The sequence below is a fragment of the Tenrec ecaudatus genome, chromosome 2, assembly GCF_050624435.1.
Source record: "Tenrec ecaudatus isolate mTenEca1 chromosome 2, mTenEca1.hap1, whole genome shotgun sequence".
NCBI classification, from domain to species: domain Eukaryota; kingdom Metazoa; phylum Chordata; class Mammalia; order Afrosoricida; family Tenrecidae; genus Tenrec; species Tenrec ecaudatus.
The window spans coordinates 223,255,192-223,377,087 of NC_134531.1; the positions used below are offsets into that span (position 1 = coordinate 223,255,192).

Genomic DNA, 121,896 nt, shown 5'->3' on the forward strand with positions numbered 1-121,896 from the left:
TTATAATTTATAAATTTTATTATTTGTCATGTCTTACACTGTCTGATGCCTCCCTTCACCCACTTTTTTGTTGTATGTCCCCCAAGGAGGAGGTTATATGTAGATCCTTGTAATTGTTTCCTCCTTTCTATCTCACATTCCCTCCACCTTCCCATTATTCCACTCTACCATTGGTCCTGAAAGGTTCTTCTCTCCTGGATTCCCTGTATTTCCAGTTCCTATCTGTACTGTGTACATCCTCTGATCTAGTCAGATTTGTAAGGTAGAATTGGATCATGATAGTGGAGGGCAGGAAGTATTTAAGAACTAGAGGAAATTTGTATGTTTCATCATTGGTACACTGCACCCTGACTGGCTCATCTCTTCTCCCGGGACCCTTCCATAAGGGATGTCCAGATGGGCTTTGGGTCCCCACTCCACACTCCCTCTCATTCATAATGATATGATATTTTGTTCTTTGATGCCTGCTACCTGATCCCTTTGACACCTCGTGATCACACAGGCTGGTGTGCTTCTTCCACGTGGGCTTTGTTGCTTCTGAGCTAGATGGCCACTTGTTTACCTTCAAGACTTTAAGACCCCAGATGCTATAGCTATTGATAGCCAGGCACCATCGGCTTTCTTCACCACACTGGCTTATGCACAAACTTTGTCTTCAGCAATTGTGTCAGGAAGGTGAGCATCATGGCATGCCAGTTTAATAAAACAGTGTTATTGCATGGAGGGAGTACTTGAGTGGAGGCCCAATGTCCATCTGCTGCCTTAATATTAAACCTATAAATAAATACATGCACATAGATCCATTTCCCTGTCATCATATATAGATTTACATATGCACATGCCTGTATGTAGATCTATTTAAATGCCCTTTGCCTCCTAGTTCTTTCCTCTATTTTCTTTTACTTTCCTCTTGTCCCACTATCATGTTCAACCTTCATTTGGGTTTCAGTAATTCCTCTAGGTTACATTGCCCTTCATCAAGCACTACTAGGCCTCTTACACTCTCCTTTCCACCAATTTTAGATCCCTTGCTGTCCCCTTGTCCCTGGGTTTGTTAACACCACTTCCTTTCCCCCACCTCCCCCTCTCCCAAGTCCCCTGGAACCATTGGTCCTGTTGTTTTCTCCTCCAGATTTTTTATCCAGCCTATCTTATCTAGATAGACCTGTAGAGATAGTTATATGTACAAAAACAAGACAGAGCAAAACAAAGCAGCAAAACAAAATAACAACAACAACAAAAATGACAAAAAACAAAAAACCTATAAATAGTTCAAGGTCTGTTTGTTGACCTTTAGGAATATTTTCCAGTCAAGTCTGATGGGGTGCCACACTCTGGCCCCACATTCTATTTTTGGTACTCCCTCGGGACTTCCTTGCTCTGCCATCTATTTCTTTCTTGATCTATTTGAAAGGTTCTAATTCTTTTGACTCACTGATCGGGTAGTTCCAGTGCTACTTCTTCCTCTGAAAGTTTTGTAGCTTTATGTTTTGGTCACTTGTTCAAGCCATTCTGTGTCATTTCCTCGTGTAAACTTAAACCATCTATTGTCTCTGAGATACTGGGGTTGTGTTATATTTGGATGAACTAATGACTGCATGCTGATGTCTTTAGGCACTATCATCTAGCTCCTAGTGAACGGAATAGAGAATGTGAAATGTGTACCATTGTTTGTTCACTGTTCACATTGCACATTTGAGGGTGTATTTGGCTGGTGTTGGCCACTGTTCATCATTAACCTGGTGATGCAGGTAGTGGTCCTCATCTAGGGGTATGGCTGGGTCACCTGGCATTGTGGCTGAGTCCTGCTGGGTATTCAAAGGAAACGAGAGAAAAATAAACAATAACAGTAAGAAAAAGAAAATAATATAGAAGAAAATTAGGTGAGGAAAACAAACTCCAGCAAGAAGAAAATAATCATTAAAAAGGAAGAGCAAACAAAATCAAAGGAAGAGAAATAGAAAAGGGGGAGGAGAGGGAGAAAGAAGACTACAATACACAAAGGGAAAGAAGAGTAAAGAAAAATGGAGCGAAAAATAAAGAAACAAGATCAGAAGGGAACGAAAGGAAAACGGAGAAACGAAATTGGAAGGAAAGTATAGACAAAGCAAACAAAACCGAGAACTGGGTTGTGGGGCTGCGGCACAGAAACGAGAACCCTGTGGGCATCCTGGGCAGCGGTTGATGGGATGGCCAGCCTTAGTCGGAGTGCTGCCTGACTTAGAAGATGTCTAGGTCAGGGTACCTGATCCAGAAGGAGTTCTTATGGGCTCAGAGGGCAGGTGAAGGTATGAGGCATGGCTGCTGGTTCCTGAAAGGGTTCTAGTTAGTCGGGGTGTGATCAGGGCCAGGGAACCAATTTCTGGAAGAGGTTCCTGCCTGCTCAGTGGTGTCTGGGGGCAGGCTGCCCATCTGGCACTGTGCTCTCTGCTGGTCCCAGGAGGTACAACTCACATGGGCTTGGATCATGCTGCCAAACTCAGGCAGAGTAGGCAGAGATGTCTAGGGGAATGAGGAAGCCCTGGGAGCGGGAGGGTGAGGCTGATCACAAATCTGATCATCAGGATGATGGAGAATGAGGAGACGACACGACCTCTCTGGTCACCAGCCTCTAGTGTGGGCCCTTGTGCTGTCTGTGGGGAGTGTAGAGGATTACTAGGTCACTGTCCAGAACACTGTTTGCAGAAGTTCAGTTGTCATGCTGCGTCGGGCCAGCTGATAATTCACCTCCTCCGTCTCCTTTCCACTTTAGTTCAGCTCCTCGTCCTATCTGATAGTCAGCCTACGTCTCTATCCTTTCTTCTGAAGCTCCAGGTTTGGGCATTATCATCGTATCTGTCTCACTTGGTCTCTGGCATCTTTGTTACAGAGGGTCTGGGTAATGCATTAGCTCAGTCCGTCATCTTGCTGAAAGTCCCTCCCTAAGGTTTTCCATGGCTGATGTGTTAGAAGTAGATGACTAGGCCAGTCTTCTGAGATGATCTCTGGGTGAACTTGAATTTCCAACCACCTGGGCAGCCGCTGAGCGTGTTAACCATTTCCACCACCCAGGGACTCCAACAGACTTATGAACATACATGGAAAGGTGTGGTTTTGTTTTGAACCTTTTGCATGTAAATGGTATCATGGACTATGTACTATTTTATCATTTGTACTTCCATTTCATAACATTACTTGGACTTTTCATGTCGCTACATAGAGATTTAAAATGCATTTTTTGCATAAATCATTTTTGCATATGCATTCTGAAGATATGTTATACATGTAAAATGCTCATTTAAAAATGCAATGCATCTTTTATTTTTCTAGAACAGCTATAGTTCTTCCCAAGAGAATAAGAAAAGGTTTCCAAGTGCATAAAATGAGGGACTTAGGTGAGTCTCAGGTAACAGATACCTGGCTAACAGTGGTGTCCCTAGCTCAGGTGTCACTCAGTTGGATAACTCGGGGTAACCCCCCCACCCCCATAGACCTCCTCCCCTCCTGTGCCAGACCATACAGAATCCTTCATTACAGAGTATTATGTGATGAGTACAGTTGTAAATTGTTTAAATATAATGTTTCTTGAAAGTGGTTTTATAAAGTTTTCCAACACTGAATTACATTTAGTATTGGTTACATTACAAGGAACCGAGTTGACGCTTTTTAAAAAATGTATTCCCCTTCTTTTAATCTAATTACTGCTTCATTTTCAAACAACTTGTTTACATAGATCCACAAATGCTAATGACTATGATATTGCAGCTAAAACATCAGAAAATTTGACAATGTCAGCGACTATGAAAACAGCCGCGGTGACAAAAACAATGAAACAGGGCGTTCTTGTGCACGCAAAGCCGCGCGGACTCTCGGTGGGCACCGCTGCAGCTGAGTAGCAATGACAGCTCAGACAGAGCTCGTTAGAAAACGCAGAAAGGAAATTAGCGTAGTGTTAGCCTTCTGGGTATATTGATCCATGTAAGCTGATGAAGCCAAAATGTTTTTGTTGTTTTAACTAACTACAGAGATATTTTTATGGAAATTAAGTTTTGCAGATCCACTACAGAAAAGTTGTACGGACCGTCACTTTGGTGGCCCTCCCTCTGACACTCACCCCATACAAGCTGCACCTCTGCATGCCCTGGGTGACACTGCCGGCTGGCGGGGCCAGTCCTGGCTCATCTGTGTGGTCTGTCCCCTGCTGACTGGTCTCATTTTCCCAGAGTCCCGTGGCTTTACAATCAGAGGTCAAGTTCTAAGGAAGGAAGGTGGGCAGCTTAGAACTGGGAGGCAACTCTCCGGGTTTGTGAATTCTTAGCAGATTAGTAACACAGTCCCTTGCTAGTTTATTGTCAGCGGGTTGGGAAAGGTTTCCTCTTTCCCCACTGGTGAGGTCATGCCATTCTTGTGCACAGCCCCCCAATGGGTGCTCCTCCCTCCCGCGGAAACCAGTCGGCTTGGACCTTTTCCAGGTCAGATCGGTGCTTACTCATCTGAACACGAGCCCCCTTCCTCGTCTGTTAATCTTTCCCAGGCTGGATTTCGCCTCTGAAACAATAGGAAATGACAGGTCCTATTTTTCATTTCGTGAAAGGACTTGGTGCGTGGAGTCATGAGTTTGGAACAGAGAAAGTGTGTGGGGTACTATGTACCCCAATCGGAAGTGGCGGACTTTTCCTTTCTTTGTTCTTCAGGGTCCCTGCAGCTGAACTCACCCTACGGTGGGTGGGTGGGTGCTTAAAGGGGAGGGAGTCATTCTCACCTCAAGATGAGATCAGGCGTTGCCCTTGGGGCCGGGATGCAGTCAGGCAATGGCCAGCCCTAAGGAAACATGGGGACCCTTCCAGAAAAGGCCCTCGACATACATTTGCATTGGTGGTATGAACGGCAGCCTCAAGCGCCCATGCCCTTCTTGTGGCAGTTTCCAAAGCATATCCATTTTAATTCCCGCAGTAGAGTCAAAGGGCAATGTGGTAATTGCGGAGCTAGTAAAGATGGGCGGTCCTGTCCATCTTAAGATACGTCGATGAACCAGGCACTTGAAAGTCCGGGGCATCTACTCTCCCAAGCGTCAGATGGTCAAGGTTGGAAGCCCGGCTCAGCAGCGTGCTATGTGGGCTGCAGTCCAGCCCCTGACTCACTCTCCATAGTAGGGCTTGCCTCTGGAAGATGCAGGGGTGCCGCACCAGGCGGGAGATGCCATCCTTACACCCAGGACACCAGACAGGTCCTGGAGGCTCGTGTATTCACCCACTCCTGGATTTATTTCCCACAGCACCTCCTCACTCCCTGGTTCCCATCCCCGAACCCCAAACCTGCCAGTCCCGGTCCTACCTCAGCCTTTGTTGCTACGCATCATTCCACCTCCGACCTTGTCCCGTTTGTTCGAGGTATAGTTGGGCTCTTTCCTCGAGGACTGTGTCCACGGCTATCCCGTCCACTCTGCCCGGGTCAGCTGAAACTCTCAGAGGATGAAGAAAGCCCCTTTGCGGAATCTGTTCCTGAAGCGCGTGGATCTCAGAGAGGAGACAGAAGGAAGGAGGGAGCAGCAGGCAGGAGGCCCGGTCTCGGTGCAGCCAGCAGCGAGTTGTGCTTGAGAAAGTGAGGAGAAAGCTCTTCCTGAGAGAAAGGTCTGCCCGAGGCCTCCCGGGACTGTCCCCCAGGGGTGCGGAGAGCCTGCCAGGCAGCCACTCTCTCCTCGGGAGACCCAAGGACCCCCAAACCAAACCAGTTGTTTTGGAATTGCCCCCATGTCCATTAGACAAACGCTGTGTTCTACAGGGTTTTCGATGGCTGGCTTGGCGGGAGCCGATCACCAGGCCTCTCTTGCATGGTGCCCCAGGGTAGACTCAAGCCAATTTAGGGCTTTCTCTCAGGAGACAAAGGAAGGGAACCAGCCAGCAGCACAGGCGCCCAAAGAAGCAATGGCAGTGTCCCCACCAGAGCCTGCGGCCGGTTGGTGCTGCAGACCACAAAGCAGCCCTGGGCTGTGTCCATCTCAGGAGGGAGAGGCAGGCGCAGTCCGAGGCCACGAGGCCATGGCTCTACAGGAACAGCCGTGGCCCTGTGCCCCCCTGGGAGGCTTCCGGGAGGACAGAGGCTGCAGACATGGGCGACCAGGGGCAGGCTGGGTGGAGAAGGAAGCAGCAGTGCCGAGGTGCAGCCCACGGAAGGGGCTCACAGGTGTGACTTGCGTGGCCCTGAGGGCCCACAAGCCTGTGCCTGGAGTCCTCCTTGGCCACCTGGATGGATCTAACTGCATGAGCCGAGTGCACGCTCTGCTCTGGTGCTGACTGTCGCCTTGGGCCAGGGGGCTCACAGGTGCGAGGAAGGAGCCAATGTTCTGTGTTCATTGTGGCCGACACATGCAGCAAATCAGTGACCTTGAGCATCCTTCAGGTGTACCGTTCTGAGACATTAGGCATTCTCACCATGATGCTCAACCCTTGTCATTATCCTTTTGCCAAATTGCATTTGACAGAAGCTCGGTGTGCCTTGAGTGGGGACTTGTCCTCTGCCCCTCTCTCCTGCCTGCCCGCTGGCAGCCACCATCAGGAGACAAGGGATCACACAGTCTCCATCCTTTTGTGTCTGGCTTACTTTTCTCAGAATAATGTTGGCAAACATTTCACCTTTCCAGCAGGTACTGGTGTATGGCACGTGTCAAGATGTCGTTTCTCTGTACGGAGGACTGATACGCCATCGCATGGACCCAAGCTCATCCCATGCCATCCAGTCGATCCCGACTCGGAGACCCTACAGGGCAGGGGAGAAGTGACCTGTGGGTTTCCATGACGTTAGAGGACCAGAAAGCCTCCTCTTTCTCCTACTGAGTGGCTGGGGGTTTCAAACCGCTGACCTTGTGGTTACCAGCCCAACTGTGCCACTGAGTCACTGTGTTATCCATTCATCTGTTGATGGACATTTACACCGTTTCTACTTTTTGGCTATTGTGAGTGGATATTGTGATATGAGTATTGGTGTACAGGTATCTGTTCTCCGGGACTGGCTGTCTAGTGTCACTACTACCTTTGGATTATCTCAAGTGTAAATCGCCACATGGAATCAGTGGCTACTGCACTGGGCAACCTGCCTGGATTGTCACCAGCAATAAGATAACATCTCACTCATTCTCTGAGGAGCCTAGGGCGTTGCCTGTGGATTCCAAGTTCCTTTATCAAAGAGAGTTCGTCCTTAGCTGGCTTCCTGCGTTCTCCTCGAAGTGGCTGGGCGTCACCGTGGCTCGTCCTTGCCCTCTTGAGCTGTGAACCATGGGAGATTCCGGACCATGGGACATTTGTTTACTTGGAGTATTTAGGAACTAATCTCTAAGGCTGCAGCTGAATCTTGGCATGGGGTTTGGGCAACTTGGCGTTGCTGGCCAGGCTTACAATGAACTTCTCACCCCCAAATGACCACAGTTTTAAGTGGATAGGCAGCCCAGCCTGGCCGTGGAAGCCCTTGTGTGGAAGGCTGCCCGCTGGACCTGGCTGCAGAACCAGAGGAAGTACCGGTCCTTGACATTTCCCTCTGAGCTCTGCTAACAGCTACTGCTTCTCCACAAACTGCTTGTAGCAGGGCCAGAGGGAGCGGCCTGGTTCTCATTACACGCTGGAGTTCTGTAAAATCCAAACCAAACCTGCTTCTGTCGAGTCCATTCCAAGTCAGAGTGACCGTCTAAGGCGGAGTAGGACTGTCCCCATAGAGTTACCATTTTGGGGGTTAGCAGATAGGGCTCCTTAAAGCGTCCTCAGTATAGTCGAAAGAGCGCATCCTTGGCCACAGGGTATGCTGGTTGCAGCTGCTCAGAGGGCAGCAGTGTTAGTGACATCACTGAAGCTTGCGTTGATTGATGATGCGTTGACTGTCGGTTGTTATCCAGGCAACCCCATGCGTGCAGAGGAGGCCTGCTCCAGATGGTTTTCAAGGCAGTGACCTTTGGGAAGTAGGTGCCCAGATCTGTTTCCAAGGCACGCAAGGCCCTGCTGGCACAGTGGGTTATGCATGGAGCTGCTCACCGGGTCAGGGGTTCCAACCCACCAGCCGCTCTGGAGAAAGATGAGGCTAACTGTTGTAAAGAGTTGCAGTTCCAGAAACTCTCGGGGCAGTTTCACCTTGTCCTATGGGGTTGGGTCACTGTGGGTCAGAATAGACTGAATGGCAGGGAATTGGGTCTTCCAAGGCACCGTTGGGTAGGATTGAACCACCCACCTTTTGGCTAATAGTTTCATACTTAACCACCTGTGCCACCCAGGGACTCATTAGCAAAACATTAGGAAGAGACTATTATTATGTTGATTTCAAAGATGAGGAGGCTGAGGCGTAAAATAACGCTGAGACTAAGTCCGAGAGAAGCTGGGAGACAGCGCAGAGGGAGAGGACCTGAGTCCAGGGTCTGGTGGAGGGCAGCATTCAGGGCAGTGCTGTGCTTTCGGAGGGCCCGCCCGACAACGTGAAGCAGGATCCAGCGTCAGGGAAGTAGATGCAATTGTCCGCTGGCTCTATGACCTTCCTGGAAGGACTCATTATACATTGGAGGCGCCAGAAATCCAAACTAAGCCTGCTTCTGTTCTTATCATGCATTGACTTGTGTCCCCCTGAAAATAGGTGCTAAAACCCTAATCTGTGGAAGTAATGTAGTGTAATGTAATGTAGTGAGTGTAGAGTAATATAGTGTAGTGTAGCATAATGTAGTATAGAGTAATGTAGTGTAGCCTAGCATAGCGTAGTGTGGTGTGGTGTAATGTAATCATCTTTCGTAATAAAATCTAGGTGCTCGTTCTTTATCTCTGTTACCTAGTCCTGCTACACGAGAAACACCACACGTGGATGACTTTACAAGTAAACTATTCCCCAGACATTAGGAGGCTGGGAGCCGCAATTCGAGGTGCCAGCTGTCGGGAAAGGCTCTGTGTGTGTGTGTGTGTGTGTGTGTTGGCTCTGGAGGAGATTCTGATCCTTTTGAGCATCTATTCCTCAGTGACCACAGTGATCTATCTTCCTTCTCTCGACTGGTGCTTTCAGTCTTGCTCCATTTGCTCTCTTATATCGCAGAGGAGATGAACTGGACACATCCTTCATGAATACTGTCTCATTAACACAGCAACAAAGAACCCATTCCAAAACGGGAATATGACCCCAAATATGCTACTTCAATTGAGTTGATTCAGACTCCTTTGTCGGCAAACACTCATGATAAGCCATCAGTAACCTCAAATGGGATACGGCGGCTCACCCCAGCTCTCCTTTGGAGACCCATCGGGGCTTTGAACGACTCGCCACTTACCAAGAAGAATGAGATTGTCCCGGGGTATCGACGGTGTTTCTCACTGCCCTGTGGGTTTCTGAGACTATAAATCTTTACAGGAGCAGACAACGTCATCTTTCTCCCATGGAATTTGAACAGCTAACCTATAGTTATCAGGCCAACTCCACAATCACAAGTATACGCATTGGAATTTACAACATGTGTATGTTGTAAATGGTGGTGTGGTGGGTTAGGCTCTGAGCTGCTAACGGCAAAGTCAACAGTTTGAAACTACTAACTTCTCCAGCCAGAGGAAGATGAAGCTTTCTACTCCCATACAGTTATAGTCTCAGAAGCCCACAGGGGCAGCTCTACTCTGACTTATGGGGTCACTGTACATTGGCATTGTTTCCATGACATTCAGGATCTGTGCATATTTTCTTCAGTGGCAACTGGACAGTTCCTTCAGAAACCAGTTTTTGGTTGGTTGGTTGGTTGGTTATAAGGAACTGGCTTTTTGCTACATAAAGGTTTGAAGACAATCCCTCAACCCTTAATGTAATTAAGCATAATAAAACAGAGAGAGAGAGAGAGAGAGAGTAAGAGAGAGAGAGAGAGAGAGAGAGAGTGTGTGTGTGTGTGTGTGTGTGTGTGTGTGTGTGTGTTGGGGAAGGAGTGATGAACTGCTAGCTTAGCAAATCCATTGCTGGTCTCTGGCTGTAGCCCTTGGGACAGGGAGAAAGAAAATATTATGGATTGAATTATGTCCCTCTGTGTAAGTCTGGGTATATTAGAGAAACAAATTCACAAAAACTTATATGTGTACGAGAGAGTGTTACATAAAGGGTAAGTGTACATCCAGAAAACATCCCAACCCAGTGCTGCCCAAGCCCACAAGTCCAACATTAACCCATATGTCCGACACCAATCCACAAAGTCCTCCTCCATCTCACAAAACACGCACCATGACACCGACTGCAAGAGGAAAGCTGAGTCAGTGAATATGTAAGCATCTCAGTGCTGGCAGGGGTCTCCACATGGCTGCTCCAGTATCCAGGGCTGCATCAGGGTAGGTCCATGTGAGCCTTGTCAGCTGAAGCACAGAACTGACTAAGGCAGCTGCACCCTGGTCCGACCATCACAAAGCAAAAGATCTGAGAACTAGAAAGGTGAGGTTCACCGAGCCATTTATCTCTCTCCCCTTCAATTAACCCCACATGTGTGTATTGGCCAGGTTGGTACAATAAACTAATTAACTGTGCTAGAATCTTAACGCTTGTACCTGAGGGTGTAATTTCATTTGAGAAGAGGGCTCCTTTGTTATATTAATGATGGACCATCAGTGCAGGGTGGGTCCTAAACCTCATCACCTTTGAGTTACAATAGGCATGTGGGATAGGTACATTTATTGTGCCAACCTGGCCAATAGGAACATGTGGGATTAATCAGGTCACAGTTTGATTGAAGGACAAAGAGGTAAATGGCTCTGCAAGGCCCGCCCCTCTCTCCCTTTCTCTCTAGTGGTCGAAGCATGCTGGAGCAAGTATGCTGTTGCTGGGGCTAGTTCTCTGCCTCAACCTGGGAGCTATACGACCTGTGGGCCAGGCCAATCTGTGGATCCTGCCGCTAGAGCTCAAGGCTCCTTCGACACCTGCTTTGCCACACTGCTGCTGTGTACATCGCTTGAGCTTGAGGCTAGTGGATTCCATCACATTGCATTGCTTGTGTTCGATCTCCCATCGGGTCCTGCTTCACCAAGCTCCTGAGCAAATGACTGTTGGTGATCCACCTTGCTGCTTGCCGCCTGTGGGCAGACTCTGCCCCAGAGAGGACTCTGCTGTCTGCTTCCTGGCAGCCCATGTGAGTTGAAAGACTTCCAGGTTATTAACTGTTCCCCGCAAGTGAGTTGAACTGAACCCTCTGTATTGCTGTGTGGACTAATTAGCTTTTAAATGCCTTCTTGCTGTCTAAACCTATATATATATGACCTGGGGTTGAGTACAAGTCAAGGCACCCGGGAAGGCCTGGGACTATCCACAAGGAAGGAATCTACCACTGGTTTTTATTTTGATTACTATGGTTAATTAAGCAAAAATCAGAGAAGCTGTATTATATGAAAAGAACGTAGCATCAGGACTAAAGGAAGGCTCATTAACGACTCCACGGAGACTGCTTGGTCCCTAGGGGTACATGGCTTCTCTCTGAGGGGGTACAGATGCCACAGCACCACGAAACTCGGGCCTTCCTCCTAATGGGCTGGGCAATGGAAAGCTGGTGCTTGCAGCAGGCAGCTCACATCTTGTAGCAAGTGACTGGTATAGGGACATGTGCACACCTCCCACCGAGGGAACAGACTTCCAGAACCCCGTGGCGAGGAAACCATGGAATCTCAGTTTGGGGGTGCCCCAAGTCCACGTGGAGCTTCCTCCAGCCTCTGCGCACCGTCTGTGCTCCCTGGTCCGCATCTGGTTTGGTCACATCTCCTCCTGGCTCTGTGCCCATCCAAACACATTCATTCCTCTTTGGGGCTCAGAAAATGCAAACATACAACCCACTGTATTCGCACAGGCCCCGAACTGACCCTCACAGGGGGCCCTCAAGCCTCTGCAGGCCTGTCTTCCAGGTGCCCCTGCAGGGCGCTGGGTGGGCCTGTATGCACGTGGTCGGTGGGAGGGGGCTCTGTGAAACTCAACAGGCGCTTTGGTGACTGAGGTCAGCTGGGGGTGGGGGGCGGGGGGCGGCAGCTCCTTTGTGAACTGGTGAAGTGCAACCTGAAGTCGCCATGAATCCGCCCTGAGAAGGCAGCCATCAGGTCCCTCTATTCCAGGGGCCGGAGGATTGGACGTGGGGACAGGTGAAGGCCCCCCTGCAATGTAGAAATGCTCCCTGCTGCGCTCAGGGACAATGAGACCAGCGGCTCTGTTGGATAGAGCACAATCCTCGTGCAGGTGGAAGCCACTGGAGCTGAATGGCCCCTCCATTCTCTGCTGTGACCTGGAATCCCGCCATCTGCAGTGACCGCCTTGAACTGTGCCATCCGGGCTCCGTGGCCTGTTCCTCATCGTCTGTGCCAGCCACCCAGCCTGTCCACCCTGCACGCCCTGCTGACCCGTCCAGCCACCCTCCCTGAAGCCCCACCTTACACTGACCTCTGTATGGAAATGGTCACTTTGAAAGTGGCAGAGCCACGAGGTGGGGAGAAGGGGATGTCACCGTTGATGCACCTTTGTCCTCCCTTCCTCCGGGGCTGCCATTCTGCATGCTCTTCCCTTCGGTTTGGAGCCCTGGCTGTTAGTGGTTTGAAACCAACAGCAGCTCCAAGAGGGAAAGACTGGGCTTCGGCTCCCATACACAGTGAGTCTCGAACCCACAGGGGTCAGTATGAGTCCGCAGTGACTCTGTGGCAGTGTTAATTTCACAGCTGTTCAAATACATACCAGACAACTGGCCGGTGGGGGTGGCTGGCCTAATTGATGGGGAGGCTTCCTCAGCCCACACCTCCACCCCTACGCTGCTTTCTGCAGATGGGCTTCACCCTCCAGACCTGTGCGCTGGAACGCGAACATCTTTGCTCCAGCTCTTTCTTGGCTTCAGGGCCTGATGCATAACCTGTCTGAGGTCTGCTTCCTCTCCCCAGCGTGAGTTCACACTCACCTGCTTCCAGGATGCTGGGGTGGGGGGTGGGAGATGGGGTGAAGAAGGCATGGAGGGCTTGCTCGCATGGGCATATGGGATCAATGTAACATGATCGTTTCTATTCTCGGCCCCAAGCCATTGCCATCAAGTTGAATTCGCCTCATAGGGGGCCCATGAATGTGTCAGAGTAGAGAATTTGTGTCCCGTAGAATATTCAAAGGATGATTTTGTGTGTGTGTGGAAGTATCTTTCTTTGAGGCACCTCTGGGTGGAGTCAAACCTCCAACCTTTCAGTTAGCAGCCCAGTGCATTAACCGTTAATATCACCCAGAGCAGTGGTTCTCAACCTGTGGCTCGTGACCCCTTTGGGGGTCGAATCACCCTTTCACAGGGGTCGCCCGATTCGTAATAGTAGCAAAATTACAGTTATCAAGTAGCAACAAAAATAATTTTATGGTTGGGGTCACCGCAACATGAGGACCTGTATTAAAGGGTCACGGCATTAAGAAGGTTGAGAACCACTGACCTAGAGCCTCCTTTTTCAGCCTTACAGGGGCAAGAAAGGAAACAAGTCATTCTACTCCAGGGCTAGAAGCCTATTGTCCACCGGGGTGTCTTCCGAAGGAACCGCTACTGAGGTGTCCCATTGGGAGGCTCCTCCTCCTGAACTCCTCTTTCTTCCATTCCGTCCCCAACTCCCTCCCCGCACTCTGGAACCACCTAGCAGGGCGTCCAATGACTTACACACTAACTCCACTGCATTCTGGCCCTGGGAGTGCAGGGTACGCGCTGTTATCACCAGAAGGGCTGTATTTTGAATTCCAACTCAGGTGTTGGCGACTTATTTCTATAAGGGGCTAGAAACAAAATAGGTTTGCTTTTGGGGACTTCAAATATAGTTAACCCTTGGCAGGCCAGATCCAGCCTGCCACCTGCTTTTGTACCACTCTGGAGTCAAAAATGAACTTAATTTTAAATTCAACGAATTTTAAATATTTAAATGTATATTTACATTTTAAATATACAGCGAAGCTGTAAAAAAAATAGAAAGAAGAAGTGCATGAATTAAATGAAATCCAAATATCAGTGCCCAGAGATAAAGTCTTATCGGCACCCCGGCCACTCCTATTGGTTTACGTATGGCTGCTTTTGCCGGACAGAGTGGACTGGTTGTGAACGAACCGTATGGCCACAAAGTCTAGAATGTGCACCACCTGGCCCTCCCCAGGGAACGTGTGTGAGCCCTGGCCCTCAGCAGTTACATGCCCGTGATTGAAATCCCCCCACAGAGAAGGTGGGGGCTCGAGCCCACGCCCACCCTCGGGCTACTCGTGCGATCCTTGTCTGCTCAGGGTTAGAATGGGCTTCAGGGCACCGTCTCGCGGCTGGTGTGCGGAATACAGAGCTTCACAGATGGAAGCAGCTGCCAGCGTGCTGAAGGCCAGAGCTAGGAACTCCAGTTACACTGACACAGAGGCATTGCTTCAAGTCAGCACAGAAAACAACGGCTTCCTCTCTCCCGCTTTATTTTGGAATGTGCTGTAAACAATTTGAAATGTCTATTTTAATATCTCCCTGGCTTCGCCAACCTTGGATATGACAAAGTCTCCTTCACAGAAGGTACAAGTGAAACAGAACTGCAGGGCATTCTGCCTCCGTCCCTCTTGGGCTTTCTTTCAGTAGAACTGGCTCATGTTTCGTGGGAGCGAGCTGTCCAAGCCACTGTTCAGCCATATTTCCTGAATGATTTGCTCTCTGCGCTCGATCCTCTCTGCTAGCTCGGCGGCCTCTAAGGAGCTGTAGACGGGATAGGCAGTCCTACGAAACGCTGACCGCTCCCCAGGAAGATCCGAGACTGAGGAGCCCTCGTCCTCCTCCTCCTCCTCACTACTGTCCTCCTCCGCCTTGTCACTCCCCGCCACCAGATGCTCCCTCCGCAGCTGCAGCTCCCGGACGTCCTTGGTGCAGGACACTTTGACGACCAGGGCGCACAAGGTGAGGACCAGGCCAATGCAGACACTGGACACAAACAGCAGGGCGGCTCTCTCGGGGTGGGCTGTGGGAGGGAGGGGACATGTCAGGAGGGGGAGGAGCCGTGTGTTGCCAACACCCCACCGTCCCACAGACACAGAGGGGCGGGCTGCGCAAGCAGGAGGCTACTGATGAAGCCCGCCCTGGACAGCAAACCCGACTGGCCACACCTGACTAATCTTATGCGCCCACTGATTTAAAAAAATTTTTTTTGGTCATGTTAGTAAATTCTAACCAATAAGTTACCAGCAGAATACTAGGCAGCTTTGTACACATTGACTCCCCTCCCCGAATATATATAATTATATATATTATATATTATTTCTAATACCCTCTAGTTAGTGATTTACTCTCCCTTTGAGGCTATACCAGAGCCCTAGTGGCATAGTGGTTATGCACCGGGCTTCTAACTACAAGGCCAGCTGTTCCCAAACACCAGCCACTTTGCAGGAAAAAGACAGGGCTTCTCCTCCATAGAGTCCTGGTCTCAGAAACTCACAGGGCAATTCTGCCCTGTCCTATAAGGTGGCTGTGAGTTGGCATCAACTCCATGGCGGTGACTTAAGTATGCCCAGCCAATAGACCATGTATACTCGAGTATCAGCTGACCCGAATCTCAGCTGAGGCACCTAATTTTACCACAAAAACTGCATTTAAAATGTGCTGAAAAACTCAGCTTATACACAAGTATATACGGTATATGTGCATATAAGAGGCCTCAGGAGCCAGACTCCCTGAATTCAAACTCAGGTCTATCACTCACTAGCTATATGATTTGGGGCAAGTGACTGAACTTTTCTGTGCCTCACTTGCCTCATCAGTGGAGACAATGGGACGGGCTTCCTGGTTTCTACGATGACATGCAGTTCTTTATGTAAAGCTGTCACAACACTCTCTGACACACTAAGTGTTCACAGAGTGCGTGTTGTTATTTTTAATACTGGATTGTACATGATCAAATTACACATAAAGGATATACACAAACTTGCATATTAATATCAGCGATGTTAACAAAGGTGAATTTCTTTCAGATCAGAAAATAACTGTAAATAGGAGTCCCTGTATCCAAAATGGCCCGTACGCCTCTTGCTCACGTACTGACTCTCTTGTTATCTGACATTTCACATTTACAACAAAAATAAAAAACAAAACAAAGCTATCAAACTCTTTTGCCTATTCACGACATATGCCTGGTAGTCACAGACTGAGTGTGAGGTGGCTGTGATGGGTAAGGCTATGTGTCAACTGGGCTGGGCGTGATTCTTAGTGATTCGGTAGCTAAGTAATAATAATGTCGTCATCCTCCACTTTGTGATCTGATGTCATCACCTCCTTTTTTTTCTATAAAATGAGTTTTGCATAACAACTTGGTCTTTGAGACCTAAACATGCCCACAAGTGCGGATTGGGTGTAAAGAATGTTAACATGTATTATGGCCCTGTGCTCAACTTCTCCCTGCATGTAACCCGCTGTGGCACAGACTACTGCTAGCCCTGCGTTAGGGTGTGCATCCTCTTTGTGTTTGCACCCACACTTTGGGAAGCAGCATCTGGTTAGTTTTCTTGTCCTTCAAGTCAGGAATCGGCAAACCTTTGTCAGAGGGTAGATTGGAAATATTCTAGGCTTTGTGGGTTTTACGGTTCCTATTGCAACTACGCAACAAGCAGCCATAGACAAAGTGGGCATGGCAATGTCCCCCCAAACCGTGTCTACACAGGAGGGGCAAGCTGGATTTGGCCCATGGGCCATAGTTTGCATCTGAAAGAGATGCTCCAGTGGAGATCCAGAGGGAGCACTGCTACCTGAGACCAGGTGAGCTCTTTAGAGAGAGCCGGAACTAGAACCTCTCTCCTTGAGGTACATGAACTCGGTACCACTAGCCTTTGCTCAGTACATCTCAACTTCACAGACCCTGTAGGTGTGCATGATGCTGCCCTTCTATTTTAAGGCAGGTGAAAAAATGAAGACTGCTGTCTTTACGACAGATGTCCTTCCCCAGAGTCCAGACCAGTGTTTAAAACCTCCGAAGTCGTTCAGTTTCTTGTACCATAAAGTGACCCTCTAGGGCAGTGGTTCTCAACCTTCCTCATGTTGCCACCCTTCCATACCGTTCCTCATGTGGTGGTGACCCCCCCCCAAAAAAAACCATAACATGATTTTCATTGTTACTTCACAACTGTAATTTTGCTACTGTTATCAAGCAGTCAACCCCTGTGAAGGGGCCATTTGACCCCCAAAGGGTCACGACCCACAGGTTGAGAACCACCGGTCGATGGCCTGATGGGAGCGATCTCACTGCAACACCTTAACTTCTTATCACCCAAATACTCCCTAGTCTGCTTCCTTCACTCATAGTGAAGACTGTTGTATTTCTCCTGTGCTCAAATACGGTTTCCCGTGTGGCAGTCACACCGACTAGCACAAGCTCACTGGTGCCTGGAAGCAAAAGACATCCTAACACATTTCTCTCAGCTGGCAGAAGTGGAGGTGGGGCAGCGACAGATTAGGATGAATGCTGTTTGTGGGGCTATTAATAGCAGTGTGTTTGCCCTACGAGTCCAAGGATTCTGGAGCCTTGGTCAGGTCGACAGAGGCGCCCTTTCTGAGGAGTCCTGGGGTGGCGCGGTGCCTCTGTGCTCTGCTGCTAACTGCAGGGCTAGAGGATCTCATCCATCCGGGCATCTCAGAGCAAGGCCTGGAGAGCCCCGTCTCAACCATCTGACACCCGGGGGACCCATGAGCCGCAGTCGCTTCATCCTTTGTCAGAGGCGGAAGGGCGGCTTGTGCGGATATTGGGAGATACCAGTCCTTGGGACAGGAGCCCTGGTGGTGCAGTGGCTAGAGCGCTTGGCTGCTAACGGAAAGGACCGTGGTTTTAGTCTGCCTGCTGCTCCCTGAGAAACAAGACCTGGAGAGTTGCCCCTGTACACAGTACAGCCGAGAAAACGCTACAGAGTCACCCTACTCCCCCTTATGGGGCCCCGGGAATGTGCCCCCCGCTTACACGAACCGTCCTGGGGCGGAAATAAAGAACACGGCAAAGTGTTCACTCTCCTGGTCATTGGTGTTTGCATGTCATCAGATGTCTGCTATTGCAGACAGCGTGTGGCCAGGAACGTTGCTGCCGATGGCCCAGAAGACGGGAGCAGACATCTTCCTTGGGTACCAACCCATGAGGGCAATGGATAAGTTTTAGGGCATGTGACTTTCAATTCATAAAGTGATGCTGATGTCCAAATAATCCCACCTTTTCTAGCACTTGGTACTGACAGACATTTACATTTTCTCCCAACAAATAGGCATAAATCTGTATCTCACGAAGGTCTTGACAAGCATTTCCTTGATCATAAATTACTTGTACAGTTCTTCAAACCTTTAGGCACTTCTTCTCCTAACATGCTGGCTCAGGTCACCCAGCTTCATTAGTGGGCTGACCTTGCAGTTGGCAGCCATTCCACCAGCAAGGCTCCTCAGTGCAAACTTACCCACGTCAAAAGAGGACACCGTGGGCACAGGCAGGGCCCACCAGCAGCGGAGGCAGCAGCAGGGGTCTGAGGACCCTCCTGGTGAGAGTACCAGCGCTGATGGCACTTAAGGACGAGCTGTGAGTTTAGCTCTGTCGCAGAACCAAGGGTCAGAGACCGTGGGAACTCAGAGAATTCAGACCGCCGTGACAAGGTGGCGCTGGTTTCCAATTGTCCTCACTGGCAGGGGATCATGTAACTCTGACTTGGCATGTGTTCTTATACTTCTATTTCAGTATAGGTTTGTCTGACAGCCTGAAGTTCTTGTCATCTACAAGTTTCCCTTGTGCATGTTGCGTCCCCAACTCAGGAGAAGCCGCAAACCTCTTCCCTTCTGCTCTGCCTCCTCTTCCACGGCACTCAGCTACTCTTGCACCCCAGAAGTCCACAGCAGCGTCTGCCAGAAGCTGGGAAGACACACTTGTCACGGTCCCAAGGGGCAGGGGCAGGGACCACCATGAGAAACCCGGCTTCCAAAGACCAGTTCAACACACAGAAGCGGACTGTCAGTAAAACACGCCGTAGACTCTGCTGCGAGTTACCCTTGAGACAGCTCTGATCTGTAGCCATCGTACAGACAACAGAACAACGTCACCTGGTCTCGTGCCATCTCCCAGGTCCATGGTATGCTGAACCCACTGCTGTGACATTGTGTCTGCTGTCCCCTCTCACTGAGGGCCTCTCTCCTTCTCACGGGCCCCGACTTTGTCAGACCCGACGTTCTTTTCGACTGACGGGTCTCTCCTGATGATGCATCCAAAGGGAGTGCAAAGTCTTGCCGTTGGCCCTTGTATGAAACATCCTGGTTGTATTTCTTCTAAAGCCGAGTGTTTGTTCTTCAGGCTGTCTTCAGTATATCCGATATTCTTTGCTAACACCACAGGCAAGAACATCACGTCTTCTGGTGGCCTTTATCACTGTCTGTTTACGCACGCATACACACACACACACACACACACACACACACACACACACATGGTGATTGAAAAGTCCATGGCTTGTGTCAGGCATACCTTAGTCATCCGTGTGACATCTTTGCTTTTTAGAACTTTGAAGACGTATTTGAAACGTCAAGCTCTGGTCCAGACTGCATGACCAGTGCATTGCAGGGCTTCACTCAGCCAGGACACAGTGGCCCCTCCTGAACCAGCTCTTGACTGCCGGAAGAACCTCCAGAAACCCTACATGCACACGCACACAAATGTACACACCCTTCACGCACACACACACACACACACACACACACACACACCTACCTATGAGGAGGCTTCACAAAGTTCATGAGAAAACTTCATTATCTTTCAATTCCATTGTCCCAGGAACTTTTAGAAGCCCCTTGCACATACATCACACACACACACACACACTCACACACACACTCACACACACACTCACACACACACTCACACACACACTCTCACACACACACTCTCACACACTCACACTCACACACACACACACACACACACACACACACACACACACACTCACTCACACTCCCTTAGGCTTTTTCAGATCTAGGATCCAGACTTGGCAATGCATTTACAGAGTAAGAGGCTGCTTTGATTGTCGGCGGCTTGGCGTCTGTCTGGGCAGCTGACTTCTGCGCGCCAGCCTCTCCAGGCAATTCTGGGTCCTGCCTATCTGTCCCCAGGTCCACTGGCTGCTCGGATGTGTCACAGCTACTCTCAGCTGGACATGGGGAAACGTCAGCTTTGCCAGCGATCAGGGTGGGAGTGGCGAGCAGGAGCTGGCATGGGAGGGCTATCCATATCCACAGAGGGAACCCAGGGGCAGGGCCGGGAAGCCAGGGGCAGGGCCGGGGGATGATGGGCTGACCTCCCCGTCTCCTGTCTGGAGACAGCTCCATAGGACAGTCGATTAGCATCTGTGCCATAAATCATACTAACAGACGTCCAGCCGAACGTCTCAGCCTTTCAGCTCCCTGAGCCCATCCGGGCATTGCTGGAACTTGCTGATGAAACCTGCCACACTGTGGCCTGTCCCAAGGAGCAGTCGGAGGGTGGTGAGGAAGACCGTGTGCACCCACCTGTCCCTGAGGAGGATCTGCAGCAGGGATGGCCAGCCTGGTGGCTCTGCTAATTATGGGGGCTGAGTCTGATTGATCCTGGGGGGAGAGATTAACGAGGGAAACTGTGACAACCAGAAGGCGCACGGTGACTCAGAGAATCACTGCCTGCCTGGGGCATGACCTGTTCTGCTGGCTACGCCATCTCCTCTCTTGCTGTCCAGTCAGCGGTGCACTGTGGTTATGCACAGGACTGCTGACCGCAAGGACAGCTGTGGGAAACCCCCGGCACCCCAAGGGAGAAATGGGAGCCTTTGCACTCCCGTTAGAGTTGCGGTCTGGGAAATGCACAGGGGCTATGCTACCCTGTCCTCTGGGGTCGCTCTGAGTCGGCACTGACTCGATGGCAGTGAGTTTGCTTTGGTTTGGGTGGTTCTTAGAAGAGTCCAGTTGCCATGACAACCTTAAACTCTGTTTTTAAAACGACCCCGAGCTTCCACGTTGCCATCAACCAGTGCTAATCAATCCAGTTCTGATTGACCCGTCACCCAGACTGATCTGGGACACTTCAGTTCATGGACTCACCTCGAATGTAAGCGAAGGCGGCCAGAGAGTTGCTCACCATGACGCCATCTTTCCTCAGCACCCGCGATCCACTGGGGTCGACGTTTACATCTGTCGTGAAAACGGCAAGACCAGTTAATCATGGTGGATCGCAGCACACCTGCCTGGCGAGACCCCTGCTGTGCCAGGGCTGCCACATCAATAAAAAACCAGGGAGTCCAACCAGGGCGCCTCGGACGACCTCACGGACAACTAAGTCAGCAAGAACACTTAGTAATTCCTGAGAATATGAGGCAGAAAAAAGAGATTCAGAGAGTCTTTTTAAAAGAAAACGAAAGGATTACAATTTCAGGTGCGGATTGTTGACTGCCATTAAGCCATGCTCATTTCCATCCACAAGCTAGAGGCGTCGCCTCCCTTCACGCCTCTGGGGCTCCATGCCAGCGCCCTGACCCCAGAGCTCCCCGCAATGGGCACGGGGCCACACTAGGTTCTCTCAGCCACCTCATCTTCAGGTTTGGGCTTGCCTTTCTTTAAAAGGGCTTTGAAATGAACACTTCGATTTTTCTTAGCAAATAAAAAGGACCATCTCAATTGTCTTATCAAATCTAGACTGCGGTTCCCACCTGGGAGGTGGGAAGAGTGGTGGGAGCAGGTTCCTGATAGAAGCTGCAAAGACCCAGCGGAGCGTCCAAGATGCTGAGCCCCCGCGGTGGGCGTTTGGCTTGGGGTAAGTTCCTGACAGACCTTCCATTCTAACGAAGGTGCCCCCGACTATGGCCCCCCGGGGGCCTCTTGCCTTCACTCCAAGAGAAACGCTGGGAGTGGCCCCACACATTACCATGTTCACGGTCTTCCTTCTGCGGAGGAGGGTCGGGATGGCCAACAGCTGGATCAATGGCGGTGAGGATGTTCCTGGGAACTAAAAACCAACAAAGAAAATACTTGAGCTACGTTGCATCTTTAGAGAACTTAGACAACTGGTGTGTGTGTGTGTGTGTGTGTGTGTGTGTGTGTGTGTGTGTGTGTGTGAAAATGCAAGGTAGGTAAGATCTTAAAAATCACTTTTCAATTCCGTAATTCCGTGTGTGAACCACTCTGCCTGTCAGACCACACACACACACACACACACACACACACACACAACCTGTCATCAAATCTTCCAGAAAGGACCTTTTTAGGCTCCTTGGGCAACACGAGAACAGCATGGCGGTGGGTAAGCAAGCTGTGGCATGTCCGTCCAACGGATCGCTCCTACGCCATAGAAAGTGATGCAGCCCCTCACAAGGTTGCGGGGGTGGGAGTGGTCTCCCTGCATAAGCAGGAAAGGTCAGTGTATCGGGACAGAAAGCTGGTGTGTCATCAGCAGCTGGCATTGAGGCCAGCGAGTGACTGCAAATGGACACTTGGCACTGGAAGGGGTCGTGGAAATGGTTTAGGATCGTGGAGGCTGGTGATGGTGGTAAAACGCTGCAAATGTACTTAAACTCCATTGTCTTCCCTCTAAAAGGGTGGATTTAAAGGCACAGAAATTGTACTTCATGAAAACCATGAACTCCAAGCAAGAACACCTCTGGAGAGACAGTAAGTCCTCCATGAACTCAGACGTTACCGTAGCGATGCCCCAGCTCTTCCTCCGCTCTGCACCCGGAGCTCCTGCTTCCTCGCTTCTCTAATAAGTGCGGGGAGAATTCCAGAGATGCCGTGTTGGCTGACTTCTGAGTACTGCTAACAAGTTACCAGCATAGATGGGCGAGGATCGGAAGGCCATAGGATAGGTCAGAACTGGTAGAAAGTGGTTTAAAGGTTCTGCCGAGCTGACTCCACTAGAAACCACCCTGGTCTCAGGATCCAGCAGGCAGAGCAGGGGGCAGGTGGGAGGGCCAGCTGACTGGGAGAACCTGGCAGGAGTCCTCAGACAAACCACTTGGCCGCAAGCTGAGAGGCAGCAGGGGGAACCCTATCTTTGTTCTTGCAGAAAGATTACTTTTGTTGGTACTCAAAACCAAAAATCAACCAAACTCACTGCCATCGGTTCGATTCCAACTCATTATGATGCTCTAAGACAGGGTAGAACTGCCCCTGGGGGTTCTGAGATCGTATATTCTTTACAGGAGTGGAAAGCCTCCTCTTTCCCCTAAGAATCGGCTGACGGTTTCAAACTGTTGACCTTGTGAACAGCAGCCCAGCGCGTACAAACTACACCGCCAGTTTGTACTCCAGCCTGGCTGATGTTTGGGAGACATGGCAACAGGACAGAGAATCAAAGATGGCACTTCCAGGACCAACGCATAAGAATGAGCTGGAAAGACATGTTCAAAAGCACGGAGAGCTCGCCTCCTTTCTCAGCCTGCCTCTTCATTGCCCCCTGGGGCTGTCCAGGACCGACAACCAGAAAACATTCTGGAATGGTGATTTTTCCACACACGGGAGTCCTGGCAACCTCCGTGTACGTCAGGGAGGAATGGTGAAGCTGCAGGAGCCAGCTGCACTTGTCCAGGGCTCTGAGGGATGCCCCTCGGCTGGCCGCAGACAGCCAGCTGACCTTGGGACTGTGGCACCACTCCAGGGAGCTGGGCTGTGTGGCCACAAAATGCTTTCTAATTAACCAGCCTCTCCGTCATCTGGGAGCCTCAAGAAAGACACGCTGGATTTCCTGGCAGTACCAAGTCCAGGAGCATCCTCTTTCCCCACGCCAGGCTGGACGCTGCCAGGGCTGCAGAGCCAACAGTGCCGGCTTCCAGGGCACCTCAGCTGTGTGGCCCGTGCTGTCCTGAGCTGCTTAGACAGAGTGGCAGGAATGGGGAGTGCAAGTGCTTCCCGCCCCCCCCCCCCAATTCACCCTTCCTGTTCATGTAAGTGTGGTGACAGTTCTGTGGGTCTGCCTTTATGTGCTTATGTTACTGTTCCCACATAGCACTGATATCCCAGAGGAAAGGACTTCGGATCCAGGCAGGAGCCTGGAGGCACAGTGGGTTATGTGTTGGGCTGCTAGCCACAAGGTCAGCAGTTCAAACCACCAGCTGCTCAGAAAAATCAGGCTTTCTGCTCCCACAAAGAGTTTCGAACCCAGCGGGAGCAGGTGTTCTCTGCCCTCTAGAGTCGCCATGAGTCAGAATCACCTTAAGGGCAGTGTGTTAGGTTTAGATAACAATCCAAAGCTACAAGGGGCTGTTATTCAGCAGTGAAAAGAAAAACAACAAGAGGGCCCTGTGCTACCGATGGGTGCACTGAGGACTTTCAAGCGCAGGCTCTGAGTATATGCATATGAAAGGCCCGGGAAGCAGCTCAGAGACATCTGAAGAGTTGGAGAGCAGAGATGGATGGTCGACTGGGAGTGGGTGGTTGGGGGGATGATAAAAGATAGGGTCTTTTTTTGGTGTGATGAGAATGTTTTAAAGTGGACTATAGAGATGGTTGCATAACCAAAAAGTGACAAACCATGGACTTGAACCCGCTGCTGGGTGTGTCTCTTCTTTGTGAACCCTGAGGGAGGTTCAGTGCCATTGAGTCAGCTCCCAAGCAACGGAACAAAGCACCATGGAGTCCTGCACTTTCTTCATCATCATTCTGATTGTGTGAGCTCATTGCTGCAGCCACTGTGCCAATCCTCATGCCAAGTGCCTTCCTCTTTTCCCCTGACCCTCCACCTCACCTCTCATTGCCACTGAGTTGATGCTGACTTGTGGCGGCGCTCTAGGACAGGGTAGAATAGAAAGCCTCCTCTTTCTCCCATGGAGCTGCTGGTAGTTTTTGAACTGCTGACCCTGACATTAGCAGCTTGACACATAGCCCACGACGCCACCACAGCTTACTCCATCACCACCTCACCAAACATAATAATAATACCCTTCTCCAGAGACTGCATGTGAACGAGATCTCAATAAATCATGTTCTCCCTCTCCCTCCCTCCCTCCCTCCCGCCTAACAAGGGAAGAGGGCTCCCAAGAAGCCAGATATCACTCAGGTCCATTGCTGTCTCTTTGTTTTTTATGCTCATTTCTGAAAAGGCTCAATGCATCGTGATTACTCACAGACACCCCACTTATCTTCAGAAAAGAACTAGGGGTTCAGTTTTAAGTGGCCTCATACAGGCATCTATTTTACTAAAGACTGGAGACAACAAAGCCACACTTTCACGTGACGTCTTACACTGTGGAAGGGAAAGCATCTGATCTGTTGACTCAACGTGGTGGGCATGTAGATAAACTAGCTGTTGGCAGCAGGAGAGTCAGTCACTTAGGGCCTCAAAGCCGTCCCAGGAGGTTAAACGGGAGGCAAACAATACCGTGGTGAATTCGAATGACACAGCAATAAATCTTCGAGCCTCCTCAGAACCCAGATCCATGTCACTGTACTCAGTGAAGCCGCTTTACTGCCACTGGCTTGTTCTTTTCATGCCTCCAACCTGATGGCTAAGCACACTGACATAACACATTTTGACGGAGAATGTGGTAGAAGGACAAAGGTGCGGGGTGGGAAGGAGGTGTTCGTGAATATCTGGGATGAGAGACAGTTTCAGGGGTGGACTTCCCTGGCCTTCTGTTTGCAAACCACATGGCCACCCACACCCCACCGCCCTGATCCCTACCTCACAGCGGAGGACTTCAGACAGCTGGCTCTTACCACATGCGTAGGTGACCGTGAGGTATTTCTTCACTCCGGGCAGACAGGGGCTTCCGAAATGGTGATTGTCGACAATGATTCTGCACCTCTGTTTCCCATAGCACCTCCTGGACAGCACTTGCAAAGGGGAATAGGACAGGCAGTCTGAAAGGCAAGAACCACACAGGAGAGTTCAGTGCTTAAGTCCACCCGTGCCCAGCACATCTGTGTGCACGCTGGATCTAGCCACATGAGACCACCAAGGGAGCCTTCCCATGGCCAGCCCAGCCACTACCCAACCAGCCTCCCGCAGAGCAAAGGGACGTAAAAACCACGCCCACTGCTTCCAGTCAATCCTGATTCGGAGACCCTGTAGGACACGGTGGAATTGGCCCCAGAGGGTGTCCAGGGCTGCCATCTTTACGCAAGGAGCCCTGGTGGCACAGTGGCTATGAGTTGGGAAGCTAACCACAAGGTCAACAGGTCACGCCCACCAGGTGCTCTGTGGGGGCAAGATGAGGTCTCCTCTCCTGTAGAGAGCTGCCGTCTCAGAAAGCCCCAGGGGAAGTTCTGGTCTGTCCCACCAGGTCACTCTGAGTCGGAATCGACTCGATGGCAGCAAGCCTGCTTTTTGGTTTTGTTTGGAATCTTTCCAGAAGCAGACTGCCACATCTTCCACTGGTGAGTTTGAATAGCTGCTCTTTCCGTTAGCAGTGAAGCACGCTAACCACTGGGCTACCAGCGCTCCTAAAGAGAGCTAGTCCTCCTGGTGTTGTCCGTTTCATTCCATTTCTGAGATGCGTGAGAACCCACTTCACCCGGCACGCACTCAGAAGAGCCCGGGGCCCCGCGAACTTGAGCTCCTTAAGGAATTCCAACAAGGGGGCCTACCCTTCTGTCTGAACGGCATGTGGCAAGTTCTGCCGCCCCGCCTGCGCGCGAGCAGGTACTGTGTGCAGGACCGTGAAGGGAGCTTCCTGGTTTCTCTCATGACCCTGACCGCTTTGTCACGTTGCATTCGATCCAGAGACCATCTCCCCTACCTGCACACAGCTCTGTGAGGGCAGCGCTGCTTTCTGCCTGCTCACCACGGGTTCCCACTGCCTGGCACACGAGACGGCGCCGTTAGCGATGAAGGACTAAACCTACAGGAGACACCCCCCAGCACCCTGGATCAAGGTCAGCACCATCAGTACATAGGAGCTGAGTATCTGCCGAGGACGAGGCCCTATGTAACCTGACCCTGAGTCTGCGAAGAAGCTGGAGACACCGGTACCTAATATCGAGTGACATGGAGGGAGTGAGTGAGTGGTTGGAGCGAGAGGTCGCTGCGGGCGGGCGTGGTGTTAGCTAGGCTTTCGTGCGCACGAGCTTGGCCATGGGAAGAGGGAGCTGGGACTTTATTTTGCAAGCAACAGAGAACCTCAAACAACAAACTGGCAGGATTGTCTTCTAGGGAGAGTGTACAAGGTGTTTCCCCCGTTAAAATCCAGAACCTCTGTTCATCGAAACACGTCACAGAGAAAATGAGGGGTGGAGGGGGTGTGCCAGGGAGCTGAGGTCAAGGAGCTCCAGAGGCAGAGACTGTTTGGACACGGCCTGTGGTCACAGTGTACAACAATGCCTGATGGGATTGGATGATGGTGTACGACAGGATGGCTGTATGAGCTCCCAGTAAGACGGTTTGGAAGAAAGAGAAAGAAAGAAGATGAAAAATGACAAAAGGGGAGAAGACATTTTCAACAAATATAATGAGTAAGACTTTTAAAAAACTCAGAGCCACTGCCATCAAGCTGATTCGGACTCGTAGCAACTCTATCTGGAAGATTTTTAGAGATTTTAATCTTTTTAAAGAATCATTTTATTGAGGACTCGTACAACTCTTACCACAATCCATCCATCCATCCATTGTGTCAAGCACATTTGTACATGTGTTGCCATCATGCTTGAGCCCTTGGTATCAGCTCATTTTTCCTCTTCCTCCCCAACCCCCTCCCTCATGAACCATTGATAATTTATAAATTATTAATATTTTGTCATGTCATACACTGTCCGACGTCACCCTTCACCCACTTTTCTGTTGTCCATCCCCCAGGGAAGAGGTTATATGTAGATTCCTGTAATTGGTTCTCCCTCCACCCTCCCAGTATCGCCACTCTTATCACTGGTCCTGAAGGGATCATCTGTCCTGGATTCCCTGTGTTTCCAGTTCCTATCTGTACCAGTGTACACCCTCTGGTCTAGCCAGATTCGTAAGGAAGAATTGGGATCATGATAGGGGGGCGAAGCATTAAAAAACTAGAGGAAAGTTGTATGTTTCATCATTGCTATATTGCACCCTGACTGGCTCGTCTCCTCCCTGTGGCCCTTCTGTAAGGGGATGTCCAGTTGCCTACAGATGGGTCTTGGGTCCCCACTCTGCACTCCCCCTCATTCATAATGATATGATTTTTTGTTCTTTGGTGCCTGATACTTGATCCCATTGACATCTCATGATCACACAGGCTGGTATGCTTCTTTCATGTGGGCTTTGCTCCTACTCAGCTAGATGGCCGCTTGTTTACCTTCAAGACTTTAAGACCCCAGATGCTATAGCTTTTGATGGCTGGGCTTCATCAGCTTTTTTCACCACATTTGCTTATGTGCCCACTTTGTCTTCAGTGATCATGTCAGCAAGGTGAGTATCACGAAATGTCAGTTTAATAGAACAAAGTGATCTTGCATTGAGGGAGTACTTGAGTGGAGGCCCAATGACCATCTGCTGCCTTAATACTAAAGCTATAAATATATGCACATAGATCTATTTCCCCATCATCATATATAAATACATTTACATATGTACATGTCTGTATTTAGACCTCTATAAATGCCCTTTGCTTTCTAGTTCTTTCCTCTATTTCTTTATACTTTCCTCTTGTCCCACTATCACACTGAGCCTTCATTTGGGTTTCAGTAATTCCTCTCGGTTACATTACCCTTGATCAAGCCCTACCAGGCCTCTTATACCCTCCTCACCACTGATTTTGGATCACTTGTTGTTCCTTTGTCCCTGGGTTTGTTAACTCCACTTCCTTTCCCCCACCTCCCCCTCTCTTACATCCCCCAAGAACCGTGGGTCCCGTTGTTTTCTCCTCCAGATTGTTTTACCCTGCCTATCTTATCTAGATAGACCTGCAGAGATAATATTACACACACAAACGAGAGCAAAACAAAGCAATACAAGAAAAGAACAGCAACAACAACAAAAAAACACCCAATGACAAAAAAAGAGAAAACCCTGTAATAGTTCAAGGTCTGTTTGTTGACCTTTAGGAGTGTTTTCTGGTTGAGTCTGATGGGGTGCCACGTCCTGGCCCTAGGGTCTATTTTTGGTATTCCCTGGGGACTTCCTTGCTCTGCTCCCCTTGCTGTTCTGTTGCACACCCTTAGTGTTTTCCTCAGTGTGATGGGGTCAGATGGGGTGCAAATCCCACACTGTGTCTACAGTGTTGTCCCCGTAGGGCTATGGGTCAGTGAGGGGTGTCGTGAGATTGTCAGTCCTTATGGGAGCAGACAGCCTCATCATTCTCCCACAGAATAGCTAGTGGGTTTGAACATGGGTTTTGTGGTTAGCAGCCCAAAGCCTAACCCACAGTGGACTTATTTCACCAAATGCCATACTCACTGCCACCAAGTTAGCGCAGACTTGCAGTGACCCTATGGGACAGAGTAGGACTGCCCAGGAGTTCCCAAGACTGTCACTGCTATGGAAGGAGAAAGCCCGTCTTTCTCCCGCCAGCAGAATTAAGGCTTCCCCAGATAAATCCACAAGAGGCGAGCACTCCATTATTTCAGATGGACTCCTCTCACAGGAGAAGAAACCCGTCAGATACGTGCAGGGCGGTCCCGGCTCCCCGAGGCTCCCTCTGACAGCAGCTCTGTCGCCAGTGGGCTCAGACTAAGCTGACTGCCTCTGCTTTCCCTGCTTCCGGTCTTATTATCATTGCCTTTCCCCACCAGTATCTGTATCAGTCTGATCCGTATTTGTCTTCAGGGAATGCAAACGTTCCATACAACCTTTCGGGTGTTACATCCATATGTAACAAAGGCAGTTCTGAACGGTAAATACGCTATCGCGTCGATGCCAACTTGTAGCAACCCTCAAGGACAGGCTAGAACGGCCCCTGTGAGTGTCCAAAGCCGTAGCTGTTGGTCGGAGTAGAAAGCCCCATCTTTCTCCCACCGAGCAACTGGCCGTTTTGAACTCCTGACCTTTTGGATTGCAGCCCAACTCGTAACCACTAGGCCACCAGGGCTCATTAATACATGCTCACACATATAAAAATGGCACTGCTTTGAACAGTAAATCAAAAGATTGAACATCTGCCAGTGACCATCTGGGAACGCGAGATCAGCGAGGTGCACCCTGCCACGCCGGGTGTCGTGTGTAAGACCCATAGGATGTACAAACGTGGAAAAAGGTGGCTTAAGTGCAACCCACTGGCATTTGAATGTGTCCTAAGCTGGGGACTACCTGTGTATGACACAGAACACCTTGATCTGGCCTCCGGGAGATGCGAATGAAGATCTCTAGGAACAGAGCTTACACCCTTGTTGAGGAAGAAAAAACACAGTTGCCGATGAGAGGATTCCAACTCATGGGGACCCACGTGTGTGTGGGCAGCACCGGGCTCCGCAGCGCTCTCAGCGGCTCGGTGGGCAGCAGCTGGCCAGGCCTTTGTCCAGAGGCCCCTCTGGGTAGACTCAAACCTCCAACCTTCTGAGCATGTGGACTGCTGGCATCACTCAGGGACTCCTCGGAATACAAAGAGCAATCCTCCGAATAAAAACAACCATGAACTTCAGAATTTGCTGTGCCTGGAATCCAACCTCATTCTCCTGAGTGGAAGATGAGACTGCTACCATTGACCCACGCAGACTGTCAGTAACACGCTGCCAAACTCTCACCCAAAAGAAGCCGTACAGTTGTCTCCTGCGGGCCTTGTGTGAGTGCCCACCTTGTGTGGGTGCCCGCAGTCCTCACAGCTGTGGTCTGAGAGCTTTAGGGACATATGCCTGAGCGTATCCTTCCGGCTGCCACACACACTGGCAAGGGCAAACAAGAGGTGCCTATCTCCCGGGTATGAGGCTACCACCCCCTTTGGTGAGGAGCTCTTCCAGCCAGCCGAGATGTACAGTGGGCACACGTTTGCACTTGGCAGCGTGGAAGAGCCCTCAGTGTGTTTGCAGGAAGCGGCCCAAGGCAATTTGGGTCTGACTGTGGCCTTGTTGACACTGAGTGAGCTCTGTTTGCAGGATTAAAAAAAAACAAAGCAAAATACAAAGGCGGGCTCCTTCCCACACTGGTTTCCTTTGCACACTTGCTGCCTCGTCCTCGATACATGTGATGACAAGATAGTCAACCACCATCATTTTGACTTGCTGGCTGTTGCTTGATGCCGAAACTCAAGTTAATCGCTCCTTACAAGCCGTATTTGCTGAGATAATTGGGCTTCGTGCTCTTAAGTGGTGCTGGCTTGGCAGCAGGAGCCACTGGCACCTAGGTCTTGGCCTGAACCATCCAGACCTGCCCACACTTGGCCTTGGCTCGGCCTTGGCCCGGCTTTGACGCCCATCCCGTGCTTTTCACAGTCCCTTATTAAGGAAGGACACGTTCCCTCAGGCCCACTCAGAAACTGTAAGTGCGGCAGGAAATGGTCTCCCTCGTCTTGGGGAAGGTTCCTGTTAGGGATGGAACTGTGACCCCACAGCATGGGCCCTGAAATCCTGCCTTCAATCTGTCCCTGCAGCTCCCAGGTGGTATCGAGGTTTGCACTCACCTACGAACATCACTGTTGGGGCTTTGAACCCACCTTCCCAGGGCTTCCCTCGCCCTGAGAGAGGGGACCAGTTTAGGGCGCCCTACTCAGAATACTGGGACATGGCCTCCCCTTCTCTGGGCCCAGAGTGTGAAACCTTTCCTGAGGACCTGTATGAGCATGCTGTGGCCCGGGGGTGCTCAGGAGGAGCTGGGGTCCCACTAGGTAAGGTGGTGACATCCAGTCTTTTGAGCCACCTACAGATGCTTGGGGAGGAGGTGCGCACTGTACAGGCAACCCCATTCCCCACCAGGGAGGGTCCTTCCACACCTACCCAGCACCCCTGCCTTGAACTATAGACCAAGTTGTTCTCAGCTGCCTGTGAGTCAGCTTCCCAGCTCACGGTAGCCCATGCAACAGAACAGAACAGAATATTGGCGGGTCCTGAGCCCTCCCTGTCCTAACTGCTGGCAGATCAGACTGTCGTGATCCATAGGCTCACCAGGCCTTTCTTCTAGTTAGTCTCGGTCTGGAAGCTCCGCTGAAACCTTCTGAGCATCCCACCAGCCTCCACGGACACAGGGGTGGTGGCTGCCCACCAAGCGCCACAGCCAGGAAGTGACCACCGTTCTCTGACACGGAGACAAACATTTCAACCTTGGGCCTCTCCCAGTCTTCCCTGAGGTCCACAGGCTCGTGAGGATCGCCAGTCCATGTACCACATCTGGACACTGTTGGGAGTTGGAAGATGCACGCAGTGGGTGAACAACTCATGAAACCTGCCAGGAGTCAAGATCCCCACAGGAAAGGAAACGTGGATGTGTAAATACAAACACGGGGAAATTCACGAGGTCACGAATCATCAAAGGCATGCAAATCATAACACCGAACAACCACTTTATATCCACCCACGAGATAGAAAACATTCTTAAACCATCACCCACAGGGCAGCAAATGTGGCAGGGACACTCATGGCTACAGCACAAGTCAATGGTCCGGAAAAGGCTGGGGAGAGCTCGGTGATGCTCCGGTGATGCCTGGGAAAAGGCTGGGGAGAGCTCCGGTGACTCCTGGGAAGAGTCGTGGACATGTCCACGCCCTCTTCGGGCAGTACCACTTTTTTTTTAAATCACTGTTACTTTGTTTTGTTGTGTTTTTAAAAATAATTTAATTAGGGGCTCATACATTCCATACATACATCACGATCCATACATAGATCGATTGGGCAATAAAATTTATGGAACTTATCCCAAGGAAAATCCCAGGAGAAGCAACACGCTAGAACACACCCTCGCAATGCCGCTCTCAGACTCCTCCAGAGCCAGAAACCATGAAGAAGTCCTACAGGGGCGGGGTGAGCAAATGGTGCAATCACCCTGACCGATTCCGGGGAGTGGAGGACGGGGCGCATTGTGCACCGAGGAGCAGCCGGATGAAGCGCTGTAAGGAAACCGCACAGCATGCAAATGTAACTGCTCTAACCTGACAGTGATACAGCCCTCACCACAGGAGCGGGAGCAGAGCGATCACGAGGGTGGGGGACGCGGGGGGCACAGGGGTGGGGAATCCATCCCAAGGCTGGATCCATAGCCCATCCCCCAGGGGACCAATAACAGAGCAGTGGGTGAATGGAAACAATGGCCAGCGTGGAGACATGAAATACCAACAATAATATATCACTGATCAAGTATTCACGAGAGAGGGAGGGTGAGGGAGGGAGGGCAAAAAAGAGCTGATACCAAGGGCTCAAGTAGGCAGAAAATGTTTTGGAAATGTTGATGGCAACATATGTACAAGTGAGCTTAATACAACTGAATGATGCGTTGTCATAACATTTTTAAGAGCCCACCAGTAAAATGATTATAATATTAATAATATGATTATAATAATAAAAATTACAGCGATAAGAAAAGTTCTGTGCCAGCGGTTCTCCGCCTTCCCAATGCCATGGCCCTTTAATACCGTAGTTCCTCGTGTTGTGGTGACCCTCCAACCATAAAATAATTTTCGTTGTTACTTCATAACTGTAATTTTGCTACTGTTGTGAATCGGGCGACCCCTGTGAAAGGGTCATTCAATCCCCAAAGGGGTCTCGACCCACAGGTTGAGAACCGCTGCTCTTTGCCCGTTGCCTAGGAGGTGAAAGTCTTCCAGAAAAATGAAAATTATCTGATGTTCTGGGTTTCATTTACGATGAAATGCTTTTCTTATTTTGGTAAATATTATTATGATATTTGTGCATTTCTAATATAGACATATGCATATATAGGTATATATGCATTGATATAGATTTAATTGTATCCCTGTCAGCATGCATTGTAAATTCTAATCTCTGTACTTGTAGCTGTAACGCCATTGTGGGATGGTTTTCTCTGGTACGCTCCTGGTAGTTCTAGTGTAGGGTGTAGGAGACCTGGTGATAGAGCGAGTTAAATGTGGGGCTGCTATCCTCAAGGTCAGCAGTTCAAATCCACAAACCACTCACAGGAGAAAGATGAGACTTTCTACTCTCGTAAAGAGTTTCAGTCACGGGAAGCCACAGGGGCAGCGCTACCCTGTCCTATAGTGTCACAGTGAGTCGGAATCACCTCCATGGCAGTGCGTTTCGTTGGTTTTGATATAGGGTATGTTTTAAGGGTATCTCTTTCACGGTAGGAAACAGATGATGTAATCAAGGGAGTGAGCAAAGATGGGGGTAGAGGGCGCCAACCCTCCTGAAGATCACCATGGAGACACAGAACAGACGCTGAAGAACCTTATTCAGAGCCAACACAGAGGGAAAGCCTTCCCCTAGAACTGGCACTCTGGATTCAGACGTCCAGTCTCCTCAAGGTGAGAAATTAAGTTTCTGTTTGTCAAAGCCACCCCCTTGTGATATTTCTGTTACAGCAGCATTAGAGAACTAAGATACACATATATTTGAGGGGCCTTTAAAAGTCTGTGAACAACAGTCCATTTTGCCCCCCCCAAAACCTTTTAGAACCCATGGGTAAGTGCTTGACTATTAGGTTTGCAGTTCAAATCCACCCAGTGACACCACGGAAGGCAGGGCTGGTGATCTGCTTCTGAGGGGTGACAAGAGCTGTTCTACTCTGCACACGCAAGGTTACCAGGAATTAGAACGGACTCAGTGGCAACACACACACGCACGTCCACAAGCACACGCACACTCTGCTTTGCATGTTGCTGTGATGTAGAGTGTTCAGGTAACAGCAGGACACACAGTGACTACAGCAGTACCAGAGCTCTGGGTGACATCAAAGGGGGATGCAGGGGCCTGCTTACCAGAGGTTGGAAGGTTTAGTCCACTCAGAAGTGCATCAGAAGAAAGGCCTGGTGCTTTGCTTCTGAAAGTCAGCAGATAGAAACCCAAGGAATATCGATGGCCCAATCTGCAGCCAATCATAGGGATGTCATTGTGCACAGGGTTACCATAAAACAGAGGCTACTTGAAAGGCAACTAATGAGAACATTATTTTTTCTGTTGTTGTTGTTATAGAAAGAATTGGCAATACTACCCCACCCCCACCCCGGGCTCATATTAAAGCCTCACTGCGCGGTTGTGAAGACCAAACTGACACCCTGGGGAGCTTTGCGGAGGCCCCTCCTGTCTTCACAGCCTGGGCTTCCCAGCACCAGAAGTGTGTCCCGTTCGCCAGACTTAGCTTGTACACAGAGGTAACACTTCAAGTCACCTCTCAAACCACATGTTCCAGGGCTCACCTCCCAACGGCCCACCGGGCCATTAGCCACCCCACCAGGCTGATGCCAGGATCTGGGGTTAGGCACAAATAGCCCACCCACTTCTTCAAAGCCAGTGCCCACACTGATACCATGACCGGTTCTGCAAGGTGGCAAACCGCAGCCCATGGTCTGGACGTGGGCTGCAGGCATGCTTTCTTTGGCAGGCACAGTGTTTTCAATTCTGGAACATTTCACATTAAAAAAAAAAACCTTAAAAAATAAAACCAGATTTCTAGCATCTCACGAGAAGTTGGAAGCAGGGGCAATACCAGGTCCTCGGTCCCAGCGAGCAAGCAGCCTTCAGCAGAAGACAAGGTGGTACATCGTGGCTCTGGCTCACTCGTGTGGCTCACAGGCTCACACCAGCACCTCCCACTGCTCTAAACCAAAAGACAAACCAAACCAGTTGCTATGGAGTCGACTCTGACTCATAGCGACCCACGTGTGTCCAAGGTGAACTGTACTCCGGAGGCGTGTCAGTGGCTGATTTTTCCACAGTAGATCACCAGGTTTTTCTTCTGACGCACCTCTGGGTGGACTTGAATCTCCAGCCTTCTGGTTAGCAACCCCTGCATCCACCTTGAGCACCACCCAGGGAGCTGGTACTGATCTTGAAGGGGCAAAGGCGGGCCATGCAAGGCTCACTTTCTCCCGGGAGACAGGCCACAAACACATCAGACACCATTTCCATGAAGGACTGTTTCCGTGCTATGAGGAAAACCAAGCAGGGAGGCTCCAGGTGACAGCCAGGACAGTGCGCTGTCAGGATGCTGGGGGAAACCCCTCTGAGTTGATTCCTGAGTGACTTCACAGAGCCGGCTACTCAGAGACATGGGGAGGGGACACTCCAGGCCTAAGAAAGAGGTGCAGCAAAGGCCAGGAGAGGGATGAGCGGAGAGTTCCTGGGGAAGAAGGCAGGCTACTGTCCACTGAGGCGAGGGCAGGTGCAAGGCTAGGTCAGGCTAGGAAACCGGATTCCATTCTGACTACAAAGGGGAACATGAAGGGCTTCCAGCAGGGATGTGTCCTCCTGAATCTCAATAAAGATTCAATGAAGAAGAGATTAAGGGAGGAGAGGGATATGGGAGTCAGGGCAGCTTGGTGACTGGTCCAGGTGAGATGTCTGGAGTTCTCTGGGCATAGAGGCCCAAAGTGGCTGGATCTGAGCTCTGCCCAGAAGGAGAGCCCACTGGACTGGTGGGTCAACAGTGCATGCTTGTGAAAGTGGGTGCTATTGTAATGTGACTGGGAGAGAGGAGCAAACTGGCTATTTCAGATGGGAAGTGGGGAAGATGTGAGGGGTAAATGCCAAGCACAGGTTAAAACTTTCATAGTTCACCTGGGCCAGAGATTCCGTTGTTTCTTGGTGTTTGGTTGTTGGGCGCAGCGGAGTGGATGCTGGCACGTGAGACGGGTCCGAAGTGCCTCTTGGGGCTTCTGAGTAATGTTTCTAGGCGCGGACTGCCAGGTCTTCCTCTCACAGAGCAGAGTGGCTGGGGCGGTTGGTCTGCTGGCCTTTTGGGTGGCAGCCGAGTGCTTATCTGCTGTGCTAGCAGGGCTCCTCCGCACTCAGATCTCAAAGACGTAGCCACATGGGGCAGCCCACGGATTCTACCTTAGCGCTAACCCGAAGGTTGAGACAAATCCAGGCTGCGTCTGAGATGGAAGGCAGCACAGCGACCCCTGCGTGCAGAATAGAAGGTGCCTCTGCCGTTGCTGTGAGATGTAGGTGCCATCAGGTGGTCCTGACTCATAGCAACCCCGCGTACAAGAGAACAGAACCCCGCCCGATCCTGTACCAGCCCCACAATTGTTCTCATGTTTAAGCCCCTGGTTGCAGCCACTGTGTCCGTCCATCTGGTTGAGGGCCGTCCTCTTTTTCACTGCCCCTCCACTTGACCAAGCATGAGGTCCTTTTCCAGAGGGGTCTCTTTGACAGCACGCCCAATGCATGTGAGACAAAGTCCTTGCCTCGAAGGAGCATTCTGGACTTACTTCTTCCCAGACAGACGTGTTTGTTCTTTTGGCAGCTCACGGTACTTTCAAGATTCCTCACTAGCGCCATACTTCAAATGCATGGATTCTTCTTCAGTTTGCCTCATTCGTTGTATAGCTTTTACATGCATATGAGGTCACTGAAAATGCCATGGGTGTGGTTCAGACACACCTTAGTCCCCTTGCTTATCAACACGTCAAAGGGGTCTTTTGCAGATTTGCCCAATGCAATGAATGAAGCATTTGCTCTCAACTGCTGCTTCCATGAGCATTGATCATGAATTGAAGCAAGACAAACTAAATCCTTGACAACTTCAATCTTTTCTCCATGTACCACAATTGTCCAGTTGTGAGGATTGGGGTCTTTACATTGAGCTGTAACCAGATCTGAGTCTGTAATCCTTGATCTCACCAGCGAGCGCGTTAAGTCCTCACTTTCAGCAGGCAAGGTTGTGTTCTCTGCATCTAGCAGGTAGCTAATAAGCCTTCCTCCAATCCTGATGCCACGTTCTTCTTCATCTAAGTCAGCTTCTCTGATGATTTTTCTCTGCATACAGATTGCTACAGAGGATACAGCCCAGATGCACACCTTTCTCGATTTTAAACCATGCAGTATTTCCTTGTTCTGTTTGTACAACTGCCTTTAGATCCACGTACAGGTTCTGCATGAGCACAAGGAAGTGTTCTGGGATTTCCATTCAAGGCTATCCATCGTTTGTTAGGTTGCACACAGTCAAATGCCTTGGCACAGTCAACAAAACACAAGTAAACATCTTCTGGTTTTCTCTGCTTTGAGCGAATGGTACCCACTACTTCACATCCTCTTCTGAATCCAGCCTGAACTTCCAGCAGATCTCTGTCAATGAACCGCTATCAGCACCACTTGTCTGCTAGTTTGTCACACTGCAGTGGCTTGCTACTTGGCAGTGGTGCTGGAAGCTATGTCCCTAGTATTTTAAATAGCAACAGGTTCACCCAAAGTAAACAGATTCGAGCAGAGCTTTCAGACTAAGCGCAGATTACAGAGCAGGAATTGGTTGCCGATTTTGGGGGACTCAGCCGTTGAAAACCTTACAGACCACATCGAAACGCTGCCTCCAGGTGAGTTCAAACACCCAACCTCCGACTAATCGCCAAGTGTTTAACTCTGCACCACTCAGGGACTCGGGACTCTTCAAACACCAAAAACACTGTCTCAAGTCCATCCTGACTTGTGGCAACCCCACAGGATAGAGTGGGTTCCTGAGGTGGCAGCTCTTCGCAGGAGCAGAGAGCCTCCTCTCTCTCCCTTGGAATAGCTGCTGGCTTCAAACTATTGACCTCGTGGTTAGCAGTCCAACACGTAATGCACAACGTCATCAGGGCTCCGTGAATCTTCAAAAGGGACCTTGACTTCCCTTTCGAGACTCTTTCCATGACAGGGCACAGGACAGTGGCCCCGGTGCAAAGAAGACCTGATCCTTGTGCAGATGCCCAGGGTGAGCAGGAGCCACAGTTGGCGGTGAGGGGCGAGAGAAGGCTCTTTTGTGCCGTGTGTTTCTGCCAGTGCTGGAGCTTTGAAACTTGAATAACTAAGCCGGGGTCACCTAGTCAAGGAGCTATGACTGGCATTACGACAGCTGGCCAAGCAGAGGACTCCTCCTCCAACTCTCTCTGGGAACCTGTCTTTTGCCCACGTTGTCTGTGGACATTTTCTTTGCTGATAACTTTCCCTGTTTAAGGTCAACCTGCAGTCATCAATAGAGAGCCCCGGGCCATGAGCTCTCCTACAGGCAAGCAGCTTGGTCTCCAGCATCCATCTACTCCATCAATGGGGTTCCGCTGCTCAGCAGAACAGCTGCCTTGCAGACACCGGTGGCTGAGTCAGTGTGCCTGAGACATGGGGTGCCCAGTCCCATGTGAGGACGAGGCGCCCTCTCGGTAATGGCGGAAGGCTGAAAGGAGGATAGAAAGCGGAAAGTGATTCCATCCCCGGAAGGCACTCCCTGTGCAGGAAGCTCAGATAAGTTGGCGGAAGGGAGCTTTTAGCAGACACAGCAGGTGCCGTGGAGTCGCCGCAGACTCACGGCACCCCCTGTGTGGGAGAGTAGCCCTGCGTTCCACAGGGTTTTCAGGGGCTGTCTTTTGAGAAGCAGGTCACCAGGACTTTCCTCTGAGGCACTTCTGGGTAGACTCGAACCTCCGACCTTTCGGTTGGCAGCCGAGCCCTGAACCATTGGCACCCCTCAACTCCTATGGCCTGTGATCTATGTAATGGCACAGCGAGAACGTCTGAACTATTTCAGACAGAAAATAGGCAAATTGTGACACGTGAAGAAGCGAGCACATACTGTTGGAAGGAGAAAAAAAAATGGCCCTGACAGATTTGCTGAGCGCCAGGCCACCGCAAACCCCCGGTTGGGAAAATGAAGTCTCCTTGCGGTGCCGGAAGTGAAGGGTAATAAGCGAGGTAGGCCTGAACCTGCAGGCGTCCCCAGGTCACGGCGAGTTGCTCTCACGGCTGCGTCAGAAGTCGGCTATTTGCATTGCCATTTCCATTGCCTTTCGTGACTGGTTTCCTCACAGGCCTGACCTTATCTGGCGTCTGGGGTTGGAAATATTACATAGAGGCTTACATAGGATGACACCGGCCAGTCCGGTGTGGCAGTGTTATATGTCATGACTATTACAATAGAGTGTACAAAAGTAGCCCCCCCACACAGACCACCCTAAGTGTGGGCCATTATAACTAGAATGAGCATGTGTGCGTGTGTTTTATATCTTCCTATATGTCTCTAGAAAACCCTACGACACCTTATGTCCGTGTTTGATCCACGTCCAAGACATCATTAAGCACGGATGTCTTCTTTTATTAGTGTTTCATTTTACACAGGATGCATGAATTATCCCTACAGCAGGAAGGGCTGGTTTCCGGTCTTTGCCTGCCCCTGGCAGGGTCTGCTCCCCCAGAGGCCGGGGACAGGCAGCCTTGTTCACAGCCAGTCTAGAGCAGTGGTTCTCAATCTTCCTAATGCCATGACCCTTTCATAAGGTCCTTCATGTTTGAGAACCACCGGTCTAGCGTGACCGTGAAGGTGGAGTTGTCACCCAGGATCTCTGCCTGGTGCCGGGCACACGGCTCTCTCCAGAGCTAACGCAGGTCCACAGTCGTTCTTGATCTGGGTGGCGAATGACTTGGATCTGACCACTGCTAAGGAGCCCCCGGGTGGCATGCATGATTAAGCTCTCAGATACCAGCCCCAAAGGTCGGCAGGTCCAACCCCGCGGAAGCACCAAGGGAGACACCTGGGGATGTGCTTCGGGAAGGGTGCAGCCTCTCAAAGCCCCCTGGAGCCCAGCCCTAGCTGCACACATGGGTCATCATGAGGGGGGCCGACGAGATGGCAATGAAAACTGCAGCGAATACACAGTTTGCCAGTTGAAACCCGCCCAGTGGCATCAGAGAAAAGATGCTTGGCAAACGGCCTCCAGAAAGATTTTAAAAACCTAACTCACTGCCATCGAGTCAATGTGGACTCATCTCGACCCTAGAGGACAGGGTAGGACTTCCCTGTGGGTTTCTGAGACTGTCACTCTTTATGGGAGTAGAAAGCCCCATCTTTCCTCCGCAGGGAGACCGGTGGTTTTGAAGGGCTGAACTCCTGGTTAGCAGCCCAACCCTATAATGCAGTTCTTCAGTTCCAGCCTGTGACACCCTGAGGGGGACCCCTTGGACAGCAGTGAGTTTGATGTGAAATTTTGGGTGGAATGAGTGGACTCTCGCCGGACTCCCAAGTGGGACAGAGGAATCCCAGACTCCGGTGGGTACACAGTTCCCCCTGCCTTTGACTTTTCCACAGAGTCAGGTATTGGTCAGGGGGTGAGGCAGCACCCTGACCCATCACAGGGCTGCTGAGCGGGAGCCACGTACCAAAGGGGGAGAGTTGCTCCGGGCCGGAGGAGCAGATGCCCGCCTCCTGGATCTTCCTGCCGTACGTCGCCGAATAGATGTTGAGAAACTTGGATTCGTGGCAGTGCAGCTTCAGCTCCTGGTGTTCGCACACGGTTCGGTTTTTCAATTCATCTGGAGCAGAAACAGAAATTGGCGGCACCATCAGCTTTCCTTGGAAGAACCCGGGCACCTCCCCCAAGTCTTGCTGTGGCTGCCCATGGGAAGGGGGCAGTGGGGACGGTCCTGCCTGTCAGGGCATCGCTGACCTTGGGGAACACAGCCCTCTGTGGGAGCAGATGGGCAGCAGCAGCCTCTTGATTCTGGCACAAGTGGATTGTGCTAAGTAGCAACCAAGGGGAAGTGCCAGGCTTGAAAAGGCGGGCCCTTGGGAGAAGTCCTTGGTGTGGCCTGAGAAACATCCCACCCCCAACACTCCCACCCTGCCCCCTGCAACTGTGGTCAAACTCCCTTAATTAATAGGAGCCTCTTCTCAAATGTTGGCGTGTGGTCCTGGAGTTGCCTACTGATTTGGGACCCGAAGGCAAAGAAGAGCAATTGCCTCATAAAAGCATTAAACTTTCCAGAGAGAACCCAGTTATAGCTCCTCGCAACTATTCTAGTCTCCCGGCTTATATATTTTAAAAGGAAGAGGTAATATAATTGCAAAAATATTTCCATTTCTAGGAAAGGGGCAAATACTGGGTCTTCTGTCTGTAACAAAGCCCTCTGTCATGGTTACTCACTGGGCTGCGATCGCATGAGCTGCAGTTCAAAACCACCAGCTGCTCCGAGGGAGAGAGATGGGGCTTTCTACTCCTGTGACCATTATAACCCCGGGATCCCACAGGGGTCGCTATCAGTTGGCATCCCTGGATGGCCGTGAGTTTGGTTTTGGTTTTAGGGACACACGAAAGTGTGTCCCAAACCTGGCCATCTAGGAGCACGATGTCTCAGGCTGCCAGGGCATTCCAGGAGAGGGCAAGCTGAACCTAGCACCAGCTGGAGGGACGCTCCGCTCCCCCAATGAATTTAGGAAGCGGTTTGTTTCCTTGCTGTTTAGCCTGCTGGCCACAGTGAAGTTCTTCTTTGCATTGTGAGAGAGGTGGCGTCATGTAGGCACTGCCGTAAAAAACGAGATTTGTTGTTTGCAACAAGGAGTATTCAACTAACACACAGGTACGAATAGCTAGCTCTCCAGACACACATGATCACATGTTACGTGACTCTCTGCTAACAGGACATACCCAGAAAAGTTAAAATCAACGGAGACAGAAAGTGGATTAGTGATTGCCTAGGGCTTTGCAGTGGCAGGAAGTAGCTGCCAATGGGCACGAGAGAACTTCTGAGATGACGGAGATGTGCTATCACCAGGCCGCTGTGAGAGCTGCACGACTCAGAAAATATGCTAAAAGAAAAGGCACTGAATTGCACCTTGTAAATGAGTGAACTTTTTGCAACAAAAATCATGCCTGTTACTAAAAACAGCTAACACATTATAAGCATGATATAAGAATGGAAATAAGTCAACCAATGGAGGCCTTCGGGGCCACAATGGTTTGACCCGGCGTCAGGGCCTCCTGTGTCAGGCTGACTGCACAGCAGTCCCTCTGTACCAGGCACTGTTGGGAGAACTTCACATGCAGCACTGTCACCCCCAGAACAGCCCTCTATGGAGCAATGACATGCACACTGTGGTTTGTTTGTATTTAAAAAAAAATGTGCTCACAGGAATCATTGACAGCCTCTGGATTTGAACTCTTGTCTCCTGTGATAGTCACCTAATCTGGTGTCAATTTGAGGCTTAAGAGTGAAGGGGTGGAGTCTAGACTGTCAATCTGGAGGTAACGAATGGGACCTCTGTGTGAGCATCGCCTTCTCCTGAGAATTCTGGGAAATCTGGTCATTCCTTATTGGAGGTGGGAGACACTAGCTCTCTCGGTTCACTCCTTTGTAGACTCTCTACTGACAAGGCTGACTTCCTGCGAGGCGTCCCTGAGGAGAAGCAACATGGACCTGCCCTGATGCAGCCCTGGGAACTGGAATGGCCACGTGGAGACCCCTGCCAGTGCTGAGATGCTTCTACCACCAAAGACTTCCCACCTACTGGCCTGTGACCTGCATTCAGCGTCATTGCACGTGTTTCATGAGTCTGAGGAGGACTTTATAGATTGCTGTTGGACATATGGGCTAATATCAGACTTATGACCTTGGACTGCACTGGGTTCGGATATTTTCTTAATGTACAGTTACCCTTTATATAAAATTCTCTCTTATATACATATGCATGTTTATGAATCTGTTTCTCTTGTCTACCCAGACTAACACATCTCCCAAGCACCATGAATGTTTTCCAGCTTGTCATGATCTTAAACTTTTCAAAATGAAAACCAAGCAAAATAGAAAGTGGGTGGTGGTCACTGATTTGCATGTGGGGGTCCCCACCCCTCATCCAGGCTTTTGAAAAGTAAGTCGTGAAAAAACAAGGGTACCCACACAATCCCTTCCTGCTCTGATATCTCCCTCTGTGACAGGGAAACACCTGGCCAAGAGGCACACCTTCGAGCCCAGCAAGCACTGGGGTCGACAGAGAGCCAGGGCTAAGAGAATGGAGCTGCTGGGCCGTCAGGCTGCCTGAGGAGGGGAGGAAGGAGAACTATGTTGAAGGGAAACATGAATTAACCATCACCCACTTGATGTCTCACTGTGTTTTCCATCCACTCTTCTTTACTGGCTTGGGGCCAGGCCTGACAGGCAATCCCAGTTCCCTGATATACCTCAAGTGGATGTTTTTCAAACAGCGAGGCAGGACCCCTTAGCAGGTCATAGGAGGCATCGCTGGTTCCGTGGGAGGACTTCGCCTTCCATGTGGGAGTCAGAATTGACTCGCTGGCAGTGAGTTTGTTTTGATGTGGCAGATCCAGGTTCAATTCCCGGCCAGGGCTCCCTATGCAAAGCCACCACCCAAGTGTCAGTCTTTCTGTGATGCTGAGCAAGTTTTAGCAGAGATTCCTAACTGAGATGGATGAGGAAGAAAGGGCTGGCAAACTCCTTCTGAAAACTAGTCAGTGAATGGTACAGAAAAGAGCTCTGGACACATGGAATCCAGGACGGATAAACCCCTCAGGAACAATAATGGGAGTAGAGGGTAGGGAGAAATTGGAGGAGAATATGGGGGAGAAGGGGGAGAAAGGGGGAGCTGATCTCAATGATGGATGGATAAACACGCACACCCCACCTGAGGCGGTTGAACTACAGAAACATGGGTGAAGGGAGAGAGCGGATTATGTAAATTATGAAAATAATAATAATTTAGAATTTATCAAGGGGTCACAAAGGTGGAAGGGTGGGGAAGGGAGAGGGGAAAAGAGGAGCTGATACCAAGGGCTCAAGTAGAAAGAAATTGTTTTGAAAATGATGGCAACATAGGTACAAATGCGCTTGATATAATTGATGTATGGATTTTTATAAGTCCTAGTAAAATGATCTATAAAAAGTATATATACATATATGTTTAATTAACCAGTAAAAATACGATGGTTGGTTTTGCAATCGCCCCTGGGGTTGGTGCAGGACCAGGCAGTGGCTCGTTCGGTTGAGTACGGGGCTGGCTGACCCCACGCCAGCTCCAGCAAGAAGGTGCTTCACGGCGTCCAGCCAGTGAGCAGCGAGCAGCGACGTTTTTAAATGAAAGAGACTAGAAGCGTTTAGGAAACATCAAAGTGGGTTTGTTTGGAGAAAGAAGAAACACTGTTTCGCAATTAAGAAGAAAAAACACACACACAAACAACCCTCTACTTGTTCACACAGGCAGGTGTGTGAAGGGTCCAACTGTAAAAGGTGTTTCTGACTCTGGGTTGCGATCAAACAACTGCCTTAATCTCAGCCTGACCCGGACATTGGAGAGTGTGATGCTCCCCAAGGAGCCAAACGCTGCCGGACTTCAAAGACCCAGCATGAACGCTGCTCTCTGACACCGAGAAGAGGGTGTGGGTGGGCACCCTGAACGAGCTGACTCACCCTTCCACACAAGAGCCTGCTGGGAAATGCCAAGAATGGCCTCCGGTGGCCGAGCTGGCCAGGCGGGAGGGCGGCACAGAGATCAAGTCGGATCTCAGCAACCCGGACACTTCCTTTTCCCAAGAATGGTTCCACGCCTCTTCTTTTTGCAATCAGCATTTTTAAAAATCGGGAAGACTCTCAAGAAGTGCCGTGAGACCCCCGCGTTGTTTAAGTGTGGTCTGTATGCCGGCAAAGCCAGCTCAGAGCAGCACGACCCCTGAGTGCGAGGTGTCCGAGTACAGTGGCCGGCTTGCTATGGTTTGTTTTTACCGCCAGTTTATGGACTGACCATCTTCCGGAACGGGGCGGGAGGCCCTGTGAGTGTCATACTGTGTCACAGGATTACGGTTGCATGAACCTTCTGACCCCTCGCAGCTTACTTACAGCAGAAAGACCACCAGCGAGTGACTGACAGTTAGCCATGCATCGTCTCGCAGTAAAGGGGCTCAAAACCCAAGCTCGCTGTCATCGTGTCACTTCTGACACACCGCAACCCCACGGGACAGAGAAGACCTGTCCCTGTGGTTTCTGACACTGCACAAAGTCTCATCTTTCTCTGGAGGAGCGGCTGGTGGGTTCAAACCGCTGACCTTGCGGGTAAGCCGCCCAACACAAAACTCACTACGCCACCCGAGCTTCTCCAATTAGGAGGCTAGAGGTTCAAATTCAGGGCAGCAGCTCCAGGGCAGGGGTCTCTCTTTGAGGGGCCCTGGGGGAAGTTCCTGGTGTCTTTGGAGTTTTGACTCCTGGGCAGTCTTAATGTGGTGTGGCATTCTCTCGTCCCTATCTCTGCTGGGCCCTCCTTATTGACTCCTTCATATTTGAAAAGAGGTTGATGTCAGACACACCCTACACTAACCCTGCCCAAGTAACGTAACAAAGAATCCATCCTAGATACAAACCTTAGCAAACTCACTCTCATCACAGTGACCCCGTGGACAAAGGAGAACTGCCCCTGCGAGTTCCTGACGCTGTAAATCTTTATGGGATCAGAAAGCCTCATCCTTCTGCCACGGAGTGCCTGGTGAGTTTGAACTGATAACCTTGTGGTTAGCAGCCTGATGAGCAACCCTCGTAAATAAGCCACCAGGACTCATAGCATACACTCCCAAAAGTGTGGCCATGGGATCCATGCTAGCTCTGAGGATTGCCCCACAGGGTGCTTTCAGAGCTGGAAATCTCCATGGAAGCAAATGGACACATCTTCCTCCTGCAGAGCAGCTGGTGGGTCTGAGAGGCCACCCTCCAGCAGAGCACCTGAGCAAGTAGCCACTGTGGCACAGGGGCTAGGATTGACAACACTGGGGGGGGGGGTGTATTTATTCAATTCACAGCGTTTGGGATGGTGCTAATTCACAATTACTGAAGAGTGGCATTTCTGGATTCTGGGGCTGACAGCATTGCTATTTCCAAATTCACACTGCCAGCAAGTCGATTCCAACTCAAAGCAACCCTATAGGACAAGGTAGAACTGCACCTGTGGGTTTCTGAGGCTGTCACTCTGTACAGGAGTAGAAAGTCTTATCTGTCTCCCTCACAGCTTTGGGGGTCTAGAACTGTCGACCTTGTGATTAGCAGCCCAACGAGTAGCCATTAAGCCACCAGGGCTCCTGAACTGAGGACTGAGCTGGTTGACGACTGGGCTGGAGTTCTCCTGTGGTTGCCGATTAGGAAAGGCATTCGTATTCTTCCCTAACTCGCGTGGGTTTAGACAGCAGGTGACAGGAACCCTGGGGCAGGTGGAGCCATGATTCGGCTTCCTCTTACTTCTGCCACCACGAGGGTCATTCCGTCCCGTTTCCCTAATACAGAGCCATGTCTGCGTAGCAGCAGCGGCCTTCAAAGGCGGGCAATGGCAGTGGTCTCTTGCAGTGTTATCGATGTATTTTGCAGGCTTGTTTGGTGAGAGTCACGTTGCAGACAGACATGCAGCCACCTTCACTCGGTTTGCCATCTCTCTGGAGTCAATGGTTCTCGATACTGTTGGCACCCAAGCAGACCACTCCCAACTTCTACCTGATACCCGGAAACGAACCCCTCTATTGTCCTCTGCTCAATTCTGACTCACAGCGACCCCTCCTGGGTCAGAGGAAGACTGTGCTCCAGAGGGCTTTCAAAGGCTGACTTTTCAGAACCAAATCCCCAGGTCTTTTCTCCGAGACACCTCTGGGTGACACAACCCAACCCCTCTTTGGTACACAGCAGAGCAAATGGACTGTTTGCAGCATCCGGTGATGCCCCTCCCACCGTGGCCTTGGAAAGCCAGGACCACTCGGGCCTTCATGTTTTTAGGAGAATTGCTTTCATCTGCTTAATGGAAGAGGAGCTACCAAACAGAACTCCCTCCGTGACATACAGGCCAAAGACCTAACCCCAACCCACTGCCATCGAGTCATAGTGACCCTGCACGGGGTTTCCGACACTGTAGGTCTTCCTGGGAGCAGAGTCTCCTCTCTCTCCTGAGGGGTGGCTGAACCTCTGACCTTTCCATTAGCAGTCAAAGCTTGCCTACTTGATAGTGGCCTAGGGCTGACAAACACGCAATCCTGTATTTTCAGTCATCCCAATAGTCCCCCGAGGAAGGTGCATTATCTCCATTGCACAATGAAGTCCTGGACGCTCCAAAAAATTCCCCAAAGTGGGCAAGGCCACACAGCCATGACGCAGCAGAAAGGGATGTGAGCTGAGAACCCGAGCCTTTCGGAAATAAAAGTTCCCTGGAGGAATGGGAGCTGGAGAGGTAGCAGAGCAAGTGCCAAGTGGGGAAAGGCAGGTTCTCGTGAGGTTTGTTGGAGAGCCCTGGTGGTAGAGTGGTTGTGCATTGGGCTGCTGACCACAAGGTCGGCAGTTCAAAACGATCAGCCACTCCAAGGGAGAAATAAGAGGCTTTCTCTGCCTATAAATTGATAGGCTAGGGTGAGTCAGAATGGACCTTGAGTGAGGTCTGGGGGAGTCTTTGGGGAGGGACACGCGCAGCCAACCACCTTGGCTACTAAGCAGGAGGTCGGAGGTTCGCATTCACCCAGAGTCTCTTGGAAGGAAGACCAGAGAAAGCAGCCACTGAAAACCGTATGGGCACAGTTCTAGCCCGACCCTCGTGGGATCGCCGGGAGCTAGAACCAACTTCACCACAACTGGCTCAGGGTTTTGGGTTTAGTTTCGATGACTGGTGAAAGAACTTTCCAACAAGCCAATCAGCCAGCCACCTTCACAGACCCTGAGGGCTGGACCGCCAACACGCGTGTACTGGGAGACAACCCAACAGGCGGGAAGAAGCCGGTGAGGGAGGTCTGAAGTGACCCACGTGGCAAACCTCGAGACCCACAAAGACTTCCTCTGCAAAGGAGACCCGGCTGCTCATTTGGAGCAAACACCGTGGCAGTCTGTACCCCTCTCCCCACCCCTCGCCAATTTCCGGAGCCACTCTGCAACTACCGTTTTCCTCACAGAGGATGTTTGAAATTCAGAGATTAGTAAGGACCAGTGTGCCGTGAATCAATCAATCTCTCTCTCTCTTTCTTTCTCTCTCTCTGACACACACATACACACACACACACACTCACACACTCACCAGGGTAGTATGGAGCCTCCACGTTTCTGTTAACACTTTCACCCTCTGGAAGAGATTTCTCACCAGGAGGGTGAACCACACTGGAAACGCACCCCCATGCCCTGCCGTTCTCATTCTCTCTCTCTCTCTCTCTCTCTCACACACACACACACACACACACACACACACACACGCACGCACGCACGCACGCTCTCCCCCACTCCGAGGCTACTTACTAGGCTGGCACTTAAAGGAGACCAGGAGGTATTTACTGCTTCCTGGACAAAGGTCAGGTCCAAAGACGCGGCTATTGACCAGGAGGCGGCAGGCCCGCTGGCTCTGGCACTCGTCCAGCACCTTCTAAAACGGGGGGGGGGGGGGGGGGGGTAGAAAAGGACAGATGTCAAAAGCCACACAGAGTCCGAGGGGCCCAGGCGGGGCTGCTCTGAGGGAAGGGACACCCCCTGCCTGGCCAAGTTCACCATAGGGATGGCGGGAGCCACTCCGGGGCGTGCCCGGGAGGAAAGGGCCAGTGGGGGGCGACCCGGCTGCCTCCCCAGCACCTTCTTGCTCCTTCTTAAGGGAAGGACACATCCAAGCTCCAGTCAGCCTGCCAGCCTGCAGTCAGCCTCCTCTGGCCCTGGGAGTGGAGCACGGGGCTGCTAGCCACCCGGCTGCTGGCTCGAGCCCACCCGCCACTGCATGGGAGGGCGAGGCTGTCTGCTCCCATAAGAGCCTCAAAAGCGGGGGACACTTCTGCTCTGTGTAGAGTGTCACTGCAGGTCGGGACCTGCTTCGTGGCAGTGAGTGGAGGAAGGTGGTTTGGTTGCTTGTTGTTTTAGGTCCCGATAGTTAATCCTGTTGACAAAACTTCTGCCCGGCAAAGATCGCCGGAGTACTGCAGCGTGTGGGGCTGGTTGGGACTCCGAGGGCCTCTCAGGTGAAAGCCGAGAGAACCGTGGCAGCCAGGGATCCTGACCTTGACCCACAGAGCCCACGGGGGAGACCTGTGTCTGGGAGCGGCCTGGGGGCCCACGCCCTTTCTGTGACCCGCGACACGGGCAGACCCTGCTGAGGAACATGCTTCCTGAGATGCTCAGACTCTAAAACTTCGGAGTTAAACACTTTCTTTCAGAATTCTCCCAATGGGCGCTCACAGAAGGGCCGGCCCTGGGCCATGGGAAGACCTGGGATGGGGTGGGGTGGGGGGGAGTCCCTGCTATTCTCTCCACTAGGAGGTTCCCCACCAGGACATGCCGCTCATGACACACACAGAGTTCGGGGGGGGGGGGGCAGATGGCAAAAGATGTCACCGAGGACAGTGAGCCCTATACCAAGAATCTGGTTGTGACGCTGGGGTTGGCGTTAGCTCAGGCCCACCAGCTTCCTGAGCCTCCAGGTTCTCGCAGGAGCTCCTGGAGCAGCTCCCTGAAGGACTCACCTGTCACCTCAGGGGTCCTCCCAAGAGTGGTCTCTGCAAGCGCCCCCAGCCCCAAACCAGAGGCACAGCTTCCTCAGATGTTGCCAGGGGCCTCCCTGTGCTACACATGTAGAGGGGGGCGTGGGTCAGCAGGGCAGGTTCTAACCTGTGCTAGGAGCCCGAAAGTGCTGGGGGAGGGGCACTTCCTGTGGACATTCAGTCACAGACTGGACCCACCCAGGTGTTCCTTCATGGGCGTCCATGCCCTTTCTACGTTCAGCAACCGTCCCCAGAGAAACACTCTGCCCCCGCAGTTAGTCACACCGTGAAGGAGTCTTGATCTCTGGATGAAAGGGCCAGGCAGGGGATGTTTCTGGCCAAGAAACTCTCCAAACAGCCTCAGAAGGGCGATGTTCGCAAATGCTAACTTGTCGGCCAGTTACGGCATATCTCCTTCCCTCAGGGCTGCTTGGCAGAGACAGGCGCCCGTGGGGGGGGGGTCATCCTGCAGTGCTCCTGGGTGCCAGGCGTTGGTGCTTCCCTGGAGGAGGCACTTCTGCCCGCTGGGCACAGGCCCAGCATTTTGTTTGTACACTAAGAGGGCAGCAGATGCCCGGGACCGGGAGGGCTGAGAAGGCAGCTGGGGTGAGGGACGGAAGGGGCCAACAGTAAAATAGCTTTGATTGGGGGGGGGGGAATCCTAAAGAGGAGGTATTGAGGGCAGCATGGGGCGCAAAGGAAAATAGTTGCTCGTTTCTGGAAAAGAAGAAACATAAAAGGCTCAGCCTCTCCATAGAGCAGGACGCACGTTTCCAAGTGACTCAAATGCACTAATTTTGGCTACTCAGTCGGTGTTTTTACCTGTAACATGATTACCTGGACCCTGCAATGCTCGAAATGGAAGCAGTGAAGGGTGAGAAGAATTCTTAAGAACTCCTGCCTTTGACATATTATGAATTATTTGTTTTTAAGCCGTAGAGATGGCTACATAGCAATGAAGCTAATTCTCTCTTTACTTTCCTCTTAGGACATGCGTGTGTGCAGCCACCTTTGCGATGGCTTATAAAGTCAAATAGCTTTCTGGTTTGCCACCACCCCTAACCACCCACCTTCAAGATGTTCATAAGGTGCTTTGGAGGCTTTAAAAAAACCCAAAGCCAAGAGACTCAATAATGTTGGCCAACTCATGTTGACTCTTGAAGTAAGACTTGCTTGGACAACTGGTGTAGGCTACAGGGCGGTTCGTCACTAAGATATTGGGTTTGATTTCCTCCTACACCCAATCTTTCCCTAAACATACCAATTCCCAAACGGAAGGACTCTTGTCCCCTCTCCCCCAATTTCTTATATTGTCTAGTGAAAAGACCAATCAATGAAGAGCACCCAGTGAGAACAATATGGTTATCCCCAAACTGGGAAAGCAAACCCTAAAACACATATCAGCAAATGAACAGAAACAGCAAAAACCCTAGCAATTCTTGGTGTTTTTCTTCTTGCGGTGTGTTCTTTGAGAAGCTGGTCTTGACCTCTAATGTCTACTTCACGCAGATACGTGTGGTTGACCCTACAGAACCCCTGGTCTTCCTTTGGGGCCCTGATAGGAGCTGCGGCCATGGAGCTGAAGCGCAAGAAGATTGCAATACAGAGGGCGTCTGTGAACAGATCCACATTGCAGGTGCATGCAGGCAGTTCTGTAACAAAGATTCTATTGCAACGCGCTTGGTAAAGAAGTCTGGGAAGCAAGCCACAGCGCAGCTGCAGAACCTGTGGGGTGTGTCTGTTGGGATTTTCTGTGGGTCAAGTCTGCTTTGAGTGAGCTGTATGGTCACAGGCATATATAATATGCTCATGCATCTATATGGAGAGAGAAGAGCCCAAACCAGTCTATCATCTTAAAGCATTTACGAGAATCAATACCTGCAGCGTGGTGGATGCCACGCAGGTTAGGCTGTCTTCCCTCTGGGACACAGGCTGCCGGGAGCTACACGTTTGGTCATCTTGCCCATAAAATGCTGATTGGACACTTATTGTAGAGTGCCGAGGACACTGGAGATTCAAGTGGTCCCCATCACAGGCATAGGCGGTGTGGTTTTGCAGGAGTTTGCTTAGGTAACCTGGAAAACATTCAGCCGTGTAAAAATGGTGGTACGGGGCCTCGGCGCTCCTCGCCTAACTTCACCAGGTGCGAGAGTCGGTGCCAGCCGCAGCAGGACAGGGCTGGCTGCTATGCTGCAGAGGTCAGACTTGACACCGCTCATCATATTCCAATTCTGACACCAGCTGTCCCTCGCCTGGCACTCTTGTCTTCTCTGCTGGGCTTGACGGTTCATGACAATGGCCCCCAGAACTCACAGACCACACTCACGGTTCTAGGGTTATTTGGGAGTGAAAGGTTACAAATCAGGGTCTCAAACACTCACTGCCATTGAGCTGATGCCGACTCATAACGACCCTATAAGGCAAGGGAGAACTTCCCATGTGGATTTCCGGACTGGAACTCTTTACGGGAGTAGAAAAGCCTCGTCTTTCTCCTGCTGGGAGGCTGGTGGTTTTGAACCGCTGACGTTGTGGTTAGCAGCCCTAGGTGTAGCCCACTACGCCACGAGGGTTCCTAATTCAGGACAGAGATGGAGTTATTCGGTCAGCCTTGCCCACATGCTCTCAGCCCCATGGGCGTCTTGGGCTAGCCGTCTGTCCTGGTCAGGTGTTCCAAAGCTCATTAGCACCACCAAGTATCCAGAGGCACCCCACTCTACCAGTAAGCCTTAGCCAGAAATTGACGGCCAGTTCTCTTGTTCTTGGGTCTGTGAGCCTGGCTCCTCCAAGAGGTACCCCCACTCTCCCAGCAAGCCTCCCGCCCAATGGGGCTGAGCTCATATGCTCTGGGGGCTGGGAAGCCCACCACACCATCTCCTGCCGGTCTCCTGATCCTGATCCTGCTGCTTCTCAACTGCCCGGCGGCTCTTCTCTCCCTCTTGTGCCGCCTCCAGTGTTACAGCTCTCTGGCTGCTGAGTCTAGGAGGCTCTCCAGGCAGGGACCCAGGTAGGTGTTTTATGCCCTGCTCCTGGCTCATCGCTCTTGGCAGTAGTGACTTCCCCGTTGCACCTCAGGGAGGGCTCGTTTTAAGTCGAGTGGGATTGCAAAACTGACCGGTCCTCTCATTAGGGTTCCATAGACCTTAACTGTGTGATCCCACCCTCACAGGGGTGCCACACACTGTAATCATCTTATTAGCAAGCTGTCTGCATTCTCTTTGGTGGGCCGCCAGCACTGCATTTGCAGAGGTGGGAATGGAGTAGCTGGCAAGAGCATGGTTAGAAACGATGAAACACACAACTTTCCTCTAGTTCTTAAATGCTTCCCACCCCCCTCCACTATCACGATCCCAATTCTACCTTACAAATCGGGCTAGACCAGAGGGTGCACACTAGGACAGATAGGAACTAGAAGCACAGGGAATCCAGGACAGATGACCCTTTCAGGCCCAGTGCTGAGAGTGGCAATACTGGGGAGCGTGGAGAGAAGGTGAGGTAGAAAGAGGGAGCCAACTAGGAGGATCAACATACGGCCTCCTCCCTGGGGGACGGACAGCAGAGAGGTGGGTGAGGGGAGACATTGGACAGTGCAAGCCATGACAAAAAAATAATTTCTAAATTATCAGGGGTTCACGAGAGAGGGAGGACAGAAATGAGCTGATACCAAGAGCTCAAGTAGAAAGCACATGTTATGAGAAGGAGGGGGATAAAAATGCACACATGTGCTTGACACAATGGATATATGTATGGATTGTGATAAGAGTTGTAGGAGCCCCCAATAAAATGATTTATATTAAAAAAGGATGTCTAGAAAGCCATCTGAAAGTGAACAGTTACACTGCAGGCCAGGCTGCAAGAGCTCCAGGAGCCGCTCACAGGGAAGCGAAATGACTGGATGTTGCTCTTGTTACCACAGTTGGCGTAACTAACCCGGAACAACGGGGTGGGAGCATGCAAATCAGGTGTAGAGCACTTGAAGACCAGGATTGGTCCGTTTGGGCAGCCTGCGGGGCATAAAGCAAGCCACGTCAGAAGCAGGAACAGAGGACCCCACAGCCATTAAGAAGGAAGAGCCACCAGTGACGTGCACACGAGATCCCTGTATGTGTGAAGTGGCAGTGGCGGCCTGGGGACCAGAGGTGGCAACCCAGGGGCCAGAGGTCACAGCACAGGGACCTGAGCCACGGGGATGGAGCAGCCAGCTAGAAGGGATAAACCTGAAAGCCTCAGGCAGGAGATGGGCTTGCCGGGCGGGCGGGGCTGAAGTCGAGCTTTGTGGCTCTAGCCTGAGCAGGGCAGAGACCAAAGGGCCACATGGCTAAGAAGAGATGCTTTGGAAAAAAGAACCCTATCTTTACCATTTGGGACCCTGCTAACTTCCCGAAAGAGCCCCACTATGGTAAGTATTGGCTGCTGTCATGAACTATCCCAGTCAGGACAAAAGGAGAGTCCTGTGGGAGGGACAGGTTGAGTCCCAGTGGGTAACAGAGGAGAGAGGGTGGAGGCATCTCTGACCCCTGCCATGGGGCAGTAGCCTTGGGCATAACGTCCACTCTACCCCCTCACCACTGCACTCTGGCGCAGCGCCCCCGGAAGGGATGGGAGGGGATGGGAGCCCCCTGAGCAGGGTTGAGGTCTGGAGATGGACTCAGAGCTGGGCCTCAGCACACAGGCCCCTTCAGGGCTAGAAGCTTCTGCTCTGCTCTGACCCAGTGCAACCTCAGAGGGCTCTTCCCCACAGGAAGCGCTGAGGGTTTGGCTGGGAGCCAGGGAGTCCTGGGCATCTCTATAAAGCAGGAAAGCATGCTGAGTGGGTGGGGTCCATGGGGCATGTAGTGGCCTGTCACTGAGGGAGACTGGGGCTCTTTGATCTCCCAGGAGCCGACCTGGAGACAGAAGGGATGCGTGTGAGTTCAGGATGTCACCCCTGGGCCTGCCTCGTCGCTGGAGGGCCTGCCTGGTCTCTGGGCCTGCTCTACGGGAGCACGGGAGGAGGGAAGCACAGCAGGACCGAGGGGGCGGTGGTGGTGGTGCTGGGCCTGAGCCTCTGAGCAGTCCGTGGAGCCTGGGTCATTTCTCAGAAAGGAGGAAGGGGAGTTTCGTCCCGACTGTGGAGTCCCTTCCTCCCTCTCACACCTTTGTGAGGTCAACAGCCAGGCGGCTGGGAGGAGAGCCAGGGACTTTTTGCCGAGGTGTGTGGGAGACAGGCTTGGCAGCCGGAAGCCTCTGAGAGGGAGGATGTGGTCACTTGAGGAAGAATAGGGAGGAGGCGATGGGAACACCGAAGTTCCCATGTGGACCAGGCTGTGCTTATACTGTTCTGCGTAGGTCAAAATAAGCCTCCTCCGAACCATCCATCTCAGGCAAAGGCACCCCCCACCACTGCCCTGAGCACCCCCCAAACGCACAGCCAAAGGGACCAGGATGGTCTGCTCTAAGGATGTCCCAGGTCCCAATCCTGAATGTTCTGAAGACCAAGGCAGAGAACCCACATACCAGCAGAGGCAATGCAGCCCTCGGCTCTCCCCCTGAAAGTGCCCCCGCCCCCGCCCCCTGCCCACTCACCTCCGAGGCCATCAGACTAGCCAAGAAACCACTGAGCTAAGTCCGCTCAGAGAGCAGAGTCTGAACTAAGACTCGAAATGACATCCGGTAGTAGGAATGTGACAAAGTCACCGTGAGGCAGAGAGAGGCCAGGCAGGGCCCTCCCTGGACCTCAGGACCATGGTAGCTTTTGCCTTCCTCCAAGGCACAGGGAGACCCCCGGTGACGATGGGGTGGGGCTCATTCTGCGGGCAGGGGTGGTCTGGTGGCAGAGTCCTTGCGCTCCGTGCAGTGCGATTCGCAGTCGGTGCCTCGTGCAGCGTGTGTGAGAGACCCAGGGTGTGTGGCGACGACACGAAGCAGGTGTCAGTGAGGCTCCAGACTGGTGCAGATGAGGAGGAAAGACCAGGTGAACTACTTCAGAAAAACCGCCCCAGCAAACCCTAGTAATCACACTGGGCCCATGGTGCATGGCTCACAGGCACCCATGGCCCCCAGTGTGTGTTCTGGGCTCCTCTGTGGTCTCTCTGCACCTTGTTATGAACTACCCCCCGCCCCAAGGAATTCAGAGCATCCCCCAAGGCTGTCCGAAGACTGGTATCCTGGTATGAGATCACTTTAGGCTATTCAGGAAATGTACCTGCCAGTTCGGACGGAGGTTTACTACCAACTGAGGCAAACACTCATTGAGTTCTCAGTGTGAGTGTGTTAGTCCAGGTAGACTAGAGAAACAAATCCGGGGAGACACGCAGATGGGTACAAGAAAGAGCTTTATATAAAGAGGAATTGTACATTAAGAAACATCCCAGCCCAGTCCAGAAGTCCAATCTGAGCCCATATGTCCAATACTAGTCCATGAATTCTTCTACAGACTCACACGGCACATGCAATGATGCCAAAAGCAGGAAGATGACAGGCCAGCGGGTGAAAAGTCTTCTGGAAGCATGCCGGCGCTGGTGTGGGGCTCCACGTGGCTCCTCCAGCTCCAGGGCTCTGGCTCCCTCAGTGGAGCACCACGTGGCTTGTCAACAGGAATGTCTCGCAGGGAAACGAAGCAGTGAGCTATCACCTTAGCACCTCCAAATGAGGTCATAAAGCTGCGACCTAAATGACAGGCTAGACACCACCCTTTCACTCTGAATAATCTCGAGTTGACACGAGATTATATAACTACCACAGTGAACCTGGTTGTAGTTGGTTCATGGTTTGTCCAGAAGGCCATGTGCTATTCTGACGGAATGAAAGAAACGGGTGACAAGAGCCTTTAGGCCATGGACACCCAGGATGGAAGGGAGCTGGGCCCCAGGTTCACAGGAGCAAGAGCCATCTGCTCCCTCCACAGACCATCAACAGGAGCACGGGAGGAACTTCTGCTGGGGTGGGCCAGCATCTTGCATGAGAAGTCCCAGGTGGTGTGGACAATGGCTCACCAAAAGCTTGCAGGCTAGAGTCCACCCAGAGGTGCCTCGGAAGAAATGCCTGATGATCTGTTTCCAAAAAGTGAGTCATTGACACCCTATAGAGCACAGTTCTCTGACACACATGAAGTCACCAGGAGTCAGAGTCAACTCAGTGGCAACCCTGTGGTTGGCCCATCCGTCCCCGTTAAACAGAACTTGAGCTCCATGGGTCACTGACAGGGGAGGTGGCTTGGCTGTGGGCCCCCTGCCCACCGCGCTTGTATTCTGAGCATGACATTCTGGAGTTGGAAGCCTGACTCATGGAATTAGAGATCTTTCAGCTCCTTTTGCATTTCGTCTTGAAGACGTTTCAGCAGTAGACCCTCGTGCAGGCTCAGTCCCACGCCTTCGTCAAAGACCTGCACATCTCCCGCGAGGGGTCTCTTTGGGAGGAGAGGGATCCGGGACAGGGAGGGGGTGTGGGAGGGACCTCGGGCAGCTGGCGATCATTTTCCTGATCTGAATGGCAGGCACACGTTTTACTTTGTGAAGGTTCGCTGAGCCACGTGTACATGATTTGCGCCCTTTGGGGTCGGCAGGCTTTATTTCAATAGACATGTCTGCTTGGAAAGCTTTTACCTGCAGTTATCGGACCTACTGCTCTACTCTCGTAAGGTAAGTCCAGACAGCTCGGAGCCTGTGACAGTGCACGGAGGAGGGGAGTGGTAGAGCTCAGCGAGCCCCGGAGCTGGGTCAGACCAGGACGCCATCTAGGGTTCCTAGCGCTGCCGGACCAACAGGGCCCATGAGGGGCACCTCTCGGAAACGAAGGCTGTTTTCTCCTAGTTCTGGAAGCTGAGGATTCCTTCCTTGCCATTTGGGCTGAAAGTTCCTTAGTTCTGTGACTTGTTGGCGATTCTCACGGGACATGGCTCTGCTCCTCAGGGGCTCTGGAGGGAGAGGCTCCTCCTTGACAGCCGTGATGACTGGGTTGGACAAAGCCCAGAGCCGTGTAGGACAAGGGTTTTTTTCCCCTCTTTTCTTTTTAAAAGATAGATGAAGGCTCCTTGAGAAATGACAACACACACACACACACACACACACACACACACACACACACACACACACATACTTTCCAGAGTAGCGGCCACTATGTCTTCAGAAAAATAAGGGAAGTCCCTCTTGGGCTCAGCATCCCTGTCCTTTTTAATAGTGAAAACAAATGGACACGTTATTTAGACGCAAATTGTATGTGCACAGAGATGCCAGTGAGCAGAGGCTGAGCAGGATGTACGCAAGGAGGAGTTCCTGGTGGTACAGACCGTAATACCTTGAGCTGCTAACTGAAAGGTGAGGGGTCTGAGCCCATCCACAGGCATCTCAGAAGAAAGACCTGGCGATCTATTTCCAGAAAATCGGTCACAGAAAACCCCAGGGCGCACAGTTCTACTCGGGTGCGCATGGAAAGCCCCGAGCCTGAGTGTGGAGCTCTGGTAGGCTGCAAGCCACATGCTGGGCAATTCGAAACCCCCTTCAGGAGGAAGACTGGGCTTTCTACTACTGTAAACACTAACAGTCTCAGAAACTCACAGGGGGTTGCTAGGAGTCAGCATCAACTCAGTGGCAGTGAGGTTTTTTGTTTTATGGCTTTGAGCCAACTCATTGACAACTCAATGGCTGGTTGGTTCTCCAGGCACCATACCTGTGTTTCCCGAAGTGACCTATGGGAATAAGGAGGGAAGGAAGGTCTACGACAGTGTGAATTTGGGACTTTAATCCCAGGGGAACACAGTCCTTTCCGGCAGGACTTCTCAAAGCCATAGACAGGCGAACGTGGACTCTCAAAGAGAAGGCACAGCAAGCCCACTCTTTCTCGTGAATTCAGCCAGTTCGTCCTCACCCCGCCTTTTTTGCGCAGAGCATCCCATTTAGAAGCGTGGCATTCTACAGAAGAAATCACTTGCGACCTGTAAAACATTCCCGGCCCTAAAAGCACTCTGCGCGCAACTTGGATGAGCTCGGAAGGCAGCCAGGACCCCCCAACGTCAGGGTGGAAGAGAAGAGGGAGGAGGCGGCGCAAGGCTTATGTATCACATGACCAGGGCCCAGCCTGGGATGAAGGTGTGTGGCTTCAACCATTACTACTTAGGACTGCTACCTGCTTCACCGGGAGGGGCCAATGCTATGGATGGGCACCAGAACCCTCATCAACCACAAACCACTGCCCATAAATCTTGGAGAAACAAATTGTGACGGTACCCCACTGGTGGAATGCTGAGCAAGCTGCCTCCAAGCGAGTCGCACTTCCAGTCGGTGAAGTGGGTCATGTAAGATGAGGAGCCAGGACCTACCTAACTTGTCAAATGTCTCTACAGAGCAGCTGAGCTTGGAGGGAAAGCGGATTTTCTTCTCTTCTTCCTCTCGCAGAGAAGGGTAGTCATGAGGCAGAATGCGCCGGATAATGAGCTCACACCAACAGCAAAAGTTGCTATTCGGATGAAAACGCCCACAATGTTACATTTGTATACAAACTGACTCAGGAGCTTTGTCTTGTGCAGCTCATGAATGGGGAGCCGGGGTGTCAATGGTACAAAGCAGAAGAGTTTTTGTGAGCTGGGCACACGGGAACGAGGAAGCCATGCTGGGCAGATTTGGGGTTGGCGAGTGGGCATTTTGTTTCTTTCTTTGGGATCAAGGAGGAATTGTGAACTGGGTTGTAGACAAGTCCAACTTAGCTCAGGTTTCTGTTTAGGGAAGGGTGGCTGATTGGCCTGTTTCAGCTCCTGGACAGGTCAGGCATCTATGGGAAACAGAAAGTAGCTAGGCTTAGATTTGCTGACATGAAGCTTAGCCTAAGTGACTCCATTTGGGGCCTCGTGTGAATAAGTTAGACTGAAGAGGAGTGGCTGCGTTAGAATTGCGGTGCTGGTGAAGCATATTGACAACACCATGGACTGCCGGAAGGACAACGTGCCCCCAGAGTGCTCGTTGCAGGCAAGGACGGTGAGACTCCGTTTGTCCCTGGACATGGGATCGGGAGAGACGGGTCCCTGGAGAAGGGCAGCATGTTGGTACAGCGGAGGGGCAGCGGGAAAGAGGACGGCCCTCAAGGAGCGGGACTGACACCGTGGCTGCCCGGGAACAGTGGTGAGGAGGGCCCAGGACTGGGCAGGGCTTCGTCCTGTTGGGCACAGGGTGGCTATGGGTCGGAACTGACTTGATGGCCCCTGACAACAAAAACAGCAGCATGATCAGACCACCGTGGCTGATGGTTAGAAGCCAGACAAGCCGAGAGATTCTGCCTCTCTTCCCTGAAGCCAGCCCCTCTAAGGAGTTTCCCGAGGGCTGACCCCGAGGGAGCCACTCTCAGAACAAGCTAGAAGGACATCAGTGCCGGGAGCCCACATCCCTGAGCTCGAGTCCTCTAATCTCCAGAGGCCAATTTCACAACTCCACTTCTGGGAAGAGAATGGAATTCAATTGTCTTTTCCTGGCCTTGATTAAATGAGAGTTGGCCCCTCCACTCCGTTCCTGCCTTAGACAGGCACCACACCCTTGCACTGGCAAATACGCAAAGGTGTTTCTACTTGTTTGAAGTTCTTTTCCAGAAAGGAGTGGGGCTTGTGTTTTTTCTTTCCTTTTGCATTTCTGAGCGTGTTCAGAGGCTTGGCAAAGGCACGGGCAGTGGGCGGGGGACCAAGCCCTGAGCAGTGAGTCAGCATTTCTAAAGGCCCCAGAGGCAGCAGTACCAGGACCAGAAAGGGAAGCTCCTGTAGGGACAGCGAGTAGAATAAGGGGTTCATGGGGAAGGGGAGGTAGCGTGGGGGGTGAGGGTTAAAGGGAGACTGTGTCAAGAAGTCCATGTAGAAAAAGAGTATTTGGAAACTGATTGTGTGGCCAATTGGGCAATTCTACTTGACGTGTTTGAAATATGGAATGATATATGGGGTATTAAATCCCAACTGAAAAAAAAAGTGGGGGGATTGAGAAGTTCTCAAAACCAATCTCTCTGCCATCAAGTCCACCTGACTTGGTAGGACAAGGTAGAACTATCTCTGGGTATTCAAGACTAGAATGTATATATTTTTATTGATTTTATTTATTGACTTTGTGTAAAGCACTGCAGAAGAATTGAGGCATTTGAATTGTGGGGCTGGAGAAGAATATTGAAGGTGTCACGGACTGCTGAAAGGACAAACAGATCTATCTTGTAAAAAGTAAGACCAGAGAGCTTTTTAGAGGCAAGGTTGGCAAGACTTCGTTTTACATCCTTTCGCCATGTTGTCAGGGGAGACCTGTCCCTGGAGAAGGACATCATGCATGGTACAGTGGAGGGGTGGCAAAGGAGAAGTCCCTCACTGAGGTGGACGGACACGGTGGCTGCATCAATGGGCTCAAGCCCAGGAGCCGCTGTGAGGTTGGCACAGGCCCGGGCAGTGTTTTTCTGTTGTGTGCAGGGTTGGTACGGGTCGAACCGACTGGCTGGCACCCAGAAACACAGTAAGCTGAAGACAAACCAGAGGAGTGCAAACAGGCCACGTGGTGTGACTATGTTCTGGAAAGAGGGTCACTTGCAGGTCTGCTCCTCGAGACTCCAATGTGACCTTCCGCTCGCTCTCTCTAGCCGACTGTCACATGGGGAAGATGGAAGGGGCAAGGCCAGACTCGGAAACCTCAGAAGGTAGGAGAGGCACAGACGGAGGGGGCCTGGGTCTCCAAGTGATCAGACGGGGCAGTGTTGTTGTTAGGCACCGCCGAGTAAATGCTGATGCCGAGCAAAGAGAACAGCTCCTGGTCCGACGTCATTCTCCCAATTGGTCTTCTGCTTGAGCACCGTGCCATCCTGTCTTTGTCACTGCTCCTCCGCTGGGCCAAGCATCATGTCCTTTCCCGAACAACATGTCCCGAGTCCATGAGACAAAGTCTCTCCATCCTTGCTTCCAAGGAGCATTTTGGCCACACTTCTTCCAAGCCTCCACCATTTCCAACCACAGTGTAATTGTTAGGTAGCTTAACTTAGGGGCTGGGGCGCCCATTACATATGCTCAGAGGTTTGAGCTTCTGGCCAGGAAGGGGCGGTACACCTAGGTGGGCGGTACACCTGGACTGGCCCATCTAAGTCAGATGAATTTGATTCAGCCAATGGGGTTGACCAGTATTGTCGACCACGCCTCTCAGCAGAGGACCTGACAAGCCAGAATCCAGAGCCTTGCGGCCTCTTTTGCTTCTCAAGCTGCCCCTCGGAGGCCGTGCAGTGACCTCCTCTAGCCTCAGGACGCCATGTGCGGGGGCGAAGTGCCCTGGGGTGCTTGTGTAAACCTGAAGCTTCTTTCACCTTTCATTAAATTCACTTGGCTCACAAGCCAGGCTTCGGCATGAATTCTTTCTCAAGTAAAGCCGAGGACTGAGGGATATCTCTCCCATGAGAAAGGTCTAACATAATGTGTCATGAACAAGAAACAACCCTTCATTCTGTTATCCCACCAAGACTTGGGGCTGCTTGATTTTTTAGCTAACCTGGCTCCAGAATTCTGTCCATAACGCTTACATTAAGTAGAAAGATGGTAGGAGTGGAAGTTAACCGAGGCTTTGTCTAAAAACCTCGGCGGCTGTGTTGTTAACACCTGTCATGGATTGACTTGTGGCCCCTCCCCGAAAAAATGTGTCAACTTGGATAGGCCATGATTCTGAATTGTTTGGCAGTTATGTAATGATGTGATCACTCCCTACAATGTAATCTGCCAATCAACTGCAAGGGGATGGGGGTGGCGTGCTCCTAACATCCGAACATGCTCTCGAGCTGTGGGTTTCCCTGAGGTGGGGTCCGTATCACCTTTCATCTTGTTTTACTCTTAGGTGCTATTGTTGTTAGATGCCTATTGATCCCTCATACAACAATGGACTGATCCTCTTAATTATCCCTCGTCTGAACGCCCTGTTGCAGCCGCTATGTCACGCTGTCTCAGTGAAGGGCCTCCTCTCGTTCCTGCCCGTCCTCTTTCCCGAGCAGGACGTCCTTCTCCCAGGGCTGCCCCTCCTGACACGTCCCGAGTCTGTGAGATGAAGGCTCCACGGCTGTTCCCACTGTGCTTCCACGAGGACGGATGTGCTCACCCTCCTGAGTCCGTGGCATGTCTGAGATTCTTTGCCAGCACCACAGTTCAAAAGCATCGGTTCTTCTGGAGTCTTCTGTATTTACTGTTCAGCTTCTGCATGCAGATGAGGTGTAGTAGCCCCTGAAAACCCCACGGAACACGGTTTCCCCAGGACATACACGGAATGGCCCTGAGTCAGCGGTGTTCTGACAACAGAGGTTTTTAAAAGGGTCAGCAGTGAAAACACTCCCTATTTTGAATTTAAAAACAGGAAAAGTCACCGCTGCTAACATCCAACAAGTAAAATGCGGCCGTGGTGGTGACGCGGCATTGGGGACTGTCACGTAGCCATTTTCTGTGCTCAGAGAGGAGGCTTTCCCACTGCCCCTGGACTTCCCATTTCTCTGGTAACTTACCAGTTAGTTACCCCTGACTTTGTTCCTCTGACTCCCAGCATCCTCCTCTCTCCGTCTGGGCCCAACCGCCTCCTCACTGAGCCCCACACTTTCCCGGATGCCGCCAGCATCTTTTCCGTGCAGGTGTCAACGAGTACATTTCTGGGTTCCGGCTTCTGGTGCAGCCTGAGCATCGCCTGCCTGCATGTGGCTTCCTAACTCCAACAAAAGTCAAGACCCCTTCCATTCACCTGCCCTCAAGACTCACCTCTCTCCCCTTGGCTCCAGGCACCAAGGTCTCATTCTTGCACCTCTAATATTGGGGGCTGGGGGAAGCCAGCCTCACACTATCATGGGTTCAGTAAGCACAACTGTACAGTTAAAATATATAGAGATATACATTATAGTAAAGTCGCAGAAAACAATAGAGATAGGAGAGAAGGTAAACTAAAGAAGCCAGACATATTTCACAGTAGTATGCTCACCTCAGCCCTTCTTGGTGGTTCAGGTAGGAATGCGGGGGAGAGGAGGGCAGGACAGAGAGTGGTTTATTTCTAACCAAGGCTTATATAATCTTTGGGGGTGTGCAAGTCCCCTAATTACAGGTAAAGACATGTCACAGGAAGGGGTTGTACTATGGGTAATACAGTAATGGGAAGGGATCAATCTAGGGGTGTACAGTCTATAGGAAGGGGAGAGATTAGGGGTAAACATTTGCCAGGATGGGCAGACCCTAGATTCATGATGGTGGGGTGGGGGCGGGGGAACAATCTGCTACTATCCTTATCAGAAGGGAGTGGGCCCTACTTGGGTGGGGCAGACTATACAGTCTGATTGTTCTAGATGGCTGATAACCCTTAGGGAGAATAACCCCTGACCTACTTTCGTTGACTTCCAAGTGTATAGTCATTTGCCATGTGTAGCAAGTGGCTAGGTTTGACATATATTTGGGGGAGACAACTTGGGAGAAATCTTTCTGTATCCCACACTCTTACCATGCCAACCATACTCTTTTCCTCCCACCCCAGGACCCTTGATTTAGCTGTCTCTTTGCCTGAATCATCCTTCTTTATTCTGACCTTTGCTCAAACGGACCTCTATCAGACAGGTCTCCTCTGGTGACTTCAACAAACAGCCTACCACCCTGCCCATCACAGGCTCAGCTGTCACGTCACCATGGACCTCTCCCCTCGGAATGCAAGCTGGAGCTTGCTTTTGTTGACTGACTCCCCTGCACCTGTAAGAGTATGATATGTTACCCAGACAACCAAACCTAACTCAAATGCCAATGGCTGCCCTATAGGACAGGGTAGAACTGCCCCTGTGGGTCTCCCAGACAGTAACTATTTACAGGCGGAGAAATCCCCATCTTTGTCCCAAGGAGACGCTCATGGTTTCGAATCGCTGGCGTTGGGGTTGGCAGCCCAGTGCATAACCGCTGTACCACCAGGGCCTCTTTCTGACAAGTGAGTGGAAAAGCCAATAAGCAGAAGGAGGTGGGGAGGCTAGCCGAGCAAGAGCCCGTCATAAGTGCACGAATGAGCAAAACACTGGTGTAACACACACCCCGATTGGCACAAGTGGACTCTGACTCCTGGCAGTCCCACCCGTGTCAGAGCAAAATGATGCCCCACAGGGTTTTTCATGGTGGATTTTTTGGCAAGTAGATGGCCAAACTTTTCTTCTGAGGCATGTCTGAGTGACCTGGAACCTCCAGCTTTTCTGTTAGCAACCGACATGTGCATATGGTTGCACCAGCCAGAGTCTCCACAGAAATACACTCGCACACTCAAGGGAAGTCAGAAAGTCTGTTACTGAACGAAAACATCCGCATGTGAAGCTGCAGTTCCTTGGCCTGGCTTCCCTCCTCACCTGTACATGTCTGCAGGTGGGGTTTGCATCCCTCTCAGCCTTCTCTGAGGAGCCCTGCGGCACAGTGGTCATGTGTTGGGCTGCGATCTACAAAGATGGGGCTTTTTACTCCACTCTTGGAAACGCACAGGGGCAGCTCTACCCTATCCTGCAGGATCGCGATGAGTCAGTCGGCAGTGACTCAATGACAGCGAGTTAACCCTTCTCTAAAGAATCCCGTGCTCTTGAATTTACAGTGCGCCAAAATGTCAGTTTGTTGAAGGACTAATTGAGATTCTTTTTCAGTTTGAAGGAACAAATATGTCTAAAGGGGTAGGTTTCCTGGCTCTTGGGTGTTTGGGGTAAGTCCTAGTGAAATTCTGACAGAACAGCCCCGGCTACCCTGGAAGAATGAGCAGGTGCCTTTTGTGATGGGGAAAAAGTTCCCATCTCAACTTTCTTGACCTCGCAAGGTAGCTTCCCACTTTCTAAAAAGTTCTTTATAATAAGCCTCCACGATTGTCCTGTCTCCTTCAGGAAAATCTAGCAAGATTACCCCTGTGGAGTTCCGTAATCCAGTCACCAGAACTGACCCCTGTGCTTTCGGTCAGCTGTCCCGGCAGATCCCCTGAGAAGCCAGCTTCCATCAGACCTGTTTGAAGAAACCCGTGCACACATGAACTAGAATCCTTAGCAACACTGTTTGACTTAGCCATTGAGTGAGGGAAAGTCTCTTACATATAAGTGTGTGTGCATCCCTGCTTGTGTGTGTGTATGTGTGTGTGTGTGTGAGAGACAGAGCGATTGATTGAGAAGAGGTTACGATTCATTCACTTAAATGTTACTCTCCACAGGCTGCGCTGGACGTAGGCTACAATCTTTCAATCACACCCACTATTTTATTTTGAACAGGGTTGGCAGCCGTATCGCTCCTTCATTTTCCAAAGGTTTCAAGTCCCATAAAAAGGAACACCTTGTCCAGCAACCAAGTTCCAACCCCAGAAAGTTATTCCGTGCAGGCCGTCTGGATTAGATTAGTCAGAAAGTAACTGGATCAATCCCCACTTGCCCCGAGCTTCTAGACCAAACACTTTTCCTTTTCTTTTGGATGCAGAGTGACCCCCCCCAAAAAACAGAGCCACTTGGCGATGGAGCCAGGACTGGAGTACATTTGATAGCTTAATGCGACTTCTTACCAGCACTTAAAAACCCAGATATGAAATCTACACTTGATCTTTTTGGCCTGGAATTGGCCAAATTAGTGCCTCTACCCCTGTGGGCAACAAAAGGCTCTCAGAAGCACTCAGAGGAGCTACCAACCAAGAGGACCAACAGAGTCTAAAACACAGCACACCCCGGGGCGGAAAGGTGAGGCAGCGGCCCCTTCCCCTCCCCCCGCGCTGCCCCCACACTTGCGCCCCCCCCACCCATGCAGCTGCCTTTCAGATCTGTGCTGCTCCTCTACCTCCCGCCTGCTTTGAAGTTGTGTAGGATGTTCAAGGTGGACCCGGTATGGGCTTGGGGCCACACATCCTGTGCTTTATTCAGTTAATTGGAAAATTATATCGTAATTTTGCTGCTCATAAAAACAAAACGTGGCTTCTTATCTTCTTGCTTCAGGAGGGATCTCACATGCAGAGGTGTCGTATAAGCCTCGAGAAACAAATTTTGGAGCTTAAAACAAATTCAGAAGCAAACTCTGAGGTTGGAGGTTGGAGTCCACCCCAAGTCACTGTTAGGTAGCTTAGCCTAGGGAATTGGGAAGTCCATTTACGCATGCCCAGGAGAGCCAGCAAAAGACAAAAGCTGGATTTTCCCGCCGGTGGGCTTGGATGGGCGGTACACCTGGAGCAGCCCACCTGGGCCGGGTGATTGCAATTCAGCCAATGGGATCGACCTGGGGTCGTTCACCACACCTCCCCCGGGAAACCTTGAAAAGGCAGGGACCTGAAGGGAGAGGGTCTCTTGGGCTCTTGGTCTTGGCTTGCTAATGCGGTCTGGTCGTCTTCGTGGGAGGGGAGAGATCCTCGCATGTCCCGGAGCAGTCTCTGCCAGGCCGCATGGTCAAAGGAATCCTATGGGTGCTGCGTAAAACCTGATGCTTCTTTGAACTTTCATTAAATTCACTTGGATCACGAGCCCGGCTTTGGTGTGAAATCTTTCTTGCGCGGAGCCAAGGACCGAGGCTGAGATTTAGGCCGGACAGAGAAACCTAATATCACCTCAGAAGCTAAGCCTGGAGATCAACCTCCAAAATACCAGTGTGATCATTTAATATCGACCTGAAGACATATGAAAGTGTAGTGGTAGACTCCGATCTGTCAATCAGGTTGAAGTCTGATGCTGTTTCCTTGGGGATCTGTGTGGGCTTCTCATAAGGAGGACCCTAGGACCCTCCCATTCTCTCTCTGCCTCTCCCTTCCTGCTTGCTGGTCACCTTGAGCGCTGACGGAGCCCGGCCCTGTGAACACCTTGGATCCACTGTGATCTTCCTGCAGTCTGTGTCATTGCATGTGGCCGGGTGAGTCTGAAGAGGGACTTACGGACTCGCGTCAGACTCGTGGACTTGAGTTGCACTGGGCTGGGATGTTGTCCTGATCTGTAGCTACTTTCCGTATCAAGCTCTTTCTTACACATAGATGAGCGTCACTGGATTTGCTCCTCCGGTCAGGCCAGCCTAGCACAGCCAGCCACTGAAAACTACGAGCCCAGTTCTACTCGGACAGATTTGGGGTCAAGTCGACTGGATGGCAATTGACCGAGTTGTTGTTGGTTTAACTCCTTCTTCGATATGAAGCAATGCTTACTCAACGGAATAAACCTCCAGTGTTAGAAATTCAGCGTCCCTGAGCCAGGACTGTGGATAAGGTGAGCATTAGGGCTATCCCAAAATCCCTGGGTGGTGTGAGTGGTCACTGTGCTAGGCTGTTCACGGTCCACCCAGAGATGCCTCAGAAGAAAGGCCTGGTGATCTACTTTGGGGGGGGGGAATCATTATACCCCATGACCGTACAGAGAGAGGTTTGTGTTGACCTAAAGGCAACTGGTCCGAACAATTGTGCTTTGTCTTCTACCCCGAAAAACCCAACCCCCCTGCCATTGAGTTGATGCTGACTCTTATGCGTACTCACTGCCAATCCAAAGCGACCCTATAGGGCAGGGTAGAACTGCCCCTGTGAGGTTCCGAGACTGCAACTGTTCATTGGCGTAGAAAGCCCCGTGTGTCTCCAGAGGAGCAGCTGGTGGTTTCGAACTGCCGACTCATAGTAGTTACGAAAACCAGAGCCGGCAAGTTTCGAAAGGCTGAAACAAAATGTAAACAGCCCACCCCAGCAGGCAAGAGGCCGGCTGTGGTTTTAAAGAACAGGTTGGGTGAGCAGCGGTATCTATTACGGCTTCCGTATTTGCTTACTGCAGGGTTTTTCAGACAGGGCCTTTGGCTTCTTTGGTTAGGCCTTGGAAGACAGGGAAATCACAGCACTTCTTCCTTGTGTCCCAGGCCCCCGGGAGGCTGGGTTGCTACAGTCTGCGGATATAAAGAACTATGTCCCCACCTGGTAATTGGGCTGGACTGCCTCCATCTTTAGCTGCCTGTCCTCTGGTTTCCTGGGGCACAACAGGCCCCAGGGCTGTTGTAAGCCTTCCCCTGTTGGGCGTCCTCCCTAACCAACCACAGGTTCTTAATGCTCCCGCGGGCTTTCCGCTCACTCCCGCTCCTCCCTGCAGGCCCCACGTGTGATTTCTGACCACCTTCATCTGCACCTGCTATTTTTAACCAGCTGCCTGATTCATACACAATGGCATGGGTGACGGCCGAGTGGTCATCTGCCTCAGCTGTGAGCCCGGTGGCATCTCCTCTACCCAGAATCCACCTGGAGCACCTGCCTGCCCTGCTGCTGGTGGCCTTCTTGCAAGTGACATGGGTTTCACTTTGCCCTTGTGTTCTGTACGTCACGCCCAGTGGGACAACGGAGACACGAACAATACAAGGGACCCCTGGCCCTTGCAGGTCCATTCTCATAGAGGGCTTGGGATGTCCTGAGCACGGGATTCTGGGGAGCGATCAGGTGCAGATGAAGTATAAAATGGAAAGCGTGTGATTTTGGTGACTCCAGAGGCAAGGTAAACCTCTTAGATTTGCACTTAAAAACTGCTTTGTACAGTGTGAGGTTTGGTTGTTTTTAATATACACAATGTGAAGATGAACAGTAAAAGTCATGCTGATAATTAACATTTAATTTTTTCCTTACTCAGAATGGCCTTCTATAGCAACCACCCCCACCCCACACCGACAAAAAAACAAAAACAAAAGCCACCATCACAAATGGAGAGAGATCACAAGTAAAAGGTCAAACACTTTATGTGTTGGTGCCTAAGGAGCCCTGGTGGTGTCATAGTGGACACGCTGGGCTTCGAACTGCAAGGTCAGCAGTTTGAAACCACCTGCAGCTCCACAGGAGACAGATGAGGCTTTCTACTCCGGTAATGAATTACAGTCTTGGACCCCGCCCCCCCTTACCCTACCCTACAGTGGCTATGAGTCGGCCAGGACTCGCTGGCAGTGGTTGGATCTGTTTCCATATTCTAATGCCGTTAGCACCCCTTTCTCTGTGCTTTTCAAACAAGGGCCTCACACTGCACTGGGCACTGGGCCCTGCAAGTTCCATGCGTGCCTCGGCTGACGTGACAGCTTTCTCCCAGAATCAGCGGTGTCAGGTGGTGCGGACGTGGAGATGTGGTGCATAGGAGAGACTAAGGGATGGTTCTTGGGTTTAGGAGATGGTAGTGTGGTTTATTCGGGAAATCGAGATAAGGGAGCCCCAGTGGCACCAGGGGGCAAGCGTCAGTCTGCTCATTGCCAGGGCAGCAGTTCAAACCCACCAGCTGCTGCATCGGGAGTAGGAGGGGGCTGTCGGTTCGCAAACAGATTTACAGTCTCAGAAACACTATGTCCAGTTGCCAGGAGTCACAACCAGCTTGCTGGTAGTGGAGTTTGCCCTGAGATAACCTTTAGACCAGCAGTTCTCAACCTGTGGGTCGCAACCCCTTTGGGGGTCAAACGACCCTTTCACAGGGGTCGCTCGATTCATAACAGCAAAATCATGGTGATGAAGTAGCAACGAAAATAATTTTAGGGTTGGGGGGGTCACCACAACATGAGCAACTATATGAAAGGGTGGCGGCATTAGGAAGGTTGAGAACCACTGCTTTAGACTTCCACCACGAATATCCCCTGACGGCTTCTCTCAACCAAACTGTCTGGCTCTGAGGGCGGCACAGGCCGGGAGAGCTGGCTGAGCAGGGCTGCAGGCTTGGGGAATGGAAGTCGCGTCAGTGGACTGGATGTATGGAAACTGTTGGCTTGGTAGAGGTCTTGCTAGGTATATTTTCCACAACAGCAACAATAACAAAAGCAATTGTTTAAAAGCAAGTTTTGGAAGTAGCTTCTTGGGGCGGTGACACCGTGGAACAGCAGTAGGAGCAGGGAGCAGTACAGGGGTCTTTCGGGAACAGGTCACAGTGGGTACAGGGCTTGTCTCAGTACCACGCCCTCCCTTGCCAAGTGTTGTCAGAATGTGCCCATTGCCAATAAACAGACACACAGCCCTCGGGATTCTGTTCGGGGCAGCTGAGCCAGTGAGGCACCCCAACAGAGTCTAATGTCAGCGAGAGCAGCAAATCATCGGCATAAAACTCAATATCCAAACCCCTTTGCCATAGTGTCTACCTCAAGGTGGCCCTGGATGTTGCAAAGTAGAGCTGGGTTCCGTGGCTGTAATCTTGACAAAAATGGATCACCAGGCATTTCTTCCTCAGTGACACTGGGTGGGTTTGCACCACCGACCTGGCAGGTAGCTGGCAAGGTCTTTGCACTCCTTAGGGCCTCCTCGTTCGCATGGCCGTGGTGGCTGGAGGCTGGGAGCAGGGCTGCTGGAGAAGTTGTTTGGGGAGGGGTAGTAGGGGGTCCAGGCACGAAGGAGACAAGCCAATGAAAATGGACCCAGAATGGAAGAGCCAGAGATGGAAGGAAAGAGGAGCCACCAGAGGACAGCCGGAGGAGGGACATGCAGGGAGATCCCGCGGGCTGGTCACAGCTGCACTGTTCCCTTGCCTCGGCTGTTATAAGCTGTCATTTATAAAATCTGCTTGAGAATAACTGCATGGATCAGGGGGGTTGTGAAAAATCAAATGACCTGTTTGCCTAGAAGGGGCCCAGAGGGCCCTGCTGGGTGGATGTTGGACGGCTAACCGCAAGGTCGGTGGTTCAAACCACTTGCACTTAGAATGCAGAGTCAATGGCCATCTTTATTAAGCTGTCCCCAGTCCCGGAACAGGCCATCATAGGAACAATTATGAGGATGACACTGGGCTGTGTTTCCTTCGGTTGCACATAGGGTGGCTATGGGTCGGAACCAACTCGGTGGCCTCTAACAACATCAACAACATCAACAACAACAACAACAACAAAAAACCATTGGTGTAGCAGGAGCTTTGCACTCGGGTAGTTTTCTGAAAAGGCTGGCAGTTCAAACCCACCATGGGGGAAGATGCTTCCGTGAAAAGGGTGACCTGTTCCGTGAAGTTCACGGACAACCCGGTGCTACAGTTCCTCTGTGTACCACACGGGGTGGTCATGAGTTGGGACCAAGTTGATGGCAACTAACAATGATTGCTACTTTGTTCAAAAGTGAGGAAGAAACCAGCCAGGGGCAACCTGAGGCTGAGGGGACTCTAGTTGTTCTAGCCAGTCTCCATGACAACATGCCATTTCTCCAGGAGAGGGAGGCAGCCCAGAAGAAGGCACTGACATGCAGTCAGGAGCGGAAACCAACCCATTCTGACCACAAGCCAGAGACCCCCGGGCAGAAACACTGAACCATCAGAGGGAACTGTTCAGGGGCGGGCCCTGGTGAAGCCACACCCCTTCTTCTCATCCCTAGCCCACCACACCTCCCGTGCACACAAGAGAAACCAAGCATTGATACTCGATGAAAACAAATAATAGGCCTAATCTGGGGTGGGGATAGAGGGGTGGGGAATTGGAGGACTTTTATCAACATTCTCACGACCATCAAGTCAAGTCTGACTCACAGTCACCCTACAGGACAGGGCAGAACTGCCCCTGTGAGTTTCCAAGACTAACTCTTCATGGGGGTAGGTGTCTTTCTTCAGAGGAAAAGGTGGTTTTGAACTGCTGACTTTAGGGTTAGCAGCCCAATGTGTAACCACTACGCTGAGCGTCAAATTAAAAAGCAATTATTTGAGCCATCAACCCCCCAAAATAGTCGACAGAGGAAACTCAGGTGTGCTATAACCCAGAAGGAGAGGGTTGCTCTGTTTTAGAGGTCGGTTGGCGAGGAACTTTTAAAACAATTCATTCTTTATTTTCATTGGCATAGAATTCACATATCATACAATCCAACAGTTCAATCATTAAAGAGTTGTGCGATCACCCCCACAATCGATGGTAGAATATTTTCCTCTTTCTTGCACTCACCCATTTCCTCCTAACCTCCCCTGCCATGCCCCTGGGTAGTTCTAATTTACAACAACTAGAATTCATTGTAATCACAACAAAACATACTTAACAATGATCAATCCGGTTACTGAGTCTATGGATCTACCCACCATGGTGCACACTGTCTGAATTCGGGGTGGCCATTGTCAGGATGATGGAGCCCAGGGGGAAGTAGAGTCGCCTGGGAGGTGCTGGTGGTGTCAGAATGGAACAAACAGAGGATGGCGGGTGGAGGCGTGCCTGACATCTGCCACCTGGGTCTGGTGTGGTGCTGGAGGCCCGATAAGGGCCACTTCTGCTTTCTCGGGCCTCCAGCACCACACCACTTCCTTCACCGTACCAAGAATGGAGCACACTGACATCACATGCCTCCTAAAAAGACATCGTGGCTGTCAGAGTCCTGCCCAAACACCTAAGGATCGAACCATGATGGAACAGCAAACCCATTCAAGTCAGAGACTTGAATGAAAGAACGATCCTGCCCTTGTCCAGAATGCCAGTGTCCTGAATAGCAAAGAAAGGCTGGGGTACGTCCCAGGTTACAGGAGCTTAAGACGGAGCAGCTGAACCCAGCATGTAATCTGGGATTTTCCTTCCTTCTAAATCTTGGGATCATTGGAGGAATCTGAGCAGCCTATTGAGGAGCAGCTGGTGGTTTCCAACGGCTGACCTTGTGGTTAGTAGCCCAGTCTGTGACCCACTAGCCACGAGTCTGCGGGGTTTTCAATTAGATCTCAACCCTGACAGCACCTAAACAAACTAACCAAATCCAAACTCAGTGTCACTGTGTCCAGTCCAACGCCCATGGACCCTCCAGGGCAGGGTAGGACTACCCCAATGGATTTCCGAAGTGATAAATCTTCGTGAGAGCAGAAAGCTGCATCCTTCCCCCCAGCTTCATCCTTCCCCCCAGCAGTGGCTAGAGGATTTGAACCACTGACCTTCTGAGCAGTCCAACACTTAAATCACCACTCCACCTGATTGCACTAGGGACCTTTTCACAAGGATCAGTGTCCATGCCCCAGCCCCACTCACATTTCATTACCCTGAGGTGAAGCACCAGCCACGAGTCTGTTTTAAGAGTCCCCCACGATGGTGCGAGTGTGCAGCCCAGAAGACTAGAGTCAGTGCAGCCCTCGTGTTGTCAAGGGACGGGGGCTTTGGAGACTGGGATCTTTCTGGGCTCCTTTTGTGAACTGACCCTGGTGACAGCAGGGCCATTCAGTTAGGAGGAGAGTCCAGCTCCAGCAGGATCCCAGGCTAACCAAGCCTGGATACTCTCGGCTGCACAAGGTGGCCAAACAAGAACAGGGCCAACATCTGGGTGATGTCCAGGTGGCTGTGTGGGGTTTGGGAGAGCAAGGCTGGCTGGTTTCTGGCTTTGCTCTCAGGGTCCCCTGACAAGAAGTGGGATCAAAGACTCCCCCATAATCCACAGGCACGCCAGGCTGTCAAGCAACAGAAGTATGTCTAGTCTCAATTGACTTCGTGCTGGGTGTGGATACCGGTTTGAAAACACCAGCTGCTCCAAGAGAGAGAGGCGGGGCTTTCTACTCCTGTAAAGAGTCTCAGAACAATGATGGGGAATGCACCTCAGACACAGCTACCACCGGTTGTCAGTGGAGGCTTGCGTGTGACTGTGAGGCTAACAGGATGCAGTGCAGCTTCCAGACTAAAAGGAACTAGAAAGAAAGGCCTGTCAGACTCGCTTTGGGAAATCAGCTGGTGAAAACTCAGTGGATCACGTTGTGATCCTGTTCTGTGTCAGGTTGCCATGACAACTACCACCTTATCGAAACGATCAGATTTGGGACTCACAGGGTTAAAAGAACCACAAGGAGAAAATTAATTCTACCTTGTGAGATACAGAAAGATTTCTCCCAAGTTGTCTCCCCCAAATATATGCCAAACCTAGCTGCTTGCTACACATGGTAAATGACTATATACTTGGAGGCCAACGAAAGTAGGTCAGGGGTTCTTCTCCCTAAGGGTTATCAGCCATCTAGAACAATCAGACTGTATAGTCTGTCCCACCCTGAGTAGGGCCCACTCCCTTCTGATAAGGATAGTAGTAGATTGTTTCCTTGAAGGAGAGCCCAGGGAGCCCACTCAAGGATGACCAAGGTTAGGCTGCCATATTAGCCTAAGGTCTGCCCTTCTGGTCACATGTGTACTCCTAGTCCCCCCTTTTCCTATAGCTCAACCCCTTCCTGTTACATATGTCTTTACCTGTAATTAGGGGGCATGCACATCCCCAAAGATATATAAGCCTTGGTTAGCAATAAATTGCTCTCTCTCGCTTGCCCTTGCATCTCCCACCTTCCACATCCTGACATGGACCACCAAGAGGATCTGAGGTGAGCATGCTACTATGAAATGTGTCTGACTGCTTTATATTACTCTCTCCCATCTCTCCTTATTCTCTATGATTTTACTACAATCTTTATATAGAGAACCCTACAACTGTGCCTGCTGAACCCGTGATTCGTTGTGGGGGGTTGGCTACACCCACACTACCTGCTTCGTTTTACTTGTTCTAATGTGGTTCCTAGAAGTTTTCATGTTCCATAGATGGCGAGGCTCCAGGCCTGTTTCCTTATGTTTCCATTTCACAGCTTGGCTCTAAAGCCCCCATCGGGCCCTTCTGGGACTTACTTCCTTTTCGAGACACCCTGGCAATCATATTATCAAAACCAAACTGGGAGAGGGTTAGCGTGCAATGGGATCATTCCCGGGCCCTGAACGCCCTGCAGTGGGAATAGCTTAACCTTTGCCCCTGGGTTCTCCAGACTCTCTCATCCCAGTAAATTCGCCCCCACAGTCATGGTAGTGCAGGTATCGCCAGGTGCTGCCCAGTCCATTGGAGGTTGAGGCCCACCCAGGGGGGCATCGGAAGGAAGGCCTGGTGACCTGCTTCTGAGAAACCAGCCACTGAAAGCCCTGTGGGGCACAGCGCGGCTCTGATGCCCAGGGAGTTGCCGTAAGGTGGAGCCGACAGAACAGCAACCGGGTTTTGCTACTCCATCTAGTAACGTACCTTCCAAGGGAAAGAGACTAACACATAAAAGACCCACCACCCTTTCATTCTGTTTGCCCACCAACTCTCTGAAGCCCCCTGGTATGGAGAGAATGGGGCTAGAACATGCTGAGTACACCCCCAGCAGAGACCGTTCGGTGACTCGGGTTCCCGGAGGGCCCAGGATGGGCTATGGTTCAGCGTTGGAGAGGATGCCATCTCTAACGACACTGGTGCTTCATTGGAGCAGTGCGTGCTATCCACGTGGGAGACCGGCTGGATTCCTAGGTCCTGAGGCTTGCATGTTGCCGCGAGGCTGAGCCTCCATGGAGCTTCCAGGTAAGACCAGGAAGAACAGCCTGGCGATCTGTGTCTGAAAACCCCTTTGATCACATCAGTCTGGTCCTATTGTGCGTGGGGTCCCCACAGGTCAAGGGCCAACCGAAAGGCTGCTAACACCAATCCGATGTCATTGTCGAACCGCTTCCTGGCTCACATTTTAGCTACACACTCGGCCGAGACAAAGGAAGACATTCGCTTGAGTCAGTCCTTTCTCACACTGGCACTCAGGGCCAAGGTGAGCGGAGGTGAGTTGTACCTGTGTTCTGTTTCTAAGAAGTCATCTTCTTGTTCACAGTCTGTTTTGTTTGTTTGTTTGTTTTCCCTAAACTCAACATGGTTTGGCTCATGTTGCTTATGAGGTCTCTTCGTTAAGTGTCTGTGGTAGTTACATAATCTAGTGTCTACTTGAGACTATTAAGAGTGAATGGGGTGGAGTGTAGCCTGTCAATCAGGTCATAGCTTGATGACCTCATGTGGAGGTACTAAGGAGATAAATAGCTCTATGGAGACCAAACACTCTCTCACTTCCTGTGAGACATTCCTGCTGACAAGCCACATGGAGTTATGCTGATGGAGCCAGAGCCCTGGAGTTGGAGGAGCCACGTGGAGACCCCTGTCAGTGCTGAGATGCTTCCACTGACACTGGATCCACAAGACTTTCCACCCACCGGCCTGTTACTTTCCTGCATTCTACATGATTGCATGTGTTGCTTGGGTCTGAAAAAGAATTTATAGACCGGTATTGGACATATGGGCTAATATCAGACTTATGGACTTGATCTGGACTGGGCTGGGATGTTTCCTTAATAGACAATTACTCTTGTATATAAAGCTCTTTTTTATACACATATGAGTGCCTATGTATTTGCTTCTCTAGTCTACCCAGACTAACACAGTGTTCTTGCATGGAAAGACTGAAAAGTCAGTGACTCTCTAGGACTTTGTGGAAGTTTTTGAGATGCTGAAAAGAAGGAAATAGAGTTTGTTTTGCTAAGGTCTGGTGACACTGAATGGAGGGTGTTGTGGATTGAACTTTGTCCTCCCCCCCCCAAAAAATAAACTAAACAACATAGCTTGTAAATGTTAACCTCCGCCCAGGGTTATAATCCCCCTGGAGAATGGGTGGCCTTTGGTGCGTTAACTAGGCAGTATTAGTGTAGGGAAAATCTTGAGTGAATCTCCTTTGAGATATAAGAGACGAAGAGCAACTGTACAATTATGCTTGATCTAATTGAGTTACGGATTCTTAGAAAGTCTGGAAGAGCTCCCAATAAAGTGATTTAAAAATAATAATCATAAAATGAAAGATAATGGGATTTTTCCACACGTACACAGCAATAGATTAAGTGAGCAGAGAGGTGGGAGAAGATAGATATCAAGGCACTTGGAGTTCGTCAAGGAACCAGGAATCATCAGCAGCGATGTGACAAGGACCTCCCTCCAGAGCCAATCTCAAGAGGAAGCCCTTCCCTCCTCGAGCCCCTGCTGAGTCCAGCCTGCTGGCCTTTGTGAAAGCCACCCTGTGCCGGCAGCACTAGTTATCTCAGAGAGAGGGGCTTGAGCAGAAAGCCCCTCCACAAGGGGAAAGGATATCCAATAACACCCCTAAGCGACTTTCCTGGCTCTCACACGGGAAAGCCGGCTCTGTCATCACGTCCTCACTGATGACTTGGTGGGTGACAGCACTGAACTGCTCCGTGGCGTTTTCCTGGCTGGGATCTTGACGGAAGCCGATTCCCACGTCCTGCCCGTGCCCCACTCCCTGCTGAGTGTCTCTATCCGAACCAGGAACTTTTAGGTGGGTAGCCACGTGCACGGGAGAAGTCTGCGGCTCTCTGCTCCGGACAGATTTAGTCTCGGAAACCCGGGGGCAGCTCTCCTCGGTGCTGCAGGGCCGCTGTGAGCCGGCATGGACTCCATGGCAGTGAGGTTGGTTTGCGTTTCCCAGCCACGATCACACCGCTTGCACTACCGGGACCCTCCCCGGAGCCAGAATCTGTCACCTCATCACCCTGCAGATGGAGCCGGCAGCTGACACTGATGTCTCCGTGCTCAGCAAGAAGCGCCGCTGACGCTGGCCTGGCCCCCCCAGGAGGCGCCGGGATGAGGCCAGAGCTCCCATTCCTCCGTCGCCCACTTGGAGATGAAGTCTGACAGAGCTCGGACAGCCTGCCCTTTTCTTCAGGACCCAGCGCCACACAATGGACCTTTTTTTGGACAAAGCATTTTTCATAATGCTTGGCAGTTCGGACGCGCTGACTCACACAACGGTACAAGTCCTGCACACCCATTCCTGTGGGGGCCCTTGCTTGCTCTTTGGGAAACAATATGATATTTTCTCCGCGTTTGGCGGCAGGAAAGAAATATTTTCATGAGAGCGGCACTTTGTCTGAAAGCTGGGTGCCGGAGGAGGGCACCCTCGGAGAGCTGGGGGCTGCCCCGGGCTTTCAGGTCTCGGGGGAGGGGGCATCCTCAAGGCAGGGAGGCGGTAAGCGACTCCTTTCACTCAAACTGGGCTCAACAAGGAGGCTCGGGCTGTGATCACATGAGGTTCCAATGTGCCTTCAGACGTGAGTGTGTGGGTGTGGGGGCAAGGGTGGGCACGGGAGGGAAGGGGAGAGGGTGCGGGAGGAACCGGGGCAGGACACAGAGAAGGAGGGGATGGGAGGATGAGACATGGGACACCCAGGAACCACAGGTCGGCGGTTTTTACCCAAAAGACAGGAGAGCAGTGCCAGGGACAGACACACGTATGCCAGCGTTCACCACCGCACCTGCGTGATCCACACAAGGTGCAAACCACAAAAACACCCAACAAGAAAGGACTGGATCATCGGCCAACCATGTGCACATCAGCCCCGTTACCCTGAGGCGAGAAGAACTAGATGGTGCCCCCCCTTCTCGCCACAACCAACCGCTCTGGAAAGGACCACAGTAGAACAACACGGAACAAAGCTCAGCATCATACACTCAAAAACCACCGAGACTGGCGGAACTTCTGGGACTCGGCACCTTCTGGGTCTGGAAGGAACTCACCCTGTGAGTTGCTTTTCAGTCAGCAATAGACTGGGAGTTTGGGGGGGGGGCAGTAACCCTAGGGAGGTCCCCACACCGCGAATAGTCTACCCTCGATGTCCGAAGGCAGCTTTTACACAGGACCGTGTTCGGAGGTCCGAGGAAGGCAGCAGGGTGACCGGAGCCGCGGGGAGGAGGTAGGCAAGTGGTGTGACCAGGAGGGAATGGCCATCAATGACGTGGAGCACTGCACATGGGAACTGTTGAATGGAACACTAATCACCCCTGCACAGTGAAGAAAGTTAGATAAAAACGGGGCACAACCAGACAATGGGGTATCACTCAGCCATAAAGAGGACCGACTTCCTGACACGTGCTACAACAGGTGAACTTTAAAACGTTATACTGAGTGAAGTCAGTCACACACAAAGAGATGAAGCTGTATGAGCCTGCACATGTGAAATATCCAAGGTGGGTACGTTTCAGAGGTCAACATTTGTTAGTGGTTACCAGAGGCGGGGGAAGAGGGGAGGGGCAGCCATCACGGAGGGTGGCACGGGGCCTCTGTTTGAGGGGTGCGAAGCTTTAAGGTGTAGGTAGTAGGGGAATAGTGCAGCATGCTGAATGTGATTAGTGTCAATGAATTTTACATGACAAAATAGCAAAGCTCATGATAACCATGTATGCGTGTGTACATATGTATGGATATAGTAAGATAGATAGATATGGTTATCATGAGCTTGCTATTTTGTCATGTAGAATTCACTATACCCTGGTGTCATTGGGGTTACACGTGGGGCTACGAACTGCAAGGTCAGTAGTTTGAAACCACTAGCCACTGTATGTAAGATGAGGCTTTCTACTCCTATAAAGAGCTGCGGTCTCAGGGACCCATGGGGGCTGTTCTACTCTGTCCTATAGGTTCTCTATGAGCCAGAATCGACTTGATGGCAGTGAGGTTGTTGAGTGTTTGGGGATATGTGGTGGGGGGTTGGCTGTGTAGTGGGGTACATACTGATCTGCTACCTGCAAAGTCAGCATTCACTCTGCGGGACAAAGATGAGGCTGCCTATTCCCATGAAGATTTAAAATCTTGGACATCCACAGGGACAGCTCTACTCCATCAGAAATGATTCAATGGCAGAGACTTTGGTTTGAGTTATGTGTGGTTTTATATATATATATATATATATATATATATATATATATATATATATATGAAACCTCTCTTGCCCCATGCATCTTACTCACCTGACCTCACGCCATGCGACTTCTTTTTGTTTCTGTAAAGCAGAGGGACATGAAAGGACAGCAATTTGAGGAAGTAGAAGAGATGAAGAAAGAAAAAACGAGGGAGGTGCTGTCAGCCATCCAAACATATGAGTCTGAAAAAATGTTTCCATGAATGGAATCGCACATTTGACAGGTGTATCAAGTATAATGGAGAGAATTTTTAAGGTAATAAGGTTGTTTTGTTAAAACAATAAAATATATAGCGTTGGGGAAAATATCCCAGGTTTCTTTTTTTGGGTACTCCCTCGTAGATCTCCATAGAAAAATTTACAAGAAAACATGGCTACATAGTCTTTAAGACTGTCACTCTCTAGCTATTGTGAAATTGCCCTGCACCCACACACGTGCAGGGATCTCACTGACCACTAACTGACCAAGAGCAAAGGCCTGGCTGCACTGGCAGTGAGCACCGACTTCCCGGCTGAGCACTTCTGCTGGAGGGATATTCTAGTAGCGAAGGTTCCAGCGGAAAGTGAGGAGGCCAGAGGCCCAGGCAAGCTCGAAGACAGGAAAACTGACTGAGAGCCCGCAGACCAACCCCCTAGGTTCTAGGGGACTGGAGATTACGGGCTTGATGCGCGGCAGGAGGCGAGCTGGACCCAGGGCCGTGCCGAGGGCCTCCAGTCTCTGAGATGTTTTCCCTTTCTCCGTATTGCAAAGGCGTAGAAAATAAAATAAGCCCACTGACCTGGCTCACTTCCCTCAACCTTGGCAGGTGCACGGGGATAACGGTTTCTTGTCTACCTGTAATGGGTAGGATATCTAGCAGCATCCCTAGCCTCTACAGCAAGCCCTGGGGGACTTGAGGTTATGAGTTGACCTGCTAACCATAATATAAAGTCACCAGTTCGAAACAGCCAGTAGTTCCTCAGGAGAAAGGAGAGGCTTTCTACTCCTGTAAAGAGTTACAGTCTTAGAAAGTCACAGGGGCAGCTCTACTCTGTCCTCTGAGGTCACTATGAGTCCACGTCGACTCAATGGCAGTAGGGCTTGTTTATTTGTTTTCTGACTTCTATTTACCACATCCCTATAGCACCCTCCTCCCCAGCTGTGGGGCATAAAAAGGCCTGCAGACACTGCCCATACCTTCAGGTGAAGCTGCAAGGGGACACAGCTCCTGGTTCAGTGGAAACCACTGACTTCTCTCCATGAGTCGGGGCAGTCGCCGACGCATAACACCCCACCCCCATTGGAACACAGCACTGCCAGTCCCGCGCCAGTGTCACGGCTAGGGGTGCATTGGCCTGCTGTGACCCAGTGCTGGGGTTTCCCTGGGCCTATTGTCAGCCATCGACAGGCAGACCTTTCTTCCTGGTCTGCCTTGGCCTGGAGGCACCTCTGAAACCTGTCCAGCATCACAGCAACACAGCCAAGGACAGACAGGTGTGGACAGCACGTAAGGAGCACTGCCTGGAATTGTGGACGGAAAGTGAGGCTTCTACAACAGAACCGCCACTGTCCCCCCATATCTGAACATCAGAGCCAGCCACAGTTCCATCAAGTACAGACAGCCTCCGTGGGCAGGACCATGCGGCACTGTTGGCGAAAGCTGAACCTCCCTAAGTAACTTGTCTGGAGAAACAAAACAGTGACCTCGGGGTAGATCTTTCCCTCCAAGGAAGTGGGGCTCTTGTGTAATCAAGGCTAAAGCTTGAGTGTCCTCACTGCCTCCGAGCCCATTCAGGCTCACAGGGACTCTGCAGGACAGGGCAGAGCAGACCCTGTGGGCTTCCAAGTCTGCAACTCTGTACAGGAGCAGAAAGCAGCCGGTGGTTTCCAACTGCTGACCTTCCAGGTGAAAGCCCAACTCAGAACCCACGCCGCCACCACGTTAGGGAGCGCCATTAACATGGCATTAACATGGAGCGCCATTAACATGGGAGCCGCTGAAATCAACCACCGCAATCAGTGGCTGTTGAGCTGGCTCACCGCTTCCCGTGGGTGTCAGCTTACAACTAAGCCCCACAGGGTTTTCACCGGCTGGGTTTTTGGAAGTGGAGTTGCCAGGCCTTTCTTCCATGGCACCTCCCACCTCAAACCTTGCATGAGCAGCCGTCACAGGACATGTACGTAAAAGTACCAGAAGGGGTGTTCAAAGGAAAGCAGGCACTCTGGGAACTTTGGCACTTGGGCCCCTAGGGGGGAAGGGACAGATCAGACAAGAGCACATGATGGGCTCTGTCCAATTCTCCACAGCCCACCCTGGCCTGTGCCGCAGCACCGGTGTTTGGGAAGGATGCTCCTTCTGAGGCAGTGGACGGAACCGAACCTTCACAGTCTCTCGGGCCAGTCCACTCGGCTTTGGGTGTTGCTAAGCTTGGGAGGGGTGTCTAGTTGTTCTGGCCTGAGGGAACACAGGGCAATGTTCAAAGACGACCAACCAGATATGCCTAGATCTCGGATTCTTATTGTTGGGTACCCTGGAGCCCGGTCCAACTTCTAGCACCATGTGCACAACAGTACGGAACCTGCCCGGCCCGGCACCGTCTCCTCAGCTGGGCCTGTGTTGGGCCCGTTGCTGCAGCCTCGGCCTCCATCCAGCTTGTTGAAGGACTTCTTCTTTTTCACAACCCTCTCCCAAGCAGAAGATCCTTCCGCAGAAAGTAGTACCTCCTGAGAACTTGGGTTTCGTGGACATTTTTTTTCATGGAAAAGGGAGTACCAAATGGTGTCCATTCCTTAAAGTGTATCCTTCAAAAGCTCAACAAATTGGCCTTTTCGATAAGATCGTGGATTCTTCTTCCCACCTGTCTCGTGTAGAAGGGGCGGCGGGGGGAAGGCTCAGTGACCCGAGGCTCTTGTTCCGGAGTACAGTGCGATGATTTATGATTCCTAAGCCTGAGAACTTCGGGAGCCGCCGAACATGAAAAGGATGACAAATCTTCTAAGTCAAGGGGAGAACAGAGAGGACTTGGTCACAGAGCCTGCTCTTCTCAGGCTCTGAAACACGACTCTGAAAGCTGTCACGAGCAGGCAGCCCACGGGCCCTTTCAGACAAAAAGGGTTATTTTATCCAGATTATTCCCCCACATCGCAGGGGGAACGGGGCTCATTTGTAATCATCAAAGGAATGCTGGCAGACTTGAAACGGGATTACACTCTATTATCCTCATCCGAATTAGAGATTTGTTTTAGAGATCATTCTTAGGTTTCTTCCTCCCTGCTCCTCCAACCCCAAGTGAAGCGATTTGTATTCAGGGGACATCTGAGGCAGACAGGAAATCAGACAGTTCACAAACATACGTTTCAGACTCCGGGGACTGAGTTTTGAATTTTAATGTTGCCTGGTTCTCGGTGGGTGGAAAACCTCGCTCTCCGGTTGAAACAGACCCCAAGTCTGGGCTCATTCTCAGGCTTGTTACTGCAGGAGAAGCGCCAAGGCCAAAGGCCTCCACGAGCAAGTGAGAGAGAGCATGAAGACCAGAAATTCAGACATGGAAATGCAGCCCCGGGCTGTGCAGAGTTGGCTGCCAGGAATGTGAGCATGCTCAGGGGCTCGGTGACCGTCTTTTGGGAGAACGCAACCTGCCAAATCGATGATTCATTCCTCACCTGTTTGTCACTATCTCTGTGTCCACGAGGCTGCTGGAAAGGAAGCTCCTGACAGAGCCGGCATTTTGGAGGGAGGAGGCTTGTACGATATCTCATGTAGCATCTGGCCTTGGGAATGCTTCCGCTTCATTCTTAGGGAACTCCCAACTTGCGGCCACCAGGGAACTGATGGACACCTGGGGAGGGATCTTGAGTGCCTCCGGTGGAAAGTGATAGATCAGTGGATGAGTTCAACTAGGTTACTCCTGACTTTAGTTGCCAAAAGGTCAAGTTTTCTCATAGAACATCTCATCTGAGGGAAGTAGTTAGAACACTCTATGTAGGAAGGCAGGGATGGATTGACGCAAGTACCTGCAACAATACGCGCCAACATGGCAAACGGTTGTGAGGATGGTGCAGAACCAGTCAGGGTCAGCTCTTTTGTGCACAGGGTTGCCATGAGTTGGAACCAATTTGACAACACTTAGCAGCCAGTAAGAGGGCCACAGAGCTGAGGAGCAAGAAATGTGGGCAAACTACATTTGAAGTTGTACCATTTTTGACTCATTTCTTTTCATCTCAGGCTTTCCTTTTGGGTTCAGGGACCCTATTCATGAACTACATCCTTTAATCGTTCCTACAATAAAGATTTGTTAGTGGTGAACTTGTCTATATTTCACACACATCCTTGAACATAGTTTAGTTGCGTATACGAGAGGGGTACCCAAAAATAACCCGAAAAAGGCTCTGCTAGGGAAAGCTTTTGTAGTACACATTTTTCCTGCTAGGCAACTCGCCCTGAGTTAGCGCACCCAGTGGCACCGCCTGGGAAGGTTCTCTCTGGTCACACTGAATTTTTCCATAAAGGCAGTTTTGCTCTAACCTAGTTTATTGTGATGGCTGATTTAAGAAAACAGTTGTGCGGCTGTGAAATTTTTTTCCTGCTCCAGAAAAATATTGTAGAAACTGGTGTGATGTTGAACACAGCTTGCAAGGACAGCACTAAGGGAAAACTCAAGTATATGAGTGATTTTCTCGTTTCAAAAAAGGTGAAATGTCGATTGATGATAAACCTCGTCCTGGACGTCTGCCAACTTCCCGAATGGACCACAATGTGGACAAAATTCATGCACTGTGCTCAAAGACCAATGACAGACCACTGAAGAGATGGGGAAGTTATCTGGACTGTCCTGGAGCTCAGTTCAGAGAAGTTTAACCAAAGATTTGGGAATGAGAAGGGTCTATGTGAAATTTTTGCCTCGGGTTCTGACTGACCAGGAAACAGAGAATCAATTGGAAACATGCCATGCTTTGAAAGGACAGCTCAGAAGCAACCCAGACTCTTTGTCCAAAGTCAATACTGGTGATGAGACATGGTGCTATTCTTACCACCCTGAAACCAAACATCAATCAAAGCCATTGTCACCTTGCCTAAAAAACCTCAAGGGAAACCAAAGACCAAGATGATGCTCTTTTTTTTTTTAATGTGAAGGGAATTGTGTTAGTCTGGGTACTTTAGAGAAACAAATCCACAGAAATTCATGTATAAGAGAGAGTTTTATATATAGGTTAAGCGTACATCAAGAACACATCCCAACCCAGTGCTGCCCAAGCCCACAAGTCCAACATTAACCCATGTGTCCGACACCAATCCACAAAGTCCTCCTCTATCTCACAACACACACAATGAAGCCGATTGCAGGAGGAAAGCCGAATCAGTATACGTGTAAGCATCTCAGCGCTGGCAGGGGTCTCCACACGGCTGCTCCAGCACCCAGGGCTGCATCAGGGTAGGTCCATGTGGCTTCTCCTTGGGGATGTCTTACAGGAAGTGAGCCTTGCCAGCTGAAGCAGGAAACTGGCTAAGGCAGCTGCACCCCAAAGCAAGAGACCCAAGAACTAGAAAAGTGAAACTCACCAAGCCATTTATCTCTCCACTCTTCAATTAACCCCACGTGTGTTTATCAATCAGGTTGGCAAAATTAACTAACTCAGGGGATAGTGCATTTGGAGTTCGTTCCACCAGGTCAGACTGTTAATCAGGCTTTCTATGTAGACGTTCTGAAAAGCTTATGTAACAGTGTGTGGCAAAAAAGACCTGATTTGTGACAGACGGGGGACTGGTTTTACCACCATGACGATGCACCTGCTCACGCAGCCAGCCCAGTGCACCGTTTTTTGGTTAAAAAAAAAAAATCATGCTTCTCTTTCCCCACACACCTTATTCACCTGATTTCGCTCTGTGCGACTTCTTTTTTTTGTTTGTTTGTATGAATGCAGAAGGATATGAAAGGACAGTGATTTGACTACATAAGAGAGGTGAAGAAAAAAACAAGGGAGGTGCTGTCTGCCATCCAAACATGATTTTGAAAAATGTTTCCAAGAATGAAATCGCAGATTTGACAAATGTCTTAAATGTAATGGAGAGAACTTTGAAAGTGATAAGGGTGTTTTGTAAAAAGACTTAAAGAGATAGTTTTGGGATTAAAAGAAAAAAATCCATTTTGTGGGGGTACCCCTTGTATGCCTGCTCCTTCTTGCTAGTCTATTGTTTCATACTCAAGTTTCAAATTTGTTAGTTTACGTCTATGCGTTTTAAATATACTTATTTCACCACGGTAATCATTTTATTATTTGAAGTCTCGGGAACTCTTTTGTTAGTTTTTAATGCAACATATTGCTCACAGGATGTAATTTTGTGTTCATTATCAGCAAGACAATGTTTCTAAGTAGAGGATATTTATGTGTGTTTACCCCCCACCCCCCAGGCACCCTGATACACTACCAAAGTTGGACAACTCTATGTTAGTTTCTCAGCTTGGGCTTCCCAGCGAAAATAATACAGATCAAACCTCAGATTCCTGGTTTGTCACATCTGAAGCTACATATTCTCATGGGATATTACTATTTTTTCCTACTAACTGCAAGGTTAGCAGTTGAAACCACCAGCCACTCCTTAGGAGAAAGATGGGGCTTCCTACTCCCATAGTTACAGACTTGGAAACACATTTCTGCCCTGTCCTGCAGGGTCCCTGTGAGTCAGCACCAACTCGACGGCAGTGAGGACAGCCCCGGATCCAGGCGGAGACAAGCTTCCCTGTCATCTTTCTTTGCGGGAAGGCTGGTTTATCTCTAGCCCACTCTTCATACGGTGTAACCCTTCAAGGTGCAGGCTTTATCTGAAGGTCTTAGTTCTAATTGCTAACCTTACAATGGGTTAGCGTTTTGTCTCCTGTGCTCATACCGCTGCCAAAGTCTGGTTCTCAACACTATTTCAAGGCCCCTGCTTAGCCAGAGGGAAAGACCAGCTAACTTCTCTGGTTCTCTGCTCCCTCTTCACCCTTTTTTCTGGTTACTTCTCATACTTCTGGTTATGTCTCACACACACATTTAAGGGTGTTGGTTCAATTTTATCCAGAAGCCCTACGTGTTTTTGGAGGGAAAACATCAATTCAGAACATCAATTTCCCCATAGTCCCAGAAACAGATTACACAGTCTATTCTGGAATCTATTTTCTGGGGGGACTGGGCCAGCGGTTCTATCTTTAGAGAGGATATAAAATGAACAATACTCATCAATCCTGGGAGAGAGAAGGCTCTGATCCACTAATAGATAACCATTACAGAAGTGACATCGCTTTCAACTACTTATATTTTATTTTATTTTATTTGTTTTCTTTTCTTTATGTAGAGGTAGGGAAGCTTCCTGGATCCAAATCCCAAAAAGCTACTTGACTTCTCTTTGCCTCAATTTCTTCAATGCATTGTAACAGTAGTCGTAGCCTGCTCATAGGGACGTAAGGACCAGATAAATTAATCTACAGAAGTAACTAGAACCCTGTCTGGCACCCAGTGTGCCAGGTGGTGGAGAAGTCAATGGTATCTTCAACTTTCTTGAGCTGAGGGAGGTCAAGTGAAGAGTGTGTGGCCTGTGCCTTGGCCATCGCTTTCTCTGGAGACAGGGCACAGGCAGGGGCCAGGTTAGGGCTGACAGCAGCAAAGGGAATGAGTGAAGTGACCCTAGGAAAACTCAAAGCCGACTGGAGTCGCCTGGTCAGCCATCCTTCACACCTGACACGGTCCTTCCAGCACTGAAGTCTGGGTGACTCCAGCATTTATTTTAAGAGAGGTGATTTCCTTACATAAACACGTACCAACAAGAGCCTCATTAACATACTAAGACTATCATTCAAACATCAGTGGCCCCCTCCTCCCTCCCTTTTCCTCTAGGTCCATTGCTCAGCCCAAATGGCAGGAGTGTGGATTTTCTAAGCCAGACTGTGGAGCTGGCAAAGGGAGGGCAGGGTGGAGAGTAGGGGCAGATAACAGAGAGAACTCCAAACTCAATGCCATCAAGTCAATTCTGACTCATAGGAATCCCACAGAAGAGGGTAGAATTGGGTGTTTTGAGACTGCAACTCAATATGGGAGTAAAAAGCCCTGACTTTCTCCAACAGAGAAGAGTGGTTGTTTAGAACTGCTGACCTTGTCGTTAGCATCCCAATGAGTGACCACTACACCACCAGGGCCCCTCTCTTTGTCTCTGTAGTGGTGCTTTTTCAAGGTTTATTCTGGTTCAACCCCCTGCTGAGAATTGGCCTTTCCACCCCAGAATCAACATTTCAGTAAGGTCACCCAGGAACCTCTAAGAATCACCTGGGATCTTACGAAACTATTGTTCCTGATTCCGTAATTGCTGGGGAGAAAAATGCAAGATCAAACTAGAACTGGTTCAAAGCCCTGTTTTGAGGTACCAAGCTGACAGCCAACGCACTGACTGCTCCACCAGAGAATGATGTGACACTGTGTGGTAGTGACATAATCTGTTGTCATTTGAGAGTATTAAGAGTGAAGGGGTGGAGTTTAGCCTGTCAATCAGGTCACAGCTTGATGACCTCATTTGGAGGCGCTAAGGAGATAAATAGCTCTCTGGAGGCGGGACGCACGCTCACTCCCTGCGAGACATTCCTGTTGACAAGCCACATGGAGCTCCGCCAGAGCCCTGGAGCTGAAGGAGCCACTTGGAGACCCCTGCCAGCACTGAGATGCCTTACCACCACTGGATCCACAAGACGTTCCTCCCACTGGCCTGTGATCTTCCTGCATCCAGCATCATTGCATGTGTTGTGTGAGTCTGAAGAGGAATTTATGGATTGGTATCAGACATATGGGCTGATATCAGACTTATGGTCTTGATCTGGACTGGGCTGAGATGTTTTCTCAGTATTCAATTACTCTTATATAGAAAGCTCTTTCTTATACACATATGTGTGCCTATGAATTTGTTCTAACTAACACACACTATTTACAAAGTTTGACAGATGTGCAAATCCCACGGGGCAGGCCTACGCATTTGCTAAGAACGGGAATTGACTTAGCAGCGGGTTTGTTTGTTGGTTTTTAAGCGAACGTGCTGCCATCCATCTGTCCGTTGGCTGCACTGTGGTGGCCTGTGTGCTGCCATGATGCTGGAAGAAATGCACCGACATGTCAAACACCAACAGACTCCCATGGTGGGCAGGTTTCAGAGAAGCTTAGAGTAAAACAGACGAGGAAGAAAAAGCCGGCAATCTCTAACGATCGGACAATGAGAGCTCTCTGGATCCCAACAGAACAGTGTCCAGGGCAGTCCTGGAAGAGGGGTCGTCCAGGTTGGAAGGGACCTGGGACCTGAGGATACCAGGACTTGGGAAGACAGCACAGAGCTGAGCGGCGTTTCACTCTTCCTGCAGTGCACGAGCTTGCCCTGCCTGAGTCGGAGCCGGCTCCGCCGTAACTGATGACAGCCACGTGCTGGCCGTGAAGCTCTATGATCTCCAAGTTGTTTAAAGCACGGATCCTGGTGCTCAAAAACACTGAGAACACACTCCCAGGACATGCACATTTACTTGTAAATGGTATGCCCTTCTACTGTCGATATGTACTTTTATGAATGAATTATAAGTAAAGCTCCCAAAGTCACCAGCACCATTGTCATCAAGCCAACTTCAATTTACAGTGACCAAGGCTAGACGTTTCGGAGGAGACGTTTCTGGAAGCAGACAACCTCATCTTTTTCCCTCGGTGCAGCTGATGGGGCTAACCCACCATCCTTGAGGTTAGCAGTGCGATGCTTACCCGACAGTGCCCCCAACGCTCCTTCCAAAAGAAAGAGGCTCTAATACTTTTTTCCTGCATCGGTTGGCTCGTCTTGTGCGTGCACCCATTTTGGATGGGTGGTGATGAAAGAGGCTTAAGGCAGAGGTGGACAAGACTCAGTCTACCCCATGGGCAATCGCAACATTGGTGGTCACTCAGGGAGCCATCGAGAGGAATTTGGCAAAAGGTGACACTGTGTTCTGTCTTTGTCCTCACTCGACAACCATACAGGTCTACACTCTCAGCCAGGTGCACCCTCAGGCTCTTGCCCTGGTGTTAAACACAAACGAACAAACGGCTCTGCTGTGCTTCCTTAGCAAGTGAGCCTGGTGTCTCAGCTGTGAGAAGACTCATACTTATCTCATCCGGTTGCTATGAGGTTCAGTGCTCCCTCCTTTTCTGTCCCATCCCTGAAGCTGCTGTGAAGCTGCCCTTCCCAATAAAGTGCCGGGAAGCTAAAGCCATCAATTACTGGATCCCTTGTTGATGAGACCCCTCTTCCTTGCTACAGAAAGAGCCCGCATACCCCTTGCCCAAGGGAGAGACTCCCCATGGAAACAGATGAGTGCGTTCACACGCCTGTTCTTCGTCTCTTTTTCTTCTGTGGCAGCTGCACGCCTCCCGCAGACACCTAGTTTGTTTTCCTTTGGCTACAAGCTGGTTTTGCACACCACAAAATATTTGAATGTGAAGACAGCCCCTGAATAGGAGGATGATTGACTAGGGCATAAGAAAACAGAGAGGTGTGTGGGTGTGTGTGTGGAGGGAGATGGTGGTGACCCGCCAGCTGGGAAAACACGAAGGGGCTTCGAAAGGCACAGGGAAAATCCCACTGTCTCTGGATTCCATTTTCCCACAAACATCTGAAGCCCCCTCATACAGTCCTGATCTCTCTGGTGGTAAACTTAGGCACAGCGGGAAGGGCTGTTAGGGACTGAATTGTGTCTTCTAAAAGATGTGTTAGAATCCTAGCCCTCGGCCTGTGAATGCAAATTCCACTTGGGAACAGAGTTTTCTTAGGTGGTCAGGCCCTATCAGTGTAAAGCGTGTCTTAACTGAATGGCTCTTGAACTATAAGAGGAGATTAGTCATAGAGTCTCACCACCTATTGCTATCAAGCTGATCCAACTCCTGGTTCCCAAGGCTGTAAATCTTGGCAGGAGAAAACCTCATCTTTCTCCTTGGGAGGGGCTGGTGGGTTTGAACTGCCAGTCTCGTGGTTAACAGCCCAGCTCCTAACCCACAGAGCCAGAAGCAATGCGGAGAAATGAACACAAACGGAGGCAAGCCCCATGGGGATCTTAAGGGAACCCAGGCACAGAAGCTAGAAGAGATAAGCCTCCCCTCAGAGCCAACAGAAAGGTTCCGTGAGAGCCAGCCCCCGGAGCTTGAGCTTCTAGCCTCCTGCACGGTAAGAACATACATTTCTTTAAATTACTCACTTGTGGTATTTCTGTTACAGTAGCTGTGGTAGTTATATAGTCAATTGGGGAGTATTAAGAGTGAAGGGGTGGAGTTTAGCCTGTCAATAAGGTCACAGCTTGATGACCTCATTGGGAGGCACTAAGGAGATAAATAACTCACTGGAGGCAGGAAGCAGGCTCACTCCCTGGGAGGCATTGCAGCTGACAAGACACATGGAGCTAGGCTAGTGCCCTGAGTTGAAGGAGCTGGGTGGAGACCCCTGCACGAGCTGAGATGCTTACAAGGCCACTAGAGCCACAAGACTTCCCACCCACTGGCCTGTGATCTTCCTGCATTCGGCATCATTGCATATGTTTTGTGAGTGGAAGAGGACTTTAGAGATTGGTATCAGACATATGGGCTAATATTGAACTTATGGACTTGATCTGGACTGGGCTGGGATGTTTTCTCAATATTCAATTGCTTTTGAATATAAAGCGCTTTCTTTCTTTTTAAAATCATTTTATTGGGGCTCATACCACTCCTATCACAATCCATACATACATCAATTGCACAGAGCACATTTGTACATTCGTTGCTCATCATTCTCAAACGTTTGCTCTCCACTTAAGCCCCTGAAGCTCTTTCTTATATATACATACGAGTGTCTGTGGATTTGTTTCTCTAGTCAGCCCAGACTGACACAGTAGCCTAGGTCACCAAGATGGGTGTCCAGGCATGCTTGTGTGCACCCCTGAATGAAGTAGCACTTGTGGGCATCAAGTCTATTCTGACTCATAGGGAACCTATAGGACTGGGTGGAGCTGCCCCTGCGGGTTTCCAAGACTGAACTCTGCCGGAGGAGAAAGCCCCGTCTTTCTCCAGCTGGTGGTTTCAAATGGTGCTGACCTTGTGGTTAGTGGCTCAATGCAAAGCCCTCTCTGCCGCCAAGGCTCAGGCAGGTATTAGCCCTCCCCTCTGAATACCAGAAGGAGCCAAGGTGACAATGTGGTCACATATTGGAAAGCTAACCGCCAGGTCAGCAGTCTGAAACCACCAGGCCTTCTGCTGGAGACAGATGAGGCTTTCTGCTCGCATGAAGAGCTGCAGTCTCTGAAACACACAGGGCAGGTCCAGTCGGTTTCATAGGGTCGCTATGAGTTGGAATCCACTTGAGGGCAGTGACTGGATTTGGGGTCTGAGCACCAGGAAGGACCTCCTGTTACAGTGGGTTATACACTGAGGGTTATATACATCACAGCCAGGGGTTTGAAGCCACCAGCCTCTCACTGCATAAGAGAAAATGAGGTGCTTGCTCCTGTAATGACTTACAGTCTCAGAAACCCCAAGGGGGTTCTCCTCTGTCCTATAGGGTCGATATGAGTCAGAATCAACTTGATGGCAGTGAGCTCTTTGTTGCTGTTGTTGTTGTTCTGAACAGCAGAGCACAGGTTGTCACGGAAGCTCCCGGGAGTTTTAGAAGAAGATGTCCATTCCTGATCTTCCTCGGACCCAATAAAGGCAGGATCAACAGGGTGCAGCCTATGCCCCCATGTATACATTTCCTTTAACTCCCCGAGATATTGCAGTGTGCAATGAGTGTTTCCAGTCATCGCTCCCCTGAGCAGAACAGAAAGGTTCAACCCCCAAAGCCGGCCATGTGTCCCCTCTGCAGCACTTGGTTCCCACCCAGGCTGCCAAGGTCAGTGGGATCACCACAGTGCCACATTGTAAAGTTCACAGTCAGCGAATAAGGGCCCTGTGTGGGTGCTCAGTACTAAGCGGAAGGCCCTCACCTTGAACCCACCAAGAGGCTCCTGGAGAGTTACATCTGAAAATTAGCCCCTGGGAACACCTGAGGTCGCTGTGGGTCAGGATGGGCTTCATGATGACTGGTTTGTGACTCCTGGGTGGAGTCATCTAGTTAACACGGTAACTACTAACTGAAAGGTGCTTGTTCAAGTCTACCTAGACGTGCTTCCAAAGAAAGGCCTGGCAATGTATTTTCAAAAGTCGACCACTAAAAACCCTACAGAGTGCCGTACTACGCGGACATACATGGGGTGATTCTGAGCCAGCCAAGGGCGACCCGTGGTTTTGTTTGTTTGTTTGGATGGGCTTATATTGCTGGACTACAGATTATCTGCTTGCTTGGGTTCCTGACGGCTAAACGTGAACTGTCATCCCAGGGAGACTTTTCAAGCATGCACGGATGTCTCTTTCAGATCTGGAGACCTTGCAGAACCAAGGAGAGCCTGCAGGCTCCTGTCTCCCCACCTCCACGACTCCATCTCCTAGGGTAAAATGAAGGCAGGATAAGTACTACTACATCCCACCACCCCTCTGTCAGTGTGTCCTACTGTGGTCGCTTGCATGTGCCTGTGATGCTGGAAGCGATTCCACCAGAATTTCAAATACCAGCAGGGCAGGGTCCCTGATGGCAAACAGGGTTCAGCAGGGCTCTCAGACTATGACCGAAAAGGACAAAGGGCTTGGTGTTCTAGCTCTTAAAAGCAAACACTGAAAACCTTGTAACGAGCAGCAGCGCACTGTCTGACACAGTGCTAGAAGATGCACCTCTCAGGTTGGCAGGCACTTGAAATACGACTGGGGAAGAGGTGCCTCCTCCAGGAGATGTGGATGCAGTAAAAGCTTTTAGGACACCCACTTGCCATGGGGCACGAGTCAAAGAGCAAGAGAGGAAACACCTGAAGACACGGACCAGCAGGAGGTGGAATGTACAGGGTGTGAATCTAGGAAAATTGGAAATAATCGAAAGTGTTGTCAGATGCCATCGAGTTGGTTCAGACTCATGACAACCCCATGTAACACAGAATGAAATACACTGCCCGATCCTGTGCCACCCTCTCAACCGCCCTTCTGTTTGAGTTCATTGTTGGAGCCACTGTGTCAGTCCATCTTGCTGAGTCCATCGTGCTGAGTCCACCTTACTGAGTCCACCTTGCTGAGTCCACCTTGCTGAGTCCACCTTGCTGAGTCCATCTTGCTGAGTCCACCTTGCTGAGTCCACTGTCACGCGCGACCCTCCCACGGCGGAAGATAAGAGGATGAACGCGACACACGACGAGACAAATTGACCAGGATCCTTCTGATAGCGTGATAAGCGGAGTTTATTGAGAGCTGCCTCTAGATCCGAGGTCAGCTATGGAAGACCCCGGGCAGGCTAAAAACCCTGGCTTATATATGCTTCGGGATGACGGGGCTCTCTCAGATAGGCGCAAAGCTCTCCTGCGTCAAAGTCCAGACTGAGCGCATGCGTGGCATAGCACGTTATCATAACCCCGATTGGCCTCCCTTATCGGGATTTTCTGGCCAGCCACCACCGTACAATATCCCGGGTTTCGGCACCAGCTGTCACGCGCGACCCTCCCACGGCGGAAGATAAGAGGATGAACGCGACACACGACGAGACAAATTGACCAGGATCCTTCTGATAGCGTGATAAGCGGAGTTTATTGAGAGCTGCCTCTAGATCCGAGGTCAGCTATGGAAGACCCCGGGCAGGCTAAAAACCCTGGCTTATATATGCTTCGGGATGACGGGGCTCTCTCAGATAGGCGCAAAGCTCTCCTGCGTCAAAGTCCAGACTGAGCGCATGCGTGGCATAACTTGTTATCACTAACCCTGAAGATAAGGGCGCGGTCCGGCGCCATCTTGTAATGGCGTCCACAGTCCACCTTACTGAGTCCACCTTGTTGAGTCCACCTTACTGAGTCCACCTTACTGAGTCCATCTTGCTGAGTCCACCTTGCTGAGTCCATCTTGCTGAGTCTACCTTGCTGAGTCCACCTTGCTGAGTCTACCTTGCTGAGTCTACCTTGCTGAGTCCACCTTACTGAGTCCACCTTGCTGAGTCTACCTTGCTGAGTCCACCTTGCTGAATCCACCTTGCTGAGTCCATCGTGCTGAGTCCACCTTACCGAGTCCACCTTGCTGAGTCCATCTTGCTGAGTCCATCTTGCTGAGGGCCTTCCTCTTTTCCACTGTCCTCGACCACCAGAGTATGATGTCCTTTTCCACAGACCAGTCTCTCCTGACAACATGGACAGAGGATATGGGGTGAAGTCTCACCATCCTGGCCTCTCAGGAGCTTTCTGGCTGTCCTCCGTCCAAGACAACTTTGTTTGTTCTTTTGACAGTCCACGGAACTTTCAGTGTTCTTCACCGGCGCCACAATTCAAATGCATCACGCCTTCTTTCACCTTCACATATGCTTATGAGACAACTGAAAACTAGCATGGCTTGGGGCAGGCATAGCTAGTCCTCAAAGTACCATCCTTGCTTTTCAACATTTTAAAGAGGTCTCGTACACAGTTTCTCAATGCAGTGAGTTGCTTGATCTCCTGACCGCTGCTTCCGTGAATGAGCATTGCTTGTGAGAGCCAAGCAAGATGAAATCCTTGACAATTTCAACCTTTTCTCCACTTATCATGATGCTACCTATTGGTCCATTCGTGAAGATTTGGGTCTTCTTGACATTGAATTGTAATCCACACAGTAGGCTTCATCAGTAAGTGCTTCAAGCCTTCCTTACTTTCAGGGAGTAAGACTGTGTCATCTGCTTATCACAGGCTGTTATTAAGCTTTCCTCCGATTCTGATACCACCTTCTTCTTTATATAATCCACATTCTCCGCAGATGTGTTGACCTAGTACGGTTAGAGGGTCTAACCCTGACACACACCTTTGCTCATTTTAATCCACACGGGAATTTCTTGTTCAGTTTGCGCAACTGCCTCTTGATCCATGTGAGCACAATGAAGTGTTCTGGAATTCCCATTCTCCTCAAGGCTATCCATAGTTTGCTATGATCCACCACAGATGAATTCCTTTGCATAGTCAGTGAAACACAAGTAAACCTCTTTCTGGTATTCTCTGCAACGCGGCAAGATTCATTAGAATGATATAACTTGTCCCACTTCCTATCCTAAATCCACCCTGGACCTCTGGCAGCTCCTTGTCAATGTACTGCTGCAACTCTTGTTGGATGATCTTCAGCAAAATTTTGCTTTCAGGTCCTATTAATGACATTGTTTATATTTTGTGCCGTCCATTGAGTCATGTTTCTTTGGAATGGGCACAAATATGTATCTTCTCCAGGTAGGTGGCAAAGTAACTGTCTTCCAAATTTCCTGGCATAGGATGAGTGAGTGCTTCTAGTACTTCATTGGCTGTTGGAACATTTTAATTGGCATTCCATCCTTTCCTGGATGGAGCCTTGTTTTGGGCTAGTGCTTTCAGTGAAGCTTGAACTTCTTCCTTGAGTACTATTGGTTCTTGCTCATTATGCTATCTCTTTGAATGGTTTGATGTTGGCTAGTTCTTTTGGTACAAAAGAGCCAAACAGAATATTTCAAAGGGTCACTTGAGAAAACAAAGTATTATAATACAAAGTGTAGTTAGTTAAGATGACAGCGTATTCTTTCCATCTTCTTTTGATACTACCTGCATCATTCACTATTTTGCATCCAGAATCTCTCAACATTGCAATTAGAGGCTTGACTTTTTTCTTGAGTTCTTTCAGATTAAGATAATTCTGAACAAGTTCTTCCTTGTCAGTTTTATAACTCTAGGCCTTTGCACATTTCACTATGATATTTTGCTTTGTCTTCTTGAGCTACCCTTTGAAATTTCCTGTTTAACTCTCTGGCTTCATCATTTCTTCCAGTTGCCTTAGCTACTCTATGATTAAGAGCAAGTTTCAGAGTAGGTTTCGATATCTACTGTGGTCTTTTCTTTCTTTCCTGCCTTTTTGATGGCCTTTTATTTCTTCATGTATGATGTTCTAGATGTCATTATTAAGTCTTCGGTCGTGAATGTTCAGTGTATCAAATAAGTTCTTGAGATGTTCTCAAAATTCAGACATATTCAAGGTTATATTTTGGCTCTTGACTTGTTTTAATTTTCTTCAGCTTCAAATTTAACTTACATATGAGCAATTGATGGTCTGCTCCACGGTCCGCTGATATTGAACTTCTCCATGATCTCTTGCCACCGATGTAGTCAATTTGACTTCTGGAGAAGTCCATGTGTACAGTCACCTTTGTGAGATGAAGAAGTCATAGGTCTTGTGAAATTCTATCATGGGCTCTCCAGTTTCATTTCTTTCACCAAGACTATATTTTCCAACTACTATTCCTCTTTGTTTCCAACATTTGCCTTCCAATCACCAATAATTAACCATGCATCTTGATTGCATGTTTGATCAATTACAGTCTGAATTTGACCAAACATGCAATCAAGATGCATTGATAGCTACTGACAAGTAGAATGTTGAAGGTGAAAACCAAGAAGGACCCGTAGTTGGAAAATATTGCCATTAGTGATAACTGCAAATAGCATGTTAGAATTTTGCAAGACCAAGTACATACTCATTGCAACTATATTTTTCAACAACATACACAACATCTATACACGCTGCCCACCACCACCACCACCCTATGGAGTATCCATGAATCAAGGTATATTCCATCTATGGAAACAGTCAATGAGAAAACTCAATCAATATAATCAGCAAAAATGAAATGAGAGGTCAACTGTGGAACAGACCACTAATTATTCATATGCAAGTTCAAGCTAAGGAAAACCACCAGAGCTAAAGTATGGTCTTGAGTTTATCCCATCTAAATTTAGAGACACTATCAAGAGTAGACTTGACCCAGTGAACATAAATGACCAGTCAAGTTGTCGGATGACATCAAAGATATCATACATGAAGAAGATAAGAGGTCATTAAAAAGGCAGGAAAGAAAGAAAATGGCAAAATGGATGTCAGAAGAGGCTCTGAAACTTGCTCTTAAACATAGACTAAGTAGCTTAAGTGAAAGAAAGAGATGATGAGACAAAAGAGCCCAACAGAAGCTTTCAAGGATGGCTTGAGAAACCAAACTAGTGCCAAGTGGCGTTAGAAAATGATTGGCGCATAAAGCCCAAAGGGAAGAATACACTGGGTGGCTCTTACACGGAAAGAACTGGACATAAATTCGAGGCTCACATAGTGATATTGAAGAATTCTAAGGGGAAACCATGCCCGGTACAGCACAAGGTCAAAGAGAAGTTGACATGGTGTCGGCAATAATGACTCCAACCTGACAACAGAACAGTGGGGAGGCAGCCCAGGCCAGGCCTCATTTCCTTCGTCGTAGACAGGAACTCTATGAGTTGGAACTGACAGGACGGCATCTAACAACAACAACATGGGCAAGGATGGCGAGACTTCATCTTATGTACTTTGAACATGTTGTTAGGCGAGACCAGTCCGTGGAGAAGGACATCATGCTTGGTAAAGTAACCTCAAGTACACTGTTACCTAGTAGATTCCAACTAGTGGGTTTGAACTGCTGACCTTGCAGTGAGCACTCCAAGGCTTACTCGACAGTGCCACCGGGGCTTCTTTGATAAGACAGAGCATCAGGGAAAAAGAAGACCCTCAACATAATGCCACAGTGGCTGCAAGAATGTGAGTGAAGATGGCCCAGGACTGTGACATCTGAGGGTGCGCCGAGTCAGAGGGAACGCGACAGCACCTAATAGATATTGTGTCAGAAGTCAGGAGTCTCTAGGAATTCACAACTGGAAAGTGTGTCAGCCCATTCCTTCTTTTTTTTTTTTGGAGGGGGCGCCTGGATATGAACCAAGCCCATTCCTTCTAAAGTCACCTATTAGCCTAACAATCACTCAGAGCTTCTTGGAGAAGGAAAGAGAGAGAGTGAGAACGAAAAAAAAAGATAGAAAGAAAGAGTAGAGGAAGAAGGAATGAGGAGACCCTGCTGGCCTTACAAAAAAAGAATAACAGAGCAAAACACAGAGCATGAGCAAGAATTGAGGGACCATCCGAAGCCATGTCCAACGACACAACAAAAAGAGTCACTTAAACAAACAAACTCACTGCCAGAGAGTCAATTCTGACTCACAGTGAACCCATAGGGCAAGAAAGAACTGCCCTTGTGGGTTTCTGAGTCTCAACTTTCTTTTTTTTTAAAATCATTTTATTGGGGGCTCGTACAACTCTTATCACAATCCATACATCCACCCATTGTATCAAGCACATTTGTTGCCATCATCATTCTCAAAACATTTTCTTTCTACTTGAGCCCTTGGTATCAGCTTCTCATTTTTCCCCTCCCTTCCCACTCCCCGTCCCTCATGAACCCTTGATCATTTATAAATTATTATTTTGTCATGTATTACACTGTCTGATGTCTCCCTTCACCCACTTTTCTGTTGTCTGTTGTCCAGGGAGCAGGTTATATATAAATCCTTGTGATCAGTTCCTCCTTTCTACCCCACCTTCACTCCACCCTCCTTGTATCGCCACTCTTACCACTAGTCCTAAGGAGTTCATCTGTCCTGGATTCCCTGTGTTTCCAGTTCCTATCTGTACTGTGTACATCCTCTGGTCTAGCCAGATTTGTAAGGTAGAATTGGGATCATGATAGTGGTGGGGGGTTGGTGGGTGAAGGAGAATTTAGGAACTAGAGGAAAGTTGTATGTTTCACCATTGCTGCATTGCACCCTGACTGGCTCGTCTCCTCCCTGCGACCCTTCTGTGAGGGGATGTCCAGCTGCCTACAGATGGGCTTTGGGTCCCCACTGCGCACTCTCCCTCCTTCACAATGATATGATTTTTTTGTTCTTTGATGTCTGCTAATGATCACACAGGCTGGTGTGCTTCTTCCATGTGGGCTTTGTTGCTTCTGAGCTAGATGGCCGCTTGTTTACCTTCAAGCCTTTAAGACCCCAGACGCTATATCTTTTGATAGCCTGCCATCATCAGCTTTCTTCACCGCATTTGCTTATGCACCTGCTTTGTGAGACTCAACCCTTTACAGGAGCAGAGAACCTTGTCTTTTTCCAGTGGAGCAGCTGGTGGTTTTGAATGGCTGGCTTTGCAGTTAGCAGTCCAGCTCATAATTAATAGGCCACCAGGGCCCCTTCACTTTCAGCCAAACTCTAACTCGCTGCCATGGAGTCAATGCTGACTCACAGCGACCCCTGTGGGTTTACAGGTGTAGAATGCCCAGTGCTTCTCCCACGGAGCTACTGGTGGTTCCAGATTGCTGCCTGATGTATAACCACTTCATTACCAGGGCCCCGCCACTTTTAAAGGCAGGGGCGAATTCAGGGACTACTTTGAGTCTGATGGTGAGACTACCAAAAGGCCTTTCCTCCACCCCCCAACACACACTCCTTCCCAACCCTCACCCTTCAGGCCTAACTCCCCGCCATGTTCTCTGAACCAAGAAAGACCATGGGATAGTATTGTCCTCTACAAACATGAACTTTCAAAAGCAGTGATCCATGTGGGCCTCTTGGCCCAGCCCTCAATTTGGGAATGCAGTCAGAAGAACAGAACTGAGTTCCAAGGAGGAAAATGGATGGAAGCCAAGCACATGGAGTTTGGGACCGAGGAGTAGAGTCATTGCTTTTGCATGAATTGCTCTTGCCTCTCCCTGGGATGCATTTTTAATGCAGCGGTGACAGCCTCCCAGTGGCCCCGGGCAGTATCTCAACAACTCCAGGGAAGAGGGAGAAGGTGGGGCTTAGGGCGCTGTAGGGCACCTTTTGCCCAGCAGGCTTGTGGGCGATTAGCACAAATCACAAGCTTGTAGGTAGTTTGAGGGGGTGGCCCTGAAGCAGCCTCTGGCTTATTAAGAGTGGGGTCCAGATGCTGGAATTCCCAAGGCATAGCATTCAGTGACCCAGGAGAAGGACACCAGCTGACAGCATTAGTATGGAGCTCAGGGAAGAGCTGCAAAGAAGCGCAAGTCGGTGGTCACTCTTCCAAACCGCATCGCTGATCTCCGGGGAGGCTCTATGAGAAGGAGGCGGAGGACCTTGACATACTACCGCTTTCTTTCACGTGGGTGGGTACCCCAGCCTCACCGAATCCGCTTGCTGGCAGGGCCAAGGAATTCCAAGTCCCAGCTCCCCTTCTGATCCAGTTTTTGAAGTTTCCTTGTTTAGAAACCTATCTCTCTCGCCCTGGGATATTGTGGTAAGGCTCAACAGGGGTGTGATAGGGGGCGAGCCCACAGCCTGGTCTCTGTCTCCCCTTCCAAGTGCATAAAAACAAACAGGACCGCCTGTTGAGAGAAGCTAGCAGTGGGTTTAAGGCGGTAGGGGGTGGGTGGGGGTGGATTTGGAGTCATGTGATCAGGATCCATTGCTTCAATTAAACATTCAGCCCATCACTCAAGCATCTTTGGAGCTTAGAAATCTTGGACGCTATGGTTCACTTGGCTAAGGGGGCCCTAAAAGTTTATTCAGTCAAATTAGCCATCTTTGGAAGGCAGCATCTTTCTTCCACAGACCTTTCTGAGTTCCCCACTGTCAGACGATGTAAGACTTGGATGTGCAGGTGAGGGTGCCTGCGGCTTGAGGGGCAGTGTTTTTATTTGTTTCTCATAAAAGGACACTGAAGCCCTGAGCGCCGCCTGCTTGCACACGAAGACTGCAAGGGAGCCCGGGCGAGCGGCCACCGCACGCCCGTGCCACGATCGCCCGCATCCTGACCATGTCTCACTGCCGAGCTCCAGACGGTGACTGTACCTCCGGGCGGTGCCTCCTTCAGGACAAGGAACATCCAAGATACCTGATCCCAGAGCTTTGCAAACAGTTCTACCATTTGGGCTGGGTCACTGGGACCGGAGGTGGCATTAGCTTGAAGCATGGAAATGAAATCTACATCGCCCCTTCAGGAGTGCAAAAGGAATGAATTGAGCCTGAAGACCTGTTTGTTTGTGACATAAATGAACAGGACAACAGGACATACGTGGACCTCCACCATATAAGCAGCTCAGAAAAAGCCAGTGTACCCCCCTGTTCATGAACGCTTACACAATGAGAGGAGCCGGCGCAGTGATCCACACGCACTCCAAGGCTGCTGTCATGACCACCATCCTTTATCCAGGACAAGAGTTTAAAATCACACATCAGGAGATGATCAAAGGGATCCGGAAGTGTACCTCCAGCGGGTACTATAGATACAATGACATGTTGGTAGTGCCCATTATTGAGAATACTCCTGAGGAGAAAGACCTCAAAGAACAAATGGCTCGTGCAATGGATGAATACTCAGACTCCTGTGCAGTGCTGGTCCGACGTCATGGGGTATATGTATGGGGAGAGACATGGCAGAAGGCTAAAACCATGTGTGAATGCTATGACTATTTGTTTGATATTGCTGTTTCAATGAAGACAGTTGGACTAGATCCTACACAGCTTCCAGTTGGAGAGAATGGAATTGTGTAAACAAGTGTGAAATTTAATTATGTACAGAGAGCAAGACATAAGTGAAATTTAATTATTTTTAATCAATTAAAATTTACCTTGAAGCATAAAAAAAATAAAAGGACACTTAAAAAATTTTAAGACTATCAGTAGCATCCTAGTCTTGAGGTCTCCAGAGAAAACCTGCTGGGAGGGACAGTCAGGACTGGTCTCCCATGGGCCTGGCAATATCACCCCCTACTGCTGGTTCAGGGAGTTTGAAGCTCTGAGAGGGATTCTTCCTCTGGAAAGCAGGGAACATTACTGTCCGGATTTATCTTACTTCTAAGAACTCGCCTCAAGGCATCCATTTCCCTTAGGATCCAAGTTGGGCTTCTAGTTTGGCTGGTAAGGAGTCTGTGGGTGGCAGGAGTGGTTAAGTGCTCAGTTCACAACTGTGAGGTGGGCAGTTGGAACCCACCCAGAGGCGCCTTTGAAAAAGCTCTGACAATCCATTTCTGAAAGATCACAGCCCTGGGAAACCCTGTGCAGCGGGGACACACACACACACACACACACACACACACACACACACACACACACACACACACACGGCGGCCAGGAGTGGGAATCAACCCCAGTCCCACGGATGTGGTGCTTTGGGTTTGATTTGGTTTGAAAGCTTCCAGGCGTCCATAGGCAGCAGGCAATTCCAAACGTGTGTGGTCACCTACAGGGTGCTGCTCGCCTGACAACCGCTGGGCTGAGGAAACAAACTCTAAGTGTCTCTCTAAGCCTCGAAAGGAAACTAATGGTGACACTGGCATTGACCTGAAGCACTATTTGTTCAGTTGGAATGATGTCACCCAAAATGGGCTTGTCAGCTTTCCATTCTCTCCTGACAGCACTGAGTGCAAGCCAGCGGCAGAGTTCAGAGTGGCTCGCCAGAAGACAGAACTTTGAAAGATTCTATTAAAATCAAAAGTCAATAGCCCTGGAAAAACCCGATGCAGATCTCTGGCACACTCACCAGAGCCTGTGGTCCTGACCCTGTGGTGCTTGATTTTATTTTTTTTTTAAGGGCTCCGATTTGCTTGCCAAATAGGCATATCTTGGCTTCCTTGGCCTTGTGGGAATACTGCCTTGGTATTAAATATTCAAAGCAAAAGACCTCTGACCGAAGGGCTCTCGGCTAACAATGACATTCTCTGTAAGTAAACTAGGAGCCCGACTTCGCTCCTGGTTTGTCAGTGTTTTCTGCCTTGTACTAGGCTACTGTACAAACAGGGCTGGGGAGGGACTCCTTTGCCATGCGTACACTGCAAAAGACCCTGCACTGCGTCGGGGAGGGGGCCACTGGTCTATGCTACGTTGGGTCTGGCAGAAGCTGGGCTGGGGCAAGGGAGAAGCCGCCAGCCTCACCAGAGGTAGACCCGGGTGTGGTGAAGTTAGTTTGAGAACGTTTCCTCCCCCCCCCCATCCCCGTAAGCCGTGGGAACACTAGTTAAAAGCACGCTGCTCTGCTTCCATCATCCACCTGCAAACTTCTTTCACTTTGCATCGCCGCATCTCAACTAGCTACCTGAGATCAGTTACAGAACCCAGGTCTGGGTCCTCCAATAACAAGTCCCACTATCTCTGGGTAAAGGAGAGTGAGATCAGATAAGGGAGGCTGATACCTTCTGGCGGTAAAGTCCTGGCCCACGTCCCCTCTCTCTTCTCTAAGTTTCTTCTTATCTCTCACAGAATTTGTACGTGATCAGCAGCGGTACCCAAGGAGCTCTCGCCTCTGGCTTGCGGGCTTGGCTCAGAGTCTGCTGTCCCCTGGGCACGTCTCCCTTACATGGGCGCCCAGAAAGTTCACCTGGCCCCAACTGAGTGCGACAACACGTGTCATTTCTCAGCTCGCTGTCGCTCAGATGGATTACCGGGAGCCAGAGCCGGGTTCGGTGCTGAGAAGTTGAGGTCAACTCCAAATAGTTACCTACTCTTCCTTTTAGGGCGCTCCCTGCCAAAGGCTCACGCAAGACAAACAAACAAAAAACTGGCCGTGAGCGCGCCCCAACTTTAATCCAGCCGGGCCCGCCGTGTCCCCCAGGGTCGCACCGGGAGGGAAGTGACTTACCAGAAAAGTCGGTGAGCGCGGCAATCTCTTTGGAGCAGACCAGGACGGTGCAGTAGAAAAGGCGCAGGAGCTGCCCCGGAGGCTCTACCTGCCTGCGGAGGCTGGGATGCTGAGCGGGCTGGGGCGCCGGAGACCGGCGCTCGAGTCCCCGCAGAAGCATGTTTCGGGGTGCGCGGGGCGTTGCTGGGCGGAGGGCAACGTCACATGGCGGGGCAGGTCAGGCTCTAGTGGCTCCGTGGCTTCCCGCCGGCTCCTCGCCGAGTGGCCCGGTACCTCTCACCGGCTCGGCCAGTTGGGGCTCCCCAGGCCGGGGGCGGGGGCGGGGAACTGGGGCGGGGCGGGCCGAGGAGTCCCAGCGAGGATCCGCGTCGTTTCCCCGGGGAAGGAAGCTCGGCCGCCCGGCGCGAGAGGAAACCAGGAGGGCAAAAGGGAAGGGGTAGCCTTCGTGCCCCGCGACTGCCCAGGCGGGTCTCTGGCGCGCTGCCCACCGCGGAGGGTGCCCCAGCAGCGCGCGGAGGGTCCAGCGACCTGAGCGGCTTCCACGCTCGGGTCCCGCCCCGGAGACGGCCCGGCACCCCCGGCCCGGCCCGCCCTGGCCCCGCGCCAGCCTCGCCCTGGCCACCCGAGGAGCGCGGCCGGTGCCCGTGACGCACTTTGGAGCCAGCGCCGCGCGTGCAGCTGGGGCGCCCGGGGCGGGGTGCAGGCGGCGGGGAGGCGGACCCCGGGGCTGAGCGTCGCCGGCCGGCCGTGGGACCCCAGCACCGACGTCTGGAGAGCGCGGCGGGCCGCCGGTGCCGAACCGCCCCTCCCAGGCGGGTGATCCCCATTGCAGCGGGCCGAGAAGGCTTAGCCGGTGTCTGTGCGCAGGTTGCTGGCGCTGCTCGCTCGCCGCGCGCGGAGGACCTGACCCCGGGCCGGCATCAAAACAGCCGCCGCAGGCTGAGAATTGGGCTTTGTTCTAAAATGGGCCACGGCATCTTTCAGAACCTCTCCATTGAGCGCGGACTCATATTTGAACACCCAGCCCGCGGGCGCCGAGCCACCTATGTGACCCAGGCTCCGGGAGAGGAGGGCAAGTGCGTGCCTCCGCGCCCCCTCCCCGCCCGCGGCTTCGATGTGGGTGCCGGTCCCCTTGCCAAGGGACCCAAACTCTGGGCCGCTCCAGGCATCCGGGACGGCGGGAGGGAGTGCCCAGCGTGGTGGCGGGGGGCGGGGGCGGGGACGGAGGGGGGAGGGCAGGCGCAGGGCACAAAGTGTTCTCGAACACCGCGGGAGGGGCTGCCAAGTTCCCGGCGAGTCTGACGCGGAAACAGATAATGAGTCCAAGGGCGGGACCAGGCGCACAGCCTTGGTGGAGAGCTACAGGCGTCCGGAGCGAGGCCCGAGGTGGGCGGGCCTGGAGGAGGAAGGTGGGGCCTGCCGGCCTCCGTGGGGGGCTCCTCTGAGGTGCGCTGCAAGGACCCCCAAGGGGTGGGTAACATTAGGGTCCACACAATGCTCCAGCAGGGGCTGGCTGGGCTGAAGGGGCCAACTGGTCCCTCTTGCCCTGTCTGGGGTTGGGGTGGCAACTGAGACACATGTCACATATTGGTTGGGGGTGGGCAGGCTGCCAGGTACAGCCATTTAAAAACTTACAGGAAAATAACACAATCTTCTCAGTAAGCCCTGCCATGGCTTAGTGTGCCCTTTCTAGGTTGGGGAAACAAAGGCTCCGAACAATGGGCCTAGATAGATGTCTGACACTAGCAGCCACTCCACAACCATGGCAGTTCAACCCCATGGGCGGGATAGAGCCAGGGCTGAAAGTCTGGTCCCTCAGGGACTCTGTCCATCATTCATTTGTCTGGTTTGCACATGAACCTGGCACCAGTGTGGGCTAAGCCCTGTGCAAGGGGCTAGCCCAGGGCCTACTCCCTGGGCACTGGAAGTTGGCAGCCCGTTTTATTTCCAGATGCCAAGGTGGGCTCTTCTCCCCAAAAGGCATCCCCTATCCCAAGGTGGGGACACACACACACACAAATCCTGTTGCCATTGAGTCAGTGTGGCCTCGGGACGACCCAGGGGCTGCAGAGTAGAATTGCCCCAGAAGCCTTTTCTTGACTGTGACCTTACAGAAGCAGGTAACTTGACCTTTCTTCTGCAAAAGGTCTTCCTTCATTTCGGTCAAATTCATAGGGCAGCTGTGACAATTTAATGAGCTGACAGACGTGGAGTAGGCAGACTAGGTCCTGGAACAGAGTCAGAGCTCAGTCAGTTTCCATGACAACGACAGGAAGACAGGCATAGAGTGGGTAGTGCCAAGAGGGCCAGCTCTTAGAAGGAGCCATGGCAGCAAAAGGGGGCACCTTGGGAAAATGGGCGAAAGGACTGTAGAAAGATGCTAGAGACATTGGTGAGGGAAGATGGGTGGGAAAGGTGGAAGAGAGTTGGCCAAGCAGAAGGTATTTGAGGGTGCAGAATGGAGCATGACTACACAGAAGAATGGAGGGGCCCTTGCCCAGGGTGACTGGACCTGGGAACAAGGGCGAGGCTAGGTGACAAGAAGCAGGGAGCCTTGGAGACCTCACGGGCTTCTTCCATCTTCATGCTAAGCTGGCAAGGGGGTGCAAGCAGAAGAGTGATGCGATCAGATGGTCCAGGACTGCTAGGGCTGGGTGGGGAGGACGTGTGAGAGTGGATTCAGGGAGAGAGCGAGTCAGGAGGGCCGTGCCAGCAGAGTGTGACTATGCGCTAGGTGGGGTGCTGTAGGCTGGAGAGAAAGGGAGGAGTCATCACCTTTTTGTGAGCCCGGGAGCTTGGGTGGCACACCTGGTTTGTGATGGAGAGCAATCTGAAGTTTGGCTGTTCAAACCTCCCAGAAGCTCTGAGGAAGAAAAGGCCTGTGGAGTGATTTCTGTCCAGAAGACAGCCAACAGCACTTTGTGGGGCACAGCTCTACCATGAAAACATCGGCAATTAAGCAAAACAGAACTACTCACTGCCGATGAGTCAATGCTGACTCATGGTAACCCCCACCTGCCCCCCAGTAGGTTTCCAAGATTGTAATTGTTCACTGGGGTAGGAAGCCCAGTTTTCCCAGTTTTTCTCCTAAGCGGCTACTGGCAGTTCTAAACTGCCAACCAGGAGGATCACAGCCCAACTCGCAACCACCACACCACCAGGGTTCCCTAGCAACTAGGAAGGCAAAGATACTCCTAACCCCTAGTACCTGTGAGGGGCTAAGCAGAACTGGCTCCCTAATTTACTGGTGAAGTGCAAAATGGAAGTGGGGGGTTCTTTGTTCAGAAAAGTTACTGAAAGGTTCAAGATAGGGACTGTGTTAAAGGAAGCAGGGGCCGCACACACCTGAAGCTGGCCTGGCCCTTCCAGTCCCTGCACCTCTCAGCTGGGGAGCCCCAGGACACGGACCCACAGAGACCATCTGAGGCTGGATTTGAAGACCTACGTTAATTCGAATAGGCTCCAGCATGGAACAATTGTAAGGATGGTGCAGGACCGGACCGTGTTCCTGTGCATAGGGTCAGGTATGGGCAGGCACTGACTTGATGGCACCAAACAACAACTATGTTGTGAACATACAGCAACTTGGAGGCGGGGCATGGAGGAGAAGGAATGTGATGGCCCTGTTGGTCAATCTTGCCTCCTCTTGAGCCGACGTTTGAGAAGTGTCTCTGTATCCATGTTTAATCTGTGTGTGAGATGGCCTGCTTATAGCAAACCATAAAGTCAATGTCTTCGTTGAAGTTTCCTTACTCCCCACGATCATGACCCCAGTCACCCATGCCTTTCACTGCGGGCTAGGCCGGAGCATGTACACAGGTACAGATAAGAGCTCACCACACACGGAACCCAGGTCAGATAAACCCTTCAGGTACAGAAATGGGAGTAGCGATACCAGGAGGGTAGGGGAAAGGTGGGGAGAGGAGCGGGGAAGGAACCGCGGGGGAGACAACAATTGGTGTAAGATATGAAAAGAATAATAATTTATAATTGATCAAGGGGTCATGAGGGTGGGAGAGGGGAGGGTGGCTAAAACAAGGAGCTGATACCAAGGGCTCAAATGGAATGTAAATGTTTATAAAATAATGATGGCAACATATGTACAAATATGCTTGATACAATTGATGCATGGATTGTTATAAGAGCTGTAAGAGCCCCCAATAAAAATGATTTTTAAATAAATAAATGCCATAGCTCCTGTCATTTCTTAGTTTTACTTACTTTTAAAAAATATGTATTTAAAAAATAATAATAAAAAATAATAAAATAAAAAATATGTATTTATTTATTGGGAGCTCTTACAGATATTATAACAATCCATAATTCAATTAGATCATTGTACAATTGCTGCCACCATCATTTTCAAGACATTTTCTTTCAAATTCACTGACACTCTTAGATGGGGCTGTCTCCACAGGTCTCTACCGCATGACTCGCTCGGGTCTCAGCGTGGCTCCACATGGCTTGCCCACAGGAAGATGAAGGCAGAGAGTGTGTGGCCCACACGCAGGGAGAGAAAGAGAGGAAGTTCCCAGAATCCTCAAGAGAAGGTCACACCCACAAGGTGGCTTCAATCGTCCTTGAGATCTGATTGTCAGACTAGAGTCCCACTCCTACACTTATTTATCAAGTTGACATGAAATGATGTAACCACCACAATAATTTTATTATTATAATGTTCATTTTTTGCTTTTTATAGTGTTCTTTTTTATGGTCGCAGATTATGAGTAACAGTCAAATCCCTCGCTGTGGAACCGATTCTGACTCGTGGCTGCCCCCTGCCTGACAGGCGAGAACTGCCCGTGGTGTGTTCTTGGCAGTGCCATCTTGACAGAAGCAGATTGCCAGGCCTTTCACGGTGGTTACACGTGGGGCTGTTAACCACAAGGTGAGCAGTTCAGAACCACAGCTGATCCTCGGGGGAAAGATGAGACTTGCTACTCCTGTAAAGATTGGCAGTCTAGGGAACCCGAAGGAGCCATTCGCCTCTGCCCTGTAGAGACACGAGGCGTGTCAGCCAACTTGACGGCAGAGAGTTGGGTAGGTTTTCAGACCACCAGCTTTTAGGTTAGTAGTTGAGCACACGTAGTTTGTGCCAGGGGCCAATACATGTAGCGTAACATGTGCTATCCTAACCATTTCCAGGCTTCCAATTCAGTAACATTAATCATATTCATAATGTAATAAAACTATCACCATTATATATTTCCAAAACATTTTATTGCCTCCAACAGAAACTCTGTATCCATTAAATAATAACCCCCACTCTCCAATGTTCTAGTAACCTCTAATCTTCTCTGTCCAGTCAGGATATTTCTTGTAAATGAAATCATACCGTGTGTTGCTCTTAGGGACGGATTTCTTTGTGTGTGTGTGTGTGTGTGTGTGTGTGTAAGAAAGAGCTTTATATAAACAGTCATTGTACATTAACAAAACATCCCAGACCAGTCCAGATCAAGCCCATAAGTCTGATATTAGCCCATATGTCTGATAACAGTCTATAAATTCCTCTTTAGACCCACACAACACATGCAATAACACCGAATGCAGGAAGATCACAAGCCAGTGGGTGGCATGTTTTGTGGATCCAGTGGTGGTGGAAGCATCTCAGCACTGACGGGTCTCCACGTGGCTCCTCATCTAGAGGTCTCTGGCTCCATCAGCATAGCTCCATGTGGCTTGTCAACAGGAATGTCTTGTAGGGAAAGAGGGTTTAGCTGGCTTCCAAACAAGGTCATCAAACTGCGACCTGATTGACAGGCTAGACTCCACCCCTTCCTCAAATTGACAGTAGATTATGTAACTGCCACAATGGGATGGATTTCATTAACTTCAAGTGTTTCCTCCCATGGATACAGAGAATACAGCCAAAATGAACACTGAAGGACAGGTGTCTGTGTGTGCTCATTCTCGGGTTTGGAAACTGCATTCCTTTTTCTTTGCCACTGTCCCCATCCTCCTTCCCACCCCACCCCCAGCCCCACTCTAGAGTGCATTCTTCTTCTTCCTGCCCCTCCGCATGTCCAACCCAAAACCTATTTTGAAAAATGCCTGTGATTTTTTTTGTTTTGTTTTGCATTTGCACTCTCAGCCCTGACTATATCGCTTCTGCCATCAAGGTAAGGATTTGGCTTCTAAGCAAGATGGCCTGTAGCCATGTTAAGGTGACATAAGCCACCACTTATCAGCCTCAAGAAGAACCAAACTTTTGGCTCAGGAGAGTGAGCTGAATGCTGGTCAGAGCTAAAAAGGCTTATTTTTAGAGCACAACAAATGGTGGTTTGTTTACCGAGCTGGCACCAAGAGCCACGTCGATACCAAAAGGCTTCTCAGCAAGGACGGCATGAGGAACGGTGCGCGGGTGCTGTTTGACTCAAAGTCAAGGCCTTTATTCACAATAAAGAGCAAAACGATGGAAACAACCTAAATGCCCAGATAAATAAATATCTGGAGTGATAAATAAACGTTGGTACATAGACACAATGGAATAGTATACACCACTAAAGGATTATGATGAAACCGAGCCAGCTCGGGACCTGGACAGACTTGAAGGGCATGGTGCTGAGTGAAGCTAGCCCATTACTAAAGGACGACCATTGCATGTGAGCGCTGGTATGCAAATCAGAGACCAAGGTTTTCCTACCAACAGAAACAGATGTTGGTGCTTATCACAGGTGGGAGAAGAAGGGAGAGAAGAGAAGTAACAGGACAGAGGTAGACAGATGTCAGCTTAGTGAAGGGGGCAGAAATATCTTCCAAGAGGAAGCTGGTAAAGGTGGCCGGGGAAGGGGGTGATGGACAGGCAAGCTATTGTGGTTTATCAGGTGTCAAAGTTGATGGATACAAAAGTGGTTCTCTGGAAATGTCAACCCCAGCCTAAGTCACAACAACAAGTTAACTGTGAACAGATCGCTATAGCAACAGCTCACCCCAGTCCGAGGTCTGCGTGTTTCAAAGACGTCCTGGAAGAAGAGACGGAAAGGGACAGGGACGTGTTCATGAAACTTTGGAAGCTCTCTCCTACATAACCTAAGACTGGCCATGTTCCCCGTGGTAGGTATGCCGTCATTGTCATCACCATCACACTGTGGTGCCTCAACCCCACAACTGCCGAGTTGGTTTTGGACCCTGAAGACCTCATGCATGGAGCTGACCCATCGATTCCCCTGCCTAGAATCTTTTTATTTTTTAATCATTTTATTGGAGGTTCATACAACTCTTACCATAATCCATACATACATCAACTGTGTGAGGCACATCTGTACATTCCTTGCCCCCTGGCTGTAATCTTTACACACGCAGATCTCCAGGCTTTTCTTTCATGGTACCAGTGGGTGGATTTGAACCACCAACCTTTAGGTTACTAGTTAAACAAAAGCTGTTTGTGCCATCCAGGGGCCATGTGACCATTGCCACTACTTATTTCCAAAACCGGTTCTCTAACACCTCAAAGAGAAGCCCACTGCCCTTTTAGCAATGCCTGCCCATTCCTCTCCTGCCAGCCCCTGGCAGCCACCGGTTTACTCTCTGTTGCTATGCAGTGGTCGCAGGAAGGTTGACCGGTTGTCTTCAAAGAGCTTAGAGGACTTGGCTTCAAGTCCTACTACTGCTGTGAGGCAGAGTGGGTTATACATGGGATTGCGAAGCACAGAGTCAGCAGTTTGAAACCACCAGCCACTCTGTGGGATAAAGCCAGGCTTTCCATTCCTGTTGAGTTAGTTACAGTCTTGGAAACCCACAGGGGCAGTTCTGCCCTGTCCTATTGGGGTCACTACAAGTCGGCAACAACTCCATGGCAGTGAGTTCTCATGTGTCACAGCTGCAAAATCAAAAGATTGGCCTCCACATTTCTCTTTCGTTCGTTCTTTCTTTTTAAATCATTTTATTGGGGGCTTGTACAACTCTTATCACAATCCACACATCCATCCGTTGTGTCAAGTACATTCATACATTTGTTGCCACCATCATTCTCAAAACATTTGCTTTCTACTTGAGCCCTTGGTATCAGTTCCTAATTTTCCCCTCCCTCGTCTGCCCTCCCTCCCCATGAACCCTTGGGACTTTATAAATTATTATTTTTCCATGTCTTACACTGACCAATGTCCCTCTTCACTCACTTTTCTGTTGTCCATCCCCCAGGTAGGGGTTATATGTAGATCATTGTGATTGGTTCCCCTTTCTCCCTCACCTTCCCTTTCCCCCTCCTGGTATCACTACTCTCATTACTGGTCATGAGGGGTTTATCTGTCCTGGATTCCCTGTTTCCAGTTCCTATCTGTACCAGTGTACATCCTCTGGTCTAGTCAAATTTGTAAGGTAGAAATGGGATCATGATAGTTGGGGGTGGGGAGCATTAAAGAACTAGAGGAAAGTTGTATGTTTCATTGTTGCTACACTGCACCCTGACTGACTCATCTCCTCCCCGCGACCCTTCTGTAAGGGGATGTCCAGTTGTCTACAGATGGGCTTCGGGTCTCCCCTCTGCACTCCCCCTTATGCACAATGATATGATTTTTTGTTCTTTGATGCCTGATACCTGATCCTATTGGCCTCCACATTTCATTTTGGCTCTAAAAGTCCTAATCTATCTAAAACAGACTGAGGATTTCAAACACAGGCAAAGTTACAGTTCTTCTTTCACATTCAGTCTGAGTGCTGCAAATGTTTAATGTACTTGGCTGCTAACCCAAAGGTTATATGTTCAAGTCTTCCCAGAAACACTTTGGAAGAAAGACCTAGTGAGCCAATTCTGAAAGATGCACCACTGAAAAGCCTCTGGAGTCAAGATCTCCGTTGACACACATGACCATGAGCCAGAGTGGCCTCTACCCCAACTAACTGGTTGGGGAACATCTTCTTAAATGTATTTTCCATTTATTTTTGTATGGGTTATCATTTTGTTTCATATTATTCATACCCTTCTCTCTGTAAAATGTAGAGTGCAGCACGAACTCCGTGGAGCACCTGAATGATTGAATTATGATCTGCACCAATGACCAAAGGATTGCAAAGCATATAATCCACAGTCGAAGGAGGAATTAGTGTCAGAGCCCAAATTGTGAGGTTCCGGTTTGCAGAAGGCTTTGGATGGCAGTGGAGCCCAAGATACATTTGTGAGATCAACGCAGGAAATAAGCCTCCGGTGATTGCCTTCCATACGTAATGGAGGGATGGGAGGAAGCTGGTTACAAAAGAGACTACATTGGAGAGATGACTGTAAGAGATCAAAATGATAAACCCGGCTGAACAGTTAAAATCTGTCAGTTGATCCCTCCCTTACACATTGACCTGATCTGGGTTTCAACATCATATGTGTACTTTTTGTTTTCTTTTTCTTCAGATTAGGGTTTAGCTTTGGTGCATTTTGTCATTGGGGCTAGCTCTCTTCAATTTTGGTTATATATTTTTTGGTATATGAAACCCAGGATTGATGAACCCATAGAGACAGCAGGTAGAATAAGGGTTTCTTGGAGGGTGGGGGGAAACTGTGTGTGTGGTGGGGGGCAAAGGGGAGCTGACATCAAGGAGTTCAAGAAGAAAAAGAATGTTTTGAAACTGATTATGGTAACAATTGTACAATAGTGCTTCATGTGATTGAATTATGGAATGATATGATAACTCTATTAGCTCCCAATAAAAAGTGTGGGGCGGGGAGAAAAAGAAGAAGGAGAAGAAAAAGAAGTATGATCCGAGGGAATGATTTTCCGTGTGAAATATCCCGAGTATTCAAAGTGGTACATTCCGTGTCTGGTGAAAAGCAGGGATTCTCCCTCTAAGGGTGGACGGGTGGTAGGCTGGGACAGAGAAGCTGTAAAGTGCTTTTGTTCTTGCTCTGAAGGCATCTTCAGGCACCGCTCTTCTAAAGACCTGTCCTCAGTAAATGCAACAGGGAACCAGACCAGCCAGGTCTTCAGATGCCTCTATGCTCCTCTTCCTCCCCCTCTTTCCTTCCTTGGAGGCCCAGAGACTTCCTCCCCTCACTCTGCTATAAGAAAGGAAAGGGTGCCCAGGGAAGGAAGCTGGCCTGGCTCTAGAAAACCACGCTGGCCCCTGCAGGTTGACACAGGGTAGAGGGCTGTGGTTAACGGTACAGCTCTGTGGTCAGAGCCCAAAGTTCTGCAAATTCAACTTCAGTTCTTCCCATCCTCAAAGGGCCTGGGTTTGGCCCTCTGGCAAAGGCAAGACTTTGGTTCACGTACTTGTCAGAAGAGCCCAGCCCTTGGCGAAGGACGGCGTGCTGGGTGAAGCGGAGCAGCCGTGGAAAAGTGGAAAGCCCTCAGTGAGATGGACTGGGACCATGGCTGCAACATTGGGCGCAGACATAACACTTGTGAGGACGGAGCAGAACCCAGCGGTGTTTCGTTCTGTGCACAGGGTCGCTGTGAGCCGGAACCGACGCAAGAGCACCTAACAACCACAACAAGAACTGTTTGGGAAGGAAGTCAAGGGACATGGTGTCACAATGGTTACATTCTCAGCGGCTACCCAAAAAGTTCCAGCCCCCCAGCTGCTGCCCCACAGGAAAAAGACGTGGCTGTCTGCCTTCGTGAAGATTGACAGCCTTGGACACTGTACGGGACAAGCACTATTCCACACAAGGGGGGTGCATCCGAATCAACTCAATGAACTTGGGAAGGGGTGACGAGAGAACAGTGGTCATGAACATGACCAGTCGGTGTCCCTGTGGTCAGTAGCAGTAAAAGCCCCTCACACAAAATCTCAGCGCAGTGGGAGAGTCTGGGATGCCCAAGGCGCTGGAGCCAAAGGTTGGGGAAGGAGCCGCCCTGGTACTGGGTTGCTTGTGGAGGCCGGAGTTCCCGCTCGCCAAAGCTACAAGGCCACTGGAACTGTCAAGGGCGCCCTCTATAGCTAGGAATCTTCATTTCGCTCAGATCTTTATGAGGGGAGTTGACCTGGGTCCGTCCATTTCAGGTATATTAAAGGAAATTCAGGATCAGCAAAAGTGAGCTCCGATGATGGGCACTGGTGGGGGCGGTGCTGTTAAGTGTTTCCCAACACACAATGACCCTGTGTGCAACAGAGGAAACGCGGCCCGATCCTGCTCCAGCCCCGCCATGCTTTCCAAGTTTGAGCCCATTATCAAAGCCACCCCTCTTTTTCTCAGACCCTCTGTTTTACCACCCACGATGTCCTTCTCTAGGGACTGGTTCCAAAGTACATGAGACAAAATCTGCCCATCCTCTCCTCTAAGTATTCTAGCTCTACTTCTTATAAGACAAATTTTATTTGTTCTTCTAGCAGTTCATAGTGGTGGTATAGTGGCTCCATGGTTGGCTGCAAACTGAAAGATTAGCAGTTCGAAACCACCAGCCACTCTGCAGGAGAAAGATGAGGCTTTCTACTCCTCTAAAGAGTTACAGTCTTGGGAACCCACAGGGGCCGTTCTACCCTGTCCTGTAAGGTCACTGTGAGTCGGAACCTACTCAGCGACAGTGAGTTTTCGAGTAGTTCACGGTCTAGTCGATATTGGTCATCAACACCACAATCCACAGGCATCAATTCTTCAGTTTTCTTTATTCACTCTTCAGATTTTAAAAATTATCTCACCCACTCCCCCCAACAGGCGGAAGAACAATAGAAACATGGGGGAAGGAAGAGAGTGTTCAGCGTTAAGATATGAAAATAATAATAATAATTTGTAATTTATCAAGGGGTCACAAGGCAGGGGGAAGGGAGAGTGAAAAAAGAGGAGCTGAAACCAAGGGCTCAAATAAAAAGTAAATGCTTAGAAAAGGATGATGGCAACACATGTACAAATATGCTTGATACAATTGATGTATGGAATGTTATCAGAATTGTAAGAGGCGCAATAAAATTAATTTTTAATTCAATCTAAAAAACATTCCGTAATGACACCCTGTGGGTTTCTTGAAGAGTTCTAGGCAAGTTGATGCCCAGTTTGGGCACTGTGTAGCTACATGATTTTAAAACCTCCGAAGTCCTGGCTTTGTCCAATGAGGTGCTTCACGAAGCGTTCCCCGACCGACTCTCAGACAGGCCTCGCTGGTCACCAGCTTCTCACACCCTCCATTCCAGACCTGTGACCAGTTGACTTGACTGACTCGTGGCCATCCAGGTGTGTCAAAAAAGGGTTGTGCACCATCGGCTTGTTAAGGGGTTCATTTTTCACAGGTAGATTGCAGGACTGCCTTCCCCGGCCTCTCTGGATGGACGCAAGCCTCCAGCCTTTGGGGTGGTCACTGAGCAAGCTAATTGCTTCCACCACACATGGAACTTTTTGATGGTCTGATCATGGTCCTCCCTTAACGCCCTTGCCTGGGCCCTAGAATCCCATGGCTTTGCTTGCTCACTCAGGTGCCTGATGTTCCTATTGCCCCCAGGCACCTCCGCCCACTCTACTCATTCTCTCAGCCTCCCTGGCGCCTGGTCTGACGTTCTATTAGCCTGCCTGCAGCCAAGGGGTCACTTGTCCCGAACAAACCTTCAGAGAATGAACTGTTTAAAACAGAATTATTTTGAGGTCAGGGACCTAGGATTATTTCAGTAGTACCAAATCAAAATTACCATGTTACTTTCATTAAAATTTTAATAACAGAAGACAGGAATGAATGAAGGAAATTGTATGGTGAAGACCAAAGAGGGTAGTGAAAAATAATACAAACGAACACAATTGTTGCAATTAAAACCAGCGAGTGAGGAATACTTGACAGAAGTTAGGAAGAGTCCTGCTACCAGTGGTTCTCAACCTGTGGGTCGCGACCCCTTTGGGGGTCGAATGACTCTTTCACAGGGGTCGCCCGATTCAAAACAGTCGCACAATTACAGTTATGAAATAACAACGAAAATAATTTTATGGTTAGGGTCACCACAACATGAAGAACTGTATGAAAGGGTCGAGGCATTAGGAAGATTGAGAACCACTGCTGTAGACAGCTTAAACAGTTCTGACTGAAAAATTAAAGTTGAGCAAACAATGGGTGCCCAAACACAAGATCAGAGCTTTCGATGGAAATCATGCCAAAGAAGAGTTAAAATTCTGAAGTATTTCTTGGACAAACTGTAACAGCAGATGAAACCAGTAGGATCCTGGAGAGGTAGTAGTGATCCAGTTAAAGCAAAAGCAGGCTGAGAAGAGCAGAGGCCAGGGCAACAGGTCTGGGGATGCTCAAGCATTGTGCTTGCTGACTTTCTGCAAGGCCAGAGAAGGATACCACCCTCTTATGATGAGGATGTTTTGCAAAAGCTAGCCAAACCTCTCATAGAAAAACACCAGGAAAACTTCACTAGAGAGTCCCTCTCCACGGTGTCAATGCTTCTGCTCATTCCTCTCATCAAAGAAAAACAAATGCAGGGGAGGAGATGAGTCAGTCAGGGTGCAATGTAGCATCGATGAAGAATACAGCTTTCCCCCAGATCCTGGATGCTTCCTTCCCCCAACTACCATCATCCGAATTCTACCTTGCAAGTCTGGATAGAGCAGAGGTTGTACACTGGTGCAGATAGGAGCTGGAGGCACAGGGAATCCAGGGTGGATGATACCTTCAGGACCAGGGGTGTGAGGGGTGATACTGGGAGGGTAGAGGGTGAGTGGGTTGGAAAGGAGGAACTGATTACAGGGATCCACATGTGACCTATGGGACAGCTGAGATGCACGTGGCTCTGTGACACACGCTAACAATCTGAACGTATCATGTTTATCTTCTCACTCAAATCGGGAGTTCTTCCAGCTTGGCTCCTATGTTCCGGCAGCATACGCTCATTCTTCTGTTTCTGAAGAATTCCTTACCTTCAAGATGCTCCAGCCTTATCTCAGGTGTCCTGATCTCACACCCCGGCCTGGGACCAGCCCCTTCTCCAGGACCTGGTGTCCTTGACTTGAGGATGGATTCAGGAACCAAGATCTAGACACTAGCTGTGTTCCTTGGCACTCTAGGGTCGTACAAGGTCAGCACGTGTGTGCATGTATATAGACTCAGGTATAATCACCACAAAACTTGCTGTTGCCAAGTCGATTCCAACCCACAGGACACTACAAGACAGAGTAGCCCTTCCTCATAGGATGCCCAAGGCTGGGATCTTTACGTAAGCAGACTGCCTCGTCTTTCTCCCACAGTCGGCTGACGGATTCTAACTGCCCACCTCACAATCAGCAGTTAAGTGCTTAACCACTGTGCCCACAGAGCTCCTTCGTGTACACATTGTTGTTAGGTGCCATGAGTTGGTTCTGACCCATAGCGATCTTATGCACAGCAAAACAAAACAGTACCTGGTCCTGAGTCAGCCTCATAATCGTTCCCAGGCTTGAGCCCATTGGTGCAGCCATGGTGTCAATCCACCTCCTTGAGAGCCTTCCTCTTTTTATCTGTCCCTCCTCTTTAGCAAGCCCCGCATCCTTCTGCCATTATTGGTCTCTCCTAATAACATTTCCAGAGGAAGCAAGATGAAGTGTCACCATCTTTGTTTCTAAGGAGCACTCAGGCCTTACATACCTGTAATTTATTTCTCCAACACTCATCTAATACCATGGTGGCATACCCGCTGTGGTGATGCTGGAAGCTTTGTCCCTGGTATTTTAATACCAGGAAGGTCACTGTGTTAGTTTGGGTAAAGAAACAAATTCATAGACGCATATTGTATAAGAAAGAGTTTTATATACAAGATCAATTGAATATTGACAGAACATTCCAGCCCAGTCCAGATCAATACGTTTGAGTCTGGTATTAACCCATATATCCGACACCAATCTGTAAATTCCCCTTCAGACTCACAAAACACATGCAATGATGCCAAATGCAGGATGATCACAGGCCAGTGGGAGGAAAGTCTTGTGGACCTAATGGCAGAGTAAGCATCTCAGTGCTGGCAAGGGTCTCCATGTGGCTTCTCCAGCTCTGAGGCTCTGGCTGCCATCAGCCTGTCTCCATGCGGCTTGTCAACAATGTCTCTCAGGGACTGAGCATGTGTCCTGCCTCCAGTGAGCTATTTACATCTTAGCACCTCTAAATGAGGTCATCAAGCTGCGACCTGATTGACAGGCCAAACTCCACCCCTTCACTCTCAAGTCTCAAATTGACAGCAGAGTATGTAGTTACCACAGTCATCCACGGTGGACAGGTTACAACAGAGCTTTTAGCTGAGGACAGACTAGGAAGACACGCCAACGACAGGGCAATACAAATCTGAAGGGTGACAGCGGGGTGTTGTCTAATGTAGTATCAGAAGATGGACTCCAGAGGGAGGAAGATGCCCAACCACACAGTGGTGGCAACAGTAGACTGGAATATTCCAGGGGTGGTGAAGATGGGTCAGGAATGGGCAGCATTTCATCTGTGCCCAAGGGGTGTCATGAATCAGAGGTTACTCTAACAGCAGTATAAATTATTTTCCGTATTCTTCCATTCATCTAGATTAAGCTAAACAGGAGCTCATATTGGTGTCTTCAACCCTAATCCAGCACAACAGGGCTCTTTGCTTCTAGGCAACTTTCCTCTCCAACAATGAGAAGTATGCTTCTATCCTGAACTATCTATTTATTTGTTCAATCCAAGTAGATATGTTAAGCTATTCAGAATTTTAACTCATTCTTCCAGGACTTAAGTCTGCTTTTCTGTTTATAGTCTGTTTTATTGGCCTCTTTGTCTATGCTAATTTAATTATTATAAGTCTGCGATGTATCTTTAACAGTTCCATGCTAACTTAATTATTATAAATCTGAAGTATATCTTCATATGTGATAGGGCAGGAGATGCTTCATATTTTTAAAAAATGACCCAGCTATTTATGAATCTTTCTTTTTCTCATTTAAGTTTTAAAATTTTTAATGTTTAAAAAATAATTCGTTTCTTAATTATTGGATCAGAATGGCTTTATAACTTTATGTGACTTTATAACTATGAAAAATGGACAAATTTACAAGGTAAATCCATTCTTCCATGAACATAGTATGTCTCTTTATTTAGTCAGGTCTTCTTTAAATTTTTCTTTTCATAGTTTATTTCTAAGATAATTTACCAGTTGTTAGTTTTTATTTCTTTTTAGTTTTGCTTTTGGGAATGATATCCTGTTCTTCATTATTTACTTAAAATTAGTTAGTACTAGTGTGCTAGTAATTTTGTTAACTTTATCTTATATCTGAAAACCTTGAAAACTCTTACAGAGTTTGTGTTTCTGTTGTCTTTTCTACGTAGATTAGAGCTTTTTCTCTGCCCATGTTAAGCCCGTATTTCTTTGTCTTGCTTTATCCGTCCAGGATTTTCAATAGTACATACTAGTATTGCCTTTTCTTATTTTTCCCTGTAAACATTTGAGTGCCTCTGAAGATTCTCCACTGTGCATCATATTTGCTGGAGGATTTTGTACATGAGTGTACAGTCTTTATTAATCTAAAGAAGTTTCTTGTATTCCCCAATTTTCTAACAATTAGAAATCACATACATCATCAGAGATTTTCAAGTCTTGTTCTCAACCCCCACAATAAAAGGAATAGCACACACAAAAAGAGAGAAGAACCCAGTAAAGTGAGTCACATGGACTTTTTGGTTCCTTATTGCATTTTCACAGCAACACACAGCCACCACAGTAGGGCAAGCTGACAAACATTTGTAAGTTCAGGATAGAGATGTAGAAAGTGAAAATGAGTCCACTAGAGCCAAAATATGACCTTGAGTTTATCCCACCCGAATTTCAAGGACATCTGAAGGACAGATGTGACATATTGCACACTCATGATAGGAGACCTGATGAGCCGTGGGAAGACTCCAAGACCACGCAGAAAGCAAACGGTCATTAAGAAGACAGGAAAGAACACAAAGATCAAGGTGGATCTCAAAAGAGACTCTGTAGGAAAAAAAAGAGAGACTCGGAAACT

General features: G+C 50.2%; 1 protein-coding gene and 1 pseudogene across 2 annotated transcripts; one reads left to right on the plus strand and one right to left on the minus strand.

The window, feature by feature from the left end:
- Window positions 1-14,377: 14,377 nt before the first annotated feature.
- EVA1C (eva-1 homolog C) lies at window positions 14,378-105,602 on the minus strand. 2 transcript variants are annotated; one of them, XM_075543379.1, is made up of 8 exons: window positions 105,048-105,601; window positions 52,030-52,226; window positions 48,929-49,052; window positions 41,063-41,215; window positions 25,637-25,780; window positions 21,852-21,932; window positions 21,032-21,121; window positions 14,378-14,918 (listed from the first exon to the last, which is right to left on the minus strand). In XM_075543379.1, exons 1-8 carry the CDS (start codon window positions 105,205-105,207, stop codon window positions 14,539-14,541), a joined length of 1,329 nt encoding a protein of 442 aa, XP_075399494.1. In that variant the 5' UTR covers window positions 105,208-105,601; the 3' UTR covers window positions 14,378-14,538. The 2 variants fall into 2 exon arrangements, with proteins under 2 accessions (XP_075399494.1, XP_075399495.1); XM_075543380.1 differs by lacking the exons at window positions 48,929-49,052; window positions 52,030-52,226 and having other exon boundaries at window positions 105,048-105,602.
- Window positions 102,211-103,002, plus strand: LOC142441353 (methylthioribulose-1-phosphate dehydratase pseudogene; annotated as a pseudogene).
- Window positions 105,603-121,896: the final 16,294 nt, after the last annotated feature.

Bases quoted from the DNA above. Each gene is read 5' to 3' on its own strand.
- EVA1C (XM_075543379.1), bottom strand. From the start codon at position 105,207: ATGCTTCTGCGGGGACTCGAGCGCCGGTCTCCGGCGCCCCAGCCCGCT. The intron at 25,781-41,062 runs GTACGTGGCTCC...CTTGCCTTTCAG, and splicing joins GGAGCAACTCTCCCCCTTTG to ACTGCCTGTCCTATTCCCCT. The intron at 14,919-21,031 runs GTGAGTCCATGA...TCCCTCCCACAG, and splicing joins CGCCTTCGCTTACATTCGAG to CCCACCCCGAGAGAGCCGCC.